Raw genomic sequence first — 144,179 nt, 5'->3', positions numbered from 1 at the left:
ATTTATTTCTGCCCTCATTTTTTAGATTTCTATCCTTCTACTAACCCTGGGGTTGTTCATTTCTTCCTTTTCCAGTTGCTTTAGGTGTAGTGTTAGGTTATTTAGTTGACTTTTTTCTTGTTTCTTGAGGTATGCCTGTATTGCCATGAACCTTCCCCTTAGCACTGCTTTTACAGTGTCCCACAGGTTTTGGGTTGTTGTTTTAATTTTCATTTGTTTCTATGCATATTTTGATTTCTTTTTTGATTTCTTCTATGATTTATTGGTTTTTCAGCAGCGTGTTGTTCAGCCTCTATATGTTGGATTTTTTAATCATTTTTCTCTTGTAATTGAGATCTAATCTTACTGCATTGTGGTCAGAAAAGATGCTTGGAATGATTTCATTTTTTTTTTTTTTTTTAATTTACCAGGGCTAGATTGATGGCCCTGGATGTGATCTATCCTGGTGAAGATTCTGTTGGTGCTTGAGAAAATGGTGAAATTCATTGTTTTGGGGTGAAATGTCCTATAGATATCAATTAGGTCTAACTGGTCTATTGTATCATTTAACGTTTGTGTTTCCGTGTTAATTTTCTGTTTTGTTGATCTATCCATAAGTGTGAGAGGGTTTTAATGTCTCCCACTATTATTGTGTTATTGTTAATTTCCTCTTTCATCCTTGCTAGCATTTGTCTTACATATTGCGGTGCTTCAAATGTTGGGTATATATATATTTATAATTGTTATATCTTCTTCTTGGATTGATCATTTGATCATTATGTAGTGTCCGTCTTTGTCTCTTTTCAAAACCTTTGTTTTAAAGTCTATTTTTTTTTTTTTTGATATGAGTATTGCTACTCCTTCTTTCTTTTGATCTCCATTTGTGTGTAATATCTTTTTCCACCCTTTCATTTTCAGTCTGCATGTGTCCCTCGATTCGAGGTGGGTCTGTTGTAGACTACATATACATGGGTCTTGTTTTTGTATCCATTCAGCCAGTCTTTGTCTTTTGGTTGGGACATTCAACCCATTAACATTTAAGGTAATTATTGATAAGTATGATCCGGTTGCCATTTACTTTGTTGTTTGGGGTTTGAGTTTATACATTTTCTATGTTTCCTTTCTAGATAAGGTCCTCTAGCATTTGTTGGAGAGCTGGTTTGGTGATGGTGTATTTTCTCAGCTTTTGCTTGTCTGTAAAGCGTTTGATTTCTCCTTCTTATTTGAATTAGATCTTTGCAGGGTACAGTAATCTGTACTGTAGGTTATTTACTTTGATCATTGTAAGTATGCCCTGCCATTCCCTCCTAGCCTGAAGAGTTACTATTGAAAGATCAGCTGTTATCCTTATGGGAATCCCTTTGTTTGTTATGTGTTCTTATTTCCTTGCTGCTCTTAATATTTGTTCTTTGTGTTTTATCTTCGTTAATTTGATTAATAAGTTTCTTAGGGTGTTTTGCCTTGGGTTTATCCTGTTTGGGACTCTCTGGGTTTCTTGGACTTGGGTGAATATTTCCTTCCCCATTTTAGAGAAATTTTCAACTAGTATCTCCTCAAGTATTTTTTCATGGTCTTTCTTTTTGTCTTCTTCTGGGTCTCTTATGATTCGAATGTTGGGGCATTTAACATTGTCCCAGAGGTCTCTGAGATTGTCCTCATTTCTTTTAATTCTTTTTTCTTTTTTCCTCTCTGTTTCATTTATTCTACCATTCTATATTCTAACTCAAATATCTTATCTTCTGTCTCCGTTATTCTACTGTTGGTTCCGTCCAGAATGTTTTTGATCTCATCTATTTTTGTTTTTGATCTCATCTATTTCATTATTAAGACTGTTGAGAATCACTTGGACTGCAAGGAGATCCAACCAGTCCATTCTAAAGGAGATCAATCCTGGGTGTTCATTGGAAGGACTGATGCTAAAGCTGAAACTGCAATACTTTTGCCACCTCATGCGAAGAGTTGACTCTCTGGAAAAGACTCTGATGCTGGGAAGGATTGGGGGCGGGAGGAGAAGGGGACGACAGAGAATGAGATGGCTGGATGGCATCACCGACTCAATGGACATGAATTTGAGTGAACTCCGGGAGTTGGTGATGGACAGGGAGGCCTGGCATGCTGTGATTCATGGGGTCGCAGAGTCGGACACGACTGAGTGACTGAATTGACTGACTGACTGATTGCATTATTGGAGAAGGAAATGGTAACCCACTCCAGTGTTCTTGCTTGGAGAATCCCAGGGATGGCAGAGCCTGGTCGGCTGCCATCTATGGGGTCACACAGAGTCGGACACGACTGAAGCGAATTAGCAGCAGCAGCAGCAGCATTGCATTTTTGACTATTTTTTATTTCTTCTAAATCCTTATTAAACCTTTCTCACATCTTCTCAATCCTTGTCTCCAGGTTATTTATCTGTAACTCCAATTTGTTTTCAAGGTTTGGGATAATTTTCGCTATCATTATTCAGAATTCTTTATCAGGTACATTCCATATCTCTTCCTCTTTTGTTTGGGTTGGTGGTCATTTATCCTATTCCTTTACTTGCTGGCTATTTATCTGTCTCTTTATCTTGCTTATATTGGTGTATTTTGGGAGGCCTTTCCGTCTCCTGGCAGTTTATGGAGTTCTCTTTATTGTGGATATTCCTCGCTGTGGGCAGGATTGGATGGGTAGCTTGTCAAAGTTCCCTGGTTAGGGAAGCTTGTGTCGGTTTTCTGGTGGGTGGAGCTGGATTTCTTCTCTCTGGAGTGCAATGAAGTGTCCAGGAATGAGTTATGAGATTTCAGTGGGTTTGGAGTGACTTTGGGCAGCCTGTATATTGAAACTGAGGGCTATTTTCCTGTGTTGCTGGTGAATTTGTGTGGTATGTCTTGCTCTGGAACTTGTTGATCCTTGGTTGGTGCTTGATTTCAGTGCAGGTATTGAGATGTTTGATGAGCTCTTATTGATTAATGTTCCCTAGAATCAGGAGATCTGTGGTGTTCTCAGGATTTGGGCTTAAGCCTCCTGCCTCTGGTTTTCAGTCTTATTCTTGCAGTAGCCTCAAGACTTCTCCATCTGTCACTTCCAAGGTGTTTCCCTCTGTTTTAGCTTTTTTTTTTTGCTGGTCTCTTCAGTGTCTAATTTCCACCCTGACACTAGGGGCCGGTTGTGGACACTTTTTAAAGCTCACTTGTTCAGTCATGCTGTGGGGAGGGAGGAACACTGCAAAACACTGGCGTCTGTGGGGAGTGCTCGCAGTGTCTCGGCCACACTGGGTTTGCCCCCACTCACGGCGTGTGTGCTGTCCCAGTCTACACTGCTCAGGCTCTATGTTGCTCTGCCAGGAACTGAGGCTGGTGCTGGGTTGCATGCACTGCCCAGGTCCAAGCCGCTCAGGTTCAGGTATTTGGGTACTCCACAAAGGTGAAGTCTTGGTTAGGCCCACGTTTGTGCCCTTCCCCGGTCCGAGCAGCTCAGGCGATCAGGTGTTTGGCGAACTCAGTCGCTGTGACTTATCACCTTCCTGGTCCCTGCAGATCGGTTTTCTGGGTGTACAAATGGTGCACCTTCTCAGGTGGATGTCCACCGGCCAGAATCCCAAGAAGTCTTGGTTAGCAACGAAGTCTGCTTGCAGTTTGGTATTGGATGCCTCTCTGGGGCCGTGATTGCCCCCTTCCAGCTCTGGAAGCCTTCCCCTGCCTTTCTTTGCAGGGGATGGGGGATGAGCTGTCCGTAGCTGGGAGCTCTATACAGGCCTTTTTTTCTGTGAACGGTTCTGGCGGTGTCTTACTTTAAAGCTCTTCACTTTCTTGAGGAATAGATATCCCAGAGTCTGCTTTGCTATCTCAAGTTACTTCACTTAGATTGCCCTCGGGGCATTCAGGCCAGGTCCTTACTCTAAGCAATGCAGCCCGCGCCTCCCTGCCCAGACCCCGCTTGTTAGTGTGGGATGTGGGCACCTGCACTGCTTCTCCACTGGGAGTTAACTGTGGGTTTTAATTATTTATTTATTTTTCCTCCCGGTTATGTGGCCCTCTGAGGATCCAAGGCTCGCCAGAGACTCGCCAGTGTTTACTGGTTTTTGGAAACTTCTCTCTTTTTTAATTCTCCCTTCCCAGGACGGATCTCCATCCCTAACTCTTTTGTCTCTCTTTTTATCTTTTATATTATTTCCTACCTCCTTTCGAAGACAATAGGCTGCTTTTCTCGGTGCCTGATGTCCTTGGCCAGCATTCAGAAGTTGTTTTGTGAAATTTACTCAGTGTTCAAATGTTCTTTTGATGAATTTGTAGGGAAGAAAGTGTTCTCCCTCTCCTATTCCTCTGCCGTCTTCCTCCCTCTTCCCTAAATAGATTAAAAAAATTAAAATACAAAAGGTAAATGGTATCACTTCTCTGGGGTTATAATGAGAATAGAATGAGGAAAAATGTTATGAAGTGGATACTTATATTATTCTCTTTTACAAATAAAGAAAGAAAAGAATAAGAAGATAAAATCAGTTTTAAGATAACATGTAGGAACTGAACACAAATCTGCCAAACTCTAAACTGCCATCTCTTTGCCATCATGTTATACTTTTAATTCAAGAAAGCCAAAATAGGACAATATTTTAAATTCTAGAACATAATTCATCTTATGCCACAGAGGAATGTCAATGATTGACTCAGCACCTTGTAGAACATTGATAGGAGCCTGATGAAAATATCACATTACACTTGGAGATTCTTCCTACCCAGTCCTTCCTTCCTTCGCTCTCTCCTGAACAAGTGTCAGATCAGCAGTGTAGTCTACGGGTACTCCGAATTTTTTTTTCAGCTCACTCCAATTTTTTTTCCCTTATAATATTTTCCCTCAATAAATTTCTTGCTTGTTTAATCCAATCTTGACATCCTTTCAGAGGACACAAACACACCATGTAGAAAGACCCCACTAAATACTGCTTTTTTTCTATCATAGTCAGTTTTTGGTCTTCCTGCCAATCAAGACACCATTCATCCGTGATCTAACCCTGTTCCTTATTCCCTCTTTCTAAGACGAATATGTTTCTATTTTCCTATCTCACTGAAGAGCGAGATCTGTCTGCTCACATTCCCTTATACCCACCAAAAGACAAGTACTCAGGTTTCAACTTTATTAAACCACCCAAAAGAAACAGAATTCTCCTTTGGGGTGATCCCTATACAAGTTGTTAATAAAACTAAAATTCTTTCCATTACTTTGTATACAGAAAATATTTAGTGATAAACATAACCAGATATAGCAAAAGGTGTCTTTAGAAAATTGGAGATACTTACAGAGGAACACCAAAGATGTCTTGAATAGGTGAAAAGACAGATCACTGAATAGACATGTCGTCAAGCTATTTGCCCTCTTATTAATCTACAAAATCTAAATCCTACAAGTGTTGCATGGTTTTTACATGTGTTGTTGTTACTGATGTTGTGAACTATCTAATCCTACTAATCATGTGAAAAAATGGACAAACAAAAATGTTCAGGGAAGTTGTAGCCAAAGAAGAGAAATGAAGGAGTGTTTACCCTAAGAGACATAATTGTTTTTTCCTCCAGGGTAATTCATAATAGACCACAACAAGACAGCTGTCAATAAAGCCCTGCCTTCCTCCCACCCTGCCCCCTGTGAATGTACTTATAATAGGTTGTGAAGCAGGACATTTCCTCAACCCCCATACTGGTGACTAGGATCCAAAGCTGAAGACAAAGTCTTCACAAATCCTATAATTTAAAGAAAGTCAATTGATCATGGAGGCCTGAAACTCTATTATGACTTGAACTGTCTCTCCCTCCCAAATGTGACCTTTATTTGGAAATAGGGTCTTGGTAATGGTTACGATTATGTAGATTGGGCCCTGATCCAGTATGACTGATATCCTTATAAAAGTTTGGAAACTATATATAGACATGCACACAGGGTAAATATCACATGCACCTGAAAACAGAGATGGGGTAACCCATCCACAAGGCCAGGAATTCCAAATATTACCAGAAACCACCAGAAGTTTGGAGAGTGGCATGAAACAGATTCTCCCACACAGTCCCTAGCATGAACAATCTTGCTGATGTCTTGATCCCCAACTTCTAGCCTCCACAGCTATGAGAGGATAAAGTTATTTCCCCTTAGCCACATAGTTTGTGGTACTAAGTTATAGCAGCCCCAGGAAACTAATACACACTCCTTGTAGAGCTTACAAAAAAAACAGTATTTCTAAAGCCTAAGACTAGAGGAAACGGTGCAGAGTAATGAAAAGCATGCATCAGGGGCCTTATGGAAATTCACCCTGTTGGAGAAAAGAAAGGGGAACTTCCGTAGCAGAAGATAATTGAAAGGGCTCTAAGAAATTCACTCATATAGATTGATGTTGTCTGTAATGAGGAAGACAGGCAACAAATTACCTTGTTAGATTTCTCTTTATGCCAGTGATGCTACAAGTATGATCCTTGGACCACCTAAGAGCTTGCTAGTCATGTAAGTTACCAGGCTCCACTCTAGACTACTGAATCTGAAATTCAGTTGAAACCTGAATTTAATAAAGTTGAAACAGGGCTCCTGCAGTCTGTTTTTGAACCAGCAGTGCACATGATTCTAATGACCATTAATTACAGTGTGCATACCACCGATTTGTGCAGTGGACTTGCTGTTTCGTTCTCTGTGCCTATATTGATAGGAGAAAAGAGAATTGGAGAGAAATGGCTGGACAGAGGGGACAGTGATCACAAACCAAGTCTTTTCTCCATGTGAGGCATAACAAGGATGCACTATTTTATCATTGATCATGTAAGCACCACAGAAGATTTTGGACCATCCTGCTGTATGCAGAAAGTCTGGCTGCAGGGTGAGGGAAAGTCTAGACACAACGTGCTATTGGTTGATGTCCCTGAGTGAGAAGAATACAGGGATGTTGAAAAGGTCTGACTGGTGTGAATTTAGCAGAAAAGTTCATTTAAGTCTGAATTGAGAGCTTTTGTGTAGTGTTCATTAAAATACCTTCTCTCCTAGAAAATGGATTAACAACTCCAGGACTTGCTTTGGCACTGAGGAGACAGGCAAGTACTATGTGGTCCACACTATGGAAATTGGTGTGCTGAAGGGGGGTGGGGAACCTGACAGGTCCTGACAGATGAGTGGTTGTTACTATCATTTTTACAGAGGAAAGATCATCTTGTATTTTGTTACGGGAATGTGTGAATTTGAAAAGATTTAGAGATATGAATATTTCAAACTTGTTACAACTTGCCTTGGCTAACACAGCTTTTTTTGTTGCTGTTTTCTTTTTTTCAACAGGCGAGAAACATGTTATGATATATATACTCAGAATCCATAAACAAATAACATTTGTAAATTTATATTAAAACCTAAAATACAAAATGCAGAAAGTTCTAAAATGGTTGTGTGTTCATGAGATTAAAAATATCATTTAGCTTTGAAACCAAGCCCTAGACAAACAAGACGTTTCTAAAATGGTGGGTCTTTGGATTAGCTACAATTCATAAAGTTGATGAATCATAGACCACAGGCTAGGTAGATAGACAAATATGTTTCATGGGCTTAACAATATTGGGACTGAAATTATCTACAGCATGCTGGTATCTAATTAGAAAACTTTATAATTTCTTTTCACGTGATCAACCAGCCATCTGTTGGATGGCTGTAATGACAAGAAGCTCACTACTTCTTGAGACAGTTTGTGCCATTTTTGAACAATGCTATTGCTTGGAAAGTCTGCCCTTACATTGAACTGAGCTTTAATCCCCTATAACTTCTGAACATTAGCATATTTGGTGAGAATTGGGAGGATAAATACTGATTAAATTGAATGGAAGTTGGTTTTGAGCCAAATCTTCAGGGCCACATCAATTGACATTACCCAGATTTAGGACAGTAGTCATAATGAATGTTATATTGAAATATGTGTTTGTTAATGTCTTAAGTGGGGCAGAATAAATTAGCTAGGAGACTGAACTCATTCATGTACCAAGAAGATTAAATAGAGATGAAAGATTTTTCTAATAGCAAAGTACTACACAAATTTAGTGGGTATTATTATAGCAGTGACACTGTCTGTTCATGACATGAAAATTTCACCAGCACAGACAGCAGAGACAACGGATGTTGCTATGTAAGTGAATAGGGAGTATGCCTAGCACCGCTTTTGTCTGTAGACACTCAGTGTTTCATTTTTGTTTTATTTCTGTCTCTACCCAGCTAAGTTACAAAAGGAATCAAGGCACTTTATGTAGGTAGCACAAATGGGAGTTGCTATCATGTGCTGGAAATTCAAGGTTGGCAGTTCGTTTGGGTTAGGTGAGTATTAGGTGAGTGAAGCCACTTCTGCACATGGTATCCAATACTGTCGGGTTGACCAAAAGATTTCTTTGGGTTCTTATGGAAAAAGAACTGGGCCCTTTTTGTGCCATGGCCATTTATCCTCACATGTAGATATGTGTCTTGTCTGGGAGGCCCTCTGTTCCAAAGTATCACCCTCACAGGGATAAACCATTAACGCTTGAACTTGAATTAGTCTACTAGCATTGGAACCCTAGGAAGAATGGTTTGTTTTTCCTGCAGAACAAAGTAGGGCCAAGAATTTCTATGGGAGCTTTTAGAGAAACAGACTCACTAGCTGGAGGAAGCCATATACTGAAGACAGTCACAAGGATAACTGATAACCTTATCAATACTGTGGTCCTACTGACATTAACATGTTTATATACCAATGCTTACACAACTTCATACCTTCTCTTAAGGGGCAGAATCAACTTTTGCTGAGTGACATCAACCAGTAGCTTAGTTTCTTTCAGGTCTTTACAGCCTCTAAGGGTCTTCTCTTATTGAAACTGAAAAATGTTTTCACTTAAAATGTAGTAGGAAGTGAAAGAGCAAAATCATTTGACATCAAATCTTAAAGGCCTAGTAAATATGACTAATGATGAAAACTGTAATAATAACTGCATCAGACCAAGCAGTGGAACACACATGATTTCTCATGGGAGAAGCTATGAAAGGAGTGAAGGATGGAGTGGACATACAGAATACAGATGTGGCAGTTCCCTTGGTTGGGACAAGGGGGTAAAAATCACTCCCTTAAGTATGTCTTTCTGAGTATCAAGAAGTCAATGATTTCCATGATATATATATAAGCTACTAAATTTTATTTTGCTCCTCTGACATAATTAAGCAAATTGTTTAGTTTTCTTGTGTATAATAACTAAATCCTATATTTCTACTGTTAATCATAAGCAAAACAGGCAGAGTTTAAAATATGAACATTTTAGAAAGGTGTATCTTCCTATGACATTACTGTTTACTTAATTAGTCCTTTAACTGAACAATCATTTCTCTGTAAGAAGAGCTCAGGAAGTCACTGCACTCTCATTTACATCATCTCCTCATTTTACAGAGGGAAAACTGAGTCCTGTTGTGTCTCCAACCCAACCCAGCTTACTAAGCAGACACCAGTTCCAACAGACATGGGGCCTTCAAGGTGTTATTTGGACAGGAGATCCTCTCTAAGTGTGTCTAATTCAAAGCCAAACAAGAAGGATAGTCTGAGAAGAGTGCTTCAGGGAAAGTTAAGGATAAACAAAGTGACCCAATTGAAAGAGGAAGTTTGGAGGTGCAGATGCAGAAGTATTAAAGATAGATTGTGCCTAGTTTCTAGACTTAAGTGGGTCAAGATTCAAATGGGAGCAGACAGAGAGCAGATAGGAGTGAGGAAGGGCTGTTTCTTCACAAACTATGGCTCACATCTGTTGGTTTGTGCTGCTTGGATAAGGCTGGGTTAAAAGACTTTGTATTTTTGCTATTTTTCTGTAATGATGTTGCTTTCAAATGCCATATACTCAATGAGTGATATAAACACACTGTAAATTTCAGTTTTCTAATAAAAAATTTTCAAAAAAAAAAGAACAATCAAGATAGAAATAGATGGATATGTGGCTTCCCGAAATTGAAAAGCAAAGATTAGAACCCAGCTCTGCCTCCTAGTCCAAAGCACTTTTTTCTAAGCCATTCACAAACACACTTGCAGAAATATTTCATGCCCCTCAGATGACACAGCAGTGGATTCCAGGAAATTTTCTTTCTCTCTCTCTCTTTTTTTTTTTTTTTTTTCATTTACAGCTCGGAATAAGAACATCACAGCTGGGTTGACTCACTGAAGCAGCTGATAGCTTGAGCACCTACCACATTTTGCAAGTGCAGGGCTGGACTTTTCATTATGTGCAGGGCTACAGTCTCATTCTGCAGACTGGTCACACACTTTCTAAGAATGTTTCAGAGACTCACTTGGAAGTCTGATTCATCCTCACATTAGCTATGCTTAGATATGAAATTCTTTGGGGGTTTCCTCTGGGTTTCTGAGAGGCATTGAATATTACACATTCAAAAACATATTTGAAGTTTTACTGAGAGGCAGGAGATGAATTCACACAGGGGAAAGTGGATTTTTGGTAGAAAAGCTCTAAGTTGATGATAAGCGTCAATGACAATTTGTAGTTTGACATAAAACTTAAACTGACTGAATGTTCAGAGATATGAATTCAATCAACAGTTCCTCTATTTCAGGAGGTGAAATGTTTTCTGCTATAGTTTTGTCTTGTTTTCTGTCCAGCTTAAGAAACAGAACGTGCTTGATTTTTCTGTTCTTCCACATTTAAGAGCTAAGATCATCCTATCTAAGACTTAATTTTAAGATATGCCATTAAAAACTATAAATGCAATGAACTCAAGATGCCATTATTGTGGTGTGTTCTTTACCCATGCCTTGTTGGAGTAGTGAGAGCAGCACTGAGCCACTACTGACAGTTGCTTTGCCTTCGTGAATCTGATTGCTATTTTAATGAGAAAAAATATGGTATTAGGCAAATAAGGGTTGTCTACCTATTGACTGCATTATCACATCATGCTAGAAATAGCTTAACGATTTTTAGTATTTGTTAGTAATAACAAGAAAAGTAAGGTAACTAGTGGGAAAGTGACAAGTCATTCTTACAGTCTGCCTTCCTACTTTAGCAAGCTTATCAACCACAAGGACCATGGTTTCTGCATCAGCAGCTAGCTTAGTAGGTGGTTAATAGTATTCACCGAACACATACTCGAACACTGAACACAAGACACAGGTTTAATCCCCGGGTCAGGAAGCATGAATTAATTAGCACAATTCAATGCATCTCTCTCTCTCTGCATCTCGGTATTTTTTGTCTGTTTAACAAATATTACGTCATTCTGAATTAAAACATCCCTAATCTACTCCCGTAATCTTGCCTAGAAAATCCCATGGATGGAAGGAGCCTGGTAGGCTGCAGTCCGTGGGGTCGCAAAGGTTCAAACACGACTGAGTGACTTCACTTTCACTTTTCACTTTCACACATTGGAGAAGGAAATGGCAACCCACTCCAGTGTTCTTGCCTGGAGAATCCCAGGGAAGCAGGAGCCTGGTGGGCTTCCGTCTATGGGGTCACACAGAGTCGGACACGACTGAAGTGACTCAGCAGCAGCAGTAGCAGCAATCTACTCCCTGTCACTTGTTTCAAAGAGACATCAGTAGACATTTGAGGAATCCACTGAAGGTTACAGGGTTTCAGACCAGCAGCATCACCTAAGCTGCATTATTATTGCAACAATGTATACAATATGTTTAATAAATAAAGTTCAGTTGACTTGATCAGGCTGCAGGTTTATTTACAAGTTATAGGGGTCACAAAAATCCCACTACTAGGCATATACCCTAAGAAAACTATAATTCAAAAAGACATGCACCCCAGTGTTCATTGCAGCACTATTTATAATATTGCAAGAGTCAGGACATGGACGCAACCTAAATGTCTATCAACGGATGGATAAAGATGTGATATATATACGTGTGTGTGTGTATATATATATATATATATATATAATGGAATATTACTCAACCATAAAAGGAATGGATTTGAGTCAGTTCTAGTGAGTTAGATGAACCTAGAGCCTGTTATACAGAGTAAAGTCAGAAAGAGAAAAACAAATATTGTGTATTAACATATATATATATGGAATCTATTAAAATTGGACTGATGGAACTAGTATATAATGGACTTGTGGACACAGCAGTGGAAGGTGAGGGTAGGATGAATTGAGAAAGCAGCATGTATATACACTACCATGTGGTCCCAGTGGTAAAGAATCCGCCTGCCAATGCAGAGGACACAAGACACCAGGTTCGATCCCCAGGTCGGGAAGATCCCCTGGAGGAGGAAATGCCACCCACTCTAGTATTCTTGCCTGGAAAATTCCATGGACTAAGGAGCCTGGTGGGCTTCAGTCTATGGGGTTGCAGAGTTGGACATGACTGAGCTCACATGCATACCCATGTGTAAAATAGAGAGCTAGTGGGAAGCTGCTTTATAGCACAGAGAGCTCAGCTCAGTGCTCTGTAAGGACCTAGAGGGGTGTGATGTGGGGAAGTAGGAGGGAGGTTCAAGAAGGAGGGAATATATATGTATACATATATAGCTGACTCATTTTGTTGTACAGCAGCAACTAACACAACAAAAGTAACTATACCCCAATTAAATTAAAGGAATCAGGTGTAGGTTTTTATGTGCCAATTCATTGTACTATTTCGTATAGTAGACATTCCAGAAAATCTTTTTATAGATCTGGGTAAACTGATCTGAAAAACTCAAACTGAAAAGTATTTTTCAACCTGTGCAATCAATTATGTCTTCTGATTTGTAAGGAGTTATTCTTTTGTATATCATGACTTACAAGTGTTCTGACTTTCTGGTTCCAAATCTATAGAAACTCTATAGAGTCCTTGTTCTTTGCTTTTTCAGATGAGATATTTTGTTCAGCAAGGTGGTTATGTTTACTGCTGTAACATGTTTTATAGGTGGATTTGAAATGTTCAGTTATCATCAGGACCCATATAAATTTTAAGGTCCTTAACTGTACCCAGATTGCCTGATTTTTATACAATGTTTTCAAAGACCAGGCTCCTTAGAGAAAATCTAACTGTTCCCATAACCTTGAGACCAGGCATTTCAGCACCATTAAATTTCAGTGTATGACAGCTCTGATCCTCACTTCCCCAAGGCCTTTGCTTTGTATCTTGACTTCCTACCTTAATTCGGGGTCTGTGCATTCTAATCTTGAAACTCTCAGCTGGTTTTAATAGCAGTTTGCCCAAAGCCATGTCACTGTCATGCCCTGAAGACACCATCTCAGGAGGTAGCCCCGAGCTCCTACAGGTCAGGAGCAGCCCCCTAGCCCTAGATGTTCCTGATTTCCTCACTGGAGATTGTTCCAGTTGCCCATGGCTGTGGCTGAGACTGAGCCTTTTTGTTGCTAAGATTGAATCTGTGGTGGATTCTCAAGGGAAGTCTACTAGAGCCACTACCTCCTGCTGCCCCATTGCTGTTGAGTTTGGCACAGGTTCAGTACAGAGAGAAGGGAATAGTTTGCAGTTCTAACCTATAAAGATACCAAAACATCTGTGAACTCTTTGTTTTGAATCTTTCAACCATTCCATCTTCAGTAGGTAAAGGCTACAAGCTGCTTCTGCCATGATATTTCATAGAGCACAGTTCCTACACTCTGAAAATAGAATCGGAATTGAAAACTTAAAAATTTTCAATATCAGCAATTATTCGGGCAAAACTCAGAATTACCATCAGTTCCTTTACAGGTCCCCCTCCACTAATCTTCAGCAATGAAGGAAGCCTGGTTTCCAGGTAGTCAGAGACCATGCCTTTGTTATTATTTCTAATTTCCTAAATCTGAGTTCAGTCATTAAGATTTTTTGTTTTATTTTATTTTGTCCTAAATAATTCGCCAGTACTTATTCAAGTATCTCCTATAGTGTCGACAAAGTCCTAAGAGTTTCAAGTTACCTATAATTGACAAAATGGTACCTGCTGATAGAAGCATTAATTAATTCTGAGATTTGTATTCACTCCTGGCAGTACTCCAGTAAACATTGAATTCACTTTTCTACTTACTCCTCAGCTGCACACAAGCAGCTAAATGTAACCAGAGAAAAACACAAAGACACAGATTGGTCTCCCCTCTAAATTCATGGCCAGATCTGCCAAGTGTGCCTTCCTTCTGTCCAAAAATACTGTAGTGGTTCTCCTGGTCCTTTCATGCTTACACTTTCCCTCTTCAACTGTTATTTTTCACTTTCTCCATTTTTTTCTTATCCATTCACTCAACAAATACTCAGTGAGCACCTACTATCTTCCCCAGATTTACTGAGATATAATTGACATGTAACATTGTGTGAGTTGAAGATATATAATGTATTAATTTGAAATACATATTCCAAAATGATTACCATAGCTAACACCACCAAGTCACAGAATTGCCATTTCCTTTTTGTGATAAGAACATTAAAGGTCTTATGCAACTCACAAAAATAAACCTGAAATAAAGACTTAAACATAAGACCTGATACTATTTAACTCCAAGAAGAAAACAAAGGGCAAATCTCCTTCATACTGGTCTTGGCAATGACTTATTTTGGATATGACACCAAAAGTACAAGCAACAGAAGTAAAAAAATTAATAAGTGGGGACTACATCAAACTAAAAGCTTCTGCACAGCAAAAGAATCAACAATATGAAAAGGCAACCTACAGAATGTGAGAAAATATTTGTACCTTCCCCTTTCTTAATCCATAACATTCTCACTTGCTGACCTTGATCTGTAATTTTCTGAGAAAATAGGAGCCCTCAGAAGAGAAATGCTACACGTTCAACCATCAAACCTGTCAATCGACCTCTATCCATATCCACATACTCTGCCCTCCTTTCCAACACAATCAATTTACTTTACATGCTGAAAGCAAGTCCCTCCGGTGGTACAATAGAGTCCAACACTTCTTCCTGCTCAGGGACCTCACTGCAATAATTCTTTCTATTGCATCATCAATATTTCACCTCTCTAAAGCATCATTCTTATCATGGAAAACATGTTGGAATGAACCCCTTCTTCAAACAAAAGTTCAAACAAAATCTCTCAGGGTCACATGCTTCTTCAGTTATTCCCTACTTCTCTCTTTCTGCTGCCCAATGCACTGTTCAATCCTCTCTTTCATCAGCCTCTCTCAATGGCATTTGTTACAGTTGACCATCCATCCTTTCAAATATTTTATTTCATTGCTTTCCAGGATGCCACTCGCTTGCTCCTCTGGCCACTACTTTTCGGATTCTTTTGGTGATGCCGAACATATACCCTTCTCAGGGCCTTTGCATCACCAGGATGGAGATCAAACATTGAAGATAAGTGGTCCAGGCACATTCCTACTTCTCTGGTACCACAATGGGCAATTACTGACGTATTTTCTGGGCCTGGGAAGCATTTAAAATTGATTCCATACAAAAGAAAAGTCGAGGCCAAAGCCAAGGACTGAATGATTCTACTGGTAAGGATACAATGATATACTTTTATGTTCAGACAGTTTATTACACACATAATTTCAAAAGGAAGACTAGTCAAAGGTGCCAGCTCCCCAAGGTCCCTGTGCCACACATTCAAATGGTAGCATTGAAACAAAGAGGCGAGCTGGCGGCTGTGTGTGCTGTGGGCATGCACACAGTGGAGGAGACACTGTTCATAAGCTGTTTGTATTTTGCAGCTCGATTCTGGGGGAGGCAGGGAAGAAAGCCTCTACCTCATCAAAAGCTGGGAGGTAATGGGAAACAGCTGAAAGTCTCCCGGGGGTGATCAGGAGGCAAATGGGAGAGGGTCTTGGGAGTGGCACCTAACAGACCTCACCCCCTTGTGCTCTGGGAGCATCCCAATGTTTTCCGACAAGACTCAGGTAAGTTGTGGTTTAGCCATTTACCTGTGCGGTCCATGTGGATACAGGCATGGTCATTTCTGTGGTGGATTCTTTCCCTACACTCTGCAGTTCTTGGATTATTCAGACAGCCCACCCCAATACTGGAAAACTCTCGCTACAGTTTCCTTGAGGTTGTTGCTACACTCCCCTCCAGTGTGTCTTTCTGAGCCCACTGGGTTCACACTCCAGTGTCAGGAACGTGTCTTAAGCTCTCATAGTCATCCCATTGAACTTATTCTCAATAGGCTTGGGAATGGCGGCAAGCACCTTGTTCTCACCTCCAGTAAATGGAATTCACTGCATACTCCTATCTTTCTTCAACACTCGTGACCCCTTTCTGTAGTCTCTAATGGATATGAGGAGTTTAAGATTTGCACAGCCAGTTATTCACAGTTACTTTGTATCTAGGTGTGGGGACCTAGGTTTGACTTGGGGTATTTTTCAATGTTGTTTGTTTGCCTAAATTTCCATTTTAATGTGTTACATATAGTTATCTCATCTGAAACAGATCGTAATTTCCAGATAATTCATATCACTGATCATTTTGTCAATCAACACTGAAACTTATTAATGTCCCAAGAAGTCCCCTGGGTATATACATTTCAAATTAGTAGCATGTTGCAAGACAGATCTTTATCTTCTCATCTTTATCCATATGGATTTGGTGGTACACCCTCATCAAATTCAGCAAAGAAAACAAGGATTCCATAATAGGCAGACCAGGACAACTGTAATTAAATGAGGAGATGAGGTCAGGGGATCTAGCTTCCCTGGTGGCTCAGAGGTTAAAGCATCTGCCTCCAATGCGGGAGACCTGGGTTTGACCCCTGGGTTGGGAAGATCCCTGGAGAAGGAAATGGAAACCCACTCCAGTACTCTTGCCTGGAGAATCCCACGGACGGAGGAGCCTGGTAGGCTACAGTCCACTGGGTCGCAAAGAGTCGGACACGACTGAGCGACTTCACTTTCACTTTCTTTCTTAAGCTACAACAAGGGCTTCCCTGGTGGCTCAGCCGTAAAGAATCCGCCCGCAATGAAGGAGATGCAGGTTCAATCCCTGGGTCAGGCAGGTTCCCTGGAGAAGGGACAACCTACTCCAGTATACTTGCCTGGAGAATTCCATGGAGAGAGAAGCCTGGACAGCTACAGTGAATGGGATCACAAAGAGTCAGGAATGACTGAGCACACACACATGTGTACACAAGGTACAGCAAAATGTGGCACAGGATTTGGTTCTCCATCCCATTTGAGGCAATCGCATCCTCTCTTTCTTGGTTGAACATCACTTCATTATCAGTCATTAAAGCAGATGTGGTGTCATCTCTCTCAGGTTGATCGAATGAACCAAAGCAGGTTCAGAAAGCACCACAGGGAGTATTTAACATGAGGTCCAGTGTAATACACACATGGTATATCTATTCAGAATATCAAAATTATCTTGCCATTTATTTACTTAACACATGTGTTTTGAATATTTGTGGCACAAGATTGAATTTTATTTGATATTTTCCATCTGTTCTATTAGAGAGGCATTTGGAATATGGAACTCAGATTAAGGTGGTGGTGGTTTTTCAGTTGCCAAGTTGTATTTGACTTTGTGACCCCATGGACTGTAGCACACCAGGCTTCCCTGTCCTTCACTATCTCCAGGAGTTTTCTCAAACTCATATCCATTGAGTCAGTGATGCCATCCAACCATCTCATCCTGTCACCTCCTTCTACCTTCAATGTTTCCCATAATCAGTATCTTTTTCAACGAGTTGGCTCTTCACATCAGCTAGCCAAAGTTTTGGGAGTTTCAGCTTCAGTATAAGTCCTTCCAATGAATATTCAGGATTGATTTCCTTTAGGATTGACTGGTTTTATCTCTTTGTAGTCCAAGGAACTCTCAGTAGTCTTCTCCAGCACCACAATTCAAAAGCATCAGTTCTTCAGCACTCAGCCTTTTTTATGATCCAAATCTCACATCTATATATGACTACTGGAAAAATGATAGCTTTGATTATACAGACATTTGTTGGCAAAGTAACGTGTCTGCTTTTTAATATGCTATCTAGGTTTGTCTTAGCTTTTCTTTCATGGAGCCAGCATCTTAATTGCATGGTTGCAGTCACTGTCTGCAGTGATTTTGGAGCCCAAGAAAAGAGATTAAGGTGATACCACTAAATACTAATTCCTTAGGATATTGTGCAAATCTCAGTGGGGTCATGTTTGTGAACTTTTCTGTAGGAGATTGAGAATATTGTAGCTCTCTTTCATTTAACTCATCCTCAATTCAGTGCACACATACCCAACGCAAGGAAGCAGAAAACTACTCCTAGCTTCTACTTTCATCCCTATTTTCTCCTTCCACACTTTGGATATTAGGAAATTTTCAAAATAAATATTTTTTTTTCATAACACGACCTGGTTGGAATCTTACAAACCTATCACTTTGTGAACCTAGGATGACTCAAATCTTCCGCTGCCATTTACTATTTCCTGACCTGTCTGTGTACCACCACTCACGGGAATATTAAAATGGAGGTGTTTTGGGGGGGGTTCATCGTTTTAGCTATTCACAAATTGTTTCCCAAAGTAAGTTTAATGTGAAAGTTATATTTGTTATTTTGAGATACTTCCATAGATTTAGCAGCATGAACTTCGGTGACCTACCATTATTAATTTTGGATTTTAATAATCACTGTTGAAACTATATGGATTACAAAGTCATTTTCCAGACACCCATTTTCTCCTTGCTCCCTGGTGATCCAGAGTCATTAACATCCTTAGCAATTTCCAGTATGATTGTAGTCACTTCATTCCTGAAGATACACTCAAGCACTCCACCTGCCCAGGGGTTTTAAATTAGCCTGTAGTGGCTCTTAAATTTTATCACCATCCTGTTCACAGATATTCCCCATGACATCAGTGAGCTAAGTGTGCTCTCCTGTATATATCAGTCTTTCCACACTGTTATTGTTCTTGTCCCAAGCATCAAATGATTGCCTCATTTGTGAACAATACTAGGAATACAATAATCCCAAATAACACAAGTTTTACCAGTCTATAGACCATAGGTTAGCAAAGTTAGAGCACAAAGGCCGAATTTAGTCAGCCACTTGTTTTCGTAAATAAAGTGTTATTGAAAAACAGCCATGTTCCTTTGTTTACACACTATCTGTGGCTACGTTTTCATCACAGTGGAAAAGGTTAAGTAGTTTTGAGAAATCCATATGGTCCACAAAGTCTAGTGTATTCATTATCTAGACTTTTATCAAAGAAGTTTGTCAAACCCTGCTGCTCAAAAAAAAAAAAAAAAGAAAATTGATCTCATTAAGCTGGCTATGCAAATTTGAATTCTCCTACAACCTAAGAATTGAGTTAGAATTTCCCTTCAAAATTTCAAAATATCCAGTGAGCAGTTGTACCCATCTGTACTGGTGATATCTTAACATGACCTTCTGTTATAGATGTGCTTCCTCAACTCATGGCCCCAGCTGGAGAAATATCAGCTTTCTAGTACAGACACAGACAGTTTCAAAAATGGGATTTCTTGACTGAGATATTGGCCAGAACTTCTAGGTGTTTTACAGCGGTGGTAAACTCCATTGTGGCCAGGGGAGTAATGATAGTCACGTGCAGGAAATTGCTGTAGCCAGCAGAGTAGTCAGTTCAGTTCAGTTGAGTTCAGTCGCTCAGTCGTGCCCGATTCTTTGCAACCCCATGAATCGCAGCACACCAGGCCTCCCTGTCCATCACCAACTCCCGGAGTTCACTCAAACTCACATCGATCGATTCGGTGATGCCATCCAGCCATCTCATTCTCTGTCGTCCCCGTCTCCTCCCACCCCCCAGTCCCTCCCAGCATCAGAGACTTTTCCAGTGAGTCAACTCCTCACATAAGGAGGCCAAAGTATTGCAGTTTCAGGCTTAGCAAGAGTCCTTCCAAAGAACACCCAGAATTGATCTCCTTTAGAATGGACTGGTTGGATCTCCTTGCAGTACAAGGGACTCTCAAGAGGCTTCTCCAGCACCACAGTTCATAAGCATCAATTCTTCGGCGATCAGCTTTCTTCACAGTCCAACTCTCACATCCATACATGACCACGGGAAAAACCATAGCCTTGACTAGACAGACCTTGGTTGGCAAAGTAATGTCTCTGCTTTTTAATAAGCAATCTAGATTGGTCTTAACTTTCCTTCGAAGGAGTAAGCATCCTTTAATTTCATGGCTGCAATCAGCATCGGCAGTGATTTTGGAGCCCCCAAAAATGAAGTCTGACACTGTTTCCACTGTTTCCCCATCTATTTCCCATGAAGTGATGGGGCCAGATGCCATGATCTTTGTTTTCTGAATGTTGAGCTTCAAGCCAACTTTTTCACTCTCCTCTTTCACTTTCATCAAGAGGCTTTTTAATTTCTCTTCACTTTCTGCCATAAGGGTGGTGTCATCTGCATATCTAAGGTTATTGTTATTTCTCCCAGCAATCTTGATTCCAGCTTGTGCTTCTTCCAGCCCAGCGATCCTCATGATGTACTCTGCATATAAGTTAAATAAGCAAGGTGACAATATACAACTTTGACGTACTCCCTTTCCTATTTGGAACCAGTCTGTTGTTCCATGCCCAGATCTAACTGTTGCTTCCTGCTCTGCATACAGGTTTCTCAAGAAGCAGGTCAGGTGGTCTGGGATTCCCATCTATTTCAGAATGTTCCACAGTTTACTGTGATCCACACAGTCAAAGGCTTTGGCATAGTCAATGAAGCAGAAATAGATGTTTTTCTGGAACTCTCTTGCTTTCTCCATGATCCAGCGGATGTTGGCAATTTGGTCTCTGGTGCCTTTGCCTTTTCTAAAACCTGCTTGAACATCTGGAAGTTCACGGTTCACATATTGCTGAAACTTGGCTTGGAGAATTCTGAGCATGGCTTTACTAGAGTGTGAGATGACTGCAATTGTGTGATAGTTTGAGCATTCTTTGGTATTGTCATTCTTTGGGATTGGAATGAAGACTGACCTTTTCCAGTCCTGTGGCCACTGCTGAGTTTTCCACATTTGCTGGCATATTGAGTGCAACACTTTCACAGCATCATCTTTCAGGATTTGAAATAGCTCAATTGGAATTCCATCACCTCCACTAGATTTATTCGTAGTGATGTTCTATAAAGCCCACTTGACTTCACATTCCAAGAGGTCTGGCTTCAGGTGAGTGATCACGCCATCGTGATTATCTTGGTCGTGAAGATCTTTTTTGTACAGTTCTTCTGTGCATTCTTGCCACCTCTTCTTAATCTCTTCTGCTTCTGTTAGATCCATACTATTTCTGTCCTTTGTCAAGCCCATCTTTGCATGAAATGTTCCCTTGGTATCTCTAATTTTCTTGAAGAGATCTCTTGTCTTTCCCATTAAGGTTCATAGCAATACAGGCATACCTCAAGAAACAAGAAAAAAGCCAACTAAATAATCTGACTCTACACCTAAAGCAACTAGAAAAGGAAGAAATGAAGAACCCCAGGGTGAGTAGAAGGAAAGAAATCCTAAAAATTTGGGCAGAAATAAATGCAAAAGAAACAAAAGAGACCGGAGCAAAAATCAACAAAGCCAAAAGCTGGTTCTTGGAGAGGGTAAATAAAATTGACAAACCACTAGCCAGACTCATCAAGAAACAAGGGGAGAAGAACCAAATCAATAAAATTAGAAATGAAAAGGGAGAGATCCCAACAGGCAACACAGAAATACAAAGGATCCTAAGAGACTACTATCAGCAATTTTATGCCAATAAAATGGACAAGCTGGAAGAAATGGACAAATTCTTAGAAAAGTACAACTTTCCAAAACTTAACTGGAAAGAAATAGAAAATCTTAATAGACCCATCACAAGCACGGAAATTCAAACTGTAATCAGAAATCTTCCAGCAAACAAAAGCCCAGGTCCAGACAACTTCATAGCTGAATTCTTCTGAAATTTTCGAGAAGAGCTAACACCTATCCTACTCAATCTCTTCCAGAAAATTGAAGAGGAAGGTAAACTTCCAAACTCATTCTATGAGGCCACTATCACCCTAATACCAAAACCTGACAAAAATGCCACAAAAAAAAGAGAACTACAGGCCAATATCACTGATGAACATAGATGCAAAAATCCTTAACAAAATTCTAGCAATCAGAATCCAACAACACATTAAGAAGATCATACTTCATGACCAAGTGGGCTTTATCCCAGGGATGCAAGGATTCTTCAATATCCACAAATCAATCAATGTAATACACCACATTAACAAACTGAAAAATAAAAATTATATGATTATCTCAATAGATGCAGAGAAAGCCTTTGACAAAATTCAACATCCATTTATGATAAAAACCCTCCAGAAAGTGGGAATAGAAGGAACAATCCTCAACATAATAAAAGCTATATATGACAAACCCACAGCAAACATTATCCTCAATAATGAAAAATTGAATGCATTTCCCCTAAAGTCAGGAACAAGACAAAGGTGCCCAATCTCACCACTACTATTCAACAGAGTTTTGGAAGTTTTGGCCACAGAAATCAGAACAGAAAAGACATAAAAGGAATACAAATTGGAAAAGAAGAAGTAAAACTTTCACTGTTCTCTGATGACATGATCCTCTACACAGAAAACCCTAAAAACTCTACCAGAAAATTACTAGAGCTAATCAATGATTACAGTAGAGTTGCAGGTTATAAAATCAACACACAGAAAGCCCTTGCATTCCTATACACTAATAATGAGAAAATAGAAAGAGAAATTAAGGAAACAATTCCATTCACCTTTGCAAAAAAAATAATAAAATACTTAGGAATAAGTGAAGTGAAGTCACTCAGTCGTGTCCGACTCTTTGTGACACCATGGACTGTAGCCCACCAGGCTCCTTCGTCCATGGGATTCTCCAGGCGAGAATACTGGAGTGGGTTGCCATTTCCTTCTCCAGAAGAATATATCTACCTAAAGAAACAAAAGACCTTTATATAGAAAACTGTAAAACACTGGTGAAAGAAATCAGAGAAGACACTAATAGATGGAGAAATATACTGTGTTCATGGATTGGAAGAATAAATATTGTGAAAATGAATATACTATACAAAGTAATTTATATGTTCAATGCTATCCCTATCAAGTTACCAACGGTGTTTTTCACAGAGCTAGAACAAATAATTTCACAATTTGTATGGAAATACAAAAAACACCAAATAGCCAAAGCAATCTTGAGAAAGAAGAATGGAAATGGGAAAATAAACCTACCTGACTTCAAGCTCTACTACAAAGCCACAGTCATCAAGACAGTATGGTACTGGCATAAAGATAGAAACATAGATCAATGGAACAAAATAGAAAGCCCAGAGATAAATCCACACACCTATGGACGCCTTATCTTTGACAAGAGAGCAAGAATATTCAATAGAGAAAAGACAACCTCTTTAACAAGTGGTGCTGGAAAAACTGGTCAATCACTTGTAAAAGAATGAAACTAGAACACTCCCTAACACCATACACAGAAATAAACTCAAAATGAATTAAAGATATAAATGTAAGACCAGAAACTATAAAACTCCTAGAGGAGAACATAGGCAAAACACACTCTGACATAAATCACAGCAGGATCCTCCATGACTCAACTCCCAGAATATTGGAAATAAAAGCAAATAAACAAATGGGACCTAATTAAAATTTTTAAAAAGACAGCCTTCAGAATGGGAGAAAATAATAGCAAATGAAGCAAATGACAAAGAATTAATCTCAAAAATATACAAGCAACTCCAGCAGCTCAATTCCATACAAATAAACGACCCAATCAAAAAAATGGGCCAAAGAACTAAACAGACATTTCTTCAAAGAAGACATACAGATGGCTAACAAACACATGAAAAGATGCTCAACATCACTCATAATCAGAGAAATGCAAATCAAAATCACAATGAGGTACCATTTCATGCCAGTCAAAATGGCTGCTATCCAAAAGTCTACAAGCAATAAATGCTGGAGAGGGTGTGGAGAAAAGGGAACCCTCTTACACTGTTGGTGGGAATGCAAACTAGTACAACCACTATGGAGAACAGTGTGGTTATTCCTCAAAAACTGGAAATAAAACTGCCATATGACCCAGCAATCGCACTCCTGGGCATATACACTGAGGAAACCAGAATTGAAAGAGACACATGTACTCCAATATTCATCACAGCACTGTTTATAATAGTCAGGACATGGAAGCAACCTAGATGTCCATCTGCAGATGAATGGATAAGAAAGTTGTGGTACATTTACAAAATGGAGTATTACTCAGCAATTAAAAAGAATACATTTGAATCAGTTCTAATGATGTGGATGAAACTGGAGTCTATTATACAGAGTGAAGTAAGCCAGAAAGAAAAACACCAATACAGTATATTAATGCATATATATGGAATTTAGAAAGATGATAACAATAACCCTGTATAGGAGACAGAAAAAGAGACACAGATGTATAGAACAGTCTTTTGGACTCTGTGGGAGAGGATGAGGGTGTGATGATTTGGGAGATTGGCTTTGAAACATGTATATTATCGTATGTGAAACGAATCGCCAGTCCAAGTTCGATGCATGATACAGGATGCTCGGGGACTGTGTACTGGGATGAACCAGAGGGATGCTATGGGGAGGGAGGTGGGAGGGGGCTTCAAGATGGGGAACATATGTAAACCCGGGGCAGATTCATATAAATATATGGCAAAACCAATACGATAATGTAAGTAATTAGCCTCCAATTAAAAAATATATATATATTATATATATAAGGAAAAAAAGAACAAGACAAACAGTGCTATCTAAGTGTACTCCCTATAATCTCTATAATGTCTAGGTAAATTCTGAGTATTTCCAGACCTTCTGGGAATTAAGGGAAAGGCTGCCAGGATATCTGAACTCTATCTGCACTTCTATCAACACAGGTTCACTTTTATCCAGTTTATTTGGGGGGATTCAATGGAAGATGATATTTGATTAAAGATTTCTATTGCTAAAATAGTATCAGAAGCTACTTATATGGTGATAAAAACACTGTGTTCAGTGTAAGGAAATGGTAATGAAGGTAAGTATTATCTGTACAGTGCATTATAATATACTAGAAATATTCACATAGAGCACCTCATGTAATCCTTACATATAGGTATTATGAAATAGGTACCTTCTTTTGTGTATGTTAAGTCACTTCAGTCATGTCCAACTCTGAGACCCCATGCACTGTAACCCACTAGGCTCCTCTGTACATATGATTCTCCAGGCAAGAATAGTGGAGTGAATTACCACGCCCTCCTCCATGGGATCTTCCCAACCCAGGGATTGAACCCGCGTCTCTTACATCTACTGCATTGGCAGATCAGATCTTTACCACAAGCACCACCTGGCTTAGTGGTAACATCTTAGCCTCATGTTTCAAATGATGAAAACAGATTCAGAGAGTTTAAGAGTTTTGCTCAAGTTATACAGCTAGTTAATGGTAGAATTGGGATTAAAATTTATATGTTATGGCAGCTGAACTGGCTTTATGACTTAGCTTTGTTAATTACTGACTCTATGAAATTGAATATTATCCTCTCTTTGGTACTAGTTTCCTCATCTGTAAAGCATCTGTAAAGAGTTCAGGCTAGAAGGTCTTCACTTTAAACCAACTGATATATTGGAGTTCCAAATGTATGCTGTTTGAAGAAAAATATTGAACAATTGAAAAAATTAAAAATAGCTGCCTTCTGTTAAATAGCATTAGGCATCTCCTGCTGATCTGATTACACCTGATTATAGGAAAGGTGTCCATAAGAGCAGAAGTGTCCATACTGTGAGCAGTTCTGATCATTTTAACCATCATATACTGCTATCTTGTAGATCTAAGGCTTTCTGTGAAATCCATCATAAAATTAAATATCTCCTCCAAGGACACACACATATATATACAAACATACAGGCAGATACATACCAGATGAAAAGGCAAGTTGTATAACTGTCTTAGCTTGGGCTGCCGTAACTAAATAGCATAGGTTGAGTGTCTTAAACAACAGGAATTCATGTATCACAGCTCTAGAGACTGGAAATATCAAGATCAAAGTGACTGCAGATTTGGTGCCTGTTGAAAGCTTGCCCACGGTTTGTAGATTTCACCTTCTCAATGTCTCTTTGCATGGCAGAGAGAGAAAAAGAGACCTCCAGTCTCTCTTCCTTTTCCGGAAAGAACAGCGGTCCCATCATAAGGGTCCAGTCCTCATGATCTCCTCTAAACTATTACCTCTCAAAGCCATTGCCTCTCTCTTCACATTGGGAGCTAGAACTTCAACACATGAATCTGAGGAGGAGCCAAACATTCAGTCCATCACAATAGCCAAAATTACTGGGTAGATAATATGAGACATGGCTAAGGTGTCTTAGTTAACACTGGAAAGCTGCTAGGATTATATTTATGCACTTGACACAACAGCCATTCCAGTCAGAAAACAAAAGCAAAAGTTTAGTTGAGAGGTTCCTCAGGTATGAAGAAGTACAGATTAAAGACTTTGACATTAAGGATAATGGATTTGAAAGAGCCATTGTGACCACTCTTGTTGATGATAATGGAAACCTCTTATTGACATCTATGGAGATTCTAATAGCCTATTGGAGTGTATCATACTGAATGTACTGAAATAGCAGATCTTTAACTTCTTTATATGTTAGGTCTTGCTTTCTCTCTTTGTCTGTACACTATATCATTTAAAAATTTCAATAAACTAAATAATGAGCCAGATAAATAAAATGTTAACACCGTGAAATGCATACTTAAAATATGAGGTGTATTCTAGAACTTTCCCCTCACCTGTCTTTCTTAAAGTATCTGTATATGTTCTTCAAAGCTTTTAAACCATTTTTTTTTAATGCATCTTGTCCATACTGGCCTAGGATGACAAATTACCTCTTGACATAAACTCCCTCTTTCAATGTGTTCTTACAAATTCCTCTAACAGCTTCCTTTTCTTTTGGATAATTAACTAACTAAATGATATTTGTTGGCAAAAGAAGAGGATTTGGCACTTACAGTTTTATGAGTTCAGGTCAGTTCAGTCACTCAGTCACGTGCGAATTTTTGCGACCCAATGAATCACAACACGCCACGCCTCCCTGTCCATCACCAACTCCCGGAGTTCACTCAGACTCATGTCCATCAAGTCGGTGATGCCATCCAGCCATCTCATTCTCCGTTGTCCCCTTCTCCTCCCACCCCCAATCCCTCCCAGCATTAGAGTTTTTTCCAGTGAGTCAACTCTTCGCATGAGGTGGCCAAAGTATTGGAGTTTCAGCTTTAGCATCAGTCCTTCCAATGAACATCCAGGATTGATCTCCTTTAGAATGGACTGGTTGGATCTCCTTGCAGTCCAAGGGACTCTCAAGAGGCTTCTCCAACACCACAGTTCAAAAGCATCAATTCTTTGGCGACCAGCTTTCTTCACAGTCCAACTCTCACATCCATACATGACCACGGGAAAAACCGTAGCCTGACTAGATGGACCTTGGTTGGCAAAGTGATGTCTCTGCTTTTTAATATGCTATCTAGGTTGGTCATAACTTTCATTCCAAGGAGTAAGCATCTTTTAATTTCATGGCTGCAATCAGCATCTGCAGTGATTTTGGAGCCCCCCAAAATAAATTCTGACACTGTTTCCAAAGTTTCCCCATCTATTTCCCATGAAGTGATGGGACCAGATGCCATGATCTTTGTTTTCTGAATGTTGGGCTTCAAGCCAACCATTTCACTCTCCTCTTTCACTTTCATCAAGAGGCTTTTGAGTTCCTCTTCACTTTCTGCCATAAGGGTAGTGTCATCTGCATATCTGAGGTTATTGATATTTCTCCCAGCAATCTTGATTCCAGTTTGTGCTTCTTCCAGACCATATTGTGAACAATTTTTTAAAAAATATTTATTTTAATTGGAGGCTGATTACTTTACATTATTGTATTGGTTTTGCCATACATTGACATGACTCTGCCACGGGTCCCCATTTTGAACCCCCCTCCCACCTCGCTCCCTATCCCATCCCTCTGGTTCATCCCAGTACACCAGCCCTGAGCATCCTGTATCATGCATCAAACCTGGACTGGCGATTCATTTTACATATGGTAATATACATGTTTCAATGCTATTCTCCCAAATCATCCCACCCTCGCCCTCTCCCACAGAGTCCAAAAGACTGTTCTATACATCTGTGTCTATTTTGCTGTCTCGTATACAGGGTTATCATTATCATCTTTTTAAATTCCATATATATGCATTAGTGTACTGTATTGGTGTTTTTCTTTCTGGCTTACTTCACTCTGTATACTAGGCTCCAGTTTCATCCACCTCATTAGAACTGACTCAAATGTATTCTTTTTAAGGCTGAGTAATACTCCATTGTGCATATGTACCACAGCTTTCTTATCCATTCATCTGCAGATGGACATCTAGGTTGCTTCCATGTCCTGGCTATTATAAACAGTGCTGTGATGAACATTGGAGTACATGTGTCTCTTTCAATTCTGGTTTCTTAGTTAGGATGCAATAAGTAAGAGAGAAAGTGTTGGTGCATTTGACAGTTTCTCTTCTTATATATTTAACTGTGCAAATGTCTCACACCTCAGTTCAACATTTGAAAAAACAAATATCATGTGTAAGATGCTGGGTGAGAAGGTAGGAAGAATGAGAAAAATAAGCAGGCACTCAGTTGTAAGCTATCTGAAAGCCCTGGATTTAGTGCAGTCCTCTATACATATAGGATGTTTAAAAAACACCTGTTAAAGTATATTGAGATGAAGCAATTATTGCAGAAAGAGAACTGGCTTGTAGATAAGATAGGAAACATGGACCTCTGTTTCTCCATTTATGAATGATACAGTATATACATACTATCCTCAATATATATCTGTCAATATATAAATGAGCAAGAGTCTATGGTGCCTGACCGGGACAGATCCCTCCCCTATATCAATATCAAGTGCATATCTCATGTAACCCCCAGACAATCTGGTTCCTAAAGATTGATAAAATTAAGCATCCAGTTATATCACCATGAGCCAATCAGAGAATTCTGCACAAGTTGATCACATATCCTGCAAGCACCTCCCTTATGTGGCCTTTAAAAATGCTTTGCTGAAACTATTTGGGGAGTTTTGGGGTTTGTGGGCCACAAGCCACCCATTCACCTTGCATGGCCCTTCAATAAACATTGCTCTAAACTCTGACATTTCAGGGTTGTTTGGCTTCACTGTGTGCTGGGCACACAAACTTGTGATCAGTAATGAGGGAAGTAAAGTCATAAAGAAGGTGAATTATGGTTTCTGTTCAATTATCAAACATAATGAAATTACCTCTTTCCTCCAAATCATTTAAGGATGAAGGGAGTAAGGTGGGCATATCCCCTGTGATGTTGCTTCAAATTTTTTGCCCGCTTTTAAGTATGTGGCCATGACTGTTTGCTCAACAGTCATCTGTCCCATAAACTAAGAGAAAAGATTGATTAAGGAAATAAGAAATTTACAAAATCAACATTTCTTCCCATCTTGGAATCTACAGAAGGCACTGGAATCTATACTCTTACATGCTTCTAATTTAATCACAGCACAGTAATCTTAGGTTTAAGAAAAGTCTTATAGCCTTGAGCTCAAATCCAATGTCCAGTATTTTAGAGAAAGGTGTACCTATTAAGAATTAAGAGAGGGACTTCCCTGGTGGTCCAGTGGTTAAGAATCTGTCTTGCAATTAAGGGAATGCAGGTTTGATCCCTGGTTGGGGAACTAAGATCTAACACGCCATTGGACAACTGAGCCCACATACCTCAAATAGAGAGCACGCACGCTGCAATTACTGGAGCCCCACACAATCTGGAACCCATGAGCCACAATGAAAAGTTCCCACACCCCACAATGAAGACACCACATGCCACAACTAAGATATGACACAGCCAAATTAAAAACAAAATAAAGAATTAGGAGAGAAGCAAACTGATATAAAAATATATATATACTAAAATATGAATGACTAATAGAGTTTTATATTTCTTGAGCTGAAAATATACTTGCTAAGTAAATATCTAATTGGTAGAATGTCACATAGCTCAGTTAGTGGCAGTTAACACAATCCAAGCTGTTCAGAATACTTCTTGATGGATTTGGTATCATAGAATCATGTTTCTTTTGCTATTAACCCATTCACAACTTCTGAAACAAAATACTGAGCTCAAATCCTATCTCCTCTGGGGAACTCTTTTCACTGCTTCAGGCAAAGTAAATTACTTCTACTGTACTCATTTAAGATCTTGGTTATATCTGTATTGTAGCATTCATTATATCCTATGAGCATCTCAGGGTGTTTTTGGATCTGATTATTATGTAATGGCTGATAACTAGACAGGGGTTTCATTGGTATTATAACTACTTCTAGGCTTTCTACCAGCTCTAGATAAGAAATGAGTCTCATGCAGCTTTAGGGCCAGAGGAAAGAATGATCTAGAAAATGAGCCATCACCAAGTATGATGATCAGGAAAACAGTGAAATAGGGGTTGTTGGCCATGCACAGATTCTAATCTCTTCTTTTGATAAGATCAGGCATTTGGCTACAACCCCAGTGATATGTGGGGTTTCCCAATTAGTGCTAGTGGTAAAGAACCCATCTGCCAATGCAGGAAGCATAAGAGACGCAGGTTAGATCACTGGGTTGGGAAGATCCTCTGGAGGAAGGCATGGCAATCCACTCTAGTACTCTTGCCTGGAGAATCCCATGGACAGAGGAGTCGGGCAAGCTATGGTCCATAGGGTCACAAAGAGTTGGACATGACTGAAGTGCCTTAGCACACATTTGCACTCAGTGATATGTAGCTGTCTTTGACCAGTCTTCTCCTGGGTAGAATGTGTTGGACAAACAACCTTAAATTATAAAGGCTAGTTTTATACAATGCAATTAGCACTTATTGATCAGTTAATTTATTCTATGACTAATTATAACTTGTTTATTTAAATATAAGTTGAACAAATGTAATACTAAAGTGATGAAATAAAATTTGGCAAACCTGTAGCACAAAAGCCACCTGTCACTCATCTTGCCAAAAATATTTGTAAGTATAATAGTTTATTAAGTGCTTAGGTAATAGCTATTTGTAGTTAATACCCCAACATCCATTCTCCACTTGACCTAGAGAAGCTCAATCCAGTTTGGGCTGCTGATTTGAGCATCTGACATGTCGACGTGAGGCCTAGAACTGTTGGAGCCATTTTGCTACTACAGAGGAAACCAGTCTGAGGAAGAATCTGACTAGGTAGGACAGCAGAGCTGAGAGAATCAGAACTAGGGCCACTGATGACATCATGAACATGTGGTTCAAACTTTGGCTGAAATATATCCAACCTCTCGAGCTTTCAGGGAATGAGTCAGTAATGAATATTCTTGAAATATATTTGATTTAGGATTTTACAGTACTTTCTACAGAAGGGGATCTTATTCACACACCTATACTGAGCTCTATAGATGACCTGGTCTCACTTAATCCTCACCAAGAGCCCTGTAAAGGAAGCAGGACAGCCATTGGGTCAGTCATTCCTGCTGAAGCCAGATACAATTGGCAAAGCCTTCATGAACATGGAGCTCCTGGTAGCTCTTCCCAGCCAGCTAGAGGAGACCCGCACAAAGAAAGCAATTGATTTCTGTGCCATAAACCATGTTGCCTGGAAACTCTGGATCTAATCCAGCACTGCCTACACGCAGGGTGATTAATAAATATCTTTGAAGGGTACTGAGTTTGGAGAATTAATGTAGAATGATCACCAGAGAAGTGCCTTCAATGACTTCCTCTTTCTAACGCCTGAGGTTCCAAGAACCTAATGAATAATGACTGAAGAGTCTCCTCATAGATGAGAGGAATTCTACTTCCTGGGTCTCTGATTCCTTACTTCAAGTTTTTGCTCTCATAGAAAATCCTCAAAATCTATTTTATTCCCGCTCCTCCTCCCCTCTGTCTGAACTCTTAAAGTTGATCATGCATTTAGCCTGTCTATCCATAGTCTGATACAGCTTCTGTTTGCTTTTTTCCACCTCTGGATTGAACAATCCTTTTAAAAAAGAAACTTTTTATTTAGCCAATGAACAATGCTGTGATAGTTTCAGGTGGACAGCAAAGGTACTCAGCCACAGATATGCATTCTTCCCTAAACTCCCCTCCGACCTAGGCTGGCACATAATATTAAGCAGTTCCATGGGCTATATAGTAGGTCATTGTTGGTGATCCATTTTAAATATAGCAGAATATACATGTCAATTCCACTCCTGGACTAAGCTATTCTTCAGTTCACTTCAGTTCAGTTGCTCACTCGTGTCCGACTCTTTGCGACCCCATGAATCACAGCACGCCAGGCCTCCCTGTCCATCATCAACACCCGGAGTTCACTCAAACACATATCCATCGAGTTGGTGATGCCTTCCAGCCATCTCATTCTCTGTCTTCCCCTTCTCCTCCTGCTCTCAATCCCTCCCAGCATCAGAGTCTTTTCCAGTGAGTCAACTCGTCACATGAGGTGGCCCAAGTATTGGAGTTTCAGCTTTAGCATCAGTCCTTCCAATGAACACCCAGGACTGATCCTCTTTAGAATGGACTGGTTGGATCTCCTTGCAGTTCAAGCGACTCTCAAGAGTCTTCTCCAGCACCACAGTTCAAAAGCATCAATTCTTCGGCGATCAGCTTTCTTCACAGTCCAATTCTCACATCCATACATGACCACGGGAAAAACCATAGCCTTGACTAGACAGACCTTTGTTGGCCAAGTAATGTCTCTGCTTTTTAATATGTTATCTAGGTCAGTCATAACTTTCCTTCCAAGGAGTAAGCGTCTTTTAATTTCATGGCTGCAATCAGCATCTGCAGTGATTTTGGAGCCCACAAAAATAAAGTCTGACACTGTTTCCACTGTTTCCCCATCTATTTCCCATGAAGTGATGGGACCAGATGCCATGATCTTAGTTTTCTGAATGTTGAGCTTCAAGCCAACGTTTTCACTCTCCTCTTTCACTTTCATCAAGAGGCTTATGAGTTCCTCTTCACTTTCTGCCATAAGGGTGGTGTCATCTGCATATCTGAGGTTATTGATATTTCTTCCGGCAATCTTGATTCCAACTTGTGCTTCTTCCAGCCCAGTGTTCCTCATGATGTACTCTGCATATAAGTTAAATAAGCAGGCAGACTGCGTGATGGGCTGCGTAGAAGCGGCACTAGCTGCGTGACAAGCCGCACAGAACTGTGGCCGAGAGGAGCTACCCCACGCCCGAGTCCAGGGGCGGCGGCCGAGAGGATCTAGCCCACGTTCAAGGTCAAGAGAGGCGGCCGTGAGGAGATATCCCTCGTCCAAGGTAAGGTGCAGCAGCTGAGCTTTGCTGGAACAGCGGTGAAGAGATACCCCACGACCAAGGTAAGAGAAACACAAATAAGACGGTAGGTATTGCAAGAGGGCATCAGAGGGCTGACACACTGAAATCATAATCACAGAAAAGTAGTCAATCTGAACACATAGACCACAGCCTTGTCTAACTCAATGAAACTAAGCCATGCCATGTGGGGACACCCAAGACAGGTGGGTCATAGTGGAGTGGTCTGACAGAATGTGGTCCACTGGGGAAGGGAATGTCAAACCACTTCAATATACTTGCCTTCAGAACCCCATGAACAGTATCAAAAGGCAAAATGATAGGATACTGAATGAGGAATTTCTCAGGTCGCTAGGTGCCCAGTATGCTACTGGAGATCAGTGGAGAAACAACTCCACAAAGAAGGAAGGGATGGAGTCAAAGCAAAAACAATACCCAGTTGTGGATGAGAGTGGTGATAGAAGCAAGCCCAACGCTGAAAAGAGCAATATTGCATAGGATCCTGGAATGTTAGGTCCATGAATCAAGGCAAATTGGAAGTGGTCAAACAGGAGATGGCAAGAGTGAACGTAGACATTCTAGGAATCAGTGAACTAAAATGAACTGGAATGGGTGAATTTAACTCAGATGACCATTAGATCTATGACTGTGGGCAGGAATCACTTAGAAGAAGTGGAGTAGCCATCATGGTCAACAAAAAAGTCCTAAATGCAGTTCTTGGATGCAATCTCAAAAACGAGAGAATGATCTCTGTTCGTTTCCAAGGCAAACTATTGAATATCATGGTAATTCAAGGCTAGGCTCAGACCAGTAATGCTGAAGAAGTTGAAGTTGAACAGTTCTAGAACTAACACCCAAAAAAGATATCCTTTTCATTATAGGGGACTGGAATGCACATGTAGGAAATCAAGAAACACCTGGAATAACAGGCAAATTTGGCCTTGGAGCATGGAATGAAGCAGGGCAAAGGCTAATAGAGTTTTGCCAAGAGAACGCACTGGTCATAGTAAACACCCTCTTCCAACAACACAAGAGAAGACTCTACACATGGACATCACCAGATGGTCAACACTGAAATCAGATTGATTATATTCTTTGCAGCCAAAGATGGAGAAAGTCTATACAGTTAGCAAAAACAAGACCAGGAGCTGACTGTGGCTCACATCATGAACTCCTTATTGACAAATTCAGACTTCAATTGAAGAAAGTAGGGAAAACCACTAGACCATTTAGATAGGACCTAAATCAAATCCCTTATGATTGTACAGTGGAAGTGAGAAATAGATTTAAGGGACAAGATCCGATAGATAGAGTGCCTGATGAACTCTGGACGGGGGTTCGTGACATTGTATAGGAGGCAGGAACCAAGACCATTCCCATGGAAAAGAAATGCAAAAAAGCAAAATGGCTGAGGAGGCCTTACAAATAGCTGTGAAAGAAGAGAAGTGAAAAGCAAAGGAGAAAAGGAAAGATATAAACATCTGAATGCAGAGTTCCAAAGAATAGCAAGGAGAGATAAGAAAGCCTTCCTCAGCGATCAGTGCAAAGAAAAACAGGGAAAAATCAGAATAGGAAAGACAAGAGATCTCCTCAAGAAAATTTGAGATATCAAGGGAATATTTCATGCAAATATGGGCTCGAAAAAGGACAGAAATGGTATGGACCTAACAGAAGCAGAAGATATTAAGAAGAGGCGGCAAGAATGCACAGAAGAACTGTACAAAAAAGATCTTCACGACCAAGATAATCACAATGGTGTGATCATTCACCTAGATCCAGACATCTTGGCATGTGAAGTCAAGTGGGCCTTAGAAAGCATCAGTACGAACAAAGTTAGTGGAGTTAATGGAATTCCATTTGAGCTATTGCAAATCCTGAAAAATGATGCTCTGAAAGTGCTGCACTCAATATGCCAGCAAATTTGGAAAACTCAGCAGTGGCCACAGGACTGGAAAAGGTCAGTCTTCATTCCAATCCCAAAGAAAGGCAATGCCAAAGAATGCTCAAACTACAGCACAGTTGCACTCATCTCACACGCTAGTAAAGTCAGGCTCAAAATTCTCCAAGCCAGGCTTCAGCAATATATGAACTGTGAACTTCCAGATGTTCAAGCTGGTTTTAGAAGAGGCAGAGGAACCAGAGATCATATTGCCCACATCCGCTGGATCATGGAGAAAGCAAGAGAGTTCCAGAAAAACATCTATTTCTGCTTCATTGACTATGCCAAAGCCTTTGACTGTTTGGATCACAGTAAACTGTAAAATTCTGAAAGAGATGGGAATACCAGATCACCCGACCTGCCTCTTGAGAAACCTGTATGCAGGTCAGGAAACAACAGTTAGAACTGGACATGGAAAAACAGACTGGCTCCAAATACGAAAAGGAGTACGTCAAGGTTGTATATTATCACCCTGTTTATTTAACTTACATACAGAGTACATCATGAGGAATGCTAGGCTGGAAGAAGCACAAGCTGGAATCAAGATTGCCAGGAGAAATATCAATAACCTCAGATATGCAGATGACACCACCCTTATGGCAGAAAGTGAAGAGGAACTCAAAAGCCTGTTGATGAAAGTGAAAGAGGAGAGTGAAAACGTTCGCTTGAAGCTCAACATTCAGAAAACAAAGATCATGGCATCTGGTCCCATCACTTCATGGGAAATAGATGGGGAAACAGTGGAAACAGTGTCAGACTTCATTTTTTTGGGCTCAAAAATCACTGCAGATGCTGATTGCAGCCATGAAATTAAAAGACGCTTACTCCTTGGTAGGAAAGTTATGACCGACCTAGATAGCATGTTAAAAAGCAGAGACATTAGTTTTCCAGCAAATGTCTGTCTAGTCAAGGCTATAGTTTTTTCCCGTGGTCATGTATGGATGTGAGAGTTGGACTCTGAAGAAAGCTGATCGCCAAAGAATTGATGCTTTTGAACTGTGGTGCTGGAGAAGACTCTTGAGAGTCCCTTGGACTGCAAGGAGATCCAACCAGTCCATTCTAAAGGAGATCAGTCCTGGGTATTATTTGGAAGGACTGATGCTAAAGCTGAAACTCCAATACTTTGGCCACCTCATGCAAAGATATGACTCACTGGAAAAGACTCTGATTCTTGGAGGGATTGGGGGCAGGAGGAGACGGGGACGACAGAGAATGAGATGGCTGGATGGCATCACCGACTCGATGGACATGAATTTGAGTGAACTCCGGGAGCTGGTGATGGACAGGGAGGCCTGGTGTTCTGTGATTCATTGGGTCCCAAAGAGTCGGACACGACTATGTGACTGGACTGAACTGAACTGTACCTGTCACATGTGTAAACTACTCAATATGACTGTCTTTTCTGTGTTTGGAAATCCCATATCATGGGGTAGAACTTCCTTCTCACTCATCATTTTAATCTGCATCAAAATTTAACAGCATGTGGTCTAGGGTAATTTTTAGGATTCGGGCTAGTAAAAAACAACAACACCAAAAAAAAAAAAAAAAAGCAAACAAAACCCTCCACTGGGTGGGAAACCTGTAGGTTAGCCCAAGGATTCTCTGCCCATGGCTTTCCACCTAAGATCCTTTTTGTTGTGTGTCTATGACATAGATCTGAAGGTATTTTCACTTCTTGAAAGATTTCATCTCCTAAACCCTCCTGGAAATGTAGCATTATAGATTCAAATTGCCCTTAACACTATTAATACATATTATTTTAAAACTATTGCAGATGACCTTATAGAATTTACTTGATCCTTAATAATGCTTTATTTCCTTAGGATCCCATAATCGTTTCCTTGTATTTATTATTACTATTTTATGGGAAACAGCATTTTATTAGTTCAAGAGTCTATGCCTTCCCCATTGATTGCAAAGAGGTTTCCCTAATACCAAAATAAATCTTCCATCTTCAGTGACCATATATCTAGAATTCATGAGGATGACTTCAGAGATTGGCAGACAGCACCACAATCTCAAACTAAATTCTAGAACCAAAGATGAGTTTAAGATGGTTATCTTAGTTATACCTGAAGTGTGTATAAAAGGCAGGTTTCAGGTAGATTCTGAATTCTTTGTGCCAAATATATACATTGAAATAAGACTCTTAATAGCAATAATATTGCTATTATTATTATTGCCCTCTTGGTCCATTGACAGAGAAAGAAAGATGTTTTAAACATGTATAATAGTATACCACTCAGCCCAAAAAGGATGAAATGATGACATTTGCAGCAACACGGAGGGACCTAGAGATTTTCATACTAAGTGAAGTCAGACAGAGAAAGACAGATATCATGTGATATCACTTATATGTGGAATGTAAAAAATAAGTTAGTGAATAATTTTAAAAAGGAAATAGACTCACAGACATAGAGAACAAAGTGTTCTCAATATTTTAAGTGTTTACCAATGGGGAGAGTGAAGGAGAGATGCACAAGACAAACATAAGGGATTAAAATGTATAAACTATTATGCATAGAATAAATAAGATACAGGGATGTATTGTACATCATAGAGAATACAGCCAATATTTTATAACTGTAAATGGATTATAACCTTTAAAATTCGAATCACTAATGTTGTACAACTGTAACATATAATATAGACCAACTATATCTCAGTTTTTTTTAAAAAAGAGTTAAACCTTGTCTTTGAAGCACTCATCCTCTTCTACTTGAGGTCCTAACAATGTTTGTCATTTACACTAATGCACAAAGATTCCACAAACTCCCATCCCTACCCCAACACAAGACCCAGACTGAGCCAATCACTGTACTCCATCCTTGGTACAGTCTTGATCCAGGAGTGGATATCAGACCCATGGAGAGATAATTAGTATCTTCCCCCAGATGCAGAAATTGAAAGAAATCTTTCCACTAGATTAACTAAGGAAAATGTGAGTATAGAGATATCTGTAGCCATCTTCCCCATCCTTTGTAGAGCACATCTATGCAGAATGCAGCCAAGTAAAGCAAAGTGGTGGTGAGAGAGGATTTGAGCCTCTAAACTCAACATCTCAATCTGTGTATTTCTCAGTTTATGAGCCAATGATTCCCCATTTTGTTTAAGCTAGTTCATTTTGAGTTGGGTTTCTATTACTTGTAACGGAAAAAGCCTAACTAATTCAACCACATTCAAAGTAAAATCCAGGAGCCATGGATTTTACTTTATGTTTTGAGTGAAATTAACATACTTTCTGGAAATATTTGCTTAGAGCAGTGTATAAGTTGAAAGCAACCAGAGTTGAAAATAATCAAGGCTGGGCATGAGATAGGACAGTTTATTCCAAGGTGACTGACAGAATCTTCCCAAAAATAGTGCTCCTATTTGGAAGGTAGAAAAATGAATGATTCAAGTTCTTCAGGAACTATTCATTTGAAATATATGAAATCGCCATTTGTTAGGTCAGAAATTGTCAAATATCAATGTCACTTGTTTCAACCTAATATAGTTATCAGATAAATAGAGAGAAGATGTTTCACCTGGGTTGAGCTGCAGTCATCACCTTGAGTGTGCTAGACCATGAGTTTTGTCCTTTGTAAAAGCCTCTATTGAAGTCCGGTGCTTAATTTTGGAAGCACTGACACCCACGTTGATTATATAGCTAGAAAACTGGTTTCATCTTTATGTTCATATATGATCTATCTTATGAGAAAATCTATATATTCTTATGAACCTAATGATTTTCACAAACACAAGATATTTTGAAAGATTTGACCAGCACTCTCAGCCTGCATGCTCACTTGCTTCAGTCACGTCCTCTGTCCATGGAATTCTCCAGGCAAGAATACTGGAGTTGGTTGTCATTCCTTTCTCCAGAGGGTCTTTCTGACCCAGGGATTGAGCCCAGGTCTCCTGCACTGCAGGCAGATTCTTTATCGTCTGAGCCATCAGGGAGCATCTTTCTGTTTATCTAATAACAATATTAGGTTGAATCAAGTGACATTGAAGAGATGTACAAGGCTCTTTTCAATTGTATTGAAATTGAAACAATCAACTAATCAGACATAATCTGTGCCTTCGTGGAACTTACATTCTGGTGGAAACAAATAACTGAAAACTGAATTATATATTAGAAGTTCACAAGTACTATGAGCAATAATAATGCAGGAAACTAGGTAGGGAATGTGGAATAGTTTACAATTTTATGCTGGTAAGATAATCAGGGAAAATTTCACTAAGACCGTATTATTTAGGCAAAGCATTGATGGGGGTAAAAGAGCAAGCCATATAGCTGAGAGAGGAATGTTCTGGCAGAGGAAATGGGAAGTTCAAAGAGGCCAGCATGGTTAGACAGAGCAAGCACAGAAAATCATAAGGAAGAACAGAAGTCATAGAGGTAACTGGACACGGTACTTACGGTTTGTAGCCATTACAAGGATTGAACATTCACTTTGAATGAGATGGAAGCCCGCAGAGCATCTGGAGCAGGACTGGCATGATCTGACTTGTATTTTGACAGAATCACTCTGGCTAATGTGTTGAGGACAGAATGATTGGGGACAAGGTTGGAAGCAATCATGCAGCTCTAGCCATCCTCCAGCTGAGAGATTATGGTGACCTGGAGTAGGGAGTAAGGTGGGAACAGTGAAGGCAGTGGAAGTGATGGGCTTCTGGTCATAATTTGAATATGAAGTCATTCGCCAGTGGTCTCAATTAGTCTACATTGAACCAACTCAACTGGGATACTCAACTGGGAAAGCTGGCCCATCTGTGCAATCTAGTGACATTCTTGTTATGCAAAAAGCAAAACAAAATGAAACTAATAACCTGGCCTTTCCATCATTTTCTTTCAATTTTCTTCTCAGCTTGGGGACATTGCTCTTCTGGCTGTCATCATTAATAGCAAGTCCTGGCACTATGCTCCAGCATCAGAGTCAAGAGTCTAGGAAACCATTCACTACAGACTGGTCAAATACACTTGTTCCTTTATGAGAAAACAATTTTCTTGGCATCACCCTATGAATCCTCATTCACTGCTAATTCAGTTTATTCCAATTCAGTTTCAAAGGCAAATGAAAGCATTTTATATTTTTCCAAATGGCTTTTCTGGATGTATAAGGTGTAGGGGGAGAGATCAGAATGATGAGAAGTATTGAAAGAGGGATTCAAGAGGGACAGCCAACAGAATTTTCTTCTCAGCTGTGCATGTGCACTTGATCCACATTGAACCATTTTAGGCACAAATATGTTTTCAGAATCTTGCACTGTACTTGAAACCACATTGTGTGTTCAAAAGCATTTGCTTTGCACAATACAACCTCCTGGGTGTGTGTTTGCCTGTTAATAAACTCCCAACCAAGGCTTGTATGTATTGGCAGAAAGGCTCATACCCTGGGGTGTGTTACTGCTTGCATAATTAGCCATCAATTATCACCAGTTCCATTTGCACTTGTTCCATTTGCAGATCTCTGGAATTTCAAGCTTGCCCAATTAGCATGTTCTGAACTTTCTCCCACTTGTGAGAAAGCAGGGTCGTAGTCCCTCCATTGAGGAACTTCTTTCACGTTAGCTCCACACAACAACCCTATAAAAGGGGAATATTTTTATCAACCACTTTAAAGACTTCATGAAAACATTCATATGTCTAAAACAACAAAGTTATTTCTTGGCAGTCCTACCTTTTCTTGAGTTAGAAAGGGTTCTTGAGATCACTGCCTTTTACTGCTAAAGAAAATCAGGCCTGAAGAGTGAACCTGACTTTCCCAGCATCAGGTCTCTTTCTATTCTGGTATGTGCTTAAAATTCACCTTTTACTTCAAGACTGAATTATTTTAGATCTGCAGAATTACAGGAATCAGTGGCACATTTCAAAATATCCCCTTCTCATGTCAACTACACCAACTGCTGATTTTACTAACCTTAGAATGAATGTTCCCTCACATGATTTTTTTTTTCTGTTGTCTCTTATTATTTTGAAAGCTTTGGGAGGCATAACTCTATGTGAAAGTGAAAGTGTTTGTCAGTTGTTTCTGGCTCTTTGCAACACCATGGACTGTAGCCTGCCAGGCTCCTCTGTCCATAGAATTCTCCAAGCAAGAATACTGGAGTGGGGTGCCATTCCCTTCTCCAGGGAATCTTCCCAATCCAGGGATCAAACCCGCATCTCCTGCATTTCAGGCAGATTCTTTATCATCTGAAAAGAATGGTCACCAGGGAAGTCACCAGGGAAGTCCCCGTAGCTATATGACAATATTGCAATTAATAACACAGGGGATTTTCCTGGGGCCCAGTGGTTAAGAATCCACCACACCAATGAAGGGGACACAGGTTTAATCCCTAATCCAGGAAGGTTCCACATGCTGCGGAGCAACTAAGCCTCTGTGCCACAACTACTGAGCCTGTGTGCCCCACAGCCCATGCTCTGCAAGAAGAGAAGTCACCGCAATGAGAAGCCCGTGCACAGCTACTAGAGAGTGGCCCCCACTCACAGCAACTAGAGAAAACCTGGGTGAGTATCAGAGACCCAGAGCAACCAAAAATAAAAATAAATAAAAAAAATTTAATAAATACAGTATTAAAAAAATAACAAAGGGCCTCTCTTGGGTTTTCTCACCCAAGGTGGACTTTTACATCTTTTGCTTTCGTCCATGACTGGATGCAGTTTATAAAGACTGGTTGTCTCTGAGGCTTCTAACTCTCCTTTGCCAAATAACAGCTTTTCAAGTTGCTGGTAGATCAGGTGACCTTGACTATCCTGAAGCCACAAGTGTTAACAAAATTTTAGTGTCAACAGTACTAGAAAAAAAAAATGAAGTATAAATTATGCTTTTGACCTTTGTATTTTACGACTTACACAGGCTTCTGGATCTTTTAACTATAGATTTTGATCCCCATTCAACTATATGAGTCCTTAATAGCTGACCTATTTTGGCTCTTTCATAGGCATAATTTGAAATGGTCCAGCCTTTGAAGGGTAAATCTGTATGCAACGTGGTCAGGAAAAAGCTCTGATTGGTGACATGGTTAAAAATTTAAAAGATATTTTTCCACATACCTTTTCCTGCGTGAACTTTACTATGCTTATTACATTTTTTTTATCTCGTGGCAGAGTATGCATGAACATTAAGTTAATAAAGCTGAATCAGATAGTTAAAATTTTAGTAATTTGCTCATTCAAGTAATGATATAAAGACTAGAAAATTATGCTAGAGTCAAGAAATCATCGTTTTGTCCAGATCCACCACTTATCAGCCGGTTTCCTGAATCAGTGAAGAGTACTGTTGAGAACTTGACTTTTAGGATGAGACTGACATGTTCAGGGTGTAACCTTGGACAAGCTACTTAAACCCTATATGCCTTATTGTCTCTTTCTATAACATGAACAGTGATGTCTATTTTGCAAAGCTTACTGTGAGGGTTACATGATTTTTACATAAATATCTCAGTATTTAGGAATTGTTATTATTACCAAGAGGAGCCAGAAAAGGATGCACAGGACTGTGTTTTCTGAGGATGCTAGATGACAGTCAGTTCAGTTCAATCGCTCAGTCATGTCCAACTCTGCGACCCCATGAATCACAGCACACCAGGCCTTCCTGTCTATCACCAACTCCTGGAGTTCACTCAAATTCATAGAATTGACACCAGCTGCATGACGGGCCACTCAGAAGAGGGGCCGAGAGGAGCTACCCTTCGCCAGAGGCCAGGAGCCGGCAGCTGAGAGGAGAAACCCCACGTCCAAGTGGCGGTGGCTATGTGGGCACAGGAGGGCCGAGAAGAGCTACTCCACGTTCAAGATCAGGAGGGGTGACCATGAAGAGTTACCCCTCTTCCAAGGTAAGGAGCAGCGACTACGCTTTGCTGGAGCAGCCGTGAAGAGATACCCCACGACCAAGGTAAGAGAAACCCAAGTAAGATGGTAGGTATTGAGAGAGGGTATCAGAGGGCAGACACACTGAAATCATAATCATAGAAAACTAGTTGTTCTGATCACACGGACCACAGCCTTGTCTAACTCAATGAAACTAAGCCATGCCGTATGGGGCCACCCAAGACAGGCAGGCCATTGTGGAGATGTCTGACAGAATGTGGTCCACTGGAGAAGAGAATGGCAAACTACTTCAGTATTCTTGCCTTGAGAACCCCATGAATATTATGAAAAGGCAAAATGATAGATGAGAGTAGTGAAACTTAAAGTGAGACAAGGCAGAGTACATCAATTTGAGAACAACCTCACATGTTACATGATTTAACATCCATGCAAGGATTCTGGGATACTGTGGCAAATCACTGTTGGGGAAGATTCTTTACCACTAGCACCACCTGGGAAGCCCCGCACAAAGCAGGAAAACTTACCAGATGGTTGTGTCACACTGCAGACCCTGGGGATGCATCCTTACCAAAGTAATGAGGAAAGTGGCAGTGAAAGGGACACCAGTTTGACTATCACGTTTGGTGGGGGTGACATCTGTAGGCCATATCTAAAAACAGACTCATTGATAACAATGGGATGACAGGATTCTTGAAAAAAAAAAAAAAAGAGGTCACATGGTAGAGCTTAATATCAGAAGCAAGGTGGTAGATGTAATATTAATAATGAGTGGCCAGGTTGCAATGGCAGCCAAGGGATCCTGACATGCAGAAAGTTAGAGAGGTAGCTAGTAGAACACAGCATTTTTAGAGGCAAAATTGATGTGCAACCAAAATAAGTATCTGTAAGTGTCTGTCTATACAGTAAATGGGCTTCCCTGGTGGCTCAGATGGTGAAACGTCTGCCTGCTATGCGGGACACCCGGGTTCAATCCCTGGGTCAGGAAGATACCCTGGAGAAGGAAATGGCAACCCACCCCAGTACTCTTGCCTAGAAAATTCCATGGACAGAGGAGCTTTGCAGGCTCCAGTCTATGGGGTCACAAAGAGTCGGACACGACTGAGTGACTTCCCTTCACTTCACTTCACTTCACACAGTAAATGCTGGAGAAGGGCATGGCAACCCACTCCAGTATTCTTGCCTGGAGAATCCCATGGACAGAGGAGCCTGATGGGCTAGAGTCCATGCAGTCGGAAAGAGTCAGACAAACTGAAGTGACTTAGCACATTATAGCCAGTAAATTAAAAATTTTTGGACACAGTGGGAAAAGGAGAGTATGGGATGATTTGAGAGAGTAGCACTGAAATATATACGTTACCATATGTAAAATAGATTGCCAGTGTGAGTTTGATGTATGACACAGGGAACCCAAAGCTGGTGCTCTGTGACAAACTAGAGTGGTGGTATGGGGAGGGAGGCGGGAAGGGGATTCAGGAGGGAGGGGACACATGTATACCTGTGGCTGATTCATGCTGATGTATGCAAAGACCATCACAATATTGTAAAGTAATTATCCTCCAATTATTGAATTAAAAAAGAATGGATAATTATGAATGTAAGGGTTTTCTTCCTGATCAAAAGAATGATCTCTTGCCCAATTTCCTGAGTGAGCCTATTGTCAGACCTCTATAACCTAAAGTCTAAATACCCAAGATCCCTAGAGACTCTAATGCCAGAGCAAGTATACATGGAAACAATAATCCCATTAATTCTGCAAAGGGAAAATAACACTTCTATGGATAAAATATTCAACACTAAAAAGGAAGGTACAAAAGTATTATCAGAAATTATAGAGATTTCTTTTGAGCAATAAAAAGTGGTATATCTCAATGAAATCAAAGCATCATAGGAAATTAACACCAACATAATTATTTAACCATAAAATAACAGTGTGTGCATCCTGGTATCCATCTCTCTCTCTCTGCTCTCACTTTTTTATTCTCCTACTCTCCTTCTTTCTTTCTCTCTGCTAGATGACAATAAGATCATATTTTTTATTCACTTATACTCATTTAATAGTGAGTATAAGAAATTTTCAATTTATGTACACCTAAAATCAGAGTTCTACGCACATGCAAACACATGCACATATATTCAACACATACCAATATTATTTATGTATATTTCCTTAAATATTTTTGAAATATTTAGAAAAATCAAAGAACATACATCTCACAGAACAAAAAGTATAATTGGTCAATAGCAAAATGACATGTTTATAAAAATCAAGTCTTTGGATCAATTTAATCACTGTATGAACGACATATTAATATGTTTCTAATGTTGGATGCTGAAGCTTTCTTAAGCAGGACTCAAAAGGCAAACCTGTGATGATCAATGTTGTTAAAATTTGATACACCAAGTTTAAATACAATCTATGTGACCAAAACATTATAACCCCCCCAAAAAAAGAGAGATCAGAAGAAAATATTTCTAACACATATAAAAGGTGATAATTAACGTTTTGAATGCATTGGTTTTACCTAAAAATCAATCACGAAAATACAAATATTAAATATAAAGAGTGGCAAAGGATTAGAGTGGACAATTTATCAAAGAAAAAATTGAAAGGATGGTCAATTTCTCTGGTAATTTGAAAAGTGCAAACTAAAAGATAGACAAACAAAATTTGGGAAATGCCATTTTCATCCATCATGTTGACATTATTTAAAAGTTCAGTAATGTTAAGTCTTGATCAAAATGAGGAGAATTTGGTTCTCTTTTAAAATATCAGTGTAAGGACTTTCCTGGCAGTCCAGTGGCTAAGACTCTGTGCTCCCAGTGCAGGGGGCCCAGGTTCGATCCGTGGTTGGGGAACTAGATCTCACATACTACAACTAAGAGTTCGCATACCACAACTAAAGATTCTACATGCCACGACTAAGAACTACCGCAGTCAAGTGTATATTTTTTTAATTAAAAGAAAACTTTTAAAAGCAATTTGTCAATATCTATAAAATGACTTGCTAGGAATTTGATTAAGATTGCACTGAATCTATAGATCAAGTAGTTAAGAACTGCTATCTTCATAATATCATGTTTCCAATCAATTCTTAAGTATTTAACTTTTAATTGTGTATTAAATAATTTTCGTAAACATAGTGGATAAATAAGATGAAATTCCATTTCTTTGTCCTATACTGTTTTATCAGAGACACAAAGTAGTTTTCTTTTCCTTTATTCAATGTGAAAAATGAATGTATTTATGCAGATCCGGTATTTGCTAACAAATGGAGTCTGTGGTGTGTTTCTGTCCCTTTGCCCCACTTTTCTTCCATGAGTGGTGATGCCAGTTAATCTCAACAAAAATACTGCACTGTAAACTTTATGGTCTCATATGAAAGCAGCAAATCAGCAGAGTAATGAATTTCAAAATACTGGAGTAAAAATAAGCACATTTGATTGAAATTCACAGTAAAATATGTCCTTACTTGACAAAATGCTTAGCTGTCACAAACAAGACTTAAAATTTACACCTGGAAACCCCTACATTTGGGATTTGGTAGAATACCCTTGGCAGATCTGTAGCTTGAGAGCAGATGGATATACACAGGAGTGGACCCAATTTCCAGCAAGTATTTTTCCAGTATATCTCATTTGAATTGGCCTGAAACATTTCCTAACTTCATCATTCCTGTCTTAATCGCTGTAAACCAAAGAAGCTCTGGCAACACAAAGGTTCACAACATGTGAGTAAACCAGGGTTCTTCCTTTTCCTATCCTATCTATTAGAAACTCACAGGTGGTTATTATCTTCCTTTGGAAACAGGAGATGGTTACCACTCCCCTCTCAGTCTCCCGCTCTGTCTTGTGTGAATAATTGTATCCCACCATGTGAGGAATAACTAAAGATCCAAGGGAGAGCTATAATACTTCAGCCATCTTCCAAAACAAATCCATGGACATTGCTGTTCAATCATGACAAAGTGTTTACAACCTGTTTGGTATTGGACTGGGAATGTGGGGAAATGAACAAAATATATAAAACGTATGTTTTCAAACACTGAAAAACATGTGTATCATGACAGTCATACTAGGGAGAGGGAAAACAGGAGATGAAAGATGATCATTCAATCTCTCTTCCCAGAGGCCCCTTCTATACTGCTATGCAGGAATGGGGACCCAAGCAAAACATAGAGGTTTTGTTGATTTGAGTTAGACATTTAGAATTAAAAATGCTGATGTACCTGAAATATGTAAGGCAGAGTCTTGGAAAGAGGGATCTGTATAGACAAAGAGCTCCAGGAGTCTGCACTGGGTCCCTGTGAGTGTACTGTAGAACTTCGAATTACACAGACAGAGGGTAAAACTTCACAAGAATTAGGCAAAATGACAGTAAGGAGCTGAGAACTGAATTCTGAGAAGTCGCACAGGCCTAGACTCCATTTGAGTTTTGACCAGCCAGAGTGGAGAGACTTGACTGGACACCTGACACATGCAAGGAGAAATCTTAAAAGAATCACACCTCAATAGTAGAGACCCATTGGGCTTAGAGTCAAGGCAACTATAGACTTTGTCCTGCAAGGCTTAAAAACAATCCTCATAGAGATCTTGCACAGGTATCTGTCCAACAGAAATTAAAACATCTATTTATAAAAAGACTTTTTCACAGATATTTATAGCAGTTTCTTTTTGAAATGCCTGCATATTGGGAATATTAATCGTTTCCATTAAAAGATAAATGTTTTGTTGATCAAGTTAACACTACTAAGCAGAGACTGAATTACTGATACACACATAAACATGGATGAATCTCAGAAATACAGTGCTGTGATTCAGTTGGTAAAGAAACTGCCTGCAATGCAGAAGACTTACGTTTGATCCCTGGGTCTGGAAGATCCACTAGAGGAGGGCATGGCAATCACTCCAGTATTCGTGCCTGGAAAACCAAGAATAGGAAAGAAAAGAGAAGAAAAGAAAAGCCTAGCAGGCTACGGTCCATAGGATTGCAGAGTTGGACTCAGTTGAGGTGACTTACCACACATGCACGCACGAGCTTAAGAAGCCAGACACAGCACTTCCTGCATAATTTCATTTATATGGAGTTCAAATACAGGTAAACTGACCTTGGTTGATAAATATTAGATCAATAATTGCCTGTGGGGAGGTGGCAATGACTAGATGCAGGCATGGAGAAATTTTCTAAGTGATAGTAATCTTCTATATCTTGATTGTGGGGATGGTTTCAGAAGTATAGGCACCTGTCAAAACCAATTAGTGGCAGCAGATTTCAAATGGTTTCATTGTATGTAAGTAAATTATTTATATATTCATTATATATAAATAAGTTACATATGTCAGTATATTCAGTTCAGTTCAGTCGCTCAGCCGTGTCCAACTTTTTGCGACCCCATAGACTGTACAGTCCATGGAATTCTCCAGGCCAGAATACTGGAGTGGGTAGCCTTTCCCTTCTCCAAGGGATCTTCTCAAGCCAGGGATCGAACCCAGGTCTCCTACATTGCAAGATGATTCTTTACCAGTTGAGCCACAAGGGAAGCCCCACCAACACCCAGAGTGTACAAACTCATGTCCATCATGTCGGTGATGCCATCCAACCATCTCATTCTCTGTCATCCCCGTCTCCCCTTCTCCTCCCACCTTCAATCTTTCCCAGCATCAGGGTCTTTTCAAATGAGTCAATTCCTTGCATCAGGTGCCCAAAGTATTGGAGTTTCAGCTTCAGCATCAGTCCTTCCAATGAATATTCAGGACTGATTTCCTTTAGGATGGATCTCCTTGCAGTCCAAGGGACTCTCAAGAGTTTTGTCTAGGACCACATTTCAAAAGCATCAGTTCTTCATCGCTCAGCTTTCTTTATAGTCCAACTCATCAGTATATTATATGTAAGTAAATCTCAAGTAAATTGTTGTCAACAATAAAAACAATAATATGTAGAGAGATAGCTGTCCAAGTTTCTTCTTGGTAGAAACCCTCGATGTCTTAATCACAGGACAGCAAAAGGGAGAAGGGCAAATTATCTTTCTTGCAGGCTTTCAGATTTCCATTAATTGTGTGGTATAATGTATCAGTTGTTATGAGTCTTAATTCAGGGTCATGGGTCTTGAACTTAATATAAAATTATCTTAAATTATGACGGTAGATTGTAGGCTCCTTTTTAAGGGCACTTTTGTGGTTTTCAGATACTGTGTTTGCAGGGAAATGTTTAGTGATGGCTGCTAGATAAATGCCACCTTAACCCAAAAGTTCGAGGTTCAAAGGATGTTCATCTTCACTGCCCTTCCTCTATGAAGAGTTTCTTTCAGTTCTGATATTTTCATCTCACCCTGACTCCTATAAACTGACTCATTCCTTTGTATTTTTTGTATTATTTTTAGCATACATTGCTCTATATCATTTCTCCTCTACCATCATCCTCTCTCCACTTGCTATCCCCCCTACCACCTAATAAATCCTAAAGGACATAGGACCCTTAAGTAAAAACTGAATTTGCTAATAATGCTCACTGAATCAACAAAAGAATTTCTGCAAAGGAAAACAAACAGATGAAGGGTCCAATAGTTGGATAGTAAAATCTAAAATAATGACTAGAATGCTTGCTGATACATAATACAGTATAAACGTCCTAGGCTTTGGAGTCTTAGCTTTCCTATTTGAAAAAAGAGAGTGATATCCTTGGGCACATGTAGTTTTATGAGAAATGTACAAGCTACAACATGTGCCCACAAATATTCAATAAACCTAATAATCAATTAACATGCCTTCTGAAGTATGTATGTCGTATGTATAGATAGAATATATATATATATACACACACACAGGGATATTCATTTATATGTGTGAATTTTTTATATATATTATATACAGATACATAGCTAAATATATATATTATTACCCCTATGTTATAATATGTTCACAGCAGCACATTCACAATAGCCAAGACAAAGAAGCAACCTAAATGTCCATCAGCAAAGGAATGCATAAAGAAGTGGTGTGTACACACACACACATATATACATGACGAAATACTACTCAGCCATGAAAAAAGAAAAGTAACGTCATTTGTAGCAACATGGACCAATTGGAGATTGTCATACTAAGTGAAGCAAGTCAGAAGACAAAGACAAATACCATAGGATATCACTTAAATGTGGAATCTAATATATGACACAAATGAACCCATCTGTGAAACAGACACAGAATCAGGGATGTAGAGAACAGACTGGGGGTTGCCAAGGGGGAAGGGGTTGGAGAGAGATGTAGTAGGAGTCTGGAGTTAGAAGGTATAAGCTTTTATATATAGAATGAATAAACAAAAAGGTCTTAGGTATAGCACAGAGAACTATGTTCAATACCCTGTGATACTGAATTCAGTTATACATATATATGTATGGTGGTGGTGGTGGTTTCCTCACTAAGTTGTGTCTAACTCTTGCGACCCCATGGACTATAGCCTGTCAGGTTGAGTCCCTTCCCTGTTCACCTGTAACTATCACAACATTGTTAATTGGCTATACTTCAGTATAAAATAAAAAGTTCAAAAGAAAAAAAAAAGAATATTGCAGTGGGTTGCCTTTTCCTTCCCCAATATATAATTATAAGAATGTATATATGTATGAAAATAATGTATATATATGAAAAATAATTTCTGCCTGCAATGCAGAAATTGGATTCCTTGGTCAGAAAGATCCCCTGGAGAAGGGATAGGCTACGCATTCCAGTATTCTTGGGCTTCGCTTGTGGATCAGCTGGTAAAGAATCTGCCTGCAGTGCGGGAGACCTGGGTTCGATCCCTGGCTTGGGAAGAACCCCTGGAGAAAGGAAAGGCTACCCACTCCAGTATTCTGACCTGGAGAATTCCATGGACTGCATAGCTCATGTGGTCACAAAAAGTCAGACAAAACAGCGACTTTCACTTTCCATTAGGGAAAAAGAATATTGTAAATCACATATACTTCAACAAAAAATAAGTAAAAATAATAAATACATGTATTATAAATATATATCCAGTAGCATTAGAAAATAAACTTTTTTTATCAGATATTTCATTAAAATTCAAGTTTATGCATAGAAAACTCCCACACAGCCATGATTTCCTTTGTTCTATTGAAATGTTTCTTATTTATCATTTTATCTCATAGACATGCATACATCAAGATCATGAAATTTTCAATATATTAATGAAGGTATTAAGCTACCCTATACAAGCTTGACATCTTAAGCTAATAATTGATATTTATGTAACTATGCTAAGAGACATAACCTAGCAAGGAAGAGTAGATTCTTGTATGACTTCCAGTCTGGATAAAACATGAATATTTGACAGTAATTTTTATAATCAGCTGCAAGATATTTGGTTTAGCTGAGCTGAATATTTGCCCTAATCAGTGGATATGCCACTTAAAAAACATCAAATGTTACTTAGACATTTGCTGCAATATCAGGTTAAAAGTCTTATTTTTTTTAATATCACAATACTCATGTTGACTATATGTGTAGACACTGTATCCAAAAAAATACAAGCTTCATTTAAATAACATGCACAAAAGATGCACTGAGAAATTCTTTAAAAAATTATAAAATAAATAAATAAAGTTATAACGAAGCAATAGTCATTGCTTTCATTAGATCTGACACAACTTATTCATTAGAGAGCAACAAGTGTGCACATCTGTATATTTGCATACTAAAAATAGTTGTTCAGGAAACAAAAGGTTGCTTAGAATACATAACCTCTTACTTATTTAAATTATATGTTTCCGAGTGGAGTATTATGATCTTGTTTTCAACTACATGTATGTGACTACCTAATTACAAAGCAGACATTTTAAACATAGTGCTTACTTCAAAGCATTGTATCTCAGAATAAAAATGCATTAGAAGCAGTGATCAGGAGGAGGGAGGGAGATATATCCAATGCCTTGGACACAGACATCAGGATCTTCATCTTCCATTCTCAGGAAGTTCTGTTGTGACCAGAGTTAATGCAGTGTAGACCAAATGCAGCTGTTTAGCTATGAAAATGCTGATAGTTCATAAAGAATCATGTCATACTGTTTTTGAGATTCATTATTAATATTATTGAAAACGATAAGTGTGAGAATGGGATCAAGGGAATGCTGTCACACTGTTAATATATATATAATCTCAGTTAGCTCTGTCAAGTTAGGGGATGAGGTTTAGTGGTGGTTCTTGCCAGTTGCGAAAGGCAAAGTTAGTGAGGAGGGAGATAACAGGAGCTAAGCTCAAACTGGACACTGAGAATCATGGCCAAACTGCCCAATATATAAAATCCAAAAGAATGAGATAATTGAGCTTGTTTCAGTAATTACTGTGATTTCAGTTATTTCCCAGCAAGATCCTAGCTGGGAAAGGATGGGGAACAAGGGTGTCAAAGGTATGTTCCAACCCTCTAGGAGGAGAACAGCAAGAACTTGGGTTAAATGTCAGGTTCCAGGGTTTGGAGTCACCTATAATACCAGTGGGAATTGTAGGACCAAGGAAACCGTGAAAGAAAATGCTAATCAGATATAAAGAGTGCACTGACATGGTGGTCATGCGGGTATACAGTCCTCTGCCTGCTAAATCAAGAGCAAAACCTTAGTCTGGACCTGACTTGATGGTTTGCTGTGGTTCTTTTTATATGCCTGCTGTCTGCTGGGTTGACTCGGGGACCACATGTGACTGCATAGGCAGAGGGCATCAGTGCTTCCAACTGTGAGGGCCTAGAAGGGGCAGGGCAAAACAAAGAGAAAAGTGTCTCATTATGTGTGAATCAACCCTGAATATTCATTGGGAGGACTGATGCTGAAGCTGAAGCTCCAATACTTTGGCTAGCTGATATGAAGAACTGACTCACAGGAAAAGACCCTGATTCTGGGAAAGATTGAAGGCAGGAGGAGAAGGGGGTGACAGAAGATGAGATGGTTGGACAGTATCACTGACTCGATGGACATGAGTTTGAGCAAACTCTGGGAGATAGTGAAGGACAGGAAACCCTGGCATTCTACAGTCCATGGGTTCACAAAGACTTCGACACTACTGACTCAGCGATTGAACAACAACAAAATGCATAGAGTGGTGCATCTACTCTGAATAGCTAATGACATCTTCCTGTTCTAGCCACCTTGCATTTAGCTCAAAATATGTGGAAAGAAAAAATAAAATGGAATGATACATGGTATTTTGCTTAGTTAATAAATATAACAAATATGACCCAAGATGAATGATGAATGAGGAAGTAGTTGTCACATTACGTAGGTACCAATGGCACTCAACCCATGCAATGTTCAACATGTCTAGTGAGTCCCTCTAACAGCATTTGATGTCCCAGCAACTAAGATGTTTACTTTCATACAGATGACAAACACACACATGAAAAGATGCTCAACACGGCTAATTATTAGACAAATGTAAATCAAAACTATAGTGAGGTATCACCTCAGAGGAGTCAGAATGGTCATCTTGAAAAAGTTTACAAATAATATATGCTGGAGAGGGTATAGAGAAAAAGGAGCCCTCCTACCCTGTTGGTGGATATATAAATTGGTACACCATTATGGAAAACAGTATAGAGGTTCCTAAAAATCTGAAAACAGAACTACCACATGATTCAGCAATTCCACTCCTGGGCACATATCTGGAGAAAACCATAATTCGAAAAGATACATGCATCCCTATGTTGATAGCAGCACTGTTCACAATAGCCAAAACATGGAAGCAATCTAAGTGTCCATCAACAAATGAATGGATAAAGAAGATGTGTGTGTATACACACACACACAAACAAACAAACAAACATTATGGAATACTACTCAGTCATAAACAAGAAAGACAGTGCCATTTGCAGCAACATGGATGCAAAGAGAGATTATCATACTAAGTGAAGTCTGAAAGAGAAAGACAAATACCATATAGTATCACTTATTTGTGGAATCTGAAATATGACACAGATGAACCCATCTATGAAACAAAAACAGAATCACAGACAGAAAAGACCGGTGATTGCCATGGCTGAAACGGTTGGAGTTAGCAGTTGTAAGTTTTTATGTATAGAATGGGTAAAGAACAGGTCCTACTATATAGCACAGAGAACTATATTCATTATCCTATGATAAACCATAATGGTTTATATAAAAAATAATATATACATCAAAAAAGAATGTATATATAGATATGCATGTATATGTATAACTGAATCACTTCACTGTACAGCAGTAATTAACACTGTAAGTCAACTATACTTCAATTTAAAACTTTTAAATTACAATGTTTACTTTCACAAAAGGAGATGAAGCAAGTTCACATACATGTTAACATAGTCAATAACAAAGCCACATGTAAAAACAGATTTACATGCCACAATAAGTAATGTGTGGCATCATCAATTAGACGATGTTAACTTACCCATCATTTAATTTCTTCTCAGTGATTAAATATATTACTACAACTCTTCTGAGGCCACAGTATGAGCACTCTGGAGTCCTAATTAGCCATCACGAGTTGGTTAGTGCAATACTGACAGAACAAAACCTGGAATCTGTATCTCTTTTTAAACAGTTTGTGCAAATTTACTCTTTATTCTTGCGCTATTTGCAATCACAATTGAACTTTTAAATGGAGTAATAATTTTACTCAGTAAAGCGTGCATGCTTCCAGCATCTCATCCCTCTCTCTCTCACTTGTTTATTCTGTAGCAAAATTATAGTGTTGTCACAGCACACAATTTTAGTTCTCCTTAAACCTATGTTGCTGAAAACCATACTGGTCCCTAAGGCTCACCTTTGGTGCTTTCATAAAAAACTTTTTCCCTTATAGGCAATACTGACAAAAATTGGCTAAAATTTTCTATTCAAGCCACAGTTACAGGCGCAAAATGAACCTTTTACCTCATTTTCCAATTAAGTTTAAAATAAAAAAAGATATTTTCCTCCATACACTCACAGGCATATGATTCTAGTCTATTCTTGTTCTGCTCTCTAATCCCCCCTGCATTTCTGTATCACATCAATAGATTTCATTTATACAGAGTGAAGATAATGCAATCTCCAGCTCTGCTTTTCAGGTGAATATGCCTTTGCAAACCTCAAATGGTGATCAACAGATAACTAAAGCAACAGCTCTGCTTTAGAACAGATCAAAAGTGTCACTTTTTCCTCTATATATATAAGGATGCTAAAAGACGGTGACAGAGATGAGAAGCAGAAAGTCAGATGCAAGAAAATGTCATAGTTCAGGGAACTCTTGTTTAGAATTATAAAAGAAGAAAGAGTTGACATTTGTCAGAGAAGATGAGTGATGTCACTGTTGCTGAGATGGGTGGTATGCAAGAAGAAGATAGGATCACATGCTCAGAATTAATAGTTTTCTGTCATGAACAGAGATCAAATTTATGGTGTTTACCATGCAATATATTGGTTGAGAACATGAGGACAGACTCAAAACTGAAGAGTAAAAGACATACCGAAAGCAAACATCTCTGGCCCATTTTAAGTGAACAGTATCTTCTCTTCAGGAAGTTTCCAACAGTCTTGACTTGCAACCTGGGGTGATAAGGATGAATGTGCTCTCTAATCATTTTCAACTTCTTTCAGTGAAGATCGTTATTAGGTTGTGATGGTGTAGTTCATTTGACTCAGGTAAATCTCTCTTTTCCAAGAAAAGCTGAATCTATCCTGAATTTGCATGCCAAGATCCTTGAGAGCCACGGAATTGCAGCATTAAATCAAAGATTCTATTGACCAATGATTTAATTTGATAAAAGTAATGTAGAGAAGTGAAGTAAGACACTGGGAGGAACTCATTATCTATTCTGCTTGCATTAAAATATAGTGAAGGTTCTGCTATAATGAATTTGAATACATGAAATAATACAAATAAAGGCTACAGAATCAGGTAAAGTGTATCTGTTTCCCACATCTACATTCATTCCAAAAATCAATCAATGAAGTGAGAAAAATAATAAATTTTTGAGGGAGTAGACACTCATTAAGTGATTTCTGCAAGTGATAGAATACTTTGATTCATGTTTGGATAGCACTTCAGGTTATTTTAATTCCTATGATGGTTATTAGCATCCCCAATTCCCCATCAACTTCAGTTTTGTAGAGGGAGTAATTAATATGCATGGTGGTTCTCTCATTTGCCTGGAATTACAGATGATGACTCCAGCACCAGCGTTCTGGGCTTTATCTTGCAAATGGGACATTGACTAAAATGTGAAGACCATTGGGTCCCTTGCACTCATATAATTTGCATTTGGGACAAAATAAGTTCCACTTATATAAGGATGGCCTGATCAGTTCTCAAATTAATCTTTTTTTTTTTTTTTTAAATACTGACATTAGCACACATTCTCGAAAAGAAGTAGACCGTGTCCTAGAAGAAAGAAATAGAGATGATTACCTCTAACACAATCTTGCAGTGTTTTGGTCAAGTCACTTTATCTCAGTTGTCATAATGTTCCAACTGCTTCACTGGTAAAGAAAGAGAATCCAACTACTTCAGGATTCTCAGGTGGGAGTGGCGGGGAAGAACAGTGACATGCATTCAACAAAAGGCCTATTTTCAAGTCCTGGATGAGCTTTCATTTTCAAAATACACAGATTCCTACCCTAACTCTCCTTTCCTCTGATCTTCTAGTTAGAAGAAGACATAATATTAGTGATGGCTTTCCTGGTGGCTCAGCGGTAAAGAATCCACCTGCCAATGCAGGAGACATGGATTTACTCCCTGGGGCAGGAAGATCCCCTGGAAGAGGGCATGGCAACTCACTCCAATATTCTTGCCTGAAAAATCCTATGGATAAGAGGAGCCTGGCAGGCTACAGCCCATGGGGTCACAAAAGAGTTGGACACAACTTAGTGACTATATAACAACATTAGGAATAATTTGTCGCCTATATTAATAGAACTGAAACCAAAATCTGGTTAAAAATCACTAGGCCAAATGATCTCTAGAATTTTTTTCCAAATTTAATATTTTATGGATCTAGGAAGACAATAATTGCTTGCTTGTATTATTATCAAACACTTCTATCTAAGTGTTCTCTTGTTTCACCATACTCTCTTGGGAGAATTGAATGACACTAACATGTGAAGTAGCACAATGATTCACCTGATGCATACTGTGTACTCCATAAATGGAAGTCGCCTTCCTTTCATCCACAGCAATTGATGAAAATGTTCCTGATATATGGTATGCTTGATGATGGGAGATAAAATGTCAGGGTGCAGGGTGGGCAGTGAAGGGAGGATGAGCACTACTTTCCTAAGAGAGGACTCTTAAATTGGAAATGACTCTGAGCATTGAGTTGACTCCAAGCCCTGTTGATTCATGGTGACCTTTAGCAGATGTCACTGCATAGCTCTTATCTAGAAAAGAGATAGAACCATTCCCAGGTTCTGTGATATACAGCCAGCCAGCTATATCATTGCATTTAAAATATTTTTATTTAATGAACATCTTTTCCAAACATGAGTCCTGCCTATTCATTACACAGTAAGCATCCCCATTATTTATGGAGTAGCTGTCTCTCTATGACAGAGAACAAGATTGTGTATGTTCTGCACATATTAGAAGGACAACTGATCAGATGCTATTCATTTGTGTGGTTTCATTTTCATGCTCTGGACATACAGTCTACATACATTTGGCACATCAAAGCATATATGTGTGGCATAAGTGGATACGAACTTTTATAAGTGGATGTATATCTGCATTGGGAGAATTTCTCAAATGTCACATATACAATATATTACTTAAATAATAGTATCAGTCCAAATATAATGTGTGTGTTAGTCACTCAGTCGTGTCTGACTCTTTGTGACCCCAGGGACTATAACCCACCAGGCTCCTCTGTCCATGGAATTCTCCAAGTGAGAATGACCAGGACTGATATCTAGAGGAAGAACTGAGAGTATATGTGAAGGCAAGAGAATGACAAGAGAAATATGAGGGAACTCAGATTAACTGGAACCATCACATATGTTCCTGAAGTGGAATTTAACTTGGGTATAATAAAAAATTATCTTTGCCTCAATGTAAAAATGGGAGTGCTTCTTTATTAATGTAATTTCATAAAAACTAGCTCTCTATGTTTTGGTGAGTACTATACTGAGGGCTTTACCTTTTAGTCCTTATATAGTATGTGATCTGGTTATCGTTACATAACAAATGACCCTAAATTTAGAGTAAAATGAAAATGCTGTGTTCATGATTTAACTGGTCAGGAATTCAAAAAGGGTTCAGTTGTCTACTTCTTGGGGTTTCTCATGCTTCTGCAGCCAGATTTCAGCTGTGATTTCACTCATTTGAAAATTCCACTGGCCTGAACATTCAAAATGGCTGACTCCCATGGCTGGCGGGAGATGTTGGCTGTAAGTTGGAATCCCAGCTAGGACTGTCTACCAGTTCACAACAGTAACTACTGAGCAACTAAACCTCATACCTGGCAGTTACCGTCCTCCAATCAAGTGTCCCAGGAAAACCTGGTAGAAACTTCCAGACCATTTCTGTTCTAGCTTTGGAAGTCATATGTGTGTGTGTGTGCTAAGTCACTTCAGTCATGTCCAACTCTTTGAGACCCCGTGGACTATAACCCACCAGGCTCCTCTGTCCATGGGATTCTCCAGGCTAAAATAATATCTTTCAGTTACCCTCTAATGCTCATAATAGTCACAAGTCAAATCAGACAGGAGAGGAGGTGACAAAGGTCCACCTATTGTTGGTAGAAGCATTCAGGTCACATTAATGAAAAGCATGCAGAATGGGAGATACTGTTGTGGTCAATTTGGAAAGTATAATAGACCACAATTAATATTTCAATCTTAATCTTTCAGAGGCAGAAATTGAGGCCCAAGGTGTTTAAGAAACTAAAAAGAGACATAAGTGGAACTCAAACCAGATCTGTCTTTCTCTAAAATCCATATTCTTTCTACTGTGCTACAATGCCTCATGGGTATATTGTTCTGTCCTATATTATACTTTTTTCAAAAATATGAATAGATTGAAATTTGGTATCAAGGACAGATCATCTACTTAAGAGACATAGTCCTGATTTCTAACCTTGTTTCTACTACTTGAATGATCTGGGGTGAGTTGTTTCCCTTCCCTGGGCTTTTTTACTTTGTATGAGAAGAAAATTTGTGCAGTATTGTCTCCAAAGTACCTGACATTTCTTGAATCCTGTGCTTCGTAATGTGAAAACATTACATAAACAAATGAGAGAGAGAGCAAAAAAGAGAGCAGTATTGAACACTTTAATAATTTTTAATATGAAGATTATAATACCTATTTACCTCACTTCTAAAACGTCTATTTTTGGTTTTGTAATCACTGATTGGGATGCTTATTAACCTCTGAGGCAAGAGGCAAGTGATTCAATTAGTTGTACAATTGTGTCTTTCTTCTCTGAATATTGCCTTTTATATTCAATCAAGTTTCCTGAATCAAGAGGCTCCCACAGGCAAGAGAAAGAATGTGAATTTTATAGGTTTATTTCAGTTACTAACTAAAATGGAATGAAACTATCATGGGTTTAAATAATAGTTTGAGAGAAACAGTATCCTAGTTCTGCAGGTGCCACATAGTAATTTGTTTTTAGCTACTAGGATATGTACTCTTGAAAAGAAAAAATAAACTGTCTTCCTAGAAACAGTTTCCTGAATGATTGTCTCATACAGTAGTGCAATGACCTGCTGAACTGTCTGAAAATGATCTGAGTCTGAGGCAAACCTCTTTGAAGATCCTTTGTATGTAGACTAGAGTCTAATGTTTTCATTCTATATTATTTCCGTCGTTTAGTTCATTGCAGTTTCACAAAATTATGGAATTAAGAGCTTAGGGAGAGCTTCAATATTATGGACTTTGGTTATTCTGACTTTATTCTCAGCAGAATGTTTTCTCAAACAAAATCAGAAACAAAAGTTTCATAGAAGTGTTGGTGAAAGTGCAGCTTCTGTACTGGAAGTGGGGCTGAGGCTCCAGAATCATTCCTATGATAACTTCCTCTCTTCCTTTATTCCTTCCCTTACCCTACTGCACTCTTCAGGTTATCCGAAAGAGTTTTTAGAACTTTGAAAAATCACTCATCCGGTCCATTACTTGATTCAAAATATGTTTGATAAGATGTTCCTGTGCTAGACAGAAGTAAGACGACAGAACTGCTGCCCCCACAGAACGCAGTCTACTAGGAGACGGACACCTGTAAACAAACCTTTGCTCTAGTCTTGGTGCACTAATTATAGCATATGCTGCTGCTGCTGCTCCTGTTAAGTCACTTCAGTCGTGTCCGACTCTGTGCGACCCCATAGATGGTAGCCCACCAGGCTCCACCGTCTCTGGGATTCTCCAGGCAAGAACACTGTAGTGGGCTGCCATTTCCTTCTCCAATGAATGAAAGTGAAAAGTGAAAGTGAAGTCGCTCAGTCGTATCTGACTTTTCACGACCCCATGGACTGCAGCCTACCAGGCTCCTCCACCCATGGGATTTTCCAGGCAAGAGTACTGGAGTGGGTTGCATTGCCTTCTCCCATAGCATATACTAGGGATACCTAATGTTGTAAGCAGCTCTTTTTCCCCTTTCTGTTTGCTCATCCTTGATTTCTTTAGACCTTAATCAGAAAGATGAGATCATTAGGCAACATTTAACTTAGCTCCTCTCCTGATTTCTATTTTTCTAAATATATACAATATCTTACCTAACCCCTTGATTCCATCCCTGAAATAGAAGGTATAAGGATGAAATATTAGTTAAAGAATTACTGACTCTCTACCCCTAGCTTTCCTTTAGTAAATTTGCAGGCAGACCATATGGGCAAGACAGCATTTTGTCATCGGGAGAAGTCAGCAGGCCTGCACGTAATGGAAAAAAGATGAAGGATATAACCTCCTGCCTTAATGATTAACTGAGGTGACATCCTCTTTTTCCCTTTAAATAGCTGTCATGGAGCAGAATCTTTGGAGTTGTTCTCTGGACATAAGCCCACCATCACCCCAGATCACCGGCTTTTCTGATAAAATATCTTGTCTCTCTATCAGAGCTTGCCCCTCTGGCTGTTGCGTGGCCAGTGGCCAAACCTGTATTTGGTTACAGTATAACCTGGGGGTTAGTGATCAGGAATAACTTCCTGACATCGGAAAACTCCTGACCCCTGAAGGAAAACTAGCACTAAGATACGAGAAAAGGGAAAAGGAGGAGAAAATGCTTCAGGAAGAAAGAAACATGTGTATAATGTGCCTGTGAGGAGGGGCGTGGCATATTTGAGTTTTCCTTGAGTATGAAATGTGAAAGAGTCAAAGATAAAGGATGAATGTGTAGATGTGATCAGAAGCCACATCATGATGGGACTTGTAAGACATCTGAATTATAATCAAAGGGCAATGAGTCAGAGGGCCACTACAGGAGGTTAAAAAAGAAAGAAAATATGATATACAATGGGTTTCCAGATCATTGTTGTGGCTGATGTGTGGAGAATGGACTGGAGAGGGCCAAGACTGAAGAAAAGGGGAACTATTTTGGAGGAAGATTTGACATCATTGCTAAGAAGTTTGGATGTCATCCATGAAGAAAAGAGAGAGATGAAGAATGCTCCCTTAGGTTTTGGCCTCAGAAATGCATGGGTATTGGTGTTATATATTCACATGTGGGAGACTGACAGATGAGCAGGTTTAGGGGAGAAATAAAGCATTTTTAAAATAGGTTGGGACACATTAAATATCATGTAGAAATGGAAGTAGGTAGTTAGATGTGAATATACATTGCTGGAGATAAGTCTGGAATAAAGAGAGTTCTGAGGATTAAAAAATACACAGGTGGTATTTGAGGCCACTGCAGTAGACGAGATTTTCCAGATAGACTATAAAGAGTGCAGAGATAGTGTGACCAGGTCAGATTCATAAAAGGCCCAACATTTAAAGGATGGTTAGAAAAGACAAAGCCGAAGGAAAACTAGATAAAATATCCAAAGATGTAGAAAAACAAACTACAAAAAAAAAAAGTGTCTAGGTGTGGCTAAATAACAACAAAATTAAGTGGTTATTTGTTAGAGGGAGTCATCAACACTTGCAAATGCACCTCTGATTAAAGTCTGGAGATGGAAGAACATTTACCTGACTCTGCTACACACTGAATTCATTCCCCATTTACAGAAAAAAAATAAAGAAAACTGGAGAATAAAACAGCAATTATAATCAAACTACACTACAACTACTGACTAAAATGATATTTTCTAAAAACATCAAAATTAAAATCAAATTAAGGGAGAAAGGGGAGAAAAAATACATATTTCTCCAGATCTCTATCATGGAAAACATTATTTTTCTGAGAATATTGGAGTAATGCAGGACCCAGATAAACTTTACTCAAGGGTTAGAGCCATGATCAGACTAGAGAATATAGAATGATAAAGGATATGAGACTGAAGCATCAAACTTAGAGTGAGGAAGTCATTCCTAGGAAAGAGAGAAGCCATAAAGGAAAACACTGATAAAATGTAAGATCTAAAAATTTAAAGTTTTTACATACCAGGAAATAATATAAACATTTTAAAAGACAGTAAATTGGAAAAATTGTGACTCTTTAATAGATGGAAGACTGCTACTCTTTTATGCAAATGTGTGTTTGTGTTTGTGTGTGTGTGTATTACTCTTTCAGTAATGTTCAACTCTTTGCAATCCCGTGGACTATAGTCCGCCAGGCTCCTCTGTCCATGGGAATCTCCAGCCAAGAATACTGAAGTGGGCTGCCATTTCCTTCTCCAGGGAATGAACGCAGGTCTCCCACATTGCAGGCAGATTCTTTATTGTCTTGGCCACCAGGGAAACTGAAGCCTAATATACAAATAGTTCTTACAAATTTGAGAAGGGAACACATAGATAAAATGGTAAATAAAAATAGAGTAAAGTCATGCTCAAAATTCTCCAAGTCAGGCTTCAGCAATATGTGAACTGTGAACTTCCAGATGTTCAAGCAGATTTTAGAAAAGGCAGAGGAACCAGAGATCAAATTGCCAACATCTGCTGGATCATGGAAAAAGCAAGAGAGTTCCAGAAAAACATCTATTTCTGCTTCATTGACTATGCCAAAGCCTTTGACTGTGTGGATGACAATAAACTGTGGAACTTTCTGAAAGAGATGGGAATACCAGACCACCTGACCTGCCTCTTGAGAAACCCGTATACAGGTCAGGAAGCAACAGTTAGAACTGGACATGGAACAACAGACTGGTTCCAAATAGGAAAAGGAATATGTCAAGGTTGTATATTGTCACCTGCTTATTTAATTTATATGCAGAGTACATCATGAGGAACGCTGGGCTGGAGGAAGCACAAGCTGGAATCAAGATTGCCGGGAGAAATATCAATAACCTCAGAGATGCAGATGACACCACCCTTATAGCAGAAAATGAAGAAGAACCCAAAGGCCTCTTGATGAAAGTGAAAGAGGAGAGTGAAAAGTTTGGCTTGAAGCTCAACATTCAGAAAATGAAGATCATGGCATCTGGTCCCATCACTTCATGGGAAATAGATGGGGAAACATTGGAAACAGTGTCAGACTTTATTTTTTTGGGCTCCAAAATCACTTCGGATGCTGATTGCAGCCATGAAATTAAAAGACACTTATTCCTTGGAAAGAAAGTTATGACCAACCTAGATAGCATATTAAAAAGCAGAGACATTACTTTGCCAACCAAGGTCTGTCTAGTCAAGGCTATGGTTTTACCCATGGTCATGTATGGATGTGAGAGTTCGACTGTGAAGAAAGCTGATCGCCGAAGAATTTATGCTTTTGAACTGTGGTGCTGGAGAAGACTCTTGAGAGTCCCTTGGACTGCAAGGAGATCCAACCAGTCCATTCTAGAGGAGATCAATCCTGGGTGTTCATTGGAAGGACTGATGCTAAAGCTGAAACTCCAATACTTTGGCCACCTCATGCGACGAGTTGACTCACTGGAAAAGAGTCTGATGTTGGGAGGGATTGGAGGTGGGAGTAGATGGGTACGACAGAGAATGAGATGGCTGAATGGCATCACCGACTCGATGGACATGACTTTGAGTGAACTCCGGGAGTTGGTGATGGACAGGGAGGCCTGGCGTGCTGTGATTCATGGGGTCGCAAAGAGTCGGACACGACTGAATGACTGAACTGAACTGAGGAAACAAATTCTATCATTGTTGGTTGACTGTAAAATGTCATAAATTTCAGAAAGCAACACAGCAATTGTTGTTCAGTTGTTCAGTAGTTTGCGACACTTTGCAACCCCATGAGCTACAGCATTCCAGGATTCCCTGTCCTTCACTATTTCCTGGAGTTGCTCAAACTCATTTTCATTGAGTCGGTGATGCCATCCAACCATCTCATCTTCTGTTGTCCCCTTCTCCTGCCTTCAAACTTTCCCAGCATCAAGGTCTTTTCCATTGAGTCAGTTCTTCACATCAGGTGGCCAAAGTATTGGAGCTTCCACTTCAGCATCAGTATTTCCAATGAATATTCAGGACTGATTTCCTTTAGGATGGACTGGTTTGATCTCCTTGCAGTCCAAGGGACTCTCAAGAGTCTTCTCCAACACCACAGCTCAAAAGCATCAATTCTTCATCACTCAGCCTTCCTTATGGTCCAACTCTCACATCCATACATGACTACTGGAAAAACCATAGCTCTGACCAGATGGACCTTTGTCAGCAAAGTAATGTCTGCCTTTTTATATTTTCAAATTTTTTAAAAATTTATTTATTTTAATTGGAGACTAATTACTTTATATTATTGTACTGGTTTAGGCCTACGTTGACATGAATCTGCCCTGGGTGTACATGTGTTCCTCATCTTGAATCCCCCCTCCCACCTCCCTCCCCATCCCATCCCTCTGATTCATCTCAGTACACCAGCCCCGAGCATCCTGTATCATGCATCGAACGTGGACTGATGATTCGTTTCACATATGATAATATACATGTTTCAATGCCATTCTTCCAAATCATCCCACCCTCTCCATCTCGCACAGAGTCCAAAAGACTGTTCTATAATACATTGTCTATGTGTGTCATAGCTTTTCTTCCAAGGAGTAAGTGTCTTTTAATTTCATTCTGCAGTCACCATCAGCAATGATTATGGAACCCAAGAAAATAAAGTCTGTCACTGTTTCCATTGTTTCCCCATCTATTTACCATGAAGTGATGGGACCAGATGCCATGATGTTAATTTTTTGAACGTCAAATTTTAAACCAGCTTTCTCACTCTCCTCTTTCACCTTCATCAAGAGGCTCTTTAGTTCCTTCTAACTTTCTGCCATAAGGGTGGTGTCATCTGCATATCTGAGGTTATTGATATTTCTCTCACCAATCTTGATTCTAGGTTGTGCTTCATCCAGCCTGGTGGGTTACAGTCCATGGGGTCTAAAGAATCGGACACAACCTAGCAACTAAACCACCACCACCACCATCATACACTTGGAAAGATAGTTTTTTAAAATAGTTAAACACTACGAAGAATAAGACAAGGACTGACAACTGTCCATTTGGCTTAGCAGGCTTTGTGTTTATCACAGCACTTTCAATATTAAATTAATACACACTTAAAACACAAACATAATAAAAGTATAATTTTAGTCACATAAAATAATTATCAAAAAGAACTTTAAGATTTTAAATTCAATGTGTAGGAGGGTCCTGGGAGAAAGAGAACTAGACAATGCTTTCTTGACAGAAGAGAAGGCATTTACTATTTTGTGATCTAAGCCTGGTCACAATTCTTGCCCTTGTCTCAGTAATCAGTGATCTTAAGGGAAGAAAGACTGCAAGGAGACCAATCCAGTCTATCCTAAAGGAACTCAACCTTGAATATTCATTGGAAGGTGTGATGTTAAAGCTCCGATGCTTTGGCCATCTGATATGAGGTGCCGACTCATTGGAAAAGACCCTGATGCTGGGAAAGATTGAGGGCAGAAGGAGAAAGGGACAACAGAGGATGAGATGGTTGGATGGCATCACTGACTCAACGGACATGAGATTGAGTAAACTCCGGGAGATAGTAAAGGACAGGGAAGCCTGGCATGCTGCAGTTCATGGGCTGGGAAAGAGTCAGACTCAACTTAGCGACTGAACAATAACAAAGGGAACAAAGGAGTGTATGAGCAGAGAAAAGGCAGTCATAGAATAATACAGCAGAGTCTTATTTCTTCCTCAAGGAATATACAAAAGAATCTGATACTGCCCCCACCCTGGTGGAAGATACAATGATGATGTTAACCCTCATGAGTGACTTCAATTAACTAAGTCTTGGACTCTGTAGAACCTGGTCCCAATTCTATGCTGAAATCTCTTCTATTCAAGTTCCTTCATGAATTTGCCTGTACCCTTGATTTAAAACTTCCTGAATTTTGCTATTTGGGGAAACTTTTGGGGAAAGATCTCCAGTGTTCTTACTTACTGCAAGTAATACATCTTCCTTCTCCAATTATTTGGCTTGGTTGTGTCTTTTTGTCTTTTGGCTTAACATCCACCATGAGGCAAACCTAGTATTCAAGTAACAAATGTAGTTACTATATTTCTAGCAGTTGTTTCACATTTAGCATCCTATGTTTCATTGGTTTGTGTACCCCTTCAATCTCCTTCAAAATATTATCATGCTTGGGTTTTAACTTCATCTCACGTTCAGCTGAGGTACAAATAATGTAGGTTCTACTAAAGAGTCCTAGTTCCTCCTCAAAGCTTCCCCATTGGCTCAGCAGTAAAGAATCTGCCTGTGATGCAGGAGATGCAGGAGATGTAGATTCCATCCCTGGGTCAGAAGGATCCCCTGGAGGAAGGCATGGCAACCCACTCCAGTATTCTTGCCTGCAGAATCCCATGGACCCCGGCCAACATGGGGTCACAAAAAGTCGGACATGACTGAAGTGACTGAGCACACAAAACTACTTAAGAGAGAACAAGAGTTATGTTTTGTGAATCACTGTACATCTGAGAAGAAGTTCTCAACTAATTGGTCATACTCTAAGATTGTACTAAAAATAGATAACATGTGTGTGAGTAATTGACCCCTTCAGCTCTGAGGTGGCTCATCACAGACTGGGTCAGCCAGAGCCTTTGGGCTGATAGTTTCCTGTTGTGAGCACCCACATCTAGTCACCTTATAAATTATTAAAATATCCTTTTCTCTGTGTGCCAGGAAGTGGAACAAAAAAAGAGGGAAGTGTGATACCACAGCTCTAGAAAATCACTGTTTTCTTCTCAGAGATGTCATGTCTGTCCAAAGCATGGTAGGCATTTCTTCATTTTCTTCTTCCATTTAGTGTTTTTTCTTTTTCTTCTGAGTAGTAAACTGTGTTCAGGTTGACTTTTCTGTATTTGTCAGGAAACATTTTTCCGTCTTTGATGATTGGAGAATTTGTGAATATAAAATTTAAAATTTTGCCAAAATATCCCAGGGTATAAGTTCCTTTTCATCACTTTCACCTAGAAGTCACTGATTACTTTCAGTCTGTATATGCACATCTGTTATCAGGAAGGGGATGTTGTCTTCAATTTCATCTTTTTTACTGTTTGGGTTTCTGCTCTCGTTTCTCCTCTCAACACCTAAAATTCTGTGGTCTTCAAACTCACATAGTGTTTTTGTGTTATTACCATTTTTTACATTTTTTTCTACTCTGACTTTTCTTTCACATTTTGTTAATTACTGCCTCCATGAGGGATTTTACCTTGATGTATTGAATTATTTTCACATGCAATCATTTGCTTGCTTTAGTCATCCATCTGCACCTTTTCTTGTATCTCAGGTTTCTTTCTCTTCCTTGTTCTTTTTCCAATTTCAGAGATGTTCTCTTTTGTTCTTGGAAAAAGTCTAAATTTTTCATCATTTGTCAGAGAAGTAAAACTTTTTTTCCATCATTAAAATTCTACACTGTGGTAATACATCCTCCGCCTTACTTTTCCTGCCCTATTGTTTGAGAGGTCCTTCATTATTTGAGGAAGTGTCGATAGGAATGGGAACAAATGTTGGCTTGTTCAGACTGGATAGAGTGTTGCCCAGAATGTAAATATTTTTCAGGTAAGTCAAAACAACTTAATGATAATGAAGGGGGTAATTGTGTGACTTTAAGGTTATTGTCTATTCTATTGAGACACCCTGTGTAATCCTAGAGAGACTACATAATATCCAAACTGGGACTCTTGAGAGTGAAAGGGGCACTATTAATACTTCTACTAGAAAAATTGGCATAAATGGAGACTATTGTGAACAAAATGATACATATAGTCACTCTATCTAGTTCTCCTAGAGCAGTGAGTCTTATCTGCTGTGTCTGTTAAGTCAATGAATGTGAAAAGCTCTTCCTCCCTTCTGCAGTATCCTTCAACTATTTCCCATGAAAAATATATTGGGTGGATCTTCCACCAAGATGAAACTTTCAGCATATGGACTTCTGTACTCTGCAGTCTATCCTGTTTCTGTGTCTTATCTGATATTTCAGTAGGATGTTGGAGGCTTCCCTGGTGGCTCAAATGGTAAAGAATCTGCCTGCAATGCAGGAGACTTGGATTTGATCCCTGGGTCAGGAAGATCCCCTGGAGAAGGGAATGGCTACCCACTCCAGTATCCTTCCCTGGGGAATCCCATAGACAGAGGAGTCTAGCGGGCTACAGTCCACAGGGTCACAAAGAGTCAGACACAACTGACCAACTAACACATGTACACACAGCAGGGACACTTTGTTTTCTGCTTTGCTCATTGATGATTCTTAAAGGTTATATTTAGCAAATTTGACCAGCTACATGTTTCACTCAGCTCAGAAAGCCCAAAATATCATCTGTCCGCATGATGAAGTAGGTTAATGTCTCACCCAGACATAGCAGGGACATCCTCTGTGAAAGGGGTCCTGTGGCTAACCGTTATGTCAGGTTGGATAGCATAACTAGAGGTTGCACAAATATCATCACTTAGGTCTGCTCTGGTTTCTCTGTGCTGGAGAAAGGTATAACAATGTATGGATATGTATGCTGGGACACACAATTGTATTGGTTGGACTCCTGTATCAAAAAGTCTAATAAAGTATATGCAAATTTATTGCAGGTAAGGAACACATAATGTGGAGGATGTGAGGGGTCATTATTGCTAGAACTTTTCAGTACTAGGTGATCCTCAAATGTAAATGTGAAAACACTGTGGGTCTGTATAGTCAGTGAAGTTTAGCAGTTCACATTAATGAGAACTTGCTGTATTCCAGGTATGTTATAGGTGCTTCATCTTCATTAACACATTCATTCTTCCCAACAACTCTATGAGAATCGACAGTATTATCGTTTTTTACTTGTGAGGAAATTAAGACTTTGAGAGAACACTTAGATCAAGCTGTGCAGCTAAGATTCATACAAAGGTCTATGGTTCAATAACCCAGGCCCATAGCCTCCACATGCTACTTACATTTGAAGTACAAATTCACTCAGATGCTGCTGCTGCTGCTGCTGCTAAGTCACTTCAGTCGTGTCCGGCTCTGTGTGACCCCATAGATGGAAGCCCACCAGGTTCCCCGTCCCTGGGATTCTCCAGGCAAGAACACTAGAGTGGGTTGCCATTTCCTTCTCCAATGTGTGAAAGTGAAAAGTGAAAGTGAAGTCGCTCAGTTGTGTCCGACCCTTCGCGGCCCCACGGACTGCAGCCTACCAGGCTCCTCCATCCATGGGATTTTCTAGGCAATAGTACTGGAGTGGCTTGCCATTGCCTTCTCCGCAGATGATGCTAACCCAGTCCATTGAGACAGGTGTCTTATAAGACCTAAGCAGGATACCAAGTTTCCAGTTAAGCTGATGGGGTTTTATCACAAGAAAAAGTAAATATCTGGTAAGAGGGCACTGCAGGCCAGTTAGTCATATGGATGGGTGAGTAGAACAGTGGAGGGAACGCTAGGGAAAGCCTGTGACTCAAAAGTCACACACATACAGCTACATATGATACCTTGGATAACATGACAATTTCTAGACTAAATGAACTGAGTTCTGCTCACAGATCTAATTCCAGTTCTGACCAAGATTAACTTAGAATCAGGCAGGCTGAATAGAGAAGTACTCCTTACCTCAAAATGAGAAATAAAAGTAGTGGCTCTAGCTTAGAGGGGTTAAGAAATCAGAGGATGACTACAGTTTTGATGTCTTTAGAGAGATTCTCTTGTTAAAGTCTCCATGGAAGTTTGAAATTAAAGACAAAAAAAGAAGTCATTCATGGGTAACAAACACAGTGGGGCAATGGAACCTTTATATTAAAACATTGTTTTAAATGTTTTGTAGAGAAAACATCAGATTTAAAATTCAGTTACATCATGTAATTATATTTAATATTATCTGTGAATAGAGAACCATTTAATGATTCCAAGTTGAGAAAATACTTTTTGACATCTGTTTCAATATTTTGGCTGTTTTCCTGACAAGCAGAATTTCAAAGATAGCTCAAAGGAGGCTCACTCATCATGAAAAGAAGCTAGAGAAGACAATGAATGAGGTACTGAAGAATCCTTTGGGACACATGGCAAATGACTTTCTAAATAAAGAAATCAAATCATTGTATGAAGGAAAGGTTTATCTGACGATCAGCTTTCAAAGTGAATATCTTCCCTGTTCTGCTCATTCAGGTTGGGTCCATAAAAGCAGAAATTTATGGATAGAGGCTTGGATTTCAAGGTGACACAAATGCCCAACTACAGCCAATCCTGTAGGGAAGGCAAACAGCATGGTCCATGAGATCTAGACAACCAAGTAAAGTTTGAGTCAGTCATATTTTACAGAGCCATGCTAGCAAGTGCCCAGGGCCAATAAAAGCCAGATTACCATTATTATAGATATTTTCAGGGTTGGTTATAGAAATTGTGCAAAGGCAGATTACTTAGTGTCCAAAAAATAAAGAAAATCAGTTTGTTCACTATAACTCACTGTGGGGTGGGCTGTGGTAGGGACAGCAAAAATTTTCTTTGTGTACTATTAACCATGTTGCATAAATCCCACTAAGGTGTTATTTCATTTCATCTTCATATCTCTTTGTGCTTAGGATACTGTTATTGTCTGCATTTTAGAGATGAAGAGCCTGTGGCTCAAAGAGCATAAATAACTTGATTAAGGCCACATAACTTGTAATTTTGGTCTATATGACCAAATTCTATAATGAGCTCCTGTTGTGATAAAAAGTGATTTTGACTCCTAGAAAATCTTTCACCTTCATGAGATCCTCCATTTAGGATGGTTTTGCTTGACCCTGTCCTTGGGACCAAATCCCTAGTTAGCAGGGGAACGTCACTGGTTAGATTGGCATAAATTTTGTAGAACACTTAGATATGTTTCACCTAGGGAACTCTGCATATGATTCTGGGGTCAAGCCAGGCACTATGGAGAGCTGTATGAAGTTTATGCAGTGCCTCACATGGATGCTAGGGGTTCAGATGTGAAGGTTAACAAGATGCCTTCTGTCTCACAGAAAAGGCACTCCCAAGTTAAGGCAAGAGATCCAGATATAGGTTACCTTGACACTTGAAAATCCATCATTAAGAAGAAAAAAATTATTGTACCATGCATCAAACCTGGACTGGTGATTCGTTTCACATATAATAATATACACGTTTCAATGCCATTCTCCCAAATCATCCCACCCTCACCCTCTCCCACAGAGTCCAAAAGACTGTTCTATACATCTGTGTCTCTTTTGCTGTCTTGTATAAAGTAATTACCCTCCAATTAAAATAAATAAATTTAATAATAACAATAATAAATAAATAAAAAACAAAAGAAGGAAAAAAAATAAAAGATCATCATCTAATAAAGCCACTCTTTGCCTTTCCCCTCCTTCCATATCTGATATAATGAATGGCTCATCATTTCTTTTCAACCCTCTCCACCTTTAACCACACTGCTCTCTATAATAAATATCCAAAACTTATTGACCACTTAGTCAGTTCCTACTTATCCTTTAAGAATCAGCTCAAATGACAGATCATGAATGAGGAACTCCTTAATTCCCAAGGCAGATGAAATCACTTTCTCTTCTAAGGCTTCCAACAATTTGTCCAGATTTCTGCTATAGTACCTTGTAGGCAGCACAGCATAACTCATTAACTTTTAAGCCATTCCATGTTACCATTCATTTATCCTGTTCCGAAACAAACAGCTATATCATAGAAAATATCAAATAGCATTTATTAAATAAAGTTTATAACACATAAGCACCTAGAAATTGTGTTATTAAGTAGATATTTTACTTTTAAATGAGACTAACCTGAGGCAAAATTTGTGACAGTGAAGTCATTTAAATTTCTAAAACATTCACATTTGAGTGACTATAGTGAGAGAGCAGGAATGTGAATTTGGGCACAGATGGAGATGAGCATAAAGGGACCCCACACAGAAGAGAGGGTAACATACTACATAGTAATGTGGACTCTGGGGTCAAAGAAAACCAAGTTTAACACCCTGCTAAGTAAAGCGAGATGGTAGTTACAGACCCTCTTTCCCCCATAGACATACCAAGTTAGCAACAATATAAGGACCAGAATACTTCTGTGAGAATTCTAGAGTACACTTGAGAAACCAGAGCATCAAGGCCATTTTAAAAGCAAGGGGTAGGAAAAGTCACAGCACTTGGTGCAGCTGTCTATGCTCCATCCCCTAAGCAGCAGAGTACAGAGCAACCAGGGGAAAGACCTCTGTGCTAAGGTTCCTCCATCATGAGAGGGGAAAAAAAAAAAAAAAAACAGTGTACCATGTGTGCTCTGTTTTGGCTTGTCCAGGGGTTGTTCAAGGGACGGGTTTCTATCTCACCTGACTTGAATCACATTAGAGCTGAAGATTTTTAGGCAGATGCCAAGGGAAGAAAGAAGTAAGAAAAGATTTAATAGGGCCTAAAACTTCTAATCAGACAGAATTGTGAACGTCTTCTTCCACATGAAACCAGTAGGCAAAGATTGAAAGAGGTGTTTTTTATTTTTAATGCCAAATTTCCAGCAAAAAATCATAAGGCATAGAAATAAACAGGAAAACATGGCCCAACCAAAAGACCAAAATAAAATTCCAGCAACTGATCTTAAAGAAATGCAGATACATAAGCTACCTGACAAACAATACAAAAGGACAGTCATAAAGATGCTCAATGAGCTAAAAGAGAACACAAACTAAACAAAATCAGGAAATTGATGCATAAACTAAATGAGAGTATCAGCAGAGAGGAAAACCTATAAAATTAACTAGATAAATTCTGGAACTAAAAGATACAATAGCTGAACTGAAAATTCATTAGAGAAGTTAACATCAGAATTCATCAGGTAGAAGGAAGAACCAGTAAACTTGAAGACAGATCAATTGAAAACATCCAATCAGAGAAGCAAAAAGAAAAATAATGGAAAGTGAAGAGAGTCTAAAGAACTTGTAGGATATTATCAGGCAATCAGTGATGCATTATAAGAATCCCAGAAAGAAAATGAAAGGAACAGCAAGCTCTTTTGAAGAAATAATGACTGAAAATTTCCAAAACCTGAGGGGGAAAAATAGACATACAGATTCAAGATTCTGAAAAAACTCTAAAATAAATGAAAACAGAACCATATCAAGACCCTTTATAAACAAACTAACTGAAGTCAAAGTCAAAGAGAATTTTGAAAGTAGAAAAAGAAAAGAAATACAGGGAAGTTTCATAAAATTGTCAGTGAATTTCTCAGTAGAAACTTTGCAGACTAGAGGGACTGACGTAAAGTGCTAAAAGAAAAAAGTAACAACCAAGAATATTGTATCAGACAAAATTATCTTTCAAAACCGAAGAATATCACCTTGTATAACAGAACCCTTGTATAGCAGAATCACAGAATATAGCAGAATATTGTTAAACAATTATCCTCCAATTAAAATTATCCTCTATTTTAAAAGTGAAGAAATTAAGATCTCCCAGATAAATGAAAACTAAGGAAGTTCATTACCATCAGATTTGCTCTATAAGAAAAGCTAAGGAGAATCCCTCAGATTGAAATGAATGATCAGTACATAGCAGCATAAAACCATAAAAAAATATAAAGTTCTTCAGCAAAGGTAAATACATGGACAAGCACAGCAAGCTGTATACCCTTCTAATTTTGGTACATATAATTCAAATGAAAAAATAAAACCATAAATATATGTTACAGGGTATGTAATGCATAAAAATGTCATTCATGACATTCATAACATAAATTTTAGGGGGCTATAAAAGGGTTTCCTAGGTGACTCAGTGGTAAAGAATCCTCCTGCCAGTGTAGGAGATGTGGGTCCGAATCCTGGGACAGGAAGATACCCTGCAGGAAGAAATGGAACCCAACTCCAGTTTTCTTGCCTGAGAAATCTCATGGACAGAGGTGCCTGGCAGGCTACAGTCCATGGGGTCACAAAGAGTCAGAGAAAACTTCAAAACTGAACTGGACTGGAATTTTTGTATGTGACTGAAGTTGTTATCAGTTTAAAATTTACTGCTGTACTTTAGGATGTTTTAACTGTTGCATTCTAACCTGTATACAGATTTCTAAGGAGGCAGGTAAGGTGGTCTGGTATTCCCATCTCTTTCAGAATTTTCCACAGTTTGTTGTGATCCACACAGTCAAAGGCTTTGGCATAGTCCATAAAGCAGAAGTAGATGTTTTTGTGCAATTCTCTTACTTTTTCGATGATCCAACGGATGTTGGCAATTTGATCTCTGGTTCCTCTACCTTTTATAAATCTAGTTTGTACATCTGGAAGTTCATAGTTGATATACTGTTGAAGCCTGTCTTGGAGAATTTTCCTCATTACTTTGCTAGCATGTGAGATCAGTGGAATTGTGAGGTAGTATGAGCATTCTTTGGCATTGCCTTTCTTTGGGAAAACTTTTGGAATGAAAACTGATATTGATTGTGGCCACTGCTGAGTTTTCCAAATTTGCTGGCATATTGAGTGCAGCACTTTCACAGCATCGTCTTTCAGGATATGAAGTAGCTCAATTGGAATTCCATCATCTCCACCACCTTTGTTCATAGTGATGCTTCCTAAGGCCCACTTGACTTCACATTCCAGGATGTCTGGCCCTGAGTGATCACACCATCATGATTATCTGGGTCATGAAGATCTTTTTTGTATGGTTCTTCTGTGTATTCTTGCCACCTCTTCTTAATATCTTCTGCTTCTGTTAGGTCCATAACATGTCTGTCCTTTATTGAGCCCATCTTTGCATGAAGTGTTTCCTTGGTATCTCTAATTTTCTTGAAGAGGTGTCTAGTCAGGAAGCAACAGTTAGAACTGGACATGGAACAACAGGCTGGTTCCAAATCGGTAAAGGAGTAAGTCAAGGCTATATATTGTCACCCTGCCTATTTAACTTATATGCAGAATATATCATGAGAAATTCTGGGCTGGATGGAGCACAAGCTGGAATCAAGATTGCCAGGAGGAATATCAATAAAACCAGATATGCAGATGACAACCTCCTTATGGCAGAAAACAAATAAGAACTAAAGAGCCTCTTGATGAAAGTGAAGGAGGAGAGTGAAAATGTTGGCTTAAAATTCAACATTCAGAAAACTACGATCATGGCATCTGGTCCCATCACTTCATGACAAATAGTTGGGGAAGCAAAGGAAACAGTAAGAGATTTTATTGTTTTGGGCTCCAAAACCACTGCAGACGGTGACTCCAGCCATGCAATTAAAAGATGCTTGCTCCTTGGAAGAAAAGTTATGACCAACCTAGACAGCATATTAAAAAGCAGAGACATTAACTTGCCAAAAAATGTCCATCGAGTCAAAGCTATGATTTTTCCAGTAGTCATGTATCAATGTGAGAGTTGGACTATAAAGAAATCTAAGCACCGAATAATTGATCCCTTTTTACTGTGGTGTTGGAGAAGACTCTTGAGAGTCCCTTGGACTGCAAGGAGATCCAACAAGTCCATCCTAAAGGAAATCAATCCTGAATATTCATTGGAAGGACTGATGCTGAAGCTGAATGTCCAATACTTTGGCCACCTGATGCAAAGAGTTGACTCACTTGAAAAGACCCTAATGCTGGGAAAGATTGAAGGAAGGAGGAAAAGGGGACAACAGCGGATGAGATGGTTGGATGGCATCATCGACTCAATGGACATAAGTTTGAGTAAACTCCCAGAATTGGTGATGGACAGGGAGACCTGGCATGCTGCAGTCCATGGGGTCACAAAGAGTTGGATATGACTGAGCGACTGAGCTGACATAGGATGTTTTATGTAACTGCAATGGTAACCAGAAAGAAGATATCTACAGAATATACACAAAAGGAAATGAGAAGTGAATCAAGAAAATCACCACAGAATAAAACAACGAACCCCAAAGGACTATAGTAAAAGGAGTCACAAAAGGCTACAGAATATGCAGAAACCACCTTTTAAAAATGGCAACAGTAAGTCCTTCCTTATCATTAATTACTTTAAACGAAAATGGAATAAATTCTACCATCGAAAGACAGAGGTTGCCTGAATGTATATTTTTTAAAAAAATAGACCTAACAGAATGCTATTGTCACCTTGCTTATTTAACTTGTATGCAGAGTACATCATGAGGAACGCTGGGCTGGAAGAAGCAGAAGCTGGAATCAAGATTGCTGAGAGAAATATCAATAATCTCAGATATGCAGATGACACTACCCTTATGGCAGAAAGTGAAGAGGAACTCAAAAGCCTCTTGATGAAAGGAAAAGAGGAGAGTGAAAAGGTTGGCTTGAAGCTCAACATTCAGAAAACAAAGATCATGGCATCTGGTCCCATCACTTCATGGGAAATAGATGGAAAAACAGTGGAAACAGTGTCAGACTTTATTTTTTTGGGCTCCAAAATCACTGCAGATGCTGGTTGCAGCCATGAAATTAAAAGACGCTTACTCCTTGGAAGGAAAGTTATGATCAACCTTGATAATATATTAAAAAGCAGAGACATTACTTTGCCAACCAAGGTCCGTCTAGTCAAGGCTATGGTTTTACCCGTGGTCATGTATGGATGTGAGAGTTGGATTGTGAAGAAAGCTGATCGCCGAAGAATTGATGCTTTTCAACTGTGCTGTTGGAGAAGACTCTTGAGAGTCCCTTGTACCGCAAGGAGATCCAACCAGTCCATTCTAAGGGAGATCAATCCTGGGTTTTCATTGAAAGGACTGATGCTAAAGCTGAAACTGCAATACTTTGGCCACCTCAGGCGACGAGTTGACTCACTGGAAAAGACTCTGATGCTGGGAAGTGTTGGGGGCGGGAGGAGAAGGGGACGACCGAGAATGAGATGGCTGGATGGCATCACCGACTATGTGGACATGAGTTTGAGTGAATTCCGGGAGTTGGTGATGGACAGTGAGGCCTGGTGTGCTGTGATTCATGGGGTCGCGGAGAGTCGGACACGACTGAGCGACTGAACTGAACTGAAATGAACAGAATGCTGCCTATTAAAGCCTCACTTCAGATCTAAGGATTCACATAGACTGAACATGATAGAATGGAAAAGACTATTCTATATGAATGGTAACCAAAAGGGAGCAGGTACAGTTATATTAACATCAGCCAAACTAGACTTTAAATTAAAAAATCTTTAATAAGAGGCAAAGAATGACATTATATAAGAGAATCAATTCACCAAGAACATACAGTCATTATAAATATTATAAATTATAGTCACCAAACGTCAAAACTCCTAAATATATGACAATATTGCGAGAATTGAAGGGAGAAATATATAGCAAAACAATAATAGTAGTTGACTTCAATATCTTCCATTCAACAGTGAATGGAACAACAAAGATCAAAGAGGAAATAGAGGACTTTAATACCACAAACTAAGCAGATATAACAGACATATTCAGACTACTCCACCCAACAACAGCAAAATATACAATCTTGTCAACTGGAACAATTTCCAGGATAGATACAAAAACAAATGTTAAAAATTCCATGAATACTGAAGTCATAGAAAGTATCCTTTTTGATCATTATTGAGTGAAACTAGAAATCAATAGCACAAGGAAAACTGGAATATCTACAAATATGTGAAAAATAAGCAACACACTTTTATTTTTTTAAATATATTTATTTATTAGTTTAATTGAAGGCTAATTACTTTACATTATTGAATTGGTTTTGCCATACATTGACATGAATCTTCCCCAGGTGTACATGTGTTCCCCATCTTGAACCCCCCTCACACCTCCCTCCCCATCCCATCCCTCTGGTTCATCCCAGTACACCAGTCCCGAGAATTCCATATCATGCATCAAACCTGGACTGGCGATTCATTTCACATATGATAATATACATGTTTCAATGCTATTCTCCCAAATCATCCCACCCTCGCCCTCTCCCACAGAGTCCAAAAGACTGTTCTATACATCTGTGTCTCTTTTGCTGTCTCCTATACAGGGTTATCGTTAAAATCTTTCTAAATTCCATATATATGTGTTAGTATACTGTATTGGTGTTTTTCTTTCTGGCTTACTTCACTCTGTATAATAGGCTTAATTTCATCCACCTCATTAGAACTGATTCAAATGTATTGTTTTTAATTGATGAATAATACTCCATTGTGTATATGTACCAAAGCTTTCTTATCCATTCGTCTGCAGATGGACATCTAGGTTGCTTCCATGTCCTCGCTATTATAAACAATGCTGCGATGAACACTGGAGTACATGTGTCTCTTTCAATTCTGGATTCCTCGGTGTGTATGCCCAGGAGTGCGATTGCTGGGTCATATGACAGCTCTATTTCCAGTTTTTTAAGGAATCTCTACACTGTTCTCCATAGTGGCTGTACTAGTTTTCATTCCCACCAACAGTGTAAGAGGGTTCCATTTTCTCCACACCCTCTCCAGCATTTATTGCTTGTAGACTTTTGGATAGCAGCCATTTTGATTGTCGTGAAATGGTACTTCATTGTGGTTTTGATGTTCATTTCTCTGATTATGAGTGAAGTTGAGCATTTTTTCATGTGTTTTTTAGCCAACTGTATGTCTTCTTTGAAGAAATGTCTGTTTAGTCATTTGGGCCATTTTTTCATTGGGTCATTTATTTTTCTGGAATTGAGCTGCAGGAGCTGCTTGTATATTTTTGAAATTAATCCTTTGTCAGTTGTTCCATTTGCTATTATTTTCTCCCATTCTGAAGGCTGTCTTTTCACCTTGCTTAGAGTTTCCTTTGCTGTGCAGAAGCTTTTAATCTTAATTAGGTCCCCTTTTTTTATTCTTGTTTTTATTTCCAATATTCTGGGAGGTGGGTCACGGAGGATCCTGCTGTGATTTATGTCGGAGAGTGATTTGCCTATGTTCTCCTCTAGGAGTTTTATAGTTTATGGTCTTATGTTTAGATCTTTAATCCATTTTGAGTTTACTTTGGTCTATGGTGTTAGGGGGTGTTCTAGTTTCATTCTTTTACAAGTGTTTGACCAGTTTTCCCAGAACCACTTGTTAAAGAGATTGTCTTTGCTCCATTGAATATTTTTGCCTCCTTCATCAAAGATAAGGTTTCTATAGGTGCATGGATTTATCTCTGGGCTTTCTATTTTGCTCCATTGATCTGTATTTCTGTCTTTATGCCAGTACCATACTGTCTTGATGACTGCGGCTTTGTAGTAGAGCCTGAAGTCCGGCAGGTTGATTCCCCCAGTTCCATTCTTCTTTCTCAAGATTGTTTTGGCTATTCGAGGTTTTTTGTATTTCCATACAAATTGTGAAATTATTTGTTCTAGCTCTGTGAAAAATACCGTTGGTAGCTTGATAGGGATTGCATTGAAGCTATAAATCACTTTGGGTAATATATTCTTTTACACAATATTTATTCTTCCAATCCCATGAACATGGATTATTTCTCGATCTATTAATGTCCTCTCAGATTTTTTTCACCAGTATTTTATAGTTTTCTATATATAGTTCTTTTGTGTCTTTAGGTAGATATATTCCTAAGTATTTTATTCTTTTCGTTACAATGGTGAATGGAATCGTATCCTTAATTTCTCTTTCTATTTTCTCATTATTAGTGCATAGGAATGCAAAGGATTTCTATGTGTTGATTTTACATCCTGCAACTTTACTGTATTCATTGATTAGCTCTAGTAATTTTCTGGTAGTCTTTAGGGTTTTCTGTGTAGAGGATCATGTCATCTGCAAACAGTGAGAGTTTTACTTCTTCTTTTCCAATTTGTATTCCTTTTATGTCTTTTTCTGCTCTGATTGCTGTTTCCAAAACTTCCAGAACTATGTTGAATAGTAGTGGTGAGAGTGGGCACCCTTGTCTTGTTCCTGACTTTAGGGGAAACGCTTTCAATTTTTCACCATTGAGGATAATGTTTGCTGTGGGTTTGTCATATACATCTTTTATTATGTTGAGGAATGTTCCTTCTATTCCTGCCTTCTGGAGGGTTTTGATCATAAATGGATGTTGAATTTTGTCAAAGGCTTTCTCTGCATCTATTGAGATAATCATATGGTTTTTATTTTTCTCTTTGTTGATGTGGTGTATTACATTGATTGATTTGTGGATATTGAAGAATCCTTGTATCTGTGGGCTAAAGCCCTCTGGTCATGATGTATGATTTTTTAATGTGTTGTTGGATTCTGATTGCTAGAAATTTCTTAAGGATTTTTCATCTATATTCGTCAGTGATGTTGGCCAGTAGTTCTCTTTATTTGTGGCATCTTTGTCAGGTTTTGGTATTAGGGTGATGGTGGCCTCATAGAATGAGTTTGTAAGCTTACCTTCCTCTGCAATTTTCTGGAAGAGATTGAGTAATATAGGTGTTAGCTCTTCTCGAAATTTTTGATAGAATTCAGCTGTGAAGCCGTCTGGACCTGGGCTTCTGTTTGCTGGAAGATTTCTGATTACAGTTTGAATTTCCGTGCTTGTGATGGGTCTATTAAGATTTTCTATTTCTTCCTGGTTCAGTTTTTGCAAGTTGTACTTGTCTAAAAATTTCTCCATTTCTCCCAAGTTGTCCGTTTTATTGGCATGTAATTGCGGAAAGTAGTTTCTTATGATCCTTTGTGTTTCTGTGTTGTCTGTTGTTATCTCTCCATTTTCATTTCTAATTTTATTGATTGGTTTTTTTCTCCCTTTGTATCTTGATGAGTCTGGCTAGTGCATTGTGTGTTTTATTTCCCCTCTCAAAGAACCAGTTTTTGGCTTTGTTGATTTTTGCTATGGTCTCTTTTGTTTCTTTTGCATTTATTTCTGCCCTCATTTTAAAGATTTCTTTCCTTCTACTAATCCTGGGATTCTTCATTTCTTCCTTTTCTAGTTGTTTTAGGTGTAGAGTTAGATTATTTAGTTGGCTTTTTTATTGTTTCTTGAGTTATGCTTTTATTGCTATGAACCATCCCCTTAGCAGTGCTTTTACAGTGTCCCACAGGTTTTGGTTTGTTGTGTTTTCATTTTCATTCGTTTCTATGCATATTTTGATTTCTTTTTTTTATTTCTTCTATGATTTGTTGGTTACTCAGCAGCGTGTTGTTCAGCTTCCCTATGTTGGAATTTTTAATAGTTTTTTTCCTGTAACTGAGATCTAGTCTTACTGCCTTGTGGTCAGAAAAGATACTTGGAATGATTTCAATTTTTTTGAATTTGCCAAGACTAGATTTATGGCCCAGGATGTGATCTATCCTGGAGAAGGTTCCGTGGGCGTGTGAGAAGAAGGTGAAATTCATTGTTTTGGGGTGAAATGTCCTATAGATATCAATTAGGTCTAACTAGTCTATTATATCATTTAACGTTTGTGTTTCCTTTTAATTTTCTGTGTAGTTTATCTATCCATAGTTGTGAGTGGGGTATTAACATCTCCCACTATTACTATGTTATTGTTAATTTCCCCTTTCATACTTGTTAGCATTTTTCTTACATATTGAGGTGCTCCTATGTTAGGTGCATATATATTTATAATTGTTATATCTTCTTTTTGGATCAATCATTTGACCATCATGTAGTGTCCTTCTTTGTCTCTTTTCTCAGCCTTTGTTTTAAAGTCTATTTTATCTGATATGAGTATTGCTCCTCCTGCTTTCTTTTGATCTCCATTTGTGTGGAATAACTTTTTCCAGCACTTCCCTTTCAGTCTGTATGTGTCCCTTGTTTCGAGGTGGGTCTCTTATAGACAACATATACAGGGGTCTTGTTTTTGTATCCATTTAGCCAGTCTTCATCTTTTTGTTGGGGCATTCAACTCATTTACGTTTAGGGTAATTATTTATAAGTATGATCCTGTTGCCATTTACTTTATTGTTATGGGTTCGAGTTTATACACTCTTTCTTTGTTTCCTGTCTAGAGAAGGTTCCTTTAGCATTTGTTGGAGAGCTGGTTTGGTGATGTTGAATTCTCTCAGCTTTTGCTTGTCTGTAAAGCTTTTGATTTCTCCTTCATATTTGAATGAGATGCTTGCTGGGTACAGTAATTTGGGCTGTATCAGATTACTTTTAGACACTTTAAGTATTTTCAACACTTTTTCTTTCAACACTTTAAGTATGCCCTGCCATCCCCTCCTGGCCTGAAGAGTTTCTATTAAAAGATCAGTTATCCTTATGGGGATCCCCTTGTGTGTTATTTGTTGCTTTTCCCTTGCTGCTTTTAATATTTGTTCTTTGTGTTTCATCTTTGTTAATTTGATTATTATGTGTCTTAGGGTATTTTGCCTTGGGTTTATCCTGTTTGTGACTCTCTGGGTTTCTTGGACTTGGGTGATTATTTCCTTCCCCATTTTACAGAAATTTTCAACTATTATCTCCTCAAGTATTTTCTAATTTTCTTTCTTTTTGTCTGTTTCTTCTGGGACTCCTATGATTCAAATGTTGGGGCCTTTGACATTTTCCTAGAGGTCTCTGAGTTTGTCCTCATTTCTTTTAATTTTTTTTTCTTTTTTCCTGTCTGTTTCATTTATTTCTACAATTCTATCTTGTAACTCACTTATTCTATCTTCTGCTTCCTTTATTCTCCTCTTGGTTCATTCCAGAGTGTTTTTTATCTCATCCATTGGGCTTCCCTGGTGGCTCAGAGGTTAAAGCGTCTGCCTCCAATGCAGAAGACCCGGGTTCTATCCCTGGGTCGGGAAGATCCCCTGGAGAAGGAAATGGTTAACCCACTCCAGTATTCTTACCTGGAGAATCCCATGGACGGTGAAGCCAAGTCCACGGGTTGCAAAGAGTTGGACACGACTGAGCGACGTAACGAAACGGAACGGAACTGACTGCATTATTCATTGTATATTGACTCTTTCTTATTTCTTCTAGATCCTTGTTAAAGCTTTCTTGTGCCTTCTTGATCTTTATCTCCAGCTTATTTATCTGTAACTCCAATTTGTTTTCAAGATTTTTAATCATTTTCACTATCATAATTGGAATTCTTTATCATTTATGTTCCTTATCTCTTCCTCTTTAGTTTGGGTTGTTGGGCATTTATTCTCATCTTTTATTTGCTGGGTATTTCTCTGCCTCTTCATCTTGCTTATACTGCTGTGCTTTGGATGGCCTTTCAATCTTCTGGGAGTTTGTGGAGTACTCTTTATTGTGGAGTTTCCTCACTGTAGGTGAGGTTGGACAGGTGGCTTGTCAAGATTCCCTGCAGAGGGAAGCTTGTGTTGGTGTTCTAGTGGGTGGAGTTGGATTTCTTCTCGCTGGAGTGAAATGAAATGTCCAGTAATGAGTTATGAGATGTCACTGGGTTTGGATTGACTTTGGGCGGTTTGTATATTGAAGCTCAGGGCTATTTTCCTGTGTCACTGGAGAATTTGCATAGTATGTCTTGCTCTGGAACTTGTTGACCTTGGGTGGTTCTTGGTTTCAGTGTAGGTATGGAGGCATTTGATGAACTCCTATTGATTAATGTTCCCTGGAGTCAGGAGTTCTCTGGTGTTCTCAGGATCTGGACTTAAGCCTCCTTCCTCTGGTTTTCAGTCTTATTCTTGCAGTCACTTCCAAGGTGGTTCCCTCTGTTTTAGCTCCTTCTGCTTGCTGGTCTCTTCAGTGGCTAATTTCTTCCCTGACACTAGGGGTCGGTGGTGGACACTTTTTAAGGCTCACTTGTTCAATTGTGCTGTGGTGGGGAGGGGGGGGAGGGACACTGCAGACAAATATCACTGGCATCTGTGGGGCGTGCTCATAGTTTCTAGGCAACACTGGGTTTTCCCTGCTCAGGGCGTGTGTGCTGTCCCAGTCTACCCTGCACAGGCCCTAGGTTGCTCTTCTGGGAACTCTCTGAGGCCGGCACTGGGTTGCATGCACATCCCAGGTCTAACCCACTCAGGTTCAGGTACTCGGGCAGTCCACAAAGGCGCAGACTCAGTTGGGCCTACGTTTTGTACCCTTTCACAGTCTGAGCAGCTCAGGTGACCAGGTGTCTGGCAAGAACTGTCGCTGGGACTTATCGCCTCCTCAGTCCCTGCCACTTGGTTTTCTGGGTGTACAACTGGCGCACCTTCTCATGAAGATATCGACCAGCCAGAAACCTATCAGGGACCTGCCTCGATATGGCCCAGGGTATCCTCGGGATGAACGGCATCGGCGTCAGTGAGAGAGAGAGAGAGAGAGGCTGATAATTCCTTGGTTTACGCAGGAAACCAATAAAACCCCAGCACGGGGTTTGCTCCTTTTACGTAGGCCACAGTCGCCCTCTTGAATCACTGGGGGCACACCACCAGGGCACCCCTTCGAGTGGGTCTTAGAAGCCCAGGCAGAGAAGTAAACGCTGAGGGCCCAGCTCTCCAAGGATCTCAACCAGAAAAAGGAGAATAGAGAAAAGGATGGAAAAAGAGAAAAAACAACACGTGGAGACCAAGCTTCAGTGAGCAAGGCCCAAAACTTTATTTTCCAGTGCTGCTTTTATACCCTAAGTTGTGCACATAAAAAATAGAGAAAGGGAGGTATAGAGTCACGCCAAAATCATGCGGGGTCAGCAGTCTTGACCCTTATCAGGATCCGGGCTTATTTTTGTATGTCTCATGATATACAAAAGTTTTAGGTGGTTTACATCATCTTCTGGCCAGGAGGCCTGCTAACAGTTTATGGCCCTTTCTCCTAACAAAGGTTAGTTAGCTAGAAAAAGGCTGATATTCTCTTAAGGTGATTTCCCTAAAGTCAGGCCCTATTCTCCAAAGACACATGACAAAGTTACATTCCTATAAGGCAAGGGTGTAGTGAGCTACAAGAAAGGAATTTATTAACTTAAGATCTGATGTGGTTAAATCAAAGCCTACCTTTTTTTTTTTAATTTTAAATTATCTAAATTTATTGTTTGTTATGGTGTCTATAACAACGTTTTTCTGTCAGTTTTCTCACCCATCCCATCCCTGCCTTGGACTCATTTGAGAAGACTTGAGAAATGTCTTAATACTCACACTGCTGCATGTAGCTCTTGCTGATTTACTGGTCTGAGGGAAACAGAATGTGTTTCCTTTTTTAAAAAGCCAATTGACAGAACCGACTACACTGAAATACTTTTCCTTTTGTATTATTCAGTCTTTTGTTTTAGTTTGATAAGTTTTAAGAAATTTCAGCAGCAAAGATGTTATCCAGTGGGCACAATGGACTGCAAATGACTCGAGTTATGTATACCATCCCAGCTGTAAACGTCATTGTCCTTTGTTGGATGATATTTTAAATGGATATAAAATAAATTGGTTTAAAGGGCAAAAAAATAAAAATAAAAAACCCTACTACTTATTTTCTGTATATGTGATTAATATATTTCCAAGGATACAATAGATAAACTTTGCAGGAAGCATTGATTCAAAATGAAATCTTTTTTAGTACTATTCTAATGATTTTAACTTATTCAACAAATTACTGTATTTTAGAATATTAGGCTTTCTGTCCTTGCATGGCTGGGAGGCTGTGAACAGTCAGATTCGTAGTTGTAAGAGCCCGGACAAACTTGTCATGCAAGTTAGAAAGCTATCAGAGGGACTTGGATTGGAACACTCCTATTAAGCCGAGGAGAACTTTTTAACTACAGCTCCGAATTAATGTTTTCGGAGAAAGGTGGTTGGGGGGAAGGCCCCGTAAGTATCAGAGGACTTGGTAAGAGGTGTAAGATAGTAAGGCAGTCAGACTCCGGTTTTCTTTGGGGTAGATGCTCAGAGAAGTCCAGGGGGTTCCTCAAGTCCTGATTAGCCTTTGCCGTCAGGCCTCTTCCCCAATTGACCTTTGCCACGGGTAGGATTTTCCTCACTGGCTCCCAGCAGAAACCCAAGAACTCTTGGTTAGCAATGAAACTTGTTTGCCGTTTGATATCGGATCTCTCTCTGGGACCATGATTGCCCCCTTCCGGCTCTGGTTGCCCTCCCCTGCCTGTCTCGGTGGAGGATGGGGGACAGGCCGTCCACAGATGGCTAGCTCTGCTCAGTACTTTGTTCTGTGAGCGGGTCTGGCGGAGTCTTAGGTTAGGGCTTTTTGCCTTTTCACGGGGTAGCTGTCCCTCAGTCTACCCTGCTAACTCCAGTCAGCTCCCCCAGACTGCCCTTGCGGTATTCAGGCCCGGTCTTCACTGCAAACAATTCAGCCAGCTCCTCACTGCCCAGTCCCGGCTTGCTAATGGCAGATGCCAGTGTCTGCACTGCTTCTCTGCTGGGAGTTATCATCAGCCGTGTAAACTGTAGGTTTTAATTATTTATTTATTTTTCATCCAGGTTATGTGGCCCTCTCAGGTTCCAAGGCTCGCCACAGACTCGCCAGTGAGAGTGTTTCCTGGTGTTTGGAAACTTCTCTCTTTTTTAAGCCTCCCTTCCTGGGATGGAGCTCCATCCCTACCTCTTTTGTCTCACTTTTTATCTTTTATGTTTTTCCTACCTCCTTTCAAAGACAATGGGCTGCTTTTCTGGGTGTCTGATGTCCTCTGCCAGTGTTCAGAAGTTGTTTTGTGGAATTTACTCAGCGTTTAAATGTTCTTTTGATGAATTTGTGAGGGAGAAAGTAGTCTCCCCTTCCTATTCCTCAGCCATCTTCTTCCCTCCTCCTAGTAACACACTTTTAAATAACCAGTGAGTCAAAGAAGTCACAAGGGAAATCAGAAAATAGCTTAAGATAAATGAAAACACATATACACAAAAAACATGGGGAACAGCAAAAGCATTGCTAACAGGGATGTTTAGAGCTACAAACGTGTACACTAAAAATGAACTATCTCAAATCAACAACATAACTTTACATCTCAAGATACTGAAAAAAGAGGAACAAACAAGCCAAAGTGAACAGAAGGAAGGAAAGAATGAAGATTAGAGCCAAGGTAAATGAAATAGAGAACAGAAAATCAATAGGAAACACCATTGAAACTGAGTGATTTTTTTTTTAAGAGATCAACACAATTGACAAACTCTTAGCATATAAAATAAGAAAGAAGAGAAAACTCACATAACTGAAATCAGAAATGAAAGAGGGGACATTGCAACTGATGCAATAAAAGTAAAAAGGACTACATAAGGGATTACTTTGAACTGCTGTATGCCAACAAACTGGATGACCTAGAACAAATAGATAATTCCTACAAACACACAACCAACCAAGAGTGAATCACGAAGAAACAGACTATCTGAATAGAACAAGACTGCTTGGATAGACAAGGCTCTGGTATTTTGCCATCAGTGCTGATAAAATCAATCACACCTATTTCAGAACTTCTGTTCTTTCCCAACTGTTTAAGACTGAGGAATGTCACAAGATAACAACAAATTGTAAATGGTTTACTATGTTCAATTAAATTCATTGTCATAATAACATCTTATATTTGGAACACATTCTGAAGAGCAGGGGACTTTGGGGTTTTAAATAATTTAACTTCTTTTCCTGAAATTCACTGTAATTTCCACATCCTCTCTGTTCCATTCCTGTAATCATTAAAGACCTGCCCAAACTCTTCAACACCCAATGCCCCTCAACATTAATCCACAGCATTCTTGGAACAGATGGCAGGAGTGGGTACTATTAGGAGTTTGAATAATTTGTAAGGAGTTCAGAGGAAAGAAGTTAAGCCTTCAGTCTCAAGTGGTGAATTAGTAAGTGCTCCAGTCCTGTTAATGACTGCAAAACAAAGGAGCAGTGATTGACTTCGATGTGGTTAAAGTACCTATGAGTTCATTATTTGGTTATGAGCACAGTCATAATTTGTGGAGAATTTCTTCAGAATTCACTTATTCAGGTGATACAGTGGTAAAGAATCTGCCTGCAAGGCTGGAGACCCAGGTTCGATCCCTGGGTGTGGGAGGTCACCTGGAGAAGGAAATGTCAACCCACTCCATTATTCTTGCCTGGGAAATTCCATGGACAGAGGAGCCTGGCAGGCTACAGTCCATGAGGTCAAACAGAGTCAGACACCACTGAGTGACTAAACAACAACTACTGACTAATTATAAGTTCAGCTGCCAAAATGTTTCTTGTTAGGAAGCTCTTATTTTCATATCATGTTCTTCAATATAACTTTACAAGCCTAAACTTAAATCCATGGAGTTCAGTTTCAAGAGATTACATTTTCATTCCACTATCTATGAATCTCATCTCTTATACATGAAGTAAGTGCCTCTGCCTGCTGACAACTTAAAGTCAACCTGTTGCCTCTGTTTAGCGGTGGGAGGTAAAATACTTATTGAGCCTGTAGTGTGTTTTCTTCCTGCATGTATTATAAATTCCCAGTATGATTAATGTCACTACAGTTGAAATACTGAACTAAATGGAAATAGAAAGTGAAGAATATTCATAGAAAACAACTGATTAAAATATATTTTAAAAGTAATACTTTTAAAGTACTCATGAGAAGCTAAAAGAAAATATAATAAGAAAATGATGAGTAGAACATTTTCCATGAAACAGCGTTTATTCACATCAAGAAAAAGATCAAGAACTTCAAGAGGAACAGTGTTACATGGAGAGCAGTGCCAGTCTTAGTGCTGGAATTTACCCTGACCCACTGAGTAGATTTAATTATTCATTGATGTAATACCCTAACATTTCTTTCATCCCATTCCTCTTGCTCAGAGAAGTTAAATGTTTACCTTTTTTTTTCCAAAGCCCCCAGTGAAGATAAACCAAAGTCCCATCAAGGTACTGAATGCAGGCAGATTTCAGACTCTTCAGGCTTTGTGCAGTACTCTCTCTTAGGTCTAGATGTGACTGCTTTTGGTTAGCTGACCTGCATACTAAAGATGACAAGTTATCTGTTCATCACCACCATACATGTCTAAAATATAATACTGGAGGAAGCAAAAGAATACTGGGGCACAAAAAGGAAACCAAGCAAACAAAGAAGAAAGAAAGGAAATTCCATTCAAAAAAAGGAAAAAGATACATACCCATCAGTCACTAGTATATCGCAAAGTTGAAATCCTGAGAATCAGGCATTATGAAGGCTCCCTATCCTGTGGGTAGAAGTCTCAATTAAAGCCTAATTCTACTCAATGGGAGGGAGTCCTTGTTGATTATTGCTGAGCCTGAGCTGTGTTCTAGAAGTTCTTTTACATTATCTCCTTTGGTCATATCTGAAATACACGGGAATAGGCCATCCCTAGTGGCTCCACAGATGACTCAAATACAGGTGCTGAAAGGTGGGACTGCAAGTTCTCTTAACTTTCAAATTATCAGAGGCCTTGGAGATTTTGATCTATTCACTTCAAGTCAGTTCCATGTACCAGTGATCACACAAGTATTTCCTCAATATATTTCTCAAGTCTCATTTATTTTGCCTCATTATACATAAACACACACTCATTAATAGTAGCTATCTTGTAGCTATGTGTAAAAAGTGATGGGGAATCCACACATTGAGTCTGATCATTGTTCTGAATCATTTTATTCAGCTAAGACTTATTACTGAAATCTTATCCTCTCAACATCTTTTTTACCCCAACTCTTAAAATATGGGGTTGGGAAAACATTTGGTCTTTTCTAAACCTGCAAAGCCCACAGTCCCTTAACTCTTCTTATTTCTTTTCATTTCTAACTGAAAACTGACTATATTCTTAGTTCGTGTCTTTTCTATACTATCTTGCCAAGCTTTTTCAGACAGTAAGAACAAGCACATACTATGAAGTTTCTGTTTTGTTTCATCTTTTCCTCTAGGACTTCTGGCTAAGTATGCCTCTGATTATACCTCCAAGTTACTGCAGATGTAATTTTATTAATAATACAGGATTTGAAATGGAGCAGGAACTATGGTCCTTTCCCCTCTCCTGATGTCCTTCACCTGCTGTTTTTCTGCGGAAAAACTTGAGCCAAAGAATAAAATTAACCAGAGAAGAGAAAAAATGCACAAAAAGGGAAACAGTCAAAGATGAAATAATGATAATGTTGACATTAAGTAAAGTAAAGGACTTTTAGTTCCTTCTCAAGGGCTATAGATACATTCTGAGTCATATCCTGTGATTTATCTAATAGATACTGAAACCCCCACAAGGTGGAGAAGTTAATTGCATGATGACCAGACCTGCAGTCATGACATAAGCTGCCACTGTTCTAAGAATTGGCCTCAAAGAAATGGAAACAAACCTACCCTGGAACTGAACATTAACTGTACTTAAAACAATCAAGATGATACTGGTTAGACCAGTGATGATCAATTTCAAGATAACTGTCAGAGCTGACTGTGCTGTTTCTGCATGTAGCTCCATTCTTTCATCTATAAAAGTTCTTGCCCACTGATGGTCAGTACAGGTAGTCAACCTTTGAACAAAAATCGGCCTGCCCCCACACCCACTTGTCAGCATCCAAATTAAAGTAAATACAATGTATAAAATAGATAACTAATGAGAACCTACTGTATAGTACAGGGAATTCTACTTAGTGTTCTGTGGTGACCTAAATAGAAGGAAATTCTAAAAAGAGGGGATATGTGTATAGATATAGTTGATTCACTTTGCTATAAAGCAGAAACACAACATTGTAAAGCAACTATACTCCATTTTTTTTTTTTTAATCTAACACAGAATTTTCTGAATGAGTAGCTATCCACTGGGTACAGATTCAGGTACCTAGAAGGCTCCTTGAATTATTGTGTTACCTAAAATAAAATATCCCCCCCCCCCCCTTAGAAGTAGTCAATCCGTTTTAATGCTACTTCTGTCATCCTGTTTGATGCTTTATGCTCTTTTATGGCTTATTTGTCACTGACACTTTTTTTCCTGTTTTAATAAATTAAATGCCTTTCTCAGTTTATTGGAAGGTATACACCCCGTTTTCATTCAAGGGGATACCTTTAATATATTTAAATTTAATTTTGATTTTAACAGTGAAGCCATATCTATAATACTCTACCTGATGAAAGTTTTATTTCTTGGCAATTTCTCTTTATTCACTATGAAATTTTTATATTCAGATGATTACTTATTGTTCCAGAAGTATTTTATAAAATCTATCTTAAAGGGGTATTTTTAGCATAGCTTTAGATTTTATCAATACACTTAAATTATTTAGACTTAAGTCTATATTTTAATTGGTTTTAGTGCTCACAGCAGGTCTTTTACGCTATAAACAATTCATCTTGAGTTCTCTGCTTTGATTATTCCTGAGGAAACTGGAGCAAATCTTCAAATTCCAGCAAGTTGAGAGGAGGAGTAAAGTTCTGGGAATTATGTAGGTGACATTCTTTCTGCACCTTTCAATATATGTGAAAATATTGTTGCTGCTGCTACTAAGTCTCCATAAGTGCCACCTTGGCTCCTGATATAATTTCTCATTCACAAAAATTCTCGTCTTAACCTTCTGTAGAACTAGTTCCTTTAGTGCTAAAAAAGAAAAGAAGAACGAAATCTGATCATTTGCCACCAACTAATTTTTTTCCTACTAAATGCTTAAGGGGAAAGAAAAAAAAAAAAAAAGGCTTTCAAATTCAAGGATTTTTTTCCAAAATAAATCTAAATCTTGCTTTGTTTCCATTATTTACCTATTGCATGGTGCATATTTTCATTAATCATAATAGGATCCTTTTCACCTCAGGAAGATTTTCTTTAAGACTTTTTGATTGTTAATTTTATTAATAATTTTAATATCTACTGTCTCTGGGCTTCAGACTATGTTTAATTTGGATTTCCACAATCTGTTCTGTGTCTTTTAGAGATTATGTCATTATTTTAATGCATTTATTCTTTTCTTCAGTGTTCTGGTAAAATAGAACAAATTTGTGTTCCACTTCAATGATTTGATTATGCATCAATCTGGTTTCTGCTTCCCCCATAGTATATTTTTATTTGACAATTGTGAATTTTCATTTCTACATAACTTCACAATTTCACATTTTCCCCTTATGGTTAGTTATTCTTAGTTCATAGATTCAGTGTACTCTGAAATATTGTTAAGAACACAAGCTTATTTTTATTTTGGAATTTTATTGCTTCAAATTTTCTATTTATAAAAATTATAGAACATTACAGAAAAAGTGCCCAGATGCATTCCTGTCACTACCATGAATATGTGTTATCCTACCAGTCATAAGTTTTGCTACATATCAATCTATATATTTTATAAAAGTTACATGAATGCTTTAATTTTTCATATTATTGTATATTTGATTTTCTCTAGCTATAGTATGTCCTTTCAAACTGCTGCTGCTACTATTTAGTTACTAAGTTGTATATGATTCTTTGCAGCCCCATGGACTGTAGCCTGCCAGACTCTTCTGTCCATGGGATTTCCCAGACAAGAATAGTGGAGTGGATTGCCATTTCATTCTCCAGGGAATCTTCTCAACCCAGGGATTGAACCCATGTCTTCTGCTTGGCAGACATATTCTTTGCTACTGAGCCACCTGGAAAGCCCTCTTTCAACCTGTCCATGTTATTAGTATATTGTTCACCCATACTTAATCATGTAGAGTCTGCCATCGTAAGAATGTACCATATTTGTCCATTTGCTATTGGAAATATATGCCACTTCATGCTATTATCATGCTTCAGTGAATATTGGTACACTCCTTGTTCAGTCTGCAGCATGCCATTCTTCCCTGTCCTTCACCCTGTCCCAGAGCTTGCTCAAACTTATATCCATTTTGTCAGTGATGCCATCCAACCATATCATCCTCTGTAGTCCCCTGATCCTCCTGCCCTCAATCTTTCCCAGTATCAGGATATTTTCCTTAAAAAACTGGAAATAGAACTGCCATATGACCCAGCAATCCCACTTCTGTGTATACACACTGAGGGAACCATAATTGAAAGAGACATGTGTACCCCAATGTTTATCGCAGCCCTGTTTATAATAGCCAGGACGTGGAAGCAACCTAGATGTCCATCTGCAGATGAATGGATAAGAAAGCTGTGGCACATATACAAATGGGACTATTACTCAGCCATTAAAAAGAATACATTTGAATCAGTTCTAATGAGGTGGATGAAACTGGAGCCTATTATACAGAGTGAAGTAAGCCAGAAAGAAAAACACCAATACAGTATACTAACGCGTATATATGGAATTTAGAAAGAAGGTAACGATAACCCTATACACGAGACAGCAAAAGAGACACAGATGTATAGAATAGTCTTTTGAACTCTGTGGGAGAGAGAGAGGGCGGGATGATATGGGAGAATTACACTGAAACATATAAACTATCACATGTGGAACGAATCGCCAGTCCAGGTTCAATGCATGAGACAGGGTGCTTGGGGCTGGTGCACTGGGATGACCCAGAGGGATGGGATGGGGAGGGAGGTGGGAGGAGCATTCAGGATGGGGAACACATGTACACCCGGGGAAGATTCATGTCAATGTATGGCAAAACCAATAAAATATTGTAAAGTAAAAAAATAAATTAATTATTTTTTTTAAAAGGATATTTACTATTGAGTCAGTTCTTCGCATCAGGTGACCAAAGTATTGGAGCTTCAGCTTCAACATCAGTCTTTCCAATGAATGTTCAGGGTTGATTTCCCTCAGGGTTAACTGGTTTGATCTCCTTGCTCTCCAAGGGACTCTCAAGAGTCATCTGCAACAACACAGTTCGAAAGCATCAATTTTTTGGTATTTGGAATACTTGCACATATCTTCTAGTAAACATGTGCAAGAGGTCCTCAAGGGTACAATACCAAAAAACTAAAATCCCTGGATGTTAGAACAGACCTATTTTCAAACCACCATTTTTTCCAAGTAGCTCTCCCAAGTGGTAGTACTAATTTTACATTCCCACTAAGATTATATGAGATCCTTTTTTCACCATATCCTCACCATTCCTTGGTCATACTCAGCTTATTTTTTAAATATTCCCATATTTACACTGGGATAGGGCAATTTCATTTTTTTTATGTTTATTGTACATCAGATATATCCACATCTTTGATTTCAACTTTATATTACTTATCCATTTTTATTTTCTTATTGATCTATAGGGCTGTTTTCCATATACAGTACTTGATGTTAACACTTTGCTATATTGTTCAAAATATATTTCTGTCATCTAAGTTTGTGTTTTGGTTAATATTGCTTTTCAAGTTGAGGAATTTCCCATCTATTCTTATTTATTTTAGAATTTTTATCATTAGTTTGTATTGGATTTTTCCAGATGTTTTCTCTGCATCAGTTGATATAACCATATGATTTTTTTAACTTGTTGATATCATTGGTTACATTGATTGATTTTTGAATATTGAACCAGTTTCATATAACTGAATAACTTTGTCATAATGTGTAATGTTTTGTGCATTTCCAGATTCAGTTTGCTAAGAATTTGTCAAATATTACTGCATCTATATTCATTAGAGTTAATGGTTTGTAGATCTTTCTTGTAATGTTTTACTCTAGTTTTAGTATTAGTAATTGTGACCTCTAAAATGAATTAAGATGTTCTTTGTGTTTTCTCGAAGATTATAGAAAAACTGATGCCATTTCTTCCTTATAAATTTGATGGAATTCACCAGTGAAAGTGTCTGAGACTGGCATTTACTTTCTGGGAAAGTTATTAGTCACAGATTTAATTTCCCTAATAGATATAAGCCTATTCAGATTATTTTTTTCTCCTTGTGTGAGTTTGGTAATTTGTGTCCTTCAAGGAATTGGTCCATTTCATCTAGAGTATAAGATTTGTGGCCATAGCGGTCATAATATTTCTTTATTATCCCTTTGATATCCAAGGGCTCATTTCTAACACTGATTTGTGTCTTGTCTTCTTTTTTGGTTAGCCAGTCTGCAGGTTTATTAATTTTATCAATCTTTCAAAGAACAAGCTTTTTTCTTGTTGATTTTCTCTATTCCTGCTTTTCAATTTCTTTGCATTCTGCCCTCATTTTTATTATTTATTTTATTCCAGTAGTTTTTGGCTTTAATTGCTCATCTTTCTCTAGTTTTCTAGGGTGGAAAGTTAGATTATCTCACAAATTTTGATAAGTTGCCTTTTACTAGCTCAAATTATTTTTGAAATTTCTCTTGAAAATACTTCCTTGGCCCATGTATTATTTCATCTCTAACTATACTGTAATTTTTCAGCTAGGTTTCGTTTACTGATTTCTAGTTTAATTCCATAATGTCTGAGAACATGCTTTGTGTGATTTTTTATAATTAAGCTGTCTTTTATGGCCCAGAATGTAGTCTTGTAAGTGCTCACATAAACTTGAGAAGAATGTGTATTCTGCTGTGGTTGAGTACTGTGTCAATGTCATTAGACAGTATTGATTAATAATGATGTTCAGGTAAATTATATCCTTACTGATTTTCTGCCTGTCTGATCAATCAATTATCTATCAGTTTTTGCCTCACGTATTTTGTTGTCCTTTGTTAGATGCATGCACATTAAGGGTTGTTACATCTTCCTGGAGAATGGATTCCCTTTATGCCTTTCTTTACCCCTGATGATTTTCCTTGTTCCAAAATCTGCTTTGTCTGAAATTAATAGTTATTCCAGTTTTCTTTTGATTAATGAAAGCATCAGTTCAGTTCAGTTCAGTTGCTCAGTCGTGTCCGACTCTCCGCGACCCCATGAATCACAGCACGCCAGGCCTCCCTGTCCATCACCAACTCCCAGAGTTCACTCAAACTCATGTCCACAGAGTCGGTGATGCCATCCAGCCATCTCATTCTCCGTCGTCCCCTTCTCCTCCCGCCCCCAAACTTTCCCAGCATCAGAGTCTTTTCCAGTGAGTCAATGAAAGCATAGTGTATCATTATTTACTCTTTTTACTTTTTAAATTTATTTATTTGGCTGTGCCGGGTGTTAGTTCACCACATGAACTCTTACTTGTGGCATGTGAACTCTCAGCTGCTGTATGTGGGATCTAGTTCCCTGACCAGGGATCAAACTCAGGCCCCCTGCATTGGGAGTGCAGAGTCTTAGCCACTAGACCACCAGGGAAGTCCCCACCCTTTTACTTTTAGTCTATCTTTGTCTTTAAACTAAGTCTCCTGGAGATTATGTGTAGTTAAGGCAATGCTGTTATTGTTTCAATCTGCTGATAATCACCATATTTTTGTTACTGGGTTTTGTTCGTTTTTCTTTTTTTACAATCACTGGTTTTTTTTTAATTATTTTTTTAATTGAAGGATAATTGCTTTACAGAATTTTGATGTTTTTCTGTCAAACCTCAACATGAATCAGCCATAAGTTCAGTTCAGTCACTCAGTCGTGTCCGACCCCTTGCGACCCCGTGAATCACAGCACGCCAGGCCTCCCTGTCCATCACCAACTCCTGGAGTTCACTCAAACTCATGTCCATCGAGTCGGTGATGCCATCCAGCCATCTCATTCTCTGTCATCCCCTTCTCCTCCCGCCCCCAATCCTTTCCAGCATCAGAGTCTTTTCCAGTGAGTCAACTCGTCGCATGAGGTGGCCAAAGTATTGGAGTTTCAGCTTTACCATCAGTCCTTCCAACTTTATTCCTAGATATTTAATTCTTTTTGTTGCAATGGTGAATGGGATTGATTCCTTAATTGTTCTTTCTGATTTTCATTGTTAGTATTTAGAAATGCAAGTGATTTCTGTGTATTAACTTTGTATCCTGCAACTTTGCTAAATTCACTGATTACCTCTAGTAATTTTCTGATACTATCTTTAGGATTTTCTATATACAGTATCATGTCATCTGCAAACGGTGAGAGCTTTATTTCTTCTTTACCAACCTGGAATCCTTTTACTTCTTTTTCTTCTCTGATTGCTGTAGCTAGGACTTCCAGAACTATGTTGAATAATAGTGGGGAATGTGGACACCCTTGTCTTATTCCTGATCTTAGGGGGCATGCTTTCACTTTTTCACCATTGAGAATAATGTTTGCTGTAGTCTTATGATATATGGCCTTTATTATGTTGAGGTAGGTTCCTTCTATGCCCACTTTTTGAAGAATTTTAATCATAAATGGGTGCTGAATTTTGTCAAAGGCTTTTTCTGCATCTATTGAGATATCATATGGTTTTATCTTTGAATTTGTTAATGTGGTGTATCACATTGTTTGATTTCCATTATATTGAAGAATCCTTGCATCCCTGGAATAAAACCAACTTGATCATGGTGTATGAGCTTTTTGATGTGTTGCTGAATTCTATTAATCACTGTTCTTTAATGTCTGTATTTAGACCATTCACATCTAAAGTGATTAATGATACATACTAGTTGGAATATTTATTACGTATGTAGCTCTTTTCTACTTTTTGCCCTTCTAAAATGTGCTTTCGGAGAAGGAATGGCAACCCATTCCAGTGCCTGGAAAATCCCATGGACTGAGGAGCCTGGTAGGCTGCAGTCCATGGGGTCGCAAAGAGTCGGACACGACTGAGCGAATTCACTTTCACTTTTCACTTTCATGCATTGGAGAAGGAAATGGCAACCCACTCCACTGTTCTTGCCTGGAAAATCCCAGGGACGGCAGAGCCTGGTGGGCTGCTGTCTATGGGGTCACATGGAGTCGGACACGACTGAAGTGAGTTAGCAGCAGCAGCAGCAAAACGTGCTTTAAGACTAATCACATTGTCAATTTGTTATTAATGGTAAATTAATATTCACTATATCACTTATATTTCTTGAAAAAATAATTTTTGTAGTGGTTGCCCTAAAGTTTGCAAAAAATATATTGCAATCTAACTCCACCTTCTAATTAATATAACTCCACCTTCAATACATTATATGGACTCGTGTATAGTGCAGACAACTTATAACAGAAATCTGAATTCTTCCTTCCTGTGCCTTATAAAATTCGTTTCACTTACCCATGTGCTACAATTGCACAAGAGGTTGTTGCCATTATTAACAGGCATCTATTACAATAACTAAGCAGAAATAGAAAGGTTTTATTTTACCTTCATTTATTCCTTCTCCCATGAAGGTTTTCTTTTAAAATTCTGTCCAAGACAAGCCCACTGGAGATCAGTTCTCTCAGATGTCTGTTTTGTTTGGTTTTTGGTAGAAAGGAATATTTATTCCTCTTTCATTTTTAAAAGATAATTTCAGTTGATATAAAACTCTGGTTATATTTATGGTTTTCCTTTCAACACTTTAAATATCTTACACAACTCTTTACCTGCTTGCATGGTTTCTAAAAAGAAGCACACTGTCATTCTTATGCTTTTTCCTCTATAGATAAGGTCTTTTTTCCCCTTTGACTAAAAATTTATCTTTGCCTTTGCTTTCCTGCAATTTAAATATGATATGCTTAGGTATTCATTATATGATATTTATTCTGCTTGGTGTTCTCTGATCTTCCTGAATCTGTGTTTTGGGATCTCGTTAATTTTCAAAGTTCTTGGCTATTTCTGCTTGAAATGTTTTTTTGAACTCTTCTCTCTCTTCCTTCTCCTTCTGGTAATCCAGTTACACATTAACATGTTTTGAAATTATAACTACAGATGTTGGTTATTCTGCTGTTTTCGCTCTCTTCACCTTATATTTCAGTTTGAGAATTTTCCATTGACATATCTTCAACTTTGCTCACTCTGTTTTTTAACTGTGCCCAGGCCATCAAAGGCATTCTTTGCTATTTGTTCACTTTTAGAGTTTCTCTCTCTCTCCTTATATCACTCATGTGTTTGTGTATATTATTTCCTTTTTCCATTAGAGCCTTTCACGTATTAGTTGTAGTTAAAGTCTCTGTCAGAAATTGCAACATGTGTGTCATATCTGAGTCTGACTCTGATGATTGCTATCTCCCTTTGAATCGTATGTTTTCTTGTTTTTACAGCATGACTTGTAAATTTTCTGTTGTAGAATACCTGACAAGATGTACAAGGTAACCTTTAGTATAAAGTTTTATGTTCCCTTGGCTAGGATTTGGGTTATATTTGCTATAGTTATAGGCACCAGACCTTTTAAATAGCTCCAATGACCTTGTCTTATTCCCTCTGTCATCTTTCAGATTCTCCTAAGAACTGTTTCACAATGTCTAAGTCTTGCAGCTCTTTCAGGTGCAACTCATTGATATTGTACTGCAACCCCGTTGATATGAGAGGCAGCCAACATTTTCCGTTGTTTGATTAAATTTCAGTTTTTTAGTGAGACATGAATACCTGGGCTGTAGCATTCAAAGGTGTTTCTTAGCCTTTTGTCTTCTCTAGAAAGTCTTGAGGGCCCTAGATTTGGCTAATTGCCCTGCCCCTAAGTTGTGTAAAGTCTGATAAAGACTTTTCTCTTGCAGAGTAGATGTTTGAAATATATCCAGAGTATCCAACATAATAAAGTTTTTATTTTTTCTGTAACCCTGCCAGCACATGACGGCAGTATTTTCTTCATTTTCATCATGAAAACATGGTGGGTTTCTTGCAGCAAAGACCCTTTAAAATGTCAATATTGGACCCCAGGAATCTACTTCTCTCATGTTGGTCCATGCAAATCTTCCAGCAATTCATCAATATTATCATTTATGATTCGAGTATCTACTGATTCAGACAAGCTCATCTCAGATATGATCCTCTGTATTTACCCATCTCTCCAGATTTTAGGGTAACAGTTGAAGTATCTTCCACTTCTCAAATGGATGCAAGAATGTCATTGATTTTCAGTTTGCTCAGCATTTTTCTGTTCCTGTTCTAAGAGTTGCAGTGACAACTTTCAAGCTCCTTAAATGTTGGAGCTGAAACAAGAGGTCCTAATAAAGCTAATATTAGTTTGCATGATTCAAATTTATATTACTATGTATATAAAAGTTCATAACTTTTTGGCAGTGTTCATGTGTATCCATATTAATGCCTTTAACTTAAATTTTTTTTAAAATAATGCTACACTACATTTCATTGGCTATACATTGGTTGGATTGTGTTCATTTTTTTATTAACTTTTATGTATGATTTTACTTTAAGTGCATCTCTTTCAAGAAGAACGTTTCCCATGCATCTGTCATGTAACAGATGAAGTGAAACGTTTTCATTTAATGTGATTAGATATATATAACTCATTTCTGATTCTCTGATTTTTCTAGTTGTTATCCTTTTCCTTTCTTATTTATAGTCTTCTAGTGAATTTCCACTTCATTGCCTATGCCAAAGACTTTGACTGTGTGGATCACAATAAACTGTGGAAAATTCTGAAAGAGATGGGAATACCAGATCATCTGACCTGCCTCTTGAGAAACCTGTATTCAGGTCAGGAAGAAACAGTTAGAACTGGACATGGAACAACAGACTGGTTCCAAATAGGAAAAGGAGTTCGTCAAGGTTGTATATTGTCACGCTGCTTATTTAACTTATATGCAGAGTACATCATGAGGAATGCTAGGCTGGAAGAAGCACAGACTGGAATCAAGATTGCTGGGAGAAATATCAATAACCTCAGATATGCAGATGACACCACCGTTATGGCAGAAAGTGAAGAGGAACTAAAAAGCGTCTTGATGAAAGTGAAAGAGGAGAGTGAAAATTTTGGCTTCAGCTCAACATTCAGAAAACTAAGATCATGGCATCTGGTCCCATCACTTCATGGGAAATAGATGGGGAAACAGTGGAAACAGTGTCAGACCTTATTTTTGGGTGCTCCAAAATCACTGCGGATGCCAATTGCAGCCATGAAATTAAAAGATGCTTACTCCTTGGAAGGAAAGTTATGACCAACCTAGACAGCATATTAAAAAGCAGACATTACTTTGCCAACAAAGGTCCATCTAGTCAAGGCTATGGTTTTTCCCATGGTCATGTATGGATGTGAGAGTTGGACTGTGAAGAAAGCTGATCGCCAAAGAATTGATGCTTTTGAACTGTGGTGTTGGAGAAGACTCTTGAGAGTCCCTTGGACTGCAAGGAGATCCAACCAGTCCATTCTAAAGGAGATCAGTCCTGGGGGTTCATTGGAAGTACTGATGCTAATGCTGAAACTCTAATACTTTGGCCACCTCATGCGACGAGTTGACTCACTGGAAAATATCTGATGCTCGGAGGGATTGGGGGCAGGAGGAGAAGGGGACAACAGAGAATGAGATGGCTGGATGGCATCACCGACTCGATGGACATGAGTTTGAGTGAACTTTGGGAGTTGGTGATGGACATGGAGGCCTGGCGTGCTGTGATTCATGGGGGTCGCAAAGAGTCAGACACGACTGAGCGACTGAACTGAACTGAACTGAGTGAGTTTATTAGACTTTCTTTACTTTTGCATTTTGCTCAGTACTACTTTTGAAGTGAGCCATTTTATTCTAAATTTGTAGTGATTGTGCTTAGCTTTTATGATGTGGTTGCACTACTGTGTTTTGTTGTTGTTGTTGTGTCTTGCCCTTTTTAACATGTATATTTACACTTAGAAAAAGTAAAGTTAGTATCGCTGTCTTCCTCAAAATACACAGACTGTAGAAATATTTCAGTACAATCAGTCATCTTGCCTCATTCCACTCACATTTTTTTATGATGTGTTTTCTATCATTTTTCATACCTTTAGTTCTGGCTTTTGAGGACATGCATTTTCAAAGCCCTTCCTTGCTTTATGAGCTCATAGCTTGGTAGTGAATCATTATTCATAGAACTTTGATAAGGCAAATACACTCTCCTCATAGTTTGTGGGATTGTGCTCTATGTCCAAGACCCCAATACATACCCTTATCCTAAAGAGGACCATGGCATTAATCAAAATCATTTGATGGTTAAGCACTTCATTTCAGCAAAGTGCAATACAGCAGGTTTTCCTGTAGTCCTAGAGATTGTGTGCTGACAGAAATTTGGAATATTTCAGGACTTTCTGAGTGTGTAATAAGGAATACACTTGATCCTAATTCAATTAAAGACTTCTTTGAGATCCAAGGCAGAGTGTATTTAACTTGGAGTGAACACAAAAAAAGAGAACACACTGTTCAGAATTAAAAATAAATTGAGTTTGGGGAGATGTTTAAGTTCCTCTGACCTGGATAGAATATTATTTATTGGTTCCATTGAATGAAATTGTACTCTGGGTGTGTTTTATGTATTGGGATGTGCTTACAGTATGAACTTCCAATAGAACTTGTTTCTACCCTGAGCTATACTGTGTGTTAGCATTTTGACCTCAAGCACGATATTTAAACTTGCTTGAGCTTAGTTTCTTTTATATGCCAAAAGGTGACAATCCTTGCCCTGGGTACCTTCAAAAATTGCTGAGACAGTCAAAAAGAATACTGAAAGGTAGTGCTCTCTGGATTATAAAAAAACATTACACAAATATAAAGGATTGTTCAGAAACAGGAAAATATTGGAAAAGTGTTTCATGGGATATAAAATATTATGCAAATATAAAGGATTGTTCAAAAACAGGAAAGTACTGGAAAATTGTATGTGACTTTTGTCATGGTACTGGTGAGTCATCTTGTCAGGGAAGGAGAATTATTATAAAATCAGAGGATTTTGAAGAAATCTGGTGTCTTCCAAACATAACCTATTGAAAGAATAGTGATAAAAGCTGAAAAATATCAATGTACCAAAGATGCTAGGTCATTTTTGACTGCTTTATAATTTATGTCTGACATGAAAAGCTGAGCATGAAACTTTTTTCATATAGACTGCAAATCAAGACAGATGAAAGATCTGGGGGAAATCTAAATTTAGAATAATTCTTTTTTATGTTGAAAGAATGAGAGGGAAGTTTTTCTCTAATATGGTACCACTTAAGAAATGAGATACAAAGAAAATTGTGTCAAACACAGTTATCAAGCAAGAGTGGTACATACTACAAACAGAAGCAGGACCTTGACCACTCCAATCTGAGCCACTGATTAGTTCCTTAGTTTTCAGGGACTCTGATTCAGTGATTACATGGGTTGTAAGGATTGTTTTTCCCTCATATGAATCTCTTATACTCTTTTTTCCTGCCTTTCACCACAATGTTAAATATAGCAGAAATCCTTCTTATTTTTGAGCAATAGCAGACACATACATTTAGTACCAGACAGTAAGGAAGCTCTTCACCCACAGTATCTCATTTCATCTCCCGAACAATCGTACCAAGTAGGCATTCTTATTCTCACTTTGCCTGTAAGGAAGGTAAGGCTCAAAGAAGTTCAATAACCTTCCCAGGATCATACCTTCAGTTCAGTTCAGTTCAGTTCAGTCACTCAGTCGTGTCCGACTTTTGCGAACCCATGAATCACAGCATGCCAGGCCACCAACTCTCGGAGTTCACTCAAACTCATGTCCACTGAGTCGGTGATGCCATCCTTCCATCTCATTCTCTGTCGTCCCCATCTTGTCCCACCCCCAATCCCTCCTAACATCAGACTCTTTTCCAGTGACTCAACTCTTTGCATGAGGTGGCCAAAGTATTGGAGTTTCAGCTTTAGCATCAGTCCTTCCAATGAACCCCCAGGACTGATCTCCTTTAGAATGGACTGGTTGGATCTCCTTGCAGTCCAAGGGACTCTCAAGAGTCTTCTCCAACACCACAGTTCAAAAGCATCAATTCTTTGGTGATCAGCTTTCTTCACAGTCCAACTCTCACATCCATACATGACCATGGGAAAAACCACAGCCGTGACTAGACGGACCTTGGTTGGCAAAGTAATGTCTCTGCTTTTTAATATGCTATCTAGGTTGGTCATAACTTTCCTTCCAAGGAGTAAGCGTCTTTTAATTTCATGGCTGCAATCAGCATCTGCAGTGATTTTGGAGCCCAAGAAAATAAAGTCTGACACTATTTCCACTGTTTTTCCATCTATTTCCCATGAAGTGATGGGACCAGATGCCATGATCTTCGTTTTCTGAATGTTGAGCTTCAAGCCAACATTTTCACTCTCCTCTTTCACTTTCATCAAGAGGCCTTTGAGTTCCTCTTCACTTTCTGCCATAAGGGTGGTGTCATCTGCATATCTGAGGTTATTGATATTTCTCCCAGCAATCTTGATTCCAGTTTGTGCTTCTTCCAGCCCAGCGTTCCTCATGATGTACTCTGCACATAAGTTAAATAAGCAAGGTGACAATATACAACCTTGACGAACTCCTTTTCCTATTTGGAACCAGTCTGTTGTTCCATGCCCAGATCTAACTGTTTCTTCCTGACCTGCATACAGGTTTCTCAAGAGGCAGGTCAGGTGGTCTGGTATTCCCATCTCTTTCAGAATGTTCCACAGTCTATTGTGATCCACACAGTCAAAGGCTTTGCCATAGTCAGTTAAGCAGAAATAGATGTTTTTCTGGAACTCTTTTGCTTTCTCCATGATCCAGCGGATGTTGGCAATTTTATCTCTGGTGCCTCTGCTTTTTCTAAAACCTGCTTGAACATCTGGAAGTTCATGGTTCACATATTGCTGAAGCCTGGCTTGGAAAATTTTGAACATGACTTTACTAGGGTGTGAGATGATTTTATAATGCTGAAATTTAAACTCAGGTCTACCTGATGCAAAATCTTCTCATTCTACAATTCATAGACTTCAATAGAAAGATGAGGACTTGTTCAAGGACATATGTGTTTTATACACATTGAATATGAACAGCTATCTATGTGGCATGGTTTCATAGGAAATGACTTTGTTTCCAAACACCTATATCAGCTGTACTTCCTAAAAACCCAAAAAGTTCGATTCAGCCCACAGGCAGCCAGTGCATTTCAGTTTAAACATCAATTCAAATTAGTGAGCAGTCACTTCTTGAAGCACCATTTTAAGAAAGAATCTGAAGAGAATGTTTCCTGCTCAGAAGCAAAGAGTGTTATGATCAATCAGCAATAATCATACAAAAGTAGAAGGAAAGGAAGTGGTGGCCCAAGTGCCAAGTTTCTCTCATCATGGAACTAGACATGTATTATCTTGATTTAAGTGAAGTGAGCTTCTGCTATTAGTCTTCTAGTTCCCTTGGGAGGAGGCCTACATTCCTCATTTCTTATACCTACTTTGTGAGAAACTTAATGGATTCTTAAGAGAAATATTTGCCAGTCAGAGGGAAAGGAAATTGTGGGCTCCCTGCATTTATGGGGAAGAAGGACAGAAGCTTTGTGGAGAATGGTGGGAAAAGCCATGCATGTCAGTAAGCTCTGTCCATTTCATGAATGTGTCCAAAGAAACGTTGTTTAGAATCACTAAAAGTTAATCACAAATCTATCTTGGTTTTTTTTTTTTAATTTCTAAAAAAGAATTTTATTAAAAAAGCACAAATGCAAAGAAATGAACAGAGGAAAATTTATGCGTCGAACCTGGACTGGTCACTTATGATAATATACATGCTACAATTCCATTCTCTCCCATCACTCAAATCTATCTTGGATAGTTTCATTGTTGGTTCATCGATATTGTTTAGTGTTTTATAGGTACTTACAGTCTCATAAAACTGAAAGTTGGTATATTAATTAGAATTTGTTTCCATTTGAGCAATAAAATTGCTTTATAGTCTGCTAGGATCAGTAGGAATGAATCTGAACAGTGATATCTTGCATAGGAAAATTATAAAACTCTGTCTTGTTTTCATGAGATGGAGTGGGGAAGAAGGAAATCTATTCTAGGTGGAAAGGGTACCATAATGAGTTTAAAGCAGTCAGTTAGTATGTATCAGTGAGCACCTCTTAATGGCAGTGCAGGAGAAAAATAGGTGACTTAGAGTGAAAGCCAAGGACAGTGACTGGAGATCAGGATAAAAGCAAATATCCAACTAAGAGCCAATCTAAGAAATAAATGTACCTACTTGCTGTTTTATTCACATTTAAGAACTGACAAACCAGACACTATCTTTTCAGTCAACTTTGTCTGCTCATCTGTTGTTTTAGTTAAAAAGCGGGTTAGACTGACATTTTCCACTAGTTGATATACTGGAATGAAGGCAACATTGGCCTGGATTTCATCCCTGCACAGCCTAAGTCAAACTGTAAATCTTAATTTGCTGCTTGTCTTCATTTTCTGGTTCTAATAACATCTCACATTTGAAAATTATGTTTTCTTTTTTTTTTTCATGTTTAACAAAATTTTCTTTTTTTTAATTTATTTATTTTAATTGGAGGCTAATTACTTTATATTATTGTATTGGTTTTGCCATACATTGACATAAATCTGCCCCGGGTGTACATGTATTCCCCATCTTGAACCCCCCTCCCACCTCCCTCCCCATCTCATCCCTCTGGTTCATCCCAGTACACCAGCTTGATATGAATTCCCATGAGAAATAAGAATATGAAGTGAGCTACCGTATACTCATTTCATCTTGCCCTTAGCACCATGCAGTTGAACAAGGAACATCTCAAATATCTTCACAGAGGTTAGTTGGCCCCAATAATAGCAACCTCATAATATCCATGGGATCCCCCTTCAAGGTGGTGAATATCCTTAGAGAGGTTAGTAAAATGCAGTGTGTGCTTCAGAGAGCTGTGGTAGACAGAGTGAACCAGTTCTCATAGATCCATAATCACATGGCAAGTAACATCAATGCTTATTTTTCCAAGGTTGGAGACATCAGAGAATTCTGCAGCATGCCTCATAGTGCAGAGGGTTCTAGTTTACCTACAGACAAGTCCCCAGGTTTGGGCAGATACCTCTGAGCCCTGAGGTGACAGCAGACAAGGAAGAATGACATTTAACTAACATTTTACTACTCCCAAGACCCTTTACATAACGTTTTATTTTATGCATAATCAAGAGATTTGCAAAAACAATGCAAAATTAAATAATGGTTGAATGAAATTTGTAAATTTTAGGACAAAATGTCAGCAAAAAGTTGCTGAAAGGTAGATAGTCTCGTAAGGACCTGGTGGAGGGATCAAGTGGTTAACACTTTCTTTGAACAATTTGGCGATGTGCATGATCATTTAAATAGTGTTCCTAGTCTTTGAAGAACTTTCGGAAAGTGGCCTAGAGAAATAAACCAAAGTTCAGTGAAAGATTTATACAAAATGATTTTCACTGAATTATTATATAAAACAACAACAACAAAAAAGACCTAAATAGCAAAATACTAGTTAAACAAGTATATTAAGAAATGGAATTCCCTGGTGGCTCAGCTGGTAAATAATCCACCTGCAATGCAGGAGGCCTGAGTTCAATCCCTGGGTTGGGAAGATCCCCTGGAAAAGGGAACGGCTACCCACTCTGGCATTCTGGAGAATTCCAAGGACTACATAGTCCATGGGGTTGCAAAGAATCGGACACGACTGAGCAACTTTCAGGGGAAGTATATCAATACCATAAATATATGGCCATTAAAATTATGTAATAAAATATGTTTAAAGTCCTAAGGAAATTATTATTATAACCCATTAAATCAAAGTATAGAAAACTTTTATATTTTATTTCAATTATATTTAAAAACTTACATCAAAAGAGAGAAATGCATTAACATCAATAGCAGTTATCACGAGGTGGTATGCAATAGATGGTTTTCAATTTTGTCACTATATGGGTCCCTCTTTACTGATATCACGTAATATCAATAAGAAATATTCCAATAAAAAATAAATAGTTTGATATATATTATTACATTTGGAAAAAAAAACAGACTGAATGATTGTTAAAATCTTCTTTCCACTCTATAGATATGAGCACATACATGCAGAGAAACTAAGTGGGTTATCCACAATGTCTGTAATTGGCAAAATTAGCATTGAAGTCCACTTTTTTTCTGATTTTTCTTTCCATATTCCTCTTTCTGTCCCATGCAACTTCTTTAAGAAAGAGACTACAAAGGAGGAAAGTGCAGTAACAGTAGCTTATGTCACTTAAAAACAGAGAAGTCTAATAAGATGCTCAATACAAAGCCATATATGAGCCCATTACTCAGAGCAATAGCTTTGAGCAATAGCTCAATTAAAGCTTTAATTTTCAAGTCAACCCCATATGTGATCTTCTTATACAATTTAAGCTGTCTCTAGTGTACAAGTTAAAGTGAATAATCTCCCATGTTGTATCTTTTTACTTTTTCAAATATCATAATTATTTTGGTTGCTTCCCCATATTGGGGAGTTTTTCCCAAACTAAATATATCCAAATAGAGAGTGAATTCTTTCCTTTTAAACTGTTCTATTTCTTCACACCCTGGATTACACGCATTCACTTCCCTTCCCTGACGATAAAAGTTTTAATGACACATTAAATGCCTTGAAGTATCTTTTAAACCATTCCTTATAATACATGCCTGTTAAAAGCACTTTAAGAAAACATCATGTGAATTATTTTGGACTCTGAAGACATGGTGCCAATGACTAAATTTGCAATGTATGACATGCCTTTTCAGTTTAGACACTTCTTCATGCATGGTAGAGGTTATAAGGCATAGGCTTTAAACTTGTTCAATTCTAACCTTGGTCTTATTTTCCTGAAATATGTCACCTGACTTAATTTTAAGGTCTGAGCTAAGCCACATCACATATATCAGACCACTCTAAATCATCTGCCTACCTATAAGCCAATCACTGTGACCAGAACTACTTGGCCTAAGCCAGCCAAGTCAGCTAGGTTTCCTTGCCGTCCATTGCCCTTCCCAATGGCTGTTTCCCCACTGTAACCACCTACAAATGGAGAAGGCAAATTTGAACCAAACACCTCCATAAACTAAGACCTAGGGTAGGTAAATGAAGTTTCTCCTAACTTTAATGAGCTAATACTATGTTCAATCTAGAAACCTAAATCTGATCCATCCTTCTGGTTCTTCATCAGAAAGACCTACATTTTAGTGAATTCAATCTCTTCATAGAAAACCTCTCCCGTAGGTTTTAAGATTTTGTATTTTTGTTATCTTTCTTAATGATGTTGTTTTTAAATGCCATGTACTCAGTGAGTGATATAAACACATTGTAAATTTCAGTTTTCTAATAAAATACAAATTTAAAAAAAAATCTTCATAAATCCAAGCAGTAAAAGAACTGACCTTAGCCATATTTCTTTGAATAAACATCTGTTCAATAAATGGACACAACTGGTATATACTTCAGGCTCCCTGAAAAGGTTAAGCTTGATGTGCAGGAGAGCAGTGTGACTGGGCTTGAATGTGTAGGTGTGGTTTCAGGACAGCTGCTATGCATGGGTTCTCCAATTCATTGTCTCAATGCTCTGTCTTCCTTTTTCTTCATTTCAGTGTGTAAACTTATCTGTCACAAAGTCTCTTATTATTAAACCAAAGGAAAGAAAATGTGTTCTATTAAAAAGCTAGGAAGTAAGCATCTTCTCAATGAATTATCTGAAGCCTACATTGTTTATACAAAGGAAACTCAGAAGTTCCTCTGCAAAGTTCCAAAGTATGTGAGGAATTACCTTTATGAACTGGTTATCTCAGAGAGCATGATTTTCAGATACTCTTGAGGGCTAGTGAAAATGATGTGTCTATTGGGATTTCTATCCAGCCAAAAGGTAGAAATGATGAAAGGGGATTCAGTTTGCAGTAACAATGCATATGATTCTCCTGTTAAAACATTTCTAATATCAATAAAGGGAAAGTTCAAAGAATAAGATTTTTTTTTAAACTGAGCCGAATTTTATTTTCTCCCAAGAAGTGTATACTTATCTGCCTTCATCAGAGGTTATCCATCAATGTGGTAAATTTTAGCATCTTTTTATTTTCTTTTTTTACTTTACAATATTGTATTGGTTTTGCCATACATTGACATAAATCCGCCCTGGGTGTACATGTGTTCCCCATCTTGAACCCACCTCCCACCTCCCAACCCATCCCATCCCTCTGATTCATCCCAGTGCACCAGCCCCAAGCGTCCTGTATCATCACCTGGACTGGTGATTGGTTTCACATATGATAATGTACAAGTCTCAATGCCATTCTCCCAAATCAACCCAACCTCGCCCTCTCCCACAGAGTCCAAAAGACTGTTCTATACATCTGTGTCTCTTTTGCTGTCTCGTATACTGGGTTATGGTTACCATCTTTCTAAATTCCCTATATATGCGTTAGTATACTGTATTGGTATTTTTCTTTCTGGCTTACTTCACTCTGTATAATAGGTTCCAGTTTCATCCACTTCATTAGAAATGATTCAAATGTATTCTTTTTAAGTGCTGAGTAATACTCCATTGTATATATGTACCAAAGTTTTCTTATCCATTCGTCTGCAGATGGATATCTAGGTTGCTTCCATGTCCTGGCTATTATAAACAGTGCTGTGATGCACATTGGAGTACATGTGTCTCTTTCAGTTCTGGTTTCCTCCGTGTGTATGCCCAGGAGTACAATTGCTGGGTCATATGGCAGTTCTATTTCCAGTTTTTAAGGAATCTCCACACTGTTCTCCATAGTGGTTGTACTAGTTTTCATTCCCACCAACAGTGGAAGAGGGTTCCCTTTTCTCCACACCCTCTCCAGCATTTATTGCATGTAGACTTTTGGGATAGCAGCCATTCTGACTGGTGTGTAATGGTATCTCATTGAGGTTTTGATTTGAATTTCTCTGATTATGAGTGATGTTGAGCATCTTTTCATGTGTTTGTTAGCCATCTGTATGTCTTTTTTGTAGAAATGTCTGTTTAGTTCTTTGACCCATTTTTTGATTGGATGGTTTATTCTTCTGGAATTGAGCTGCAGGAGTTGCTTATATATTTTTGAGATTAATCTTTTGTCAGTTGCTTCATTTGCTATTATTTTCTCCCATTCTGAAGGCTGTCGTTGCAACTTGCTTATAGTTTCCTTTGCTGTGCAGAAGCTTTTAATTTCAATTAGGTCCCATTTGTTTATTTTTGCTTTTATTTCCAATATTCTGGGAGGTGGGTCATGGAGGATCCTGCTGTGATTTATGTCAGAGAATGTTTTGCCTATGCTCTCCTCTAGGAGTTTTATAGTTTCTTGTCTTACATTTAGATCTTTAATCCATTTTGAGTTTATTTTTGTGTATTGTATTAGGGAGTGTTCTACTTTCATTCTTTTACAAGTGGTTGACCAATTATCCCAGCACCACTTGTTAAGGATATTGTCTTTTCTCCATTTTATATTCTTGCCTCCTTTGTCAAAAATAAGGTGTCCATAGGTGAATGGATTCATCTCTGGGCTTTCTATTTTCTTCCATTGATCTATATTTCTATCTTTATGCCAGTACCACACTGTCTTGATGACTGTGGCTTTGTAGTAGAGCCTGAAGTCCGACAGCTTCATTCCCCCAGTTCCATTCTTCTTTCTCAAGATTGCTTTGCTATTCGAGGTTTTTTTGTATTTCCATACAAATTGTGAAATTATTTGTTCTAACTCTGTGAAAATACCATTGGTAGCTTGATAGGGATTGCATTGAATCTATAGATTACTTTGGTTAATATAGTCATTTTAAGAATAATTATTCTACCAATCCACGAACACGGTATATTTATCCATGTATTGGTGTCCTCTTTGATTTCTTTCACCAGTGTTTTATAGTTTACTATATATAAGTCTTTTGTTTCTTTAGGTAGATATACTCCTAAGTATTTCATTCTTTTTGTTGCAACAGTGAATGTAACTGTTTCCTTTATTTCTTTTTCTATTTTCTCATTATTAGTGTATAGGAATGCAAGGGATTTCTGTGTGTTGATTTTATATCCTGCAACCTTACTATATTCATTGTTTAGCTCTAGTAATTTTCTGGAAGAATCTTCAGGGTTTTCTGTGTAGAGGATCATGTCATCTGCAAACAGTGAGAGTTTACATCTTCTTTTCCAATCTGGATTCCTTTTATGTCTTTTTCTGCTCTGATTGCTGTGGCCCAAACTTCCAAAACTATGTTGAATAGTAGTGATGAGAGTTTGCGCCCTTGTCTTCTTCCTGACTTTAGGGGAAATGCTTTCAATTTTTCACCTTTGAAGACAATGTTTGCTATGTGTTTGTCATATATAGCTTTTTTTATGTTGAGGAATGTTCCTTCTATTCCCGCCTCCTGAGTGTTTTTATCATAAATGGATGCTGAATTTTGTCAAAGGCTTTCTCTGCATCTTTTGAGATAATCATATGGTTTCTATTATTCATTTTTTTAATGTTGTGTATCACATTGATTGACTTCCGGATATTGAAGAATACATGAATCCGTGGGATAAAGCCCACTTGGTCATGATGTATGATCTTTTTAATTTGCTGTTGGATTCTGATTGCTAGAATTTTGTTAAGGACTTTTGTATCTATGTTCATCAGTGATATTGGCTTGTAGTTCTGTTTTTTTGTGTGGCATCTTTGTCAGGTTTTGGCATTAGGGTGATGCTGGCCACATAGAATGTGTTTGGAAGTTTACCTTCCTCTACAATTTTCTGGAAGGGTTTGTGTAGGATCGGTGTTAGCTCTTCTCTAAATTTTTGGTAGAATTCAGCTGTGAAGACATCTGGACCTGGGCTTTTGTTTGCCGGAAGATTTCTGATTACAGTTTGAATTTCCGTGCTTGTGATGGGTCTGTTAATAATTTCTATTTCTTCCTGGTTCAGTTTTGGAAAATTGTACTTTCCAAATGAATTTGTCCATTTCTTCCAAGTTGTGCATTTTATTGGCATATAATTGCTGATAGTAGTCTCTTATGATCTTTGTATTTCTGTGTTGTCTGTTGTGATCTCTCCATTTTCATTTCTAATTTTATTGATTTGGTTTTTCTCCCTTTGTTTCTTGATGAGTCTGGCTAGTGCTTTGTCAATTTTATTTACCTTCTCAAAGAACCAGCTTTTGGCTTTGTTGATTTTTGCTATGGTCTCCTTTGTTTCTTTTGCATTTATTTCTGCCCTCATTTTTAGGATTTCTTTCCTTCTACTACCCTTGGGATTCTTCATCTCTTCCTTTTCTAGTTTCTTTAGGTGTTCAGTTCAGTTCAGTTCAGTCGCTCAGTCGTGTCCAACTCTCTGCGACCCCATGAATCACAGCACGCCAGGCCTCCCTGTCCATCACCAACTCCCGGAGTTCACTCAAACTCATGTCCACAGAGTCGGTGATGCCATCCAGCCATCTCATTCTCAGTCGTTCCCTTCTCCTCCCGCCCCCAACCTTTCCCAGCATGTGGAGTTAGTTTATTTAGTTGACTTTTGTCTGTTTCTTGAGGTATGCCTGTATTTCTATGAACCCTCCCCTCAGCACGGCTTTTACAGTGTCCCACAAGTTTTGGGTTGTTGTGTTTTCATTTTCATTCATTTCTGTGCATATTTTGATTTCTTTTTTGATTTCTTCTATGATTTGTTGGTTATACAACAGCGTGTTGTTCAGCCTCCATATGTTGGAATTTTTAACAGTTTTTCTCCTGTAATTGAGGTCTAATCTTACAGCATGGTGATCAGAAAAGATGCTTGGAATGATTTCAAATTTTTGAATTTGCCAAGGCTAGATTTATGGCCCAGGATGTGATCTATCCTGGAGAAAGATCCGTGTGAGGTTGAGAAGGTGAAATAGATTCTTCTGGGGTGAAATGTCCTATAGATATCAATTAGGTATAACTGGTCTATTATATCATTTAACGTTTGTGTTTCCTTGTTAATTTTCTTTTTAGTTAATCTATCCATAGGTGTGAGTGGAGTATTAAAGTCTCCCAGTATTATTGTGTTATTGTTAATTTCCCGTTACATACTTGTTAGTATTTCTCTTACAGATTGTGGTGTTCTTATGTTGGGTGCACATATATTTTTAATTGTTACATCTTCTTGGATTGATCCTTTGATCATTATGTAGTGTCCTTCTTTGTCTCTTTTCACAGCCTATGTTTTAAATTCTATTTTATCTGATATGAGTATTGCTACTCCTGCTTTCTTTTGGTCTCTAATTGTGTGGAATAACTTTTTCGAGTCCTTCACTTTCAATCTGTATGTGTCCTTCGTTTTGAGGTGGGTGTCTTGTAGACAACATATACAGGGGTCTTGTTTTTGTATCCATTAATCCAGTCTTTGTCTTTTGGTTGGGCCATTTAACCCATTTACATTTAAGGTAATTATTGATAAGTATGACCCCATTGCCATTTACTTTATCGTTTTGGGTTAGAGTTTATATATTCTTTCTGTGTTTCCTGTCTAGAGAATATCCTTTAGTATTTGTTGAGGAGCTGGTTTGGTGATGCTGAATTCTCTCAGCTTTTGCTTATCTGTAAAGCTTATGATTTCTCCTTAATACTGGAGTGAGACCCTTGCTGGTTACAGTAATCTGGGCTGTAGGTTATTTTCTTTCATCACTTTAAATATGTCTTGCCATTCCCTCCTGGCCTGAAGAGTTTCTATTGAAAGATCAGCTGTTATCCTTATGGGGATCCCCTTGTGTGTTATTTGTTGCTTTTCCCTTGCTGCTTTCGATATTTGTTCTTTTTCTTAGATCTTCGTTAATTTGATTAATATGTGTCTTGGAGTATTTCGCCTTGGGTTTATCCTGTTTGGGACTCTCTGGGTTTCTTGGACTTGGGTGATTATTTCCTTCCCCATTTTAGGGAAATTTTCATCTATTATCTCCTGAAGTATTTTCTCATCGTCTTTCTTCTTGTCTTCTTCTGGGTCTCCTAAGATTTGAATGTTGGGGAGTTTAACATTGTCCCAGAGGTCTCTGAGATTGTCCTCATTTCTTTTAATTCGTTTTTCTTTTTCCCTCTCTGTTTCATTTATTTCTACCATTCTATGCTCTAACTCACTTATCCTATTTTCTGCCTCAGTTATTCTACTGTTGGTTCCATCCAGTGTTTTTGATCTCATCTGTTGCATTATTCATTGTATATTGACTCTTTTTTATTTCTTCTAGACCCTTGTTAATCCTTTCTTGCATCTTCTCAATCCTTGTCTCCATGTTATATATCTGTAACTCCAACTTGTTTTCAAGATTTTGGATCATTTTCACTATCACTATTTGGATTTCTTTATCAAGTGGTTCTGTATCACTTCCTCTTTGGTTTGAGTTGGTTGGCATTGATCCTGTTCTTTTACTTGCTGGGTATTTCTCTGCCTCTTCATCTTGGTTATACTGCTGTGTTTGGGATGGTCTTTCCGTCTTCTGGCAGTTTGTGGAGTTCGCTTTATTGTGGAGTTTCCTCTCTGTGGGTGGGGTTGGACGGGTGCCTTGTCAAGGTTCCCTGTTTAGGGAAGCTTGTGTCGGTGTTCTGGTGTGTGGAGCTGGATTTCTTCTCTCTGGAGTGCAATGTAGTGTCCAGTAATGAGTTATGAGATGTCGATGGGTTTGGAGTGACTTTGGGCAGCCTGTATATTGAAGTTCAGGGCTATTTTCTTATGTTGCTGGAGAATTTGCGTGGTATGTCTTGATCTTGAACTTGTTGACCTTGGGTGGTGCTTGGTTTCAGTGTAGGTATGGAAGTATTTGATGACCTCTTATCAATTAATGTTCCCTGGAGTCAGGAGATCTGTGGTGTTCTCGGGATTTGGACTTAAGCCTCCTTCCTCTGGTTTTCAGTCTTATTTTTCAGTAGCCTCAAGACTTCTCCATCTGTCACTTCCAAGTTGGTTCCCTGTGTTTTAGCTTCTTCTGTTTGCTGGTCTCTTCAGTGTCTAATTTCCGCCCTGACACTAGGGGGCGGTGGTGGACACTTTTTAAGGCTCACTTGTTCAGTCGTGCTTTGCAGAGGGAGGAAGGCTGCAGACAAATATCACTGGCATCTGAGGGGAGTTCTCGCACTGTCTTGGACACGCTGGGTTTGCCCCCGCTCATGGTGCATGTGCTGTCCCAGTCTAACCTGCACAGGCTTTAGGTTGCTCTGCTGGGAACTGTCTGAGGCAGGCCCTAGGTTGCCTGCAGGTCTAAGCCACTCAGATTCAGATACTCGGGTACTCCACAAAGGCACAGACTTGGCTGGGCCTGCGTTTTGTGCCCTTCCCTGGTCCTAGCAGCTCAGGCGACCAGGTGTTTGGCGAGTGCAGTCGCTGTGACTTATTGCCTCCCTGGTCCCTGCTGCTCAGTTTTGTGGGTGTACAACCAGCGCACCTTCTCAGGCGGATAACAATCGGCCAGAAATCCAAGAAGTCTTGGTTAACAACGAAGCCTGTTTGCAGTTTGGTATCAGATGCCTCTCTGGGGCCACAATTGCCCCCTTCCGGCTCTGGCTGCCCTCCCCTGCCTGTCTTGGCAGGGGATGGGGGATGGGCCATCTGCAGCCGGCTATCTCTGTTCAATCCTTACACTGATGTCCTCTGCTGGCATTCAGAAGTTGTTTTGCAGAATTTATTCAGCGTTGAAATGTTCTTTTGATGAATTGTGGGGGAGAAAGTCGTCTCCCTGTCCTATTCCTCCACCATCTTCCTCCCTCCCCCAAGAATAAGCTTTTAAAATGCGGTCATTTTTAGCCAATATACTTTGAGATTGCATTATGGTACCTAAAACTGGGGGATTTTTATTCCCAATGCCTGCTGCGTCCACAAACACATCAGTTCAGTTCAGTCGCTCAGTCATGACCAACTCTTTGCGACCCAATGAATCACAGCACACCAGGCCTCCCTGTCCATCACCAACTCCCGGATTTCAAACTCATGTCCATCGAGTTGGTGATACCATCCAGCCATCTCATTCTCTGTCGTACCCTTCTCCTTCTGCCCTAATCCTTCCCAGCATCAGAGTCTTTTCCAGTGAGTCAACACTTTGCATGAGGTGGCCGAAGTATTGAAGTTTCAGTTTTAGCATCAGTCCTTCCAATGAACACCCAGGACTGATCCTCTTTAGAATGGACTGGTTGGATCTTCTTGCAGTCCAAGGGACTCTCAAGAGTCTTCTCCAGCACCACAGTTCAAAAGCATCACTTCTTTGGCTATCAGCTTTCTTCACAGTCCAACTCTCACATCTATACATGACCACGGGAAAAACCATAGCCTTGACTAGACGGACCTTTGTTGGCAAAGTAATGTCTGCTTTATAATATGCTGTCTAGGTTGGTCATAACTTTCCTTCCAAGGAGTAAGCGTCTTTTAATTTCATGGCTGCAATTAGCATCCACAGTGATTTTGGAGCCCCCCAATATAAGGTCTGATACTTTTCCCACTGTTTCCCCGTCTGTTTCCCATGAAGTGATGGGACCACATGCCATGATCTTTGTTTTCTGAATGTTGAGCTTCAAGCCAACCTTTTCACTCTCTTCTTTCACTTTTATCAAGAGGCTTTTTAGTTCCTCTTCACTTTCTGCCATAAGGGTGGTGTCGTCTGCATATCTGAGGTTATTGATATTTCTTCTGGCAATCTTGATTCCCGCTTGTGCTCATTACTCCATTTTTTACAGCCCGAGGAGGAATCTTACTGTCTTGAAGGGATTCACTGCTTTGTTTACTAGAGTGTGCATTCCAGTTACCGTGCACATTTACTTTTAACATAAGGGAACACCTTTCCGTATCTTTCTTGCACTCATTCCTTTGGAAAGGGGGTTAGAAGATAATGTCCGTTACCAAGTGTCTTGTAGACCTCTCCATTCAGCACAAAGTAGTCCCCTTAGCTTATATTGACCATACTCTCAGGGATGATAAACCACTGAACTTGGTCCAAATGTACCATTTCAACAGACTTTTATTTAGTGTCTGTTCTAGACCAGACTTAGCTTACAAGGGACATGTAATGTTCGATGGGCATATAGGAACAAATTTGATCAGATCACGGCCATAAGGAAAATCTTATTTGAGAGGAGAGAGGACCTTTTTAAAAAAGTGACTATCATACAATATCGCACTAGAAGTTGGTACATTGGAGTGTGAAGCTAATAGGGACTTCCTGAGTGTCCAGGAAATGTTATAGGGGAAGTTGCATCTGAGCCATGGCTGGGTATTAAAATATGTATCTGAATTTGCCAAAATTAGGAAAGTAAAGAAGGGAGAAGAAGGATAATGTTATAAAAGGTCAGCTATATGCACAAACTTAGCAAGAACCCTAGATATTCTCTAGAGCAGCAGTCCCCAACCTTTTTGGCACCAGAGAGCAGTTTCAATAATTTTTCCACAGACCAGGGTAGGGGGGTTGATGACTTTTTGGGATGTTTCAAGCCATTACATTTTTTGTACACTTTATTTCTATTATTATTATACCAGCTCCACCTCAGGTAATCAGGCATTAGATACCAGGGGTTGGGGATCCCTACTGTAGGAGGTCTAATATCTTTATATTGCAAATATAAAGGACTCTACTAACTGGACAGGACTACAGACTGGAATGTGGCTTGTCCAATTTGACAAAGTGGAGCCAGAAACTCTCAGTCAAACATTCTTGCCAGTCCACACTGCCTCTGTTTATGAAGAGAGAAAATGTCAAGACATTGAGAATTTCTGGAATGCCCCATTCCCAACCACATCCCCCTTTACTTGTATGGATCCATGCATTTCTAATCAAGACTGAATTAAAGCCACATAATTCTGATGCACTAGCATACTCTGATGCACTAGCACACTCCGCCTCATGGAGCAGTGGGAAACACATGCATACGCAGCAGAAGGTGTCCTTCCCCAACCACTTCTTCAAATGCATGTCCTTCCTTTTCAGATCCCTGCAGAGAGCTAAGTCCTTTGAGTTACTCACCCTGATCTAAATATCTACTCATTTAGTATGTGTCACTACCTTTTCAAATATGCAATGCTGAAAACATTGCAAAAGAGAGAGCAGGCAAAATCGTGGTAACAGGAATCCACCCAGACATACACAGCCATTGCCATTTATTTTGTCATATTAATGAGATACATTACAATCGATAATAATCAGTTAAGTGAAAGAAAATTTCTATTTAAAGTACAGAAAAACTAGCATATAGGATGTCCATATATCTTAGTTTAAAACCATCATAATGCTTAGTACAGCGATTTAGGGACTTAGGAAAACTCATTTTCACTCCAGTTCTGCCGTTTACCAGCAGTGATATGCCAGATAACCTCTCAAAACTCTCCATTTTCTCATCAGTAAGCCAATATAAGTAACTATACAGGGTGATTACGAAAATCAAATAGAGTAATGTCAGTGGAAAAAATTTTTTTAAGTATGAAGTATTATCCTGATATAAGGTATTAATATAATTCAGATTCATTCTTTAAAATGGTGTACTTAGAATTTTAAGTGCCAATTTCCTTACATATGACCTATATTTATTTTATTTCTACTTCTTAAATATTGCTGCATTAAATGCTATTCCATTTTTTCAAGGTGCTCTGGCTAATATCCACAGATATATTTTAAAATATAATGATGCAAAATAGAAGTTTACCTAAGTTCATGGGAAAATAAATGCACTAATATACAATCACCTGAAAAATGATTTTAATTTTTGTGGGCTTGACTGGACTGCCCGTACAGTGCAGGATGGCTGATTTGCATTTCTGTTGCCTCTTTCTATTCCTGTTTTTTTTTTTATTGTAGGCTAATTATTTTACAATATATTGGTTGGTTTTGCCATACATTGACATGAATCCGCCCTGGGTGTACATGAGTTCCCCCTCCCGAACCCCCCTCCCACGTCCCTCCTCCCATTATCCTCCCTCTGGGTCATCCCCGCATACCAGCCCCGAGCATCCTGTAACATGCATTGACCCTGAACCAGTGATTCGTCTGAAAAATACATTCAGTTAGTAGAGGAAGACCGCCTCTTCATAAAATTGAAAGATAATATTCCATTCATGTAATTTCACCAATTGCAAAGTACTTTTATATCCATTATCAAATTGATCCTCAAAATAACCATGTATTTTGGAAGAAAATGTACAGTGTGAAGTAGCTGTTACCTCTATTTTACAGAGGAGAACAATGATACTGTGAAAGGTGAAATGATTTACTGAGGCTTATAAAACTAACTGGGTCTATAACCCAGGCCTATGATTTTCTTGTTCGATGCCCTTTCTCTCCTACTATGACTCTCTCTCAATAATTCAGCCTGATTTCATATCCAGTATCCTAAAAAATGAGGACTGTGTTCTCTCCCCAGTGTTTCAGGTGCCCTTCTTTTCGGAATTTAGGATTCAACACTCCTGTATGAAAAAAGCTGACAACCAAACACAGATAAATTCATTTGAGGGGCTCTATGTAAGGCAGCTTTCAAATATGAGAGCACAATTAGTGATTCTTATTATCAAACATTTAAAGTCATTTTCAACAAGTGACACTGGAATACAGCTTGTAGGGTTCCTATTCAACAATTGTCCCTGTAAATATGAAAATGTTGTATATCAATTATACTTCAATAAAGCTATTTTAAAAAGGACAGAAAAATATGAAAATACGATATCAAGTTCATTTTATTAGCAGGTGTTAAAGGAATCTTATAATGAATCACACAAAGCTGATTAACCACCTCCTGGTGATTCATTTGTTTATGCAACTTCTTCTCTCCTTAAATCAATTTTTAACAACAGTCTCCTCGAGCATGATTTTTGCTTTTAATGGAAAATAAGAAATCTTAATGGAGTTTCCCCTTTCCAGAATACCACAGATTTTCATATTATAAATATGAGAAACTTGCAATTCCCCCTAAAAGCCTGCTATTTCTATTCAATTTTTTAAACTTTAAGAGTAGACTGCTTTCAAAAGATCTATTCTATCTACAAGGACTTCCTGACTTTAGCATAATATGCTGTGAAGGCTTGCCAAAATTGATACAAAAGTTTACATACAAAAAATGTGAACAAGGTATAATATGTAAGGGAGTGGATTTAGTGGGGTTTGTTACATTAATATAATTATCTAAAACTTCAAAACAAATATATACATTTCTCTTATTGGCTTAACCGAGTTTAGCTCAATTGTATATAAAACTCTAATATGAAGCAACAGAGATTGAATACGAACTGACAAGTACTGTCTAAATTCATTACCTACACAAACGATTGCTAATATAATTTTAGTGTATGCAAATATATATATTTTTAATTGTCAGATTTTTTCCAGCATTTCCTATGCCACTGTGACAAATGGCCACAATCTCGGTAAGTTAAAACAGCAGAAATTGATTTCCTCACAATTCTGGAGGCTAGAAGTCCTAATGTTAAGGTGTTGTCAGAACTAGCTCCCTCTGAAATTTCTACTGGAGGATGCTTCCTTGCTTATTCCAGCTTCTGGTAGCCCCTAGGTATTCCATGGCTCTGGCAGCATAATCTCACTCTCTGCCTCCACTGTCAGATGACATCCTCTCTGTCTGTGTCTCTGAGCCTCTTATCTTCTTATAATGACACCAGTCATATTGGGTTAGGGGCCCATCCTGCTATGACCTCCAGTATGACCTCATCTTTATTAATAATGATCTTCAATGACCCTGGTTCCAGATAACATAACATTAGGAGGTGCTGGGGGTATACACAGCTCAACTCCTTCATATGGTTTCAAATTATGGTTTACAAATAATATAATGAAAATACCTGTTCAAATCCTGAATCTCATTTGCCCAATGTTCACTCGAATTTCAGATGTAATTCAGTTAAGTTCAGTCGCTCAGTCGTGTCCAACCCCATGAATCACAGAACGGAAGGCCTCCCAGTCCATCACCAACTCCCGTAGTTCACTCAAACTCACGTCCATCGAGTCGGTGATGCCATCCAGCCATCTCATTCTCTGTCGTCCCCTTCACCTCCTGCCCCCATTCCTCCCAGCATCAGAGTCTTCCAGTGAGTCAACTCTTCGCATGAGGTGGCCAAAGTATTGGAGTTTCATCTTTAGCATCATTCCTTCCAATGAACACCCAGGACTGATCTCATTTAGGATGGACTGGTTGGATCTCCTTGCAGTCCAAGGGACTCTCAAGAGTCTTCTCCAGCACCACAGTTCAAAAGCATCGATTCTTTGGCGATCAGCTTTTTTCACACTCCAACTCTCACATCCATACATGACCATGGGATAAAACATAGCCTTGACTAGATGAACCTTGGTTGGCAAAGTAATGTCTCTGCTTTTTAATATGCTATCTAGGTTGGTCATAACTTTCCTTCCAAGGAGTAAGCGTCTTTTAATTTCATGGCTGCAATCAGCATCCGCAGTGATTTTGGAGCCCCCAAAAATAAAGTCTGACACTGTTTCCACTGTTTCTCCATCTATTTCCCATGAAGTGATGGGACTCTGATGCTGGAGGGATTGGGGGCATGAGGAGATGGGGACGGCAGAGAATGAGATGGCTGGATGGCATCACCAACTCGATGGACATGAGTTTGAGTGAACTCCAGGAGTTGGTGATGGACAGGGAGGCCTGGCGTTCTGTGATTCATGGGGTTGCAAAGAGTCGGACACGACTGAGCAACTGAACTGAATGTGAATTGAAACGGAAATGAATAAATAGTGCCAAATCCACACGGTAGAATATGAACCTGCCTTAAAAAAATGAGAAAGCTCTTTAAAGAGACACTTCAGTTAAATGTTACGACACTGACACCAGAACAACTCTTCCTGGATTCTTCTCACCGTTCAGTTCAGTTCAGTCACTCAGTCGTGTCTGACTCTTTGTAACCCCATGGACTGCAGCATGCCAGGCCTCCCTGTCCATCACCAACTCCCGGAGTTTACTCAAACTCATGTCCATTAAGTCGGTGATGCCATCCAACCATCTCATCCTCTGTAGTCCCCTTCTCCTCCCACCTTCAATCTTTCCCAGCATCAGGGTCTTTTCAAATGACTCAGTTCTTTGCATCAAGTAGTCAAAGTATTGGAGTTTCAGCTTCAACATTAGTCCTTCCAATGAATATTCAGGATTGATTTCCTTTAGGATGGACTGGTTGGATCTCCTTGCTCACAGCTCTATCACTTACTGTGTAATCTTGTGTGTTTTGGTTGGTTTGTATTAAATTTATAGATAAATTTAGAGAAAATAATTGTTAAAATAATTCCTATTCGGTTGAGTATATCTTTTCCACCCTCATTTTTGTCCTTTGAGGGTAATTTTAAAGTGTTCACCTTTTATAGACCTTCCTATGACTTCTTTATGTTACTTATTACGTTGTAATGACAACCTTACTGGTAGTTGTGTAAACATATGAAAGGTATTGCTGTTGTTCAATCAGTAAATCTTGTCCAACACTTTGTGACCCCATGGACTGCAGCACACCAGACTTCCCTGTCCTTCATGATTCCCCAGAGTTTGCTCAAAAGTATGTCCATCGAAGGACTGATTTCTGTCTATAGTTTTTCACATCACTAGTTTGCTATTATGCTTTTTGTTTTTCAGTTCGTTTTCCTGATTTTTCTATGAAGAAAATCACATCATTTATAAACAAGGATAGCTTTATCTCACTCTAACAAATTTCTTTCACTAAGCTATTGCTTTAACTAGTATCTCCTATATAACATTAAATGATAATAGAGATAGTGGATATTTATTTTTAGTTCCTTACTTCAGAAGGAATGAATCTAACATGTCTTCATTAAACATGTTACTGCCTTTGGAGTGAGATAGATATATGTTATTATGTTAAGAAAATATCCATATATTCTTATTTTCTTAAATATATTTTAAATCGAGAGGTTGCTATTTGTAAATGATGTGACCCAAAAGGGCTTAAATTCCAAATATGCAAACAGCTTATACAACTTGAAAAAAATAAAACAACCCAATCAATAAATGGTCAGAAGACCTAAATATACACTTCTCCAAAGAAGACTTCCAGATGGCCAATAGGCACATGGAAAGATGCTCAACATTACTAATTATTAGGGCTTCCCTGGTGGCTCATATGCTAATTACTAGACAAATGCAAATCAATACTACAATGGGATATCACCTCATACTGGTCAGAGTGACAATCATTAAGAAGTCTACAAATAACAATTGCTGGAGAGAGTGTAGAGATAAGTGAACCCTTCTACATTATTGGTGGGAATGTAAGTTGGTGCAGCTACTGTGGAAAACAAAATCAAATTTTCTCAGAAAACTAAAAATAGAATTACCATATGATTTAGCAATCCCACTACTGGGCATTAATCTAGAGAAAACCATGATTCTAAAAGACACAACACACACTCCTATGTTCATAGCAGTACTATTCACAATAGCCAAGACATGGAAGCATCCCAAATGTCTACTGAAAGAAGAATAGGTGAAGAAGATGTGGTACATACAGACAATTGAATATTATTCAGCCATGAAAAATAATGAAATCATGCCATTGGTAGCAATATGGATGGACCTAGGTATTACTATACTAAGTGAAATAAGTTAGAAGGATAAATACCATAGGTTATCACTTATATGCAGAATCTAAATATGACACAAATGAACCTATCTACAAAAAATAAACAGACTCACAGAGATAGACAACTAACTTGTGGTTGCCAAGTGGGAGAAAAGTGGGAGAGGGAAGGACGAGGAGCTTGGGATTATCAGATGCAAACTGCTATATACAGAATGGGTAAATAACAAGGTCCTACCGTAAGACAGCATATTAAAAAGAGACATTACTTTGCCAACCAAGGTCTGTCTAGTCAAGGCTATGGTTTTTCCAGTGGTCATGTATGGATGTGAGAGTTGGACTGTGAAGAAAGCTGATTGCCAAAGAATTGATGCTTTTGAACTGTAGTGCTGGAGAAGACTCTTGAGAGTCCCTTGTACTGCAAGGAGATCCAACCAGTCCATTCTAAAGGAGATCAGTCCTGGGTGTCCATTGGAAGGACTGATGCTAAAGCTGAAACTCCAATACTTTGGCCACTTCATACGAAGAGTTGACTCACTGGAAAAGACTCTGATGCTGGCAGGGATTGGGGGCAGGAGGAGAAGGGGACGACAGAGAATGAGATGGCTGGATGGCATCACCAACTAGATGGACATGAGTTTGAGTGAACTGCGGGAGTTGGTGATGGACAGGGAGGCCTGGCATTCTGTGATTCATGGAGTTGCAAAGAGTTGGACACGACTAAGTGACTGAACTGACTAAGTGTATATCACAGGGAACTATATTCAATATCCTGTGATGCAATTCATATGGAAGCAGAAAAGACCAAAAATAGCCAAAGCAGTCTTGAGAAAGAAGAATGGAGCTGGAGAAATAAACTTTCCTGACTTCAGACAATACTACAAAGGTACAGTCATCAAGACAATATGGTACTGGAACAGAAACAGGACTATAGACCAAATGAACAAGAAAAAAAGCCCAAAGATAAAGCCATGCACCTATGGGTATCTTATTTTTGGAAAAGAAGGCAAGAATATAAAATGGGGCAAAGATTGTCTCTTTAATAAGTGGTGCTGGGAAAAATGAACAGCTACATGAAAAAGAATGAAATTAGAACATTCCTAATGCCACACACAAAGATAAAATCAAAATGGATTATAGACCTAGAAGTAAAACCAGAAACTGTAAAACTCTTAGAGGAATACATAGGCAGAACACTCGATGACATAAGTCAAAACAAGATCTATGACGCATCTCGTAGAGTAATGGAAATAAAAACAAAAATAAATAAGTGGGACCGAATTAAACTTAAAAGTTTTTGCATAGCAAAGCAAACTACAAACAAGGTGAAAATACAACCCTCAGAGTGGGAGAATAGCAAAGGAAACAAATGAAAAAGAATTAATTTCCAAAATATACAAGCAGCTCATACAACTCAATACCAGAAAAACACCCAATTAAAAAGTGGGGAAAAGACCTAAACAGACATTTCTCCAAAGAAGACATTCAGATGGGCAACAAACACATGAAAAGATGCTCAATGTCACTCATTATTAGAGAAATGCAAATCAAAACTACGATGACATATCACCTCACACCAGTCAAAATGGCCATCATCAAAAAGTCTACAAACAATAAATGCTGGAGAGGGTATTGAGAAAAGGGAACATTCTTGCAATGCTGGTGGGAATGTAAACAGACACAGCCACTATAAAAGACGGTGTGGAGATTCCTTAAAATCTAGGAATAAAACCACCATACGAGCCAGCAATTCTACTCCTAGGCTTACACCGTGAGGAAACCAAAATTGAAAAAGACACATGCATTACACTGTTCCTTGCACCACTATTTAAAATAGCTGGAACATGGAAGAAATCTAGAAGCCCATCAACAAATGAATGGATAAAGAAGCTGTGGAACATATATACAATGGAATGCTACTCAGCCATAAAAATCAATGCATGTGAATAAGTTTTAATGAGGTGGACAAGTTCAATTCAGTTCAGTCGCTCAGTTGTGTCCGACTTTTTCCGACCCCATGAACCACAGCACGCTAGTCCTCCCTATCCATCACCAACTCCCAGAGTCCACTCAAACCCATGTCCATTGAGTCAGTGATGCCATCCAACTATCTCATTCTATGTTGTAGCCTTCTCCTCCTTGCCTCAATCTTTTCCAGCATCAGGGTCTTTTCAAATGAATCAGCTCTTCTCCTCAGGTGGCCAAAGTATTGGAGCTTCAGTTTCCACAACAGTCCCTCCAATGAGCATCCAGGACTTATCTCCTTTAGGATGGACTGGTTGAATCTCCTTGCAGTCTAAGGGACTCACAAAAGTCATCTCCAACACCACAGTTCAAAAGCATCAATTATTTGACGCTCAGCTTTCTTTATAGTCCAACTCCCACATCCATGCATGACAACTGGAAAAACAATAGCCTTGACTAGACGGACATTTGTTGGCAAAGTAATGTCTCTGATTTTTAACATGCTGTCTAGGCTGGTCATAACTTTCTTTCCAAGGAGTAAGCGTCTTTTAATTTCATGGCTGCAATTACCATCTTCAGTGATTTTGGCTCCCCAAAAAATAAAGACAGCCACTGTTTCCACTGTTTCCCCATCTATTTCCCATGAAGTGATGGGACCAGATGCCATGATCTTAGTTTTCTGAATGTTGAGCTTTAAGCCAACTTTTTCACGCTCGTCTTTCACCTTCATCAAGAGGGTCTTTAATTCTTCTTCACTTTCTGTCATAAGGGTGGTGTAATCTGCATATCTGAGGTTATTGATATTTCTCCTGGCAATCTTGAATCCAGCTTGTGTTTCCTCCAGCCCAGCTTTCTCATGATGTACTCTGCATATAAGTTAAATAAGAAGGGTGACAATATACAGCCTTGACCTACTTCTTTTCCTATTTGGAACCAGTCTGTTGTTCCATGTCCAGTTCTAACTGTTGCTTCCTGACTTGCATACAGATGTCTCAAGAGGCAGGTCGGGTAGTCTCGTATTCCCATCTCTTTCAGAATTTAGCACAGTTTGTTGCGATCCACAGTCAAAGGCTTTGGCACAGTCAATAAAGCAGAAATAGATGTTTTTCTGGAACTCTCTTGCTTTTTTGATGATCCAGCAACGTTGGAAATTTGATCTCTGGTTCCTCTGCCTTTTCTTAAACCAGCTTGAACATCTGAAAGTTCACGGTTCACGTGTTTATGAAGCCTGGCTTGGAGAGTTTTAAGCATGACTTTACTAGCATGTGAGATGAGTGCAATTGTGCGGTAGTTTGAGAATTCTTTGGCATTGCCTTTTTTGGGGATTGGAATGAAGACTGACTTTTTCCAGTCCTGTGGCCACTGCTGAGTTTTCCAAATTTGCTGGCATATTGAGTGCATCACTTTCACAGCATCATCATTCAGGTTTTGTAATAGCTCAACTGGAATTTCATCCCCTCCACTAGCTTTGTTCAGAGTGATGCTTCCTAAGGCCCACTTGACTTCACATTCCAGGATGTCTGGCTCTAGGTGAGTAATCACACCATCGTGATTATCTTGGTTGTGAAGATCTTTTTTATATAGTTCTTCTGTGTATTCTTGCCACCTCTTCTTATTATCTTCTTCTCCTCTTAGGTCCATACCATTTCTGTTCTTTATCGAGCCCATTTTTGCATGAAATATTCTCTTGGTATCTCTAAGTTTTTGAAGAGATCTCTAGTCTTTTCCATTCTATTGTTTTCCTATATTTCTTTGCATTGATCACTGAGGAAAGCTTTCTTATATCTCCTTACTATTCTTTGGAACTCTGCATTCAAATGGGTTTATCTTTCCTTTTCTCCTTTGATTTTCGCTTCCCTTCTTTTCTCAGCTACTTGTAAAGCCTCCTCAGACAGTCATTTTTTCTTTTTTTTTTCCATTTCTTTTTCTTGGGAATTGTCTTGATTACTGTCTCCTGTACAATGTCACGAACCTCCGTTTACAGTTCATCAGGCACTCTATCTATCAGATCTAGCCCCTTAAATCTATTTCTCACTTCCACTGTAAAGTCATAAGTGTTTTGATTTAGGTCATACCTGAATGGTCTAGTATTTTTCTCCACTTTCCTCAGCTTCAGTGTAAATTTGGCAATAAGGAGTTCATAATCTGAGTCACAGTCAGCTTCTGGTCTTGTTTTTGCTGAATATATATATAGCTTCTCCATCTTTGGCTGCAAAGAATATAATCAATCTGATTTCGGTGTCAACCAACTGGTTATGTCCATGTGTAGAGTCTTCTCTTGTGTTTTTGAAACAGGGTTTTTCCTGACAGAATGTGGTCCACTGGAGAAGGGAATGTCAAACCACTTCAGTATTCTTGCCTTGAGAACCCCAAGAACAGTATGAAAAGGCAAAAAGATAGGACACTGAAAGATGAACTCCCCAGGTTGGTAGGTGCCCAATATGCTACTGGAGATCAATGGAGAAACAACTCCAGAAAGAATGAAGGGATGGAGCCAAAGCAAAAACAACACCCAGTTGTGGATGGGACTGGTGATAGAAGCAAGGCTCGATGCTGTAAAGAGCAATATTGCATAGGAACCTGGAATGTTAGGTCCATGAATCAAGGCAATTGGAAGTAGTCAAGCAGGAGATGACAAGAGAGAACATCGACATTTTAGGAATCAATGAACTAAGATGGACTGAAATGGGTGAATTTAACTCAGATGACCATTATATCTACTACTGTGGGAAGGAATCCCTTAGGAGAAATGGAGTAGCCATCACAGTTAACAAAAGAGTCTGAAATGCAGTACTTGGATGTAATCTCAAAAACGACAGAATGATCTCTGTTCATTTCCAAGGCAAACCATTCAATATCATGGTAATTCAAGTGTATGCCCAGACCAGTAATGTTGAAGAAGTTGTAGTTGAACAATTCTATGAAGACCTACAAAACCTTCTAGAACTAACACCCCAAAAAGATGTCCTTTTCATTACAGGGGACTGGAATGCAAAAGTAGGAAGTCAAGAAACACCTGGAGTAATATTTAAATTTGGCCTTGGAGTACAAAGAGAAGCAGGGCAAAGGCTAGTAGAATTCTGCCAAGAGGTGGACAAACCTAGAGCCTATTATACAAAGTGAAGTAAATTAGAAAGATAAAGATAAATATCGTATATTGATGCATATATATGAAATCTAGAAAGATGGTACTGATGCATTTATTTCCAGGGCAGTAATGAAGACAGACATAGAGTACAGACTTATGGACTCAGTGGGAGGGGAGGAGAGAGAGGGTGAGATGTATGGAGAGAGTAACATGGAAACATACAATACAATATGTAAAATATACAGCCAATGGGAATTTTCTTTGTGACTCAGAGAACTCTAACAGTGTCTCTGTGACAATCTAGAGGGATGGGATAGGGGAGGAGATGGAAGAGAGGTTCGGGAGATGGGGGGCATGGGTGTACCTATGGCTGATTCTTATTCATGTTTGACAGAAGACAACAAAATTCTGTAAAACAATTATTCTTCAATTAAAAAATAAAGTGGCAAAAATATCCTGTGATAAACAATAATGGAAAAAATATAAAAAATTATATATATATATATATAACTGAATTACTTTCCTGTAAAGCGGTAACACAACGTTGTAATTCAACTATACTTCAATGAAAATAGTTTGTTGAAGTTTTCCATATGTGTTTCACTATTTATGGAGTAAAAATATTTTTTCTTCTTAGATATACTTGAATTCCTATTCCTACACCATCCTTGCATTTCTGAAATAAACCATTCATTCACTCTGGATTTGTTCTTTCAATATCCTGTTGAATTTTTAATATTCTATGTTGACTTTTAACATCAATTTTCCTAAATTAGCTTAATCTCTGATTTTTTATGTGTACTATTTTTTGAAATTTGGGTATCATTATTAAAATAGTTTCATGGAAAATAAGTGGTTTTTAGCTCTATTTTTTCTCCATCCTCTGAAGGAAAATAGTTACTCTTTAAAAGCTAGACTGAATTTTCCAGCTAAATCATCTTAATTGCATATTTTTGTGTTGGTGTTTTTGTCCATTGAGATAATTTGTCTGATAATTTTCTCAAGTTTTCTGTGGAAATTAATTTGTTATAATTTTATATTGATTTTCTGGTCAGATTTGGTAAAGCACATTTTCGTAGGAAACTATGCATTTAATCCAATTTTCATATTTATTAGCATAAAGGTGAAAGTAGTTTATTATAGTTTTAATTGTATCTTTTGGTATGATTATTTTCCTATTATCATTAGTTATCATTAGTTATTTCATGCATTTGTGCTTTCTCTTCTGATTAGGTTAGCTAAATACTTGAATAATGGCTAGCTTCTAATCCACATGGTGTCTAGAATTTACTGCTTATGTTGGAAAGAGCAGTAACACCATTTTTCTGAATCTATGAATGAAGGTTGCAAGTAGGAGAGATTCCTATCAATAATACATCAAACCAAGAGTAGAATTTTTACTTCTTGTTCTGGTAACTTTAAGCTCTGTTGATTTGGAAGCACTAGTCTCCAAGAGATTAATGCTTCTACTGGATGCAAAACAATGATTTCATTGAATTCAAAGATGAGACTACCAACTGACTATTTTTGATTCCTAATGATAGTGAATTGACAGATAAAAGGGGAAGGTGTGGAAACCTCTCTGCTAGGGTGATTGATCCAGAGTATCAAGGTATCTTAGTGCTTTCATGGCCAGTAGGAAAAATTAAAGGCCCATTAAGAACTCCAATCAGCAGAAGGGTTGTTTAAAAGTGAAGGAAACATGGAAGAGGTAGAGGAGAAATGATGTTGTAGATATTAATCATGGCTTCATGGCTGTTACAGAAATAAGGGATGTAGTAGCAATGGATGGGTTTCCTTACTTGTTATGTAAGTATTTTCTTTCTCCATTTTCCATAGGGTTGCACAGAGTCAGACATGACTGAAGCAGTTTAGCATGGCACTGCACATATTGGTAGTGGTTAATTTTATAATGGAAATGGAGAATTTTGAGCATTACTTTGCTAGCATGTAAGATGAGTCTAATTGTGTGGTAGTTTGAACATTTTTTGGTATTGCGTTTCTTTGGGATTGGAATGAAAACTGACCTTTTCCCATCCTGTGGCCACTGATAAGTTTTCCAAATTCCCTGGCATATTTAGTCCAGCACTTTCACAGCATTATCTTTTAGGATTTTAAATAGCTCAACTGGAATTCATCACCTCCACTAGCTTTGTTCGTAGGATGCTTCCTAAGGCCCACTTAACTTCACGTTCTAGGATGTCTGGCTTAGGTTGTAGGTGATCACATCATCATGATTATCTGGGTCATGAAGATCTTTTTTGAGTGAGTCAGAGGTTATATTAATTGCTTACACTAGGCTTTCTTTGGTGATAACTTACTGTGATGGCCACACCTAATTAAGATTGAGGGTGGGGAATTTAACATTTAGCTGTGTGTTCATGTGCTCAGGTAAATTCACTGATATATAAGAAAAAAGATAAGATTTTCATTGGCAAATAGTAGTCACTTCCACAGTATGTTCAAAATCCATTTTCACAGTCTTAAATTTATATTTTAAATACCCGATGAAGTTTCTGTTTTCTTGGTGTCCAGTGTGCTCTAGACTCTATAACCAACTGCCTGTGACCCAGAATTTCTACTTATAGGAATATCCCTTTATTTGATAAATAGATATTGATCAAATGTCTACACTATGGCCAGAATGCTAAGGGTATAGATTTCAATAAGACAAATATGATCCCTGCCCCCATGGAGCTCATGCTAAGGGAGGGCGTGTTTTACAACAATGTTAAGGAAAGACAGTACAAGACAGTGATGAATTTTAGCAAAAGTAGAAGCAAGCATTTCCCCCATTAAATATTTTCAACTCAAATAAAATTGTAAATAGAGGCATTCTGTATGATTATTAGATATCTATGTATTTTTTAATAAGTGTTCTTGGAGTAACCACAAATAATACAAATTAAGCCTTTCAATTCCAAAGAAGAAAAAATAGAGATAGATGATATTCTCTTGTTGATTGTAGAGGACACAGAGAACCTTTGTCTCAAATATAGAAAAACAGTAAAGAATTTTTAAGGAATTCTTGGATAAGGGGCAGTATACAGAGGAATTTTGAAATTCATAGTAATATAATAAAAATGATAAATATCATAACATGTAGTGTACAGCTAAATCATTGACTATGGAAAAACCATAATCTGAAAATTGTGTGTCTGTAAGAAAAGCAAGAATTAAAGATAATTGGAAGAAGTATCTGACTGAATTAAATAAGGAACAATAAATCGAAAATGGAAAGTATTATTAAGGATATAAGCATAAATGGGAACAACACAGGCTTCCCAGGTGCCACCAGTGGTAAAGAAACTGCCTGCCAATGCAGGAGACATAAGAGATGAGGGTTAAATCCCTGGATCGGGAAGATGCCCTGGAGGAGGGCATGGCAACCCACTCCAGTATTCTTACCCGGAGAATTCCATGGATAGAGGAGCCTGGTGGGCTATGATCCATGAGGTCGCAGAGTCAGACACAATTGAAGCAATTTAGCTCGCACATATGCACAATGCACAGTGAATAACAGGGACAAAGGATAGGAGGATGGGAGATTATCACACTTAGGATAAGATGATGGTAGGATAGAAGGTCCACACTACCTTTAACCAAGGGACATGTAATATCAATCTCTCTCTCTCTCCACATCAATTACTCCTGCTGATGGTGTAAATATCAGAGATTTGGTATTATCAGGGAAGAACAACTGGCAAAAGTTTCCTGGAACAATCACATGATTTGTGAGAGACATAAGAGGAATGCACATGCCTATCTCCCACTATAGCTTGTCAATTAGCCTGCTAAACAAATATTTTTGTAAACTTTTCTTTAGTAGAACGCATGTAGTATCATGATGGGACCAAACTGGGTGTCACCAGTGGGTGGCTATTTTAAAGATAGCATCAGTTCAGTTCAGTCGCTCAGTCGTGACCGACTCTTTGCGACCCCATGAATCACAGTATGCCAGGCCTCCCTGTCCATCACCAACTCCCGCAGTTCACTCAAACTGTCCATTGAGTCGGTGATGCCATCCAGCCATCTCATTCTCTGTCGTCCCCTTCTCCTCCCGCCCCCAATCCTTCCCAGAATCAGAGTCTTTTCCAGTGAGTCAACTTGTCGCATGAGGTGGCCAAAGTATTGGAGTTTCAGCTTTAGCATCAGTCCTTCCAATGAGCACCCAGAATCAATCTCCTTTAGAATGGACTGGTTGGATCTCCTTTCAGTCCAAGGGACTCTCAAGACTCTTCTCCAGCACCACAGTTCAAAAGCATCAATTCTTCAGTGATCAGCTTTCTTCACAGTCCAACTCTCACATCCATACATGACCACAGGAAAAACCATAGCCTTGACTAGATGGACCTTTGTTGGCAAAGTAATGTCTCTGCTTTTTAATATACTGTCTAGGTTGGTCATAACTTTCCTTCCAAGGGGTAAGCGTCTTTTAATTTCATGGCTGCAATCAGCATCCGAAGTGATTTTGGAGCCCCCAAAAATAAAGAGTTGACTGGCTCAGATCATGAACTCCTTATTGCCAAATTCAGACTTAAATTGAAGAAAGTAGGGGAAACCACTAGACCATTCAGATATGACCTAAATCAAATCCCTTATGATTATACAGTGGAAGTGAGAAATAGATTTAAGGGACGAGATCTGATAGATAGAGTGCCTGATGAACTATGGACGGAGGTTCGTGACATTGTACAGGCGACAAGGACCAAGACCATCCCCATGGAAAAGAAATGCAAAAAAGCAAAATGGCTGTCGGAGGAGACTTTACAAATAGCCGTGAAAAGAAGAGAAGCAAAAAGCAAAGGAGAAAAGGAAAGATATAATAATCTGAATGCAGACTTCCAAAGAATAGCAAGGAGAGATAAGAAAGCCTTCCTCAGCGATCAATGCAAAGAAATAGAGGAAAACAACAGAATAGGAAAAACAAGAGAGCTCTTCAAGAAATTTGGAGATACCAAGGTAACATTTCATGCAAAGATGTGCTCGATAAAGGACAGAAATGGTGTGGACCTAACAGAAGCAGAAGATATTAAGAAGAGGTAGCAAGAACACACAGAAGAACTGTACAAAAAAGAGCTTCAGGACCAAGATGATCACGAAGGCATAATCACTCACCTAGAGCCAGACATCTTGGAATGTGAAGTCAAATGGGCCTTAGAAAGCATAACTACGAACAAAGCTAGTGGAGGTGATGGAATTCCAGTGGAGTTATTTCAAATCCTGAAAGATGATGCTGTGAAAGTGCTGCACTCAGTATGCCAGCAAATTTGGAAAACTCAGCAGTTTTCTATTCAACGCATTGGCCACAGGACTGGAAAAGGTCAGTCTTCATTCTAATCCCAAAGAAAGGCAATTCCAAAGAATGCTCAAACTTAAGGGTGGCATGATTGTAAATTGTGACTTGGTCCTTCAATCCCTTTAAGTAAATATAAGCAACTCTTAATTCCATCACTTATCCCATTAATCCCATTTTGATGTGTAACTAGCTTACTTGCTGTCTAATATTTGACAAATATTATACATTCTGTCCATGTTTTACAAGTTGCTTGCTTACTTAGTATCAATATTTAACATATGCATATGATTTTTGCCTATAATTGTAAACTCCTCTCTTACTATCTATCCTTAACACACTTGATGGATTTTATTCATTATTTTGTTTGCTTTCTATTCAACGCATTGGTCAGGGAAAAATTCCCATCCTAGGGTTATTGAGATGGCTGAGTACACAATACCTGACACTGGACAAATTATATCGAGAACAGGTTATTAGTCACATATACTCACAGTCCAAGAGAGAAGGATACACACAATGCAGTAACACATAAGGGTTACAATAAAGAACAGAGTAAGCAAATAGGGACCATGGGCGGCAGATGTTATAGTACCAAGTGGGTGAGGTGCTCCAGCAGGAGGATATGATTGATTTGTTTGAATAAGCTATGAGTCATCAAGAAAATGAAATCTGCAACTCAGAGATAAATAGGAACAGACCCTTGATAGGAAATTTTTAGTTAAGGGACCTTATTCACAGGTAGTTTTCATTTGAAATATATGAAATCCATTCAGTAACCCAAACAATGTATTCAATATAAAAAATATTTTGCACCAATGTTAACAATTATCCACATAATAGTGTAAGGGCAATAAACATAGACACACATTTTTATTCATCGTGTCCCTAGATGTTGATTCAGTTTAGTTCAGTTGCTCAGTCGTATCCGACTCTTTGCGACCCCATGGACTGCAGCTCGGCAGGCCTCCCTGTCCATCGCCAACACCTGGAGCTTACTCAAACTCATGTCCATTGAGTCAGTGATGCCATCCAACCATCTCATCCTCTGTTGTCCCCTTCTCCTCCTGCCTTCAATTTTTCCCAGCATCACGGTGTTTTCCAGTGAGCCAGTTCTTCGCATCAGGTGGCCAAAGTATTGGAGTTTCAGCTTCAGCATCAGTCCTTCCAATGAATATTCAGGACTGATTTCATTTAGGAAGGACTGGTTGGATCTCCTTGCAATCCAAGGGACTCTCAAGAGTCTTGAATGGGCCTAAAATTCTTATCTAGGAAGTTTCTGGACTTGTAGAATTGAAGACATTTTTTAAACAGAAACTAAATGCTTCTAGCTCAACTTCTAAGAAATTTTGTTAATAAATAATGGATAATAAGATGAAAAGATAAGAAGGAACCACATATATATATGAAAATGTCATTTGCAAATATAATTACAGTCAATTTTCATATGGTCAACTTGCTGATAGAGTGATCTTATACAGTTTTCTGTTGTTTAACATTTTCTTTTCCTCAGGAGTTAAGAGGTTGCGAAGCATGTTTCATTTTGTGGAGACTAGAGACTGATTTACTTGTGTTAAACAAAGAAAGAAATGTAAAAACCAAGTCTATCAAAAAGTTATTGTATTGTAATTAATGGCAATTGGAATCATCTGAGTCAAGCCAAGATGCACAAGCCATATTCTCCCTTTAAATCTATGGAAGCCCTTGAAATCTTTTAGTGTTTGTTTAACTGCATTATTTGAAAGGAATGGAACACCAAATGATTACTGACATAGTTGTGGTTTTCATTTTGTTAAAATTTCAAGCTCAAACATTTACAACAAAATAAGACTAGAGACAACAAATCTCAAGGTGGAAATATTTGTCAGACATGGTACGAGTTTGCATGCTGGTTTCTGTTTTTCACTGATACTCCTTGCAACATCAGTAAAATGAAAAGTGATGTTCACAAACTGAGTTGCTCTAATGATCTCTTTCCTTGGAATTCAATACCTCTCAGATACTTCATTCAACCATCAGTTTATTATGTGCAAATATGAAGGAATCTAATAGGCAGTATAATTTTAAAAATTGGTTTTGGCTATTTTCCCAGCTAAAAACTACAGTTTATAGCGTTTTATTTATTTTTTTTTTGTAATTAATTTATTTTTTTTGGAGGCAAATTATTTTACAATATTATATTGGTTGGTTTTGCCATACATTGACATGAATTCGCTCCGGGTTTACATAAGTTCCCCCTCCTGAACCCCCCTCCCACCTCCCTCCTCCCTTTATCCTCCCTCTGGGTCATCCCCGCATGCCAGCCCCGAGCATCCTATAACATGCATTGACCCTGAACTAGGGATTCGTTTCACATATGACAACATACGTGTTTCAATGCCATTCTCCCAAATCATCCCTCTCCCACAGAGTCCCAAAGACTGTTCTATACACCTGTGTCTCTTTTGCTATCTCGTATACAGGGTTATCATTTGCATCTTTCTAAATTCCATATATATGCGTTAGTATACTGTATTGGTGTTTTTCTTTCTGGCTTACTTCACTCTGTATAATAGGCTCCAGTTTCATCCACCTCATTAGAACTGATTCAAATTTATTCTTTTTAATGACTGAATAATACTCCATTGTGTATATGTACCAAAGCTTTCTTATCCAAATGTCTGCAGATGGACATCTAGGTTGCTTCCATGTCCTGGCTATTATAAACAGTGCTGCAATGAACATTGGAGTACATGTGTCTCTTTCAATTCTGGTTTCCTCAGTGTGTATGCCCAGGAGTGCGAGTGCTGGATCATATGGCAGTTCTATTTCCAGTTTTTTGAGGAATCTCCACACTGTTCTCCATAGTGGCTGTACTAGTTTGCATTCCCACCAACAGTGCAAGAGGGTTCCTTTCTCTCCACATCCTCTCCAGCATTTATTGCATGTAGACTTTTGGATAGCAGCCATTCTGACAGGTGTGAAATGGTATCTCATTGTGGTTTTGATTTGCATCTCTCTGATTATGAGGGATGTTGAGCATTTTTTCATGTGTTTGTTAGCCATCTGTATGTCTTCTTTGGAGAAATGTCTGTTTAGTTCTTTGGCCCATTTTTTGATTGGGTCATTTATTTTTTCTGGAATTGAGCTGCAGGAGCTGCTTGTATATTTTGGAAATTAATCCTTTATCAGTTGCTTCATTTGCTGTTATTTTCTCCCATTCTGAAGGCTGTCTTTTCACCTTGCTTATAGTTTCCTTTGCTGTGCAGAAGCTTTTGATTTTAATTAGGTCCCATTTGTTTATTTTTGCTTTTATTTCCAATATTCTGGGAGGTGGGTCATGGAGGATCCTGCTGTGATTTATATCAGAGAGTGTTTTGCCTACGTTCTCCTCTAGGAGTTTTATAGTTTCTGGTCTTACATTTAGCTCTGTAATCCATTTTGAGTTTATTTTTGTGTATGGTATTAGGAAGTGTCCTAGTTTCATTCTTTTACAAGTGGCTGACCAGTTTTCCCAGCACCACTTGTTAAAGACACTGTCTTTTCTCCATTTTATATTCTTGCTTCCTTTGTCAAAGATGAGGTGTCCATAGGTGCGTGGATTTATCTCTGGGCTTTTTATTTTGTTCACTTGATCTATATTTCTGTCTTTATGCCAGTACCACACTGTCTTGATGACTGTGGCTTTGTAATAGAGCCTGAAGTCCGGCAGGTTAATTGCCCCAGTTCCATTTTTCTTCCTCAAGATTGCTTTGGCTATTCGAGGTTTTTTGTATTTCCATACAAATTGTGAGATTATTTGTTCTAGTTCTGTGAAAAATATCGATGGTAGCTTGATAGGGATTGCATTGAATGTATAAATTACTTTGGGTAGTATACTCATTTTTACAATATTTATTCTTCCAATCCATGAGCATGGTATATTTCTCTATCTATTAGTGTCCTCTGATTACTTTCAGTAGTGTTTTATAGTTTTCTACGTACAAGTCTTTTGTTTCCTTAGGTAGATATATTCCTAAGTATTTAATTCTTTTCGTTGCAACAGTGAATGGAATAGTTTCCTTAATTTCTCTTTCTATTTTCTCATTATTAGTGTATAGGAATGCAAGGGATTTCTGTGTGATGATTTTATATCCTGCAACGTTACTGTAATCATTGATTAGTTCTAGTAGTTTTCTGGTAGAGTCTCTAGGGTTTTCTGTGTAGAGGATCATGTTATCAGCGAACAATGAAAGTTTTACTTCTTCTTTTCCAATTTGTATTCCTTTTATGTCTTTTTCTGCTCTGATAGCTGTGGCCAAAACTTCCAGAACTATGTTGAATAGTAGTGGTGAGAGTGGGCACCCTTGTCTTGTTCCTGACTTTAGGGGAAATGCTTTCAGTTTTTCACCATTGAGGATAATGTTTGCTGTGGGTTTGTCATATATAGCTTTTATTATGTTGAGGTATGTCCCTTCTATTCCCACTTTCTGGAGGGTTTTTATCAAAAATGGATGTTGAATTTTGTCAAAGGCTTTCTCTGCATCTATTGAGATAATCATATGATTTTTATTTTTCAGTTTGTTAATGTGGTGTATTATGTTGATTGATTTGCGAATATTGAAGAATTTGCATTCCTGGGATAAAGCCCACTTGGTCATGATGTATGATCTTCTTAATATGTTGTTGGATTCTGATTGCTAGAATTTTGTTAAGGATTTTTGCATCTATGTTCATCAGTGATATTGGCCTATAGTTTTCTTTTTGTGTGGGGTCTTTACCAGGTTTTGGGATTAGGGTGATGGTGGCCTCATAGAATGAGTTTGGAAGTTTCCCTTCCTCAGCAATTTTCTGGAAGAGTTTGAGTAGAATAGGTGTTAGCTTTTCTCTAAATTTTTAGTAGAATTCAGCTGTGAAGCCGTCTGGACCTGGGCTTTTGTTTGCTGGGAGGTTTTTGATTACAGCTTCAATTTCTGTGCTTGAGATGGGTTTGTTCATATTTTCTATTTCTTCCTGGTTCAGTTTTGGAAAGTTGTACTTTTCTAGGAATTTGTCCATTTCTTCCGGGTTATTCATTTTATTGCCATATAATTGCTGATAGTATTCTCTAATAATCCTTTGTATTTCTGTGTTGTCAGTTGTGATCTCTCCATTTTCATTTCTAATTTTATTGATTTGGTTCTTCTCCCTTTGTTTCTTGATAAGTCTGGCTAGTGGTTTGTCAATTTTATTTACCTTCTCAAAGAACCAGCTTTTGGCTTTGTTGATTTTTGCTATGGTCTCTTTTGTTTCTTTTGCATTTATCTCTGCCCTAATTTTTACAATTTCTTTCCTTCTACTGACCCTGGGGTTCTTCATTTCTTCCTTTTCTAGTTGCTTTAGATGTAGAGTTAGGTTATTTAGTTGACTTTTTTCTTGTTTCTTGAGGTATGCCTGTATTGCTATGAACTTCCCCCTTAGCACTGCTTTTACAGTGTCCAGAGGTTTTGGGTTGATGTGTTTTCATTTTCATTCATTTCTATGCATATTTTGATTTCTCTTTGATTTCTTCTATGATTTGTTCATTATTCAGCAGCGTGTTGTTCAGGCTCCATATGTTGGCATTTTTAATAGTTTTTCTCCTGTAGTTGAAATCTAATCTTACTGCATTGTGGTCAGAAAAGATGCATGGAATGATTTCAACTTTTTTGAATTTACCAAGGCTAGATTTATGGCCCAGGATGTGATCTATCCTGGAAAACGTTCCCTGTGCGCTTGAGAAAAAGGTGAAATTCATTGTTTTGGGGTGAAATGTCCTATAGATATCTATTAGGTCTAACTGGTCTATTGTATCATTTAAAGTTTTTGTTTCCTTGTTAATTTTCTGTTTAGTTGATCCATCCATAGATGTAAGTGGGGTATTAAAATCTCCCACTATTATTGTGTTATTGTTAATTTCCCCTTTCATATTTGTTAGTAATTGTCTTACATATTGCGGTGCTCCTATGTTGGGTGCATAAATATTTATAATTGTTATATCTTCATCTTGGATAGATCCTTTGATCATTATGTAGTTTCCTTCTTTGTCTCTTTTCACAGCCTTTGTTTTAAAGTCTATTTTATCTGATATGAGTATTGTTACTCCTGCTTTCTTTTGGTCTCTATTTGCATGGAATATCTTTTTCCAGCCCTTTACTTTCAGTCTGTGTGTGTCCCTCGTTTTGAGGTGGGTCTCTTGCAGACAACATATATGGGGGTCTTGTTTTTGTATCCATTCAGCCAGCCTTTGTCTTTTGGTTGGGGCATTCAACCCATTTACGTTTAAGGTAATTATTGATATGTACGATCCCGTAGCCATTTTCTTTATTGCTTTGGGTTCGAGTTTATACACCCTTTCTGTGTTTCCTGTCTAGAAAAGATCCTTTAGCATTTGTTGGAGAGCTGGTTTGGTAATGCTGAATTCTCTCAGCTTTTGCTTGTCGGTAAAGCTTTTGATTTCTCCTTCATATTTGAATGAGATCCTTGCTGGGTACAGTAGTCTGGGCTGTAGGTTATTTTCTTTCATCACTTTAAGTATGTCTTGCCATTCCCTCCTGGCCTGAAGAGTTTCTGTTGAAAGATCGGCTGTTATCCTTATGGGGATCCCCTTGTGTGTTATTTGCTGTTTTTCCCTTGCTGCTTTTAATATTTGTTCTTTGTGTTTGATCTTTGTTAATTTGATTAATATGTGTCTTGGAGTATTTTGCCTTGGGTTTATCTTGCTGGGGACTCTCTGGGTTTCTTGGACTTGGGTGATTATTTCTTTCCCTATTTTAGGGAAGTTTTCAACTATTATCTCCTCAAGTATTCTTTCATGGTCTTTCTTTTTGTCTTCTTCTGGGATTCCTATGATTCGAATGTTGGAGCATTTAACATTGTCCCAGAAGTCTCTAATATTGTTCTCATTTCTTTTAATTTGTTTTTCTTTTGTCCTCTCTGTTTCATTTATTTCTACAATTCTATCTTCTAACTCGCTTATCCTGTCTTCTGCCTCTGTTATTCTACTGTTTGTTCCTTCCAGAGTGTTTCTGATCTCATCTATTGCATTATTCATTGTATATTGACTCTTTTTTATTTCCTTTAAGTCCATATTAAACCTTTCTTCCATCTTCTCAATTCTTTTCTCCAGGTTATTTATCTGTAACTCCATTTTGCTTTCAAGATTTTGAATCATTTTCACCATCAAAATGCGAAATTCTTTATCAGGTAGATTCCCTCTTTTGTTTGTGTTGGTGGGCATTTATCTTGTTCCTTTACTTGCTGGGTATTTCTCTGCCTCTTCATCTTGCTTATATTGCTTTGCTTGGGGTGGCCTTTCCCTCTTCAGGCCGTTTGTGGAGTTCTCTTTATTATGTAGTTTCCTTGCTGTGTGTGGGGTTGGACAGGTGACTTGTCAAGGTTCCCTGGTTATGGAAGGTTGTGTCGGTGTTCTGGTGGGTGGAGCTGGATTTGTTCTCTCTGGAGTGCAATGAAGTGTCCAGTAATGAGTTATGAGATGTCAGTGGGTTTGAAGTGACTTTGGGCAGCTTGTATATTGAAGCTCAGGGCTAGTTTCCTGTGTTACTGGAGAATTTGCGTGGTATGTCTTGCTCTGGAACTTGTTGACCCATCGGTGGTGCTTGGTTTTAGTGTAGGTATGGAGACTTATGATGAGCTCCTATCGATTAATGTTCCCTGGAGTCAGGAGTTCTCTGGTGTTCTCAGGATTCGGGCTTAAGTCTCTTGCCTCTGGTTTTTGGTCTTATTCTTGGAGTAGCCTCTAGACGTCTCTATCTGTCATTTCCAAGGTGGTTCCCTCTGTTTTAGCTTCTGTTTGCTGGTCTCTTCAGTGTCTAATTTCAGCCCTGATACTAGGGGGTGGGTGGACACTTTTTAAGGCTCAGTTGTTCAGTCCTGTTCTGGGAAGGGAGGAACGCTGCAGACGAATATCTCTGGCGTCTGTGGGGAGCGCTCGCAGCGTCTTGGCCACACTGGGTTTGCCCCCGCTCACAGCACGTATGCTGTCCCAGTCTACACTGCACAGGCTCTAGGTTGCTCTGCCGGGAACTGTCCGAGTCCAGCGCCGGGTTGTATGCACTTCCCAGGTCTGAGCAGCTCAAGTTCAGGTTCCCAGGTGCTCCACAAAGGCGCCGACTTGGTTGGGCCTGCGTTTTGTGCCTTCCCTAGTCCGAGCAGTTCAGGGGACCAGGTTTTTGGCGAGCGCTGTCTCTGCGACTTATCGCCTCCCCAGTCTCCGCCACTCGGTTTTCTGGGTATACAACCTGCGCACCTTCTCAGGGGGATATCGACCGGCCCGAGCCCAAGAAGTCCTGATTAGCAACAAGCCTGTCTGCAGTTTGTATCAGATGCCTTTCTGGGGCCACGGTTGCCCGGTCCGGCTCCGGCTGCACTCCCTGCCTGTCTCGGCGGGGGATGGGGGATGGGCTGACGGCAGCCGGCTCGCTCTGCTCAGTCCTTTATTCTGTGAGCGAGGCTGGCCGAGTCTTAGGTTAGAGCTTTCTGCCTTTTCATGGGGAAGCTATCCCACAGTCTGCTTTGCTCTCCCCAGTTCTCTCAAATTGTTCTCGCGGCATTCAAGCCCAGTCCTCTCTCTAAGCAGTTCAGCTGGCTCCTCCCTGCCCAGCCCCCGCTTGCTAATGGCGTATGCGGGCATCTGCGCTGCTTCTCCGCTGGGAGTTACCATTTGGCGGGTAGTCTGTGGGTTTTTAAAAAATCTTAAAAAAAATAGAGGGTTATGTGGCCCTCTGATCTTCCAAGGCTCGCCACAGATTCGCCAGTGAGAGTGTTTCCTGGTGTTTGGAAACTTCTCTCTTTTTAAACCTCCCTTCCTGGGACGGAGCTCCGTCCTTATTTCTTTTGTCTCGCTTTTTATCTTTTATGTTTTTTCCTACCTCCTTTCGAAGACAATGGGCTGCTTTTCTGGGTGCCTGATGTCCTCTGCCAGCATTCAGAAGTTGTTTTGTGGACTTTACTCCGCGTTCAAATGTTCTTTTGATGAATTTGTGGAGGAGAGAGTGGTCTCGCCGTCCTATTCCTCCGCCATCTTGTTCCTTCCCTCCCTATAGTGTTTTAATTTGTACTTCTGATACTACTACTGACTGGTGGCATGTGTCACATATGGTCCTTCTGATGCCTTCCTCTATTGCTTTATTGAAGACAACTGTAACCTGAAAATTGCTCAGTCGTGTCCGACTCTTTGTGACCCTATGGATGCAAAGATATATTAAACCCAATAAGTTACAGCCCCTGGAATTCTTCAGGCCAGAATACTGGAGTGGGTAGCCTTTTCATTCTCCAGAGGATTTTCCCAACTCAGGGATCAAACCCAGGTCCCCAACATTGCAGGTGGATTCTTTACCATCTGAGCTATCAGGGAAGCTGTGATACAACTGAATTCTAATTTATTGCAACATTTTCTAACTTATTGCAAAATTTTCATTTTAATATAAGTAGAGCAAGTTCCTTCCAATTAATGTTTGATTTATTCTTAGCTATGGTTAAGAATTTATTTTTTCAAGATATTCCTTATAATCTTTTAATTAATTCTCAATTGTGGTCTTGATTTTGTTAAAATTGGAAGTTTAAACATTTACAATAAAATAAGACCAGAGACAACAAATCTCAAGGTGGAAATACTTGTCAGACAGGGTATGAATTTCTGTGCTGGTACTGGAATTTGCATTAGTTTGTATACTGGGA

Source organism: Moschus berezovskii, chromosome X (genome assembly GCF_049115385.1).
Source record: "Moschus berezovskii isolate FMDL1 chromosome X, NW_MosBer_1.0, whole genome shotgun sequence".
Classification (NCBI taxonomy): Eukaryota; Metazoa; Chordata; class Mammalia; order Artiodactyla; family Moschidae; genus Moschus; species Moschus berezovskii.
This window is presented reverse-complemented; position numbering follows the sequence as displayed.